The sequence below is a fragment of the Paramacrobiotus metropolitanus genome, unplaced genomic scaffold, assembly GCF_019649055.1.
Source record: "Paramacrobiotus metropolitanus isolate TYO unplaced genomic scaffold, Prichtersi_v1.0 Parri_scaffold0000009, whole genome shotgun sequence".
Lineage (NCBI taxonomy): Eukaryota > Metazoa > Tardigrada > Eutardigrada > Parachela > Macrobiotidae > Paramacrobiotus > Paramacrobiotus metropolitanus.
The window spans coordinates 192,421-327,894 of record NW_026570229.1 but is presented as its reverse complement, the minus strand read 5'-3'; the positions used below and the strand labels follow the sequence as shown (position 1 = coordinate 327,894).

The 135,474-nt window shown below is 45.0% G+C and overlaps 6 protein-coding genes across 12 annotated transcripts in view; 4 read left to right on the top strand and 2 right to left on the bottom strand.

Moving 5' to 3' along the window:
• The window catches only part of LOC129582899 (uncharacterized), a 2,293-nt gene extending 313 nt beyond the window's left edge, over nt 1-1,980 (bottom strand). The window contains exons 1-2 of the mRNA XM_055474525.1: nt 1,378-1,980; nt 38-925 (exon numbers count right to left, since the gene is read on the bottom strand). Coding sequence (XP_055330500.1) covers nt 38-925; nt 1,378-1,980 — 1,491 coding nt within the window. The remainder of the gene's footprint in view (nt 1-37; nt 926-1,377) is intronic.
• An 18,753-nt stretch (nt 1,981-20,733) lies between these two features.
• LOC129583068 (uncharacterized) lies at nt 20,734-28,442 on the top strand. 4 transcript variants are annotated; one of them, XM_055474770.1, is made up of 4 exons: nt 20,734-21,157; nt 23,651-24,324; nt 26,599-27,393; nt 27,993-28,442. In XM_055474770.1, the coding sequence occupies exons 2-4, from the start codon at nt 23,704-23,706 to the stop codon at nt 28,206-28,208; spliced, it is 1,632 nt and encodes a 543-aa protein (XP_055330745.1). In that variant the 5' UTR covers nt 20,734-21,157; nt 23,651-23,703; the 3' UTR covers nt 28,209-28,442. The 4 variants fall into 4 exon arrangements, with proteins under 4 accessions (XP_055330745.1, XP_055330743.1, XP_055330744.1 ...); XM_055474768.1 differs by having other exon boundaries at nt 23,595-24,324; XM_055474769.1 differs by lacking the exon at nt 20,734-21,157 and adding an exon at nt 23,401-23,505 and having other exon boundaries at nt 23,595-24,324.
• Nucleotides 28,443-39,104: 10,662 nt separating this feature from the next.
• Nucleotides 39,105-44,127, top strand: LOC129583022 (kelch-like protein diablo). Of its 4 annotated transcripts, none has more exons than XM_055474710.1 (7): nt 39,105-39,335; nt 39,603-40,016; nt 40,135-40,411; nt 40,551-40,809; nt 41,310-41,990; nt 42,061-42,177; nt 43,048-44,127. In XM_055474710.1, the coding sequence occupies exons 2-7, from the start codon at nt 39,841-39,843 to the stop codon at nt 43,341-43,343; spliced, it is 1,806 nt and encodes a 601-aa protein (XP_055330685.1). In that variant the 5' UTR covers nt 39,105-39,335; nt 39,603-39,840; the 3' UTR covers nt 43,344-44,127. The 4 variants fall into 4 exon arrangements, 3 of the variants coding, with proteins under 3 accessions (XP_055330685.1, XP_055330684.1, XP_055330686.1); XM_055474709.1 differs by having other exon boundaries at nt 39,122-39,236; nt 39,553-40,016; XR_008689711.1 differs by lacking the exon at nt 39,105-39,335 and having other exon boundaries at nt 39,372-40,016; nt 43,048-43,676; nt 43,763-44,127.
• LOC129583023 (uncharacterized) lies at nt 43,820-46,613 on the top strand. The gene is made up of 7 exons (XM_055474712.1): nt 43,820-43,941; nt 44,028-44,133; nt 44,342-44,415; nt 44,486-44,552; nt 44,610-45,039; nt 45,101-45,419; nt 45,631-46,613. Exons 3-7 carry the CDS (start codon nt 44,344-44,346, stop codon nt 46,333-46,335), a joined length of 1,593 nt encoding a protein of 530 aa, XP_055330687.1. The 5' UTR covers nt 43,820-43,941; nt 44,028-44,133; nt 44,342-44,343; the 3' UTR covers nt 46,336-46,613.
• Nucleotides 46,614-54,510: 7,897 nt separating this feature from the next.
• On the top strand, nt 54,511-55,083 carry LOC129582898 (uncharacterized protein F54H12.2-like). Its single transcript, XM_055474524.1, has one exon. The coding sequence runs from the start codon at nt 54,511-54,513 to the stop codon at nt 55,081-55,083; it is 573 nt and encodes a 190-aa protein (XP_055330499.1).
• A 7,652-nt stretch (nt 55,084-62,735) lies between these two features.
• LOC129582897 (acidic leucine-rich nuclear phosphoprotein 32 family member B-like) lies at nt 62,736-63,591 on the bottom strand. The gene is made up of 2 exons (XM_055474523.1): nt 63,126-63,591; nt 62,736-62,908 (listed from the first exon to the last, which is right to left on the bottom strand). Exons 1-2 carry the CDS (start codon nt 63,589-63,591, stop codon nt 62,736-62,738), a joined length of 639 nt encoding a protein of 212 aa, XP_055330498.1.
• Nucleotides 63,592-135,474: the final 71,883 nt, after the last annotated feature.

Here is a 135,474-nt window from a genome sequence, read left to right as displayed (position 1 = left end):
AAAAAGCACAATGCCGGTTGCTTCCACTGTCACTTACGGTTACGATCTCTCGTTTCTCAACCATGTTCGCTTTGCTAATCCATTTCGATAACTCTTGCAAGATTCCACGATTTCGCGGAACATTAAAGTCTGGAAGAGGCGGTGCGGCTCGTTTAAACACGTCCATCCAGTCGATCCCGGTATGCACGTTCACGGCAACATGGTCGAGCATTAGGTCGTACTGGGAACGATGCGGGATCACCTCCTTGGTCCCGTCACCGTACAGCAGAGTTTTGGCACATGCCGGTATAAAGAAGTGCCATAACGCGGTTTTATAGATAATAAACCGGCTGGAAGCAGCATCCATGATTTGCGACAGGGAAGTGCGCACTTTCTCCAGCTCCGTCACAAACCCGTCAAAACGGTCATTATTGCTTAATAGCGCGGCGTCGGAAAACACGAATACATCTGGCAGTTCCTTGAAGGTGCGCAGATCGGACAGGAGTGGCGGCACTGCTCGCATATCCACACCGACGAAGAGACCATATTTAGTGGCGCTAGTGATGCAGTTGCATAACCACAAGATGCAGGTGTACTCTCCGAATGCCGCATAAGGGTCAACATTGATTATTACGGTTTGGCTGCAATCAGCTGACTGCACAACCGAATTCCAGCCAGCACAAACGGAACGCGCAAGGGCTTTATGTCGCCCATCCAGAACCGAGAAGATCTCCGAAAGGACGTCGAGTGGAAGGTCGTTAAGGGAAGCGCATCCGTCATCAAGAGCAGAGCAGCCGGCTCCTTCGGCATCGGACAGTGAGGGAGTGTTCTGGAAGTCGGACTGAAAGCGCTTCTTTTTGTATCGGTGACTCGGGGATTTTGCTGTCTTCCTTTCTGACGGACTGCGCTTTTGAGTTTTTGTTGTGGCTCGTTGCAGTACTGCCGCCTGTAGCAGAGGAACACTTGTAAGTTGCAGAGGTACAAATAAAAAAATTTAGTCGCCTCCAGCGCTCGAGCGAGCACGAAGCAGGAGGCACAAAAATATTTTTATGTGTTTCCCAAGAATCGAACTGTGTAATAAAAAAATAATAATTTGAACGGAGTAATAATGCAATTCTGGAAGTCTGGGAACTACCGACTGGTAATATGGCTTTCTAATGGTCCCTTTCTAACTTCACAAACATTTTGCCGAAAGCAGTTATCGCTCCAGGAAACCACATTTCTCTGCAGGAATGTTTGAACGTGCAAGCGTGTGGGAGATGCAAATTAATTAATTCCAATAGTCCCTTCGTAAATATCGCAATAGTAACACGTAAAACTAAAAAATTTTACAGGCCATTATAACTTTTCCGAAAGTTCAGCTTTCTTGCCGGCGCTGTCCAGCAGGGCCTTACATACCACTTCATTCTCTCCAGGAAATTTGCCATTGCCCCGCCAAAGAAAGGTGACACAATTATCCACAATTGCAACTGGATGAGTGCCAGGGAATTTCGACTTCCACAACTCCACAATTGTTGGAGTCAGGGCAGGGATGTTTTTGGGCGCTGGAATTGTCGCTTTCAGAATACCCATCTCTTCCATCACATTTCGCGCCCGTGGCTCCCGGCGGACTCGTTCCTCTTTTACAACGGCCACAATGCGCTCGTCCTCATGCCACACTTCTACCAGTGCGTAGTATGGGTACTGGTGGGATGAGCGGGGTGAGAGCTTGCAGCTGTACCACGTCCATGGCTGGCTGGAGGACAGCTTCAACAGGACATATGGCGAGTAAGACAGAGTTCCCTGGGAGCTCGCTAAAGCATCTTCAGGAGCCCATTGGGTGTTGGCTTTGTCGTTCAGATATATATGACTGCCGTAAGGAATAGTCTGGAGGCTATTATCAGCCAGATCAAAATCAACGACCCACCCTTCTTCCAGTTTATCCACAATAAGGCCTCGAGGAAGGAGTCCGTCTTGCTCGACGTCCACAGCGTTCCACTGATAAACTTTCCTCGAAAACATTTCGCGCTTGGAAATGGGAATTTCAGATGATTCTTAGTTGAATTATACTTGAATAACACCGATCAGCGTGAGAATAGCTCTACTGGTGTCAGTTATAGATCGACCAACAAATAACGGAACTGATTCGAATAGTAAGTAGAAAGAATTTTTGAGTGAAAGGGTGCTGTCTTCAAGGGTTATAATCAGAATCAGGGCCGTCGTTAGACCCCTATCCAGTTTTCAAAACACTACTCCTACAGTTTCCATCCGATAATTTTTCTGAATACACCATTGAACTCAGCGTAAAATTCTAAACAAGATATTGAGGCCGATTTTTGAAATTCGAATTTCCCCTGGATCGACTATCACGGGCGGTTGCCCTGTGCGACAGACATGTTTTTGGGGCTTTCCCCCCTGTTTCCTCTAAACATATTTTGACATTAAAAAACACGTTTTTGGCTTGTTTTTACTCGTGTTTTATCAAATTTAAATGGTTTTGAGCAATTTTTTTTGCTGTGCCAAACAGGACCAACTTTCTAACCAATTTCACCAAGTATGCAATCGCTCCGGGCTGCCAAAACAAAGCTCTACTTGCTTTTCGTGCCGTCTTTTTTTTTGATCACCAGCTCGTGTAGCCGTTTCTCTTTGTAGAATAATATTTTACAAAGCGCCAATGTTAGGTAAAGAAATGAAGGTGTTGAAATATTTTTTTTCTAGCAAGCGTCAGCTTAGTATACGCACCTCGACATAAAAAACATGCAGACGTTACAGTTTTAAAAAGTTAAGAACGTCGACCGAAAACAAATCCTGTTTTACCGACTTTATTCGTGATGATCTTTCGCGGTCTTTTAACGACATGTCGATCTGCTCGGAAAAGGAAGGGGGTATTTTACCAAAAATAGATGTTTACGATCACATTAAAACGGACTGGAAATCGCACAGCATTACGGATTTGTTAAATCTTTTAACCCCTGATCATTGCCCTGTAAGTGATGCCATGGATCCTCCTAGCGACATGCCGCTTATGCGCAAGCAAATGTGGGAAAATTTAAAAGACTTTCCCCTTTCTAATTTATTCCGTGAAAGGTGATGGCTTGTTCTGTAAATATTGCGCACTTGGATTTGCAGTCGACCACCCACAACGGCCACTGCGGCGCAACTGGTGAAATCATGAAAAAATTTAAATCACTCAATATTAGTTAAAGTTCATGAAAAACGAGTAAAAACAAGCCAAAAACGTGTTTTTTAGTGTCAAAATATGTTTAGGGGGGCCAGGGGGAAAGCCCCAAAAACATGTCTGTCGCACAGGGCAACCGCCCGTGGTAGTCGATCCAGGGGAAATTCGAACTTCAAAAATCGGCCTCAATCATCTTGTTCAGAATTTTACGCTGAGTTCAATGGTGTATTCAGCAAAATTATCGGATGGAAACTGTAGGAGGAGTAGTGTTTTGAAAATTGGATAGGGGTCTAACGACGGCCCTGATCAGAATCAGAACATACGTAGACCACGTGCAGACGTAGTGGCATATTTATCAGGCGAAGTGGTGGACGACATATGAAACGAGTGCAACATACTTACGTAAGTATGTTGCACTCATGAAACTGCCATCCTGCTGTCTCGAGCAGGCCTTTCAAATTTGACTTTATTTTAAGACATTTATCCGGGTCATCATCCCTCAAGTAGCGATGGCAAAAACTTGGCGAAGTCGACTTTTCAAGTTAAAAACTTGAGGTCTCAAGTGCTTGTGAGGAGAGAAGCGGCTCATGTACAGCGACAAAGTCTTTCAAGGATTTTCAACGTATTGCGCCGTGGTGCAGTGGTACTGCCTACGCGGATCTAACGACGTAGCCGGGCTTCAATTCCCCCATCGGCGCCTTTTTCAGCCGTAACTTGGTTTCCAATGGATAGCGCCCTGGTAATAAATGTAACAACACATCCGGGGTTACACTTTCGCATTTAGGCCGTGTGCTTACACCGGGTTATGGCATTACTTGGTTCGGACGATCTGGAGTGGACCACGAAGACCGCGTGGCCGAGGCCCTGTATCGTTGGCTGGACTTGAGCGTTGTGGAACGAATGCCCGCCGCATTGGAGATGCTGTGCTTGGTACGCGTTGCGCACCTTTCCGCCGCCTTCCTCAAGTTTATGCAGGAAAGTCCCATGGCACGGCCACTCTTCCTGGCCATGCGCTGTTTGACACCCGAACAGCGTCGTCGCCAGCCGCGGTCATCCTACCGTACGTCGCTCTTATTCTTTCACAACAAACTTTCGCCGAACTCATATGTAAAAGTTCACAGTAGTTCGTAATATATACTGAAAGATTTGTCTATCCCTTTGGATGCAGAGATGACCTTAAAACTAAAATGCAAAATTTTGACATAAGAAAACAGCGAAGAAGGTTAAAGCAAATGTGACCGCTTGACAGAGGCAAAAGCGTATCGTCGGTCAGACTTTGCTGCTTACCAGCCAGAAGCGAGTATGCTTGAAGTTTAAACTGCTTTTGCAGAATCGGTTGTGGTTTACACTACCGCTCCTAATCCAGCGTACCCTACAAATTTCTACAAATTGTCCGTCGATTTTATTGAAGAGTTCTCGCTCGCAGATAATGTAATCGGGTATACTCGAGTAGCGCAGTACTTGAAAAAACCCGATAATATCCTGAACGTATCCCAGTCGAAGATCGACCACATTCTATGCAGACCAACCAGCTCGTATTTGCCGTGCTTAGCAGCAGACACTGATATCTCCGATCACCGCGTTTGTAAAACAGTTGCAGCTTATCCATGTAAGAAACCGCAGCATCGCACGGCGAGTTTTCGAGACTGGAAAGCGACGCATATCGATTTGTTTAAGAATAAAGTTTTTGAGTTTACCAAGAAATATGTTAATTACGTCGACTACAGCGACGTAGATGCTGAAGTAACGAATTTTGTTTGTGGTTTGTTTGAAATTGTTGATTCGTGTTTTCCGTTACGTACTAAACGCGTTTCCCAGAAAAGTGCTCCTTGGATAACTGGTGACATCAAAAGGCTTCTGAAAGAAAAGGATCTCGCGTACAAACGTAAAAAGTTGTCGCAAAATACTTCCGATTACGAAAGTAACAATCGACAGTTTAAACGTTTAAAGCGCGAAGTAATCCTTAAAATTAAAGAAGCCAAAAGACGTTACTTTGAGCAGAACGCCAAAAACGGTGCTGTAGTTTGGCGGGAATTAAACCGGATGTTGAATCGAAATAAACCGAACGTTGTTGTGGACTTTGAACCTAATGGACTGAACCAACACTTCGCCCAGATGGGAGAACACGGTAGCCCTCACCCGCCGGCGGCGGTGCCAGCCGCCAACGAATCTCCGTCGTTCGCGTTCGAACAGGTAACTGCTGCCACAGTTGCGGAAGCCTTCACTAACATCCTCAGCAGGAGAAAATGCGCCGGCCCTAACGGCATCCCGCATAAACTCTTGCAGGAGATTTACCCGTTACTGGTGGAGCCTATGACTCATCTGATTAATCAGTGCTTTATAAAAAGTATTTCGGACATTTTTAAAAAGCCGAAGTAATCGCCCTGCCGAAGTGCGGTCAGCCAAAATCGGTAGATCAAGTGCGGCCGATATCGTTGTTGTGCAACCTGTCGAAAGTGTTTGAAAAGCTGCGCAATCGCAGATTGTTAAATTTTTAAAAATCATGACATTCTTTCTCAATGCCAGTCTGGGTTTCGTAACGGTCATTCGTGTGAAACTTTGCTCCTTAAAGTGACCGAAGCATGGAAAAAGGCTGTTGACAACAAAAAGGCGGTGGCTTGTGTATTCCTTGATTTAAAAAGTGCTTTTCCTTCAGTGTGTCATAATTTATTGTTGATTAAACTTCGCAATCTTGGTTTCAACAATGATGCACTTGAATGGTTGCACTCGTATCTTACTGGCAGAATGCAACGGGTGCGAATCGGTGAACGGCTGTCTTTATGGGAACGTGTGTGCGCAGGTGTGCCGCAGGGTTCTATTCTCGGTCCCTTGCTGTTTATCATTTACCTAAACGAATTGTTGAAGATCGATTTTGGTTGTCCTGATGTGCAGTTAGAAAGTTTTGCTGATGACACAATCTGCTACGCAAAAGCGGACACGAAGTCAGAAGCAGCAAACAAAATAACTGCAGTACTTCCAGTAATTTGCGAGTGGCTTAATTTAAATCGTTTGGTTGTCAACGAAAAAAAGTCCAAGTTGCTTTTGATTTCCTCCGCGTACAGCCGAGATAAGAGTGTCGCATCGGTTGATTTGAACGGGCATAAGTTAGAACCGGAAGAATCAGTGAAATACCTGGGGGTGATAATTGACGAGCATTTGAAATGGACCGACCAAATTAAAAGGTCCAAAAAAGTGCTTATCATGGACTCGCCTTGATAAACAGTGTAAGGACGCCTGCCAGTAGCCCAACGCCTTGGACTTTACCACGCATTGGTCCAGACACATCTGGACCGTTGCTCCATTGTATGGAGCGGTGCGCCTGTGTCCACGCTGGAACCATTGGCAATCGTCCAAAGAAAAGCCGTTCGAGCTATCGCCAATTATGGGGGAACATCGGCCAATCAACTAATGGAACAGTATGGTATTACGCCATTGTTTAAACGATGGAAACACCAGGAAGCAACTTGGCTTTACAAAATTCTGCATCCCGAAAAGTTCCAGCTTCCCCGCTATCTCACCGAGATGATCGTAGTGAGGCAGTCGTCCAAACCGTATGGCCTTCGAAATGGAAACCGCACGTTCATCGAAGCGGAAGGATCTACACGAACCGGAAAATCTACGCTGGCTTGGAGGCTGAACAATGTTAGGAGCCAGCTAATTGAGGCCGGGAGTGACATTCTCACTAGCAGTTCTCTTGCTGTTTTTTCGTAATGCATTGAGGCTTGTTAGCATTGCTTAACTGATGACCTTTGTTCTATACATACTGTTTTCGAGTGGCTTTGCTGAAATTTCATGAACCTGATTTTATTACTGTTTTAGCCAGGTTTAGATTCCCACGCTAGATTTCGATCCTAGCATTTAATGGGTTACCTGCCTACCTTTACAATAAACAATAAACAATAAACAATAAACCCTGAGCTATCGTCAAAAAGCATTCATCGTGCTGCTTGCGCCGATTCGCCGACGACCTGCCAGGGCTGCTGTTATCCGCAATGGGGACAACCCTGCAGGCCGTTGTTGTCGTGCCCCCTATCGCCGAGCGACCTATTGCCGTCCGTTGTCGTGACGCAGGATAACCGTTTGGCCGTGCGCGTCTGCCATCGCCTCTACGTGTACGAGCCGGGCCAACGCCAATGGGCGGCACTGCCCGACCACTGACTGAGGGGTTGTACAGCGGAATTTCTGCACTGCTTCCAGTACGCAGCGTTCTTGAACGGAAAGTACTGCATGCTGGCGTTGTCACGGACGCGGACGGCATAGTCATCAGCATCATCGGGGTCAGCGACGATTACATCATATGACATCAGCCTTGCATCAGCCTTGCTCAGCCTTGCATCATGCGGCCTCATTCCCACGCGATAACGCCAGTGACCACACCTTCCGGCTGGCGGCACCACTCCGCCGCGCGGGTATATAAACCACAGCTGCAACCACCGGAAGTCAGTGTGCTTTCCCTGCGAAGTCAACCGACCAGCAGTCTACAGCCCTGCACCGGACCATCTAGCGATTGTACTAGCTTGACCTTTTGTTTAGCTTATAGCTTTGTTGTAGTGGGCACATTGATTATCATTAAAGGTCAGTCAAACACCGGTGCGTTGCCTAATCGTTATAGGTATTGTAAAGGTCATCGTCGACCTGATCCATAGGGCTCATACACACAGCACTACAGGTAGAACTCATTGTTGCTACAAATTGGCGTGAAGGTAAGGCTTGTACGTGCTAGAAACTTTTGTGAATTGTTGTTGGGAACTGGCCAAAATTTGAGGGATTATTGTTTTCTAATTTGGAAATTTGTGCACATTATTATTGAAATTTTGGGAAAATAAGGATATCCTTGGAATATTAGCCCGCTTGCGACACAGGTAGCGTTAGTGTACCTACTGACCATAGGTCACTTTCACTTACAAACAGTCGCCGACACAACACAGGTATTCTTGCTGTTGTGGTTACCTGGTCCGTAACTACACAGTGACTTACAAATAGTTGTGTGTTTTGCTGGATGGTGATAATATTAGACATGTTAGGTAAAATCTAGGGAATTCACACGTAGACTGTCGTATAACATACAGTATATTAGCGAAAGTGAAAAGCTAATCAGCAGTCAAAATATAGGGTGGATTATTGACTTGTAGTATAAATAAATTACGAGAATTAAGATATGAAATACACTGGCGTCGAGAAAGAATAAGGAACCTACTAGTGACCCGACAGATAAATCGTTAGCGCAGAAACTTTCACTGAGGCTAAGACGGTTACCACCAGAAATCGTTCCAGCGGAGCAAGCCAACAGCAGGTATTGGAATCCACAGTCTCAAACAGGCGTAAATCGTATCAAAACACCAGAGCTTTCTTCGTCATCGGAATCAAGCATAATAAATTCAAAAAACGAAGAAGCTCATAATACTGCCTTCATCGACCTTACCGACAATAGTTTTAACAACCTAATAAACGAGGAACCCGAAGCCGGGAACCTTGTTAACGCTCACGAAGTGGACAACGGTAATATTCAAGGTCACCAAGTGGAAGCACAAGCAAACGGCTTCCCTGCAGGTGCAGCAGAAGAAGAAGAAGGCAATTATCAACAACAGTTAGAAGAACCGCGAAGAATGGCCGAAGGTCCTAAAGTAAAATTACCACCACCATTTTCGGCAGCCCCTCACGAGGATGCGGAGACCTGGCTAGAATCATATCTACGTTGTGCGGAGTCCTACGCGTGGGATGACCCTACGAAAGCTCGCAGATTTCCGGAAGTTTTAGCGGGAACTGCTCGCAAATGGATCAAAAATAGGCCTGAAGCGGCACCTGAAGATTGGGATTCCATCGAAACCGAATTTCTTAAGACATTTGGGAAAATGGGAACGCCTCAACAAGCTATTGACATTCTGATTTCACGACAGCAAGGAAGCGAAGAAGATTTTCGTACGTACTATTTTTCTATCTTAGACTTATGCAAACATGCGGACGCAAATATGGATCAAGCAGAGATAGGGTACTTTATCCTGAAGGGAATGAAGGATAAGCAAACAGCCACTCAACTCCGTATTATGGGCAAAAAGACCCCGAAAGATATCCTGGAAGTAGCAGAAGAATTATACCCCATTAAAGACAGAGGAACAAAGGAAAAGCGATCAACCGTAACTTTTAACGTTCCCTTTGGCGGTGAAAATAAGAGAAATAAGGCAACGACCGAGAAGGACGAGAAAATCAATGAGCTTGTGGAAAAACTAGATAGTGTACTTAACTTTAAGGTCAATCCCGGAAAGTTTAGTGCGCCAAATCGCTTTAGTAATGGATACGATAACGCTTATCAAAGAGAAACGCAGCACGGAAGAGATTACAACCGATACGTCAGAAGGTCAAGTTTCGACAATCCTCCGAGACAAGGCGAATGGAGGAACCAAAATCCAAATTATTATAGGGGACGAAGGTTTAACGGCCGACGTCAGTTCTCATCACGAACCGGAGACGGCAGGCCCGTTTGTTTTAAATGTGGCCGTAGGGGCCATTACCAAATCAACTGTAGAGACAGCAGTTCGAGTGAATCTCCGCAACCGCGTTACCCCGTTATGCCCAGCCGGCAGCAGAACGTCAACTTAATTGGCGTCGAAAACCAAAATTGTCCATTCCAAGATTACGAAGAAACTGTAGTAAACGTTTTGCCTACGTTAAATGTAGGTTTTGAGGCAGCAAGATATGTCCCAAAGACTTGCATGACGACACAAGTCATAATCCAGGGTGAATCCTTCCAGGCATGCATTGATACGGGTGCTGGGCCGTCAATTATAAACTCGAAACTTTTAAAGATGCTGAAATTAGACGCAGATGAATGGCTAGGACTACCAATAAGGTTCTTTGATCATGTGAAAAGCCCCTCTAAAGGCATTACCTTAGACGTTGAGCTGGCAGGAAAGGTCATCCGGGTGCACTGCGCCGTTATCGATAATCCTAACTTAGATGAGCTTATACTCTTAGGTAACGACTTTTTGGATGCTGCTAAAGTAATTATTGACTACAGAACGCATCGACTTTACTTTATGGAGAAAGGTCCATGTCTATCTTGTATAGGTAAAAGTAAAAATATTATTTTCAAAAATGAAATGAAAAATTCATATAAGAAATTAAGTCATGTTGAAAGTTCAGCAAAACAAAACTCCGGAGAATCTACAAATGGTTGGTTATTACAAAATGTTTTTAACTTGGATGAGGTAGAAGATTCCAGCCAAACCGATAATAAGATAAAATCTTCTGACGAATTTGTTGATGAATTTATTAATCAATCTAGAATCGAGAATATTATTTCCCCGTTTTCTGAAAATGATATTGACTATGAAACTCTGAATATAGGCAGCACTATTACACTTGAGGAGAAGTTGAGTTTAATTAATGTTATAAAAAAGTATAAAATTATTTTCCCGAAAAAAGGGGAACGAATTGGATGTACGTCACTAACTGAGCATGTTATTGACACGGGTGACGCAAAACCAATTCATGTTCCGCCTTACAGAACGTCAATTAAAGAGCAACGTATAATGGAGGAAGAGATTAATAAGCTCCTGGCCTTAGACATCATTGAACCATCCTACTCCAGTTGGAGTAGCCCTTTACTGCTAATTCCTAAAGGTGAAAGTTTTAGGCCAGTAAACGATTATCGATTATTGAATAAAATTACAAAAAAAGATGTATATCCTTTGCCTAATATTAATTCTTGCCTTGACCTTTTAAGTGGTGCAAGGTTTTATGCGACCCTGGACATGACGGGTGCCTTTTGGCAGATTCCACTAGAACGCAAAAGTAGGGAAAAAACTGCCTTTATTACGGCGGTAGGATTATATCAGTACAAAAGAGCGGCACAAGGGCTCTGTAACAGCCCTGCAACATTTCAAAGATTAATGGATGTAGTCTTAGCTAATCTCAAATGGAGAAGTTGTATAAATTATGTAGACGATATATTGGTTTTAGGAAGAACCTTTCAAGAAACTTTAGACAGGCTCGAGGAAATTTTTAATCGCATTAAAACAGCAGGTTTAACTTTAAATCTAAATAAATGTGTCTTTTTTGAAAAACAAGTAAAATTCTTAGGGCATATAATAAACGAAGAAGGCCGTCGACCAAATCCGGAAAAAACTTCAGCTCTTATGAACTGGCCTACGCCGGTTAATGTTAAACAAATTCAGTCGTTCCTAGGTGGAACGGGCTATTGGAGAAGCTATGTCAAAAGTTATTCGGATATAGCATATCCCTTAACTAATTTAGTAAAAATAAATAAAAAATTCATATGGACGGAAGAATGCGAAAAATCTTTCCAACTTCTGAAGCAAAAAATTTGCGAGAATATTTTACTAAAACATTTTGAGCCAAACCTACCTATTGAACTGCACTGCGATGCGTCAAACGTCGGGCTAGGCGCTGTACTAATACAGTTAGTTGATGGAAAGGGAAAAGCTGTCGAGTTCATTTCAAGAAAGCTTTCAGACGTAGAGACTCGTTATACGACATCCGAGCTGGAGTGCCTATGTGTAGTTTGGGCAGTGATTAAATTTAAACATTATCTTATAGGTGTCAAATTTCGAATTATAACTGACCATCAGGCCCTTCAGTATTTACTAAACATGAAAGAGCCAACCGGCCGTTTGTGCCGGTGGGCCATCAAACTGTCCGCGTTTAACTTTGAAATTAAACACAAGCCGGGGAAGTTGAATTCTTTTCCAGATGCTTTAAGTAGAAATCCAGTAGGGGAAGCTTTCGACGGTGTGGATACCGACGTACCTGACTTACCAGTATATAAACTCGATAATTTTGATTTAATAAAATTACAGTCAGAAGATAAGTTTTGTATAAAAATTTTAGATGGAATGAAACAAGGAAACATAAATAAAAATAATTTTATTTTAAGAAATAATGTACTATACAGGTTCCGTACGCACCCAGAAGATGGAACTTTCATGCAATTAGTTGTTCCCGAAAAAATTAAAAATGACGTATTATATGAAATGCATGATAACCCGATCAGTGGAGCCCACCAAGGGTCCTCAGAACCTGGCAAAAAATAAAAGAAAGATACTACTGGCCCAGATATGTTGAGGACGTAAAAAGTTACACGGACTCTTGCTTAGATTGTCTTACATACAAGAAACAGATTGGAAAACCTTATGGGCTTTTGCAACCTATTCCTGTTTTTCAGGTCTGCCAAAGATGGCAGATGGATCATGTCGGTCCTTTTAAAAAATCTAAAAACGGAAAAAAACATCTAATTGTTGCGATTGAGCAGGTTACAAAATACGTAGTGGCGAGAGCCGTTCGCACTGAAAACGCAGAGGAAACTTCAAAATTTTTTGTAGAGGAGATTGTGTGTCGTTTTGGTGCCCCCCGCTATTTAGGTACCGACAGAGGCTCAGCGTTTTGCAGCGAGCTGTTTAAGAACGTACTTTTCTTAACCGGAACGATCCACAATCGTTCGACTAGTTATCATCCTCAAAGTCAGGGTCTAGTGGAACATATGAATCGTACTATTGTTACGTCGTTAGCGATGTACTGTTCCTCTACTCAGCAAGACTGGGATACAACCTTGCCAATGGTAATCTTTGCATTAAATGTGACCCCACAATCAACCACGAGGTTTACACCGTTTTATCTTATGTTTGGGCGAATGGCTCAGTTGCCTTGTGATGTTGGTCTCATTCCTGACGTCGAAGTACAAGATATTAACGTTGACAATTACGTAATGGAGCTTGACAATTCGCTAAACACGGCACGAGAAATTGCGCGAGCCAGGATAGAGGATGCCGGTTTAAAAGGCTCCTTTTATTATGATAAAATGCATGTTGCGAAAACGTTCAACGTTGGAGAACTTGTGTTAGTCTACAACCCGCACAGGAAGCTTAGGACAACTAATAAACTCAACCACAGATTTTTTGGACCGTTTATAATAACGGATAAAGTTTCGGAAGTAAATTATAGGGTAAAAGCTTGTTTCGGAAAGAACCTAGAAGATACAGTACATGTATCGAGATTGAAAAAATTCGTGTCAAGAGACGATCAAAATTACGCTACGGGCAGAGAAAAGGAACCTACTTGGAAAGGTCAACTACGAAGAAATGCTTACGGAAAAAATGAAAAGTTATCTGCAGAAGAAAATACAACAAACAAAAACGTAGTCGATTTGGAAAGTGAAGTATCAGACAATTCTGATAAAGATGATGATAAAATAATTACAGACACTGAGGACGCGGATCAAACCGAGGAAAAAATTGAACAAAGACCAAGAAGAACAACTCGAAAACCAGAACGGTACGGATACATAAATCGCATCACTATGGAGAATGTACCAACAAAGTACGACCGGCCAGTTGTGACCCCCGCATTGAATGTTAAAAGACTCGAGGAACTACTGAAACTGCACAGTGAAGAGCTGCTTAGTAGTAATGACTGCTACAGAAAGAAATGCCAAGAAAAAAGGCGACATGACGAAATTTTGCTGGGCCGTTTCTGGGAACAATCTAACGAAGATATCGAAAGAATTTTGTGGTTGGAAGAAGGAGAATAAAAATTTACGGATGGCAGATTCCATTGAAAGAATTAAGTCAACAGCTCAGGAATTGCAAAATGCTTGTGACATCATTGCGAAAGAAACTGGAAACATGATGACCCAAGTAGAGAAACTCAGTGCAAGAGAACCGCTAAAAAGGAGGACCCTACTACCAAAATGTTTACTTCCCGGAACAAGCATGTTACTCATCCTTATAATGTTGTTATGTTTTGGATTTAATGGCGCAAACGCGTTGACCCAAGAGGTTTGTGATTGTAGCCGGAAAGACTTTTTAGGATTGGTTTCGTTAAAAAATTTTTCAGCTTGTGGAGTGCCAAATACTGGGAAAACCCCGAATACAAGAGCCTACGTACTCTATGAGGAGCAGCTCCCACAATTATCCTTTACTGCTTATATGTGCAAGCAGGTTATTAAACGGACAGTTGTGTCTTCCTTCTTTTTTGGAGGAACGGATACAATTAAATCGGTGTTAAATAAAGCTGTATCCGTGGATGAATGCTGGCAAATGGTTCAATCTAAAAAATGTGTTGGAAACGATATGGTCAACACTGGGAGTGTATGGGATTACACTAAAGATTCGGAAGGAAATGGGAAATATTTACAGGAAATTACTTATGATTCTATTAATTGCATATTGGAGGAAGTACAATTAAATCAGAAGTGTAAAAATTGTACCGTGGATTCTGCTACAATGATGATAGCGAAAGACAAAATGCAGCAGTTTGCGATGATTAATTATGTGACATATGTATGGAGGACTAACGCCAGCACTGCGTCAAATTGTAAGAAGTTAAGGAAAAATTACGGCTACGGCGAGCTAGATTCTGTGAATGATGTACGGCGCCTTCGTGATGATGTGCATCAGTTAGATTATTATATTGGGAAGAGCGTAAAACTGTGTGGTGAAGAAGTGGAGGCTTATCAAGTTATCGGAAATCCCAATCTGAAAATTACACTAGGACCGGTAAATAATTATTACGAGAAACCGAAACTGCATTTAAATAAAAATATGACGAAACTGTTACAAAATGCAACTATGCAAGAATTTGCATTATTTCAAGAAAACTTCTTGTCTCAACATTTTAATTATTTCTCAGATATTGATACAAAAAATCTTAATTACATCTCTTCAAATGTGGCTTCTCTTGATTGCCGGATCGATAACACGTTTTTGCTGAATATGGTCGTTTTATCACAATTTAGCCCGGTATTAGCGGCGAAAGCGCTTAAATACCCTAAATGTTTTGCTGTACACATGATAACAACTGACAAAGCAGCCGTTTTTAAATGTGGAAAAATCAATGCTACATTTACGGTGGAGAATTCTTATGGTTCCTGTCAATATCTACAACCGCGGTATAATGATTACACAATTGGATTGGATGGCCTTACATTATTACCGTACAAGTGTGTGCATACGATGCCTTTTGTTTCTTTTAATAATAATATTTATGCGGTCATAAATAACACATGGAAAAGGATATACAAGGTGACGCAACAGGCACTACATCTACACATTAACAGCCGCTTCGACCCGATTGTGGATGTATCGGCAACATATTATCATGCTGACTCGGTCTACATGCAACAGCCGGCACGTGCTACAGATCTACAACAGTTTTTCATCAGCGGCCTTTCAACGCCGGTCACGTTAACAAAAGCACTCATCCATGACTGGGGCATAGACGTGCGCATCAAGCAAACAGTTAGTACAGTTGTTAGTATAACAATTATGTTAGTTGGCATTTATGTAGGCTTGATACTGTTGAGATGGTTGCTCGGGACTCGCCAGCTTAATGAAAATAATAACATCTCAGACGCTGGGAGTCGGGCCGGCACCGTTGGGAACTGGTGCACTGCCCGCGATCGAAAAGGCATGCGAGTACTGTTCAGCCGCAGACGGAAAACGGACATGGATATAAAGCACTGCACAGACCATCAGTTGCTCACTCATGCGGAACTTGCTGTTGGTATACCGGATCATACAGTTCCTGACGATTGTACTTCAGTAGTTGATACAGTAACTTTGCCCGTCAACCTGTTATTACCTGCAATGGATATTGCCAACGATTACCCACGCAGCGGCCGGATTGCCTCTCCAGAGATTCCATATCAGCCACCACGGATAGTCATGACGTTCAAGAAGGTAAGCCGCAAGAGTGCCAGGAATGCGCGCATTGAATCGTTCCACCGTATGAAGATTACCCGTGACAACGCTATCAAAGCCATGGTGGATGAGTTTACGGAATTCACGCACACCGTTGTCAACCAGCAAGGTTTTCCACACGACCAGCCTGCTATGAACATCCTGATGGACTTGGCACAGCGGACCACGACTGCATTGGAGACGCTTGCAAAAGACAACGATTTGCTGTGGGATGCGCTTACCAAGTGCCGAAAGATTTGGGATGCTGTCGGTAAAGATCAGCCCAGTTCGGAACACACCGGTCAGATGGTAGCGGGACCATCAGCTGTGCAGCGGAGCAGCCCTCCGCGTGATGAGCAACCGCCACGATCCTTCGTTTTCCCGGCCTTTGCTAAACCAGCAGCCGAGGCGCCGACTATGGCGATGGTGCAGCCCCGACCATTCAAGCGGCAGCCTACACCTCATCCGAGGGGAATCATCCGCTCGAACCGGGAGCTTTGTTTGCCTGCGTATTTTGCCCAGTTGCGCTCACCACCGCCTTATGTCGAGTCACCACGAAGCCCCAGCCCGATGGTCAATGACGACATTCAGCACTGCGCGGGGACACCAGCAAGTCCGGACGAGGATACGCCTCGCTACGTGATTGTGAACCGTAGTGCTGCCGACCAGCAATAAGTTTGCACTGAGGTTAATTTTTATTATAACTCCTTTTATATTAAAATACAAAAAAAAGAATTATAAATGATTAATTGTTGAATAAAAAACCGATTAATATAAATTTAAAACATAAATATCTACACTTGTGTTCGCGTTAATATATACATTATATTATGTATGTTTTGTCTAGTTGTTGCAATATATTGTGCTAACATTGTTTTTTATATAAAATTTATGCCTGTTTTTTCATTGTTGTTTGATACTGTAAACGCCCACTACAACGTTTTTTCCTGCCGTGAAAAGTGTGTATTTTAATACCTTATTTTCAAATACAATTGTTTTTTACTCCCTGTTCCTGTTGGATTCGCCAGAGACGTCGAATCTCAAAAAGGAGGACTGTCACGGACGCGGACGGCATAGTCATCAGCATCATCGGGGTCAGCGACGATTACATCATATGACATCAGCCTTGCATCAGCCTTGCTCAGCCTTGCATCATGCGGCCTCATTCCCACGCGATAACGCCAGTGACCACACCTTCCGGCTGGCGGCACCACTCCGCCGCGCGGGTATATAAACCACAGCTGCAACCACCGGAAGTCAGTGTGCTTTCCCCTGCGAAGTCAACCGACCAGCAGTCTACAGCCTGCCCTGCACCGGACCATCTAGCGATTGTACTAGCTTGACCTTTTGTTTAGCTTATAGCTTTGTTGTAGTGGGCACATTGATTATCATTAAAGGTCAGTCAAACACCGGTGCGTTGCCTAATCGTTATAGGTATTGTAAAGGTCATCGTCGACCTGATCCATAGGGCTCATACACACAGCACTACAGGTAGAACTCATTGTTGCTACAGCGTACGCTGCCATTACCTACAATCTGCAGCTCGATTGCTATGACGAACAGTTGGGTTGCTGGCAGCGTACACCGGCAACTTTCTTGCAAGAAAAAGCATTCAGGTGCGCAGTATGGCGCTGGTCGTCTGCCAGGACCGTCTGTACGCATTCGGTGGTTGGAAGTACGGACACCGCGACATTTCGCCGCGGACAACTAGTCGCTGGACTTTTGCTCGCAGACATTCCACCGCAAGCCCATCTTGCCACGCGACATTTCGTCGCAGGACATTTCGTCAGTAGGACTTTACGCCGCACGACTTTCCGTCGCATGGCCGCTTCGACGCAATGAAATTTCGCCGCAAGGATTTCTCGACGAAGCGACAGTTCGCCTATCAGACAAATGATTTACAAAGCTACAATTAATAACAGAATCAGTCAGAAAACGGAACACTAAAAACAAAATCAAACGAACAACGTAAAAAACCTAAGAAACCAAAGAAAAACTAACAAACCTGAGAAACAATAAGAAACTTAAGAAACCTAAGAAACCAAAAAACCCATAAAGACCTAAACACCTAAGAAACCTAAGAAGCCTAAGAAAACCTAAGAAACGTAACAAACCTAACCAGGGAACATAGGGGTCCTCCCCCTTCAAAAAAATCTCATTTTTTGGAGAAAGATAGTATGGGTATGGTTCCTTTAAGAAAGATAGTATGGGTATGGTTCCTTTAAAAAAAATATAGTTCCTTTAAAAAATATTTTCAGCTGCTGTAATTAAGATGGGCGTGGCCAAACGCTAATTAGAAGAGTACGCAATACCACATACGCACTATGTATTACCATGCAGAGCGCAGGCTTTAAAGTTTAAGCATAGCAGTCACTGCACTTGGCCATCAGCATGCACTCGGGCAGCTGCCTAGCACCGAGGCAAGTGAAACCCGCGTGCGGTAGTCCCTGCCACCGCTTTCAAATTGCCGACTTTCAAAAATGTGTTATGATCCAACATGTGTTATTATTACAACATGTGTAAAAAATGCGGAAAATTTTCTTTACTAATTAGTAAACGCCCAAATCCAGAAAAAACAAATTTTGAAAATTTGCAATTTGAAAACGATGGCGGGGACGACCGCACGCGGTTTCACCCGCCTCGGTGCTAGGAAGCTGCCCGAGTGCATGCTAATGGCCTACTGCAGTGACTGCTAGGCAAAAAGCCTGCGCTGTGTATGGTAATACATAGTGCGTATGTGGTATTGCGTAGTCTTCTAATTTGCGTTTGGCCACGCCCATCTTAATTACAGCAGCTGAAAATATTTTTTTAAAGGAACTACATACCCATACTATCTTTCTTCAAAAAATGAGATTTTTTTGAAGGGGGAGGACCCCTATGTTCCCTGGTAAGAAAACCTAAGAAACCTAAGAAATCTAAGAAACCTAAGAAACATTAGAAGATTAAAATCTAAGAAGACCTAAGAAAGTCTAAGAAAGGCTAAGAAAACTAAGAAAAAATTAAGAACAAGCTTAAAAAATCTGAAAATCTAGTGAGAATTAAGCGCGGTGAAATATTTTGCGGCGTTTAGTCGCACCGTTTGAAAGTCCCAAGACGAAATGTCCGCGACCAGACGTCTTGCGTCGAAATGCCGCAAAGGTAAAATGTCTCAAAGCGTAATGTCCCGAACCGAAGTGTCTCAGAGTCGGAATGTCCGGCGGCGAAATGTCTTCGCGGCGAAAAGTCGCGCGTCGAGTTTGAGTGCGGCGAAATGTCACACTCCCAATTGTCCGGGTGTGGGAAGGGCACCAGACGGGCAGAACTGATTGCGCTGGACAGTGCGTTCTGCTACGATCCCACTGACAACACCTGGAGCGAATTGGCCCCCATGCCAACGGCGCGCTACCATTCTTCGGCCTGTGTCGGCGCGGATGGGCTGATTTACGTCATCGGTAAGTGGAAGAAATACACCGCCAGCTGCTTTGACATCGACAATCATCTCTTTGTTCAGGGGGGATGTGAAAGCCGCGCTGATGCCACCGAGGCACACTGCGATGAAATTTTAATCGAGCTCCTGCCTTGCGTGGAAGCCTACAACGTGGCACGGAACTGTTGGTACAGAAAAAGTAAGACTTTGCCTCTGCATGCTGCGCTCGTTACTAAAAACTATGTATGCTGGCCAATCAGGTCCCATGATGCACAAGCGGGCCTATCCACCCTTAGCTGCTCTCGATGGAAAGGTTTACGCTGCCGGCGGATTGTTAAATGGGTTTAAATCCAGTTTTGGTAACTGGACTGACGTAGTGGAGTGCTACGACGAAGAGACGGACAAATGGAGAATGGTACACGGCGCACTGCCCATCCAAGAGCACTACGCGCTCGCCGTGGTGCCGCAGTGTCTGCTGAAGCGATGGAATGCCGACGAGACGAAAAGGGCAACGAGCACACCTTCATTAAGATCAGCAACGCTAACTTTGTCTAGCGACGGCGTGATACATGCGCGTACTTGTTCCTGATTACTATTTCTTTTTCTATTTCCTCTTCCTTAACAACTATCTTGATTCTTTGGTTTCTCTCCTAGCTACGATTCTATTTTCCCTAGTCGATTGATTCCTCGCTACAATGCAGAACAGTCGTTAAAGGGCTGATATCCTCACTCTGCTCGATTCCCAAGATGTGTATGTGAAACACAGCAGATTTACAGGCTACCTGCTACCTGATGAAACTATTAATTTGATACGCGTAATTGTTGCTGCCAAATTGCTAAATTTGGTTGTCGTATCTATCGTGCATATACATATCATACGCGAAACAGATTACCGATTTTGTGATGGAGACGCATGCGCAGACTTAAGCAAAGGTCACTTCATGACGATCGCGTGCGCTGGATGACGAAATACACGGCCTTTTTCTTCCTCAGTCAAATCACTCATACTGTCTTAAGTGTCTTTACTTTACTCTAAAAGCTTCTTTAGTGCATTCAAGTGGCTGTATGTGCAAGGCACCGTAATGTGCGGCTCTTTAATAATCACAGTCAGATACAGAACGAAAATGTTACAAGACAAAGTCATAGTAATTCAGTAAGTAATAAAAAATAAGCAAAACAACATTCAACGATGCTGTTTGTTAATTAATTATTTATCTTTAAACATGATTTCTCATGTTTTTTTTTGTTTTAGCAATTCAGCAGATTGTCGTCAGCAAAATGTCGGGCTCAACAAACTGTCGTACAGCAACTCCTCGATCACAGACTTGTCGTTTCAACCACTTGTCGGGTAAGTAAGTATTTTGTCGGTCAGCAGATTGTCGGTGTGCCCATCATCTGTATGCATGCTAGCATTGTACCGTCCGACGTTGTGCAATGCTAACATGCATACAGATGATGAGTACTGGTAGTCGTAGATGACATCGATCGGAGATGGTACAGCGGTGCATAGCTTATATAGGCACAGATTGAAGGAAGTAGACGTGATTAAATGAATACCTAGCGATATTCCGGAAGCAATATTACGCCGTGAGGCCCACGATATTCCAAGTCGCATAGACGTCGGTCGTAGACGTATACGCTTCGATCGTGAACGTGTGATCACAACATCATTACATCACGTTCCTCACATGACACATGTTCCTCACGTTACGAATTTAATCGCAGTATTTATCAACAAGCCGTAACTTATCTGTACTGCTTTAACATGCCGTGGAGGCTATCATGGAGTTAACGAACTTCTCGCGGGATTCCTTCATATTTGATGTGAACATGGCCGCGAAATAAGGACTGCACCCACTTAAAGCGGATCAGTGGCAGGGAATCCACGGCGACGCGGTCTCCGTGCTTTCACAAACACATCAGGTAATCTCTGGGTTGACATGATTGCTTTAAGCAGATGCAGGTAGATTCAGTAACAAGCAGTCCAGAAATAACTGAATCAAAACAGTTAAGCGCAGAGTCTTATGGTTTTTTTTATACGGCATTACTTCATTGGCGGGTCTTACTACTCCTGAGACAGGAAGCCTGACTGATGCAAGGTACTGTATGCTTTTCTGCAGTTGCGCTGACTGCAAAAATCCGTATGCGGTGCTCATTTTATATACAAAAAGCTGCCGTTCCGCTATGAGAATGATAAGACAGCCTTGGGCGCGCGCGGAATATCATACATACAAACTAATATCGTTATTAAAAAATTTGTTTTTCACGTTACGACCGATTTATAATCTATAGGTATGGACGACTTCGTACACGTTAAAGTTTTCTGGAGATGTTGTTTTACTTGTATCCCCTGTATATCCCCCGTATTCTACATATCCTTCATGTATCCTCGCATTTTTCTGACTTGTTTTATTTCATTGCCCTGTCCTAGCGCATCTCTGCAGTATCCTTTACGTATCCTACATGTATCCCACTAAATCATAAGAAAGCATAAAAAGTACGCAGACGGAGGAACCTAGGAAAATTAACGATACACGTGGAGACATTGTCACCGACCAGACAGTGGCAATGTGCGCTTATTGCAGCAGTCCAATAACATATGCCCGCAAAACCCTGACGCTTTAATAGCCCAGAGAAATGCTTATATCCGTACGAATGTCACTTTTTCGTCAAATGGCGCGCTTGACCTTCAAGAATATGATCTTAGCAGAAATACACTATGCCACCGTATTAGCATTTAGCCGAATCCAGCAAGCTTTCTTCGTTGGTGTGTAACCGTGTGTTTATCTGATGAAAGTACTCTTTTGGTAACATAGGTAACAGATGATTTACTGCTGATTGCGGCGTACAACTCACCCTTTCACGGGTTATCCGAAAGTTCGGTTTTCAGACAGAAAATCTCTCTTTATGGCCATAGGTACAACGGCTTAATTCAGATGAAGTTTTTCAGTTTTCTTAGTTTTTGAAATCAATATCGCTTTTTACATCCACTTTTAAGACCATCTTTGTCAGGGCGGGCTCACGCATAGCTTATGACTTAGCCCTTCTGTCATTTGTCGGTTTTGGGTTTTTCCTGTCTGGGCATTTTTCTTGCACTCTCACGGATCTGTAGCACAACTGCGCTGTCTACAGCATCCGCACATGTCAGTTGGGTAGAGATGTGTTTTCTGGCAGTATCTCAATAAACTTTCGATACTTTCGGGTTGTTCCGTCGAGGGCACATGTGCGCCTAGCCAGTGCCATGTGACATCTTAAATCGAGAAAAATTCGCAGCTCAAAATGAGAACGGCTTTAAACAGACACTTTAAAGTTTGAAGAAATCTTGCCTAAAAATTACTTAGTCAGCATTCTGCAAGTGTCAACGCAGAATTTTAAATAGACCTGAATCTTCCAAGGAGTTTTTTGATATAAAATTTTCTTACTTTATAACCTTAAAAAAAGATTTATGTGTTCGATTTTCAAAAACAACTTGAGTAAAAGCGATTTTTTTTAAAAATCGCTCTTGCAATTAAACTTTCGAGGTATTTTCGCATCCAATGCATCAAGTTTGAATATTGTAAGGTAACATCTGAACTAATAGTTAGTTTTCAAACTTTATCGGCTGCAGTTTGAACGGCTGCCTTTGAAAGTTCGTGCAAGTTTAGATCGGTCATGCGCATGTCGAGCCGTCGACTGCTTCAGCACACAACACGCATCAGACCATAGAGACTCTCCAGACAGCTGACTGTCCGCTCCTTTCCACACTTGTGTGTGATCAAAATGTTTTGTCTTTCGGTATTTGTTTTCATTCTACTAACCAGTACTCGGTTTAGTCAGTAATGGCTGTCAGTAAAATAAAAGATGTGCTTAGATCACAGCTTTGTGTTCTCCATTGAAAATTTGCGCTAACTTGCATATGCGTCAGCGTACGTAATGGTGAGCCGGGCCGGTCACCCTTTGCACCTTTACTTAGATTAGGTATCCAACTTTAAAAAAAGTCTGATCACTTTGATCTTTTGGCCATGTGGTAGGGCAGTCTTCGATCAGTGCAGCTGCCTCTTTTTGCAAAATGGCTTCTTATAAGTGGATAACGCAACCACAGATCCGGGTCACACATAATAGTTGTTATAGCAACAGTAGGACAAGGCAATCCATGAACCAGATGGTTCACAATAGCGAGACAAGGACCGAGGAGAATTCGGGTTAGTTGCTGATAGAGGTCACGCGATAGAAGTCATTCACTCTGCCCCAGGCTTAAAATCTTCAGCCATCAGTAGAAGGAAAAAATTACCGTATGTTGATCTCCCATAATGAACACTCTTTACACGAATCTATCGTTGGTTACGTATTTGACCGGCAAAGGTACTTGTTTTTTATGCAGGCTTGTCTATATCTTATCCCACGCTGTTGATAACGGAACAAATCTACCGTTGTCAGGCACTTGTACACACGGCTCCTTATCCGCCCAGCTAAAATGCTCTTCAGCTAAAATGCTCTTCTACGAAGATACGGGACGATCGTTGTATGCATGGAACGCTGTGGACGTGGAGATTGACGGTCGGTTGCGGCACGGCTACGTGGTCGGCCTGGAAGAGACCGAGAGCGCTTCCCCTCGTCTGCTGGTGGATTTGGGATGCCCGACACAGGAGGCGGTGCTGGTGGAATACGGGAAGGTATGGGACTGCTCCCGCCATGTATCCAGCAACGCTAGCGAGGGAGCTGTTGTGGAAGTGCTGCTGTATGACGGCCCGCACTGGACATGGTATCCCGGAATCATACTGATTGCGCGCTTTGACGAGCTGCATGAGATGGCGCTGGTGGAGGTGCTGGTGGACGAGCAGCGGCGTCGCGAACTGCTTCCCACCAATCAGATTCGCGATGCGGCCGATGCCTGGGGGCAAACAGCCAGGTCGGGACTTCTTGGGGCGGGCGAGTTCGTCATGCAGGCGTGTAACGTGCCCAACGGCTACTGGGCTATGGAGCCGTCTGCGGCGGCATTCCTGCTTAAACAAGTGGAGAGCCGGTGCAACCTGCGAATTGTCACGGTTCTTAGTTGGACGATGCACTATCTGCGGAGGCACGGGGACTTGCCCTTAAGTGACCAGGTTCTGGTAAGTCATCGTTAATGATTGATTAAGTTTAATCGTTTAACGTTTGCACACAATCTGGGTAACACCCGAATTCGACTCACCAGAGTCGTCACATGAAAATAATCAAACATTGAACAACGACGGACAAACAACTTAACAGACATTCATATTTCTAGCAAACAGTATATGAGCTGCATGGTGCGACTTCTAAAGCGACAGTCGACATTAGTGTCTTCCATTCAACATTATTTATATTAAAGCTGTTTCGTCAACTTTCATAAGCTTCAGTCGGTATCCTTAAATCGTTCCATACCCTCGCAGTTCCGTAGGCGAATGGTTTATCTGAGAGTGGGAGTGCGTGACCGCAAAATGTAGATTCGAAAGGGACTATTGGGCACGGATGTCAGCCATGCTCTGCCGATTAGGCGTCGCACTTGCAACACCAGAATACGCAGTAACATCCTTGTGGAATAATTTATCTCCGTTAGGGACACAAGGTTGCTGAAAAGTTGTAGGTCAGTGGTAGACTGTGGTGGACATTTCGCCGCGCGATCTGCTCCAGTCTTCTGCTAAGTTGTTTAACTCTGCTTTCAAAATTATTCGACTGAGGTAGTGAACGAACTTTCAGAGGTAGTGAACGAACGAATCTTCTCCGAACATTTTCGATACCTGCAGTACTGTATCAGTCTGTATGGTTCGATATACTCCGCAATGCCATTATGGGATCTGTTGTTTTGGCTACCGATCACTTCGGCCGTTTTTATTTCGGCTTACGCTGATTTCGGCCATCATTCTACGGGTTGTCTTTTAACGCAAATAAAAAAACCTCTTTATTTGTAAACGACTGCAGCATACATATCAAAAAACATTAATAAGTTAACTAAACGGTGAAAGAAGAATTTATTATCACAACAGAAAGAGCTCAGTAAACTTTTCAACTCCGTCCATTGTTCCGAAAACTGAAGCCGCATTTCCCCGCTGAATCTCCAGGGACAATCGCTGTCGGAGAAATTCATGGGAGCGAGCCTCTCCAGTTTGATTACGTAAACGCTTCCCGATTTCCTTGATAATAGCGGTAGCTGACGGTCCCCATGGGCCCATCGTTTCAAAGGCAATGGCTGCGAAAATGTAGCGCCCACTTAGGTACGAGTACAAACTGGCTTTCCTTTCTTCTGCCTGTACCGCCGCCCATACGGGAGTCGACGATGTAGACCTTATATGGGAAGCAGCAACCGTATCGACACAAGTGACGTCCCATGCCAAGCACATACCCCTCTGCCATGCAAACGTTGTGCAGCCGTCTGGGCGTCGTTCGCTCGTATGTGAGGTGCCGCGTGGTTCCCGTTTAGCGGGGAAGCCGGCAGAAACAAGGGCGCGGCATACAATGTTATTGAGCCCGCCGTGCCGTGGGTGCCTGCCGGCTGAGAAAGTGCAGGATAGGCCGTGGTGTGCATAACGCAAATTGCATACAATAGAAGGTGTCTGCAAACGTCTTATGCCACGCTGCCGGTCGCTTTTGTAGTTCGCCACATGTGTTGTAAGTCTCTCAAACCAATTTCTAATCTCGGTAAGTAAGCAACCTAAGAAACCAAAAGAGAGCATAACATAACGAATAAAACATAGGAAACATAAAAACATAAAAAAAAAACATGAGAAAGGAAAAATAAGAAAAAATACATGAAATCATCATGAAATAAAAATTTAAAAAATACAACAAAACATAAATAACAAAAGAACCATGAAACACATAGAAAACATGAAACACATATCAAAATAAAACAAAAAAAAGTACGAAAACATAAATAACAGAAGGAAACATAAGAAACATAAAAAAGCATTAAAGCAAGAAACATAATAAAAAATAACATAAAAAACATAAAATTTAAGCTTCGGCCGAACTGAGCGATGGCCGAAACGAGCGGTGGCCGAAATGAACGTGTGCGGCCGAAATGTAACGCGGCCGAAGTGAACGGACGCGTGTTGGGCTATTTTACTCCACAATTTTTTGGAATCTGTTGATTCCTGACCAGAACGCAAGCCCGTCTGTTAACAGTATCAATTAGTCCCTTTTCAACTGGAAATGTTACGGATGCACAGCAGCCTGAGAGAGAAAAAACACTTTTATTAAAAAACCATTTTCACACGGCAATTTCCATTTATGACTACGTTCAAGGTGAATTCCCCGATATTTTGCCAAATAATTATGGGAACGTCTTCCTATTACTGTACAATTATTGTACAATTTTTACAGTGTGGTATACTTATTAACATCCTGCTCTGAATCTCCTACCATAGGCGACCGCGTTCGAGGACCAGAGGAGCAAGCACGATTTTGGCTGGCAAACTGAATTCCTTGATGAAAACGAAGAGCTGGATGTTGAGCGGAAGCGTAGGATGCCGTTAAGCCAGTTGAACGTCGGTGAAAAAGACAGATTAACGTTGCCGTTGGCAGTGCTGAAAGAGATCTTCCACTCACTGGACACCATTGACCGTGTGCGCTTCCGCCGCACCTGTCCGCTGTGGGCAGACATTCTTATTAAGCCGGAGATATGCAGCGAGGTGATCCTCCCGCGGCCGCAGTACAGCTTTTGGGATAATTACGTCCTGTACACCGGCCTCGCCAAGCACGTCACACCCGCCACACGCACCATCTGCATCCGCGAAAGCGGCATGTATTCTAATGACGTGTTCGATGCTGTGCAGCGTCTCTTGCAGGACGCCGGCATCCGCCTTGCCCGTTGCATCGTGCACCGGCGATCGCTCGCGTACAAAGAGTCAACATTTACTCGATGGAAATTCGCCTTGTTTACCGACAAAGTCGCGGAGCCACGGTTCCGGCTGGAGTCCTGCTGCGATCGTGTGATTTTCAAAGATCTGGCCGTTGTCGTGCAAAACAAGTGGGAGGCGCCCCTCTTAGAGTTCCGCGTTCCCCTGATCGTCTTCACCCGGGGAGCGGTCGATGAGGCGGACGTTGTGGACCTGTTCGAGAAGCATCTGCACTATGAGGGGCCGCCGGTGGATGTGCAGCAAGTAGCCCATTTCATGGGCAATCGGATCATCACTGCAGAGGGAGCGACGATCGTAAAGAAGGTACGCTACTGGTTTGTCACTGATCGGCATCTTGCTGACTTTTTTGGGTTCGTTTGGTTTTCAAGGTGGTTCCTTAGGTTAAAGAAACATCGTGTTATCAGCCATATAGTCTCTGTGACCTATTTTAAGATACAGCTTGGTAAACAAAATCATTAGCTACCAAGCGAACTGGGAGAATATCAATTAGTTCCATATTTGGACATAAGTTCATAAGATCTGAATCGACAGATTTCCCGTCTTCTTTTGCTATGTCGTTTTATTGTTCTTATTAACATTTTAGTAATCTAAGTCTTTGGAAGTTTCTAGAAGTTTCTTAATGTAGATGTTTATGCAGTTTATCCGAATGTGACTATAAAACCGCCAAGCTTGCTAATGCTAGAGGGTCCACTCTGTCTGAGTCCACTGGAAGTCATCTAGCTGTCATTTGAACTGTGTTTCGCAATTGATAAAGTCTCAGAATCCGTGTCGGGATTTCTATGTTAGGCTTAACTGCGTAAAGTGCCTTGGGCAGCACATAAAGCTAGTGGAGTCATTAGCCCGGTATAATACTAGTATATCGCGTAACGCGTAACACATGGGTTCTGATAAGTAATTTGCAGATTCTGCGGAACTACCAATCCAGCGATCCGCGTCCGTCGGCACAGTATCGGGAACACCGGTGGTGTGTGTACAATGTGGCCGGCGTGGACGTGGGCCGGCTGAATCGATTCAGTCTGTGTGTCTTATGGCGCTACACGCAGTACTGGTCCGCATACGAGAGCGCACACCCTGTGCAACTGGCACCCAGCGACCCGGAGTCCGAGTCCGATGAGTAGAAAGCGCACTTTGTTGAATTTTGCTTAGACGTTTACCGACAATGTTGATTGTTAATCATGGTAGGCAGAACGGTATCTGTATGACCTCATGTAGCTGTAGCGGTTGAGATCTTCATGGTCACGACGCCGCCTTGCTTAATAGCTATTCGTGTTTGTTTTCGCCACGCGTTTTTTCGTGTTTTCGTTCTTATTTTACATGCATTTTCATCGATCTACAACACAGCCACGTGACAACACAGTCCGCAATTTCTTTATTTTATGCATTTGGTGGCATTGGTGGTTGGTACACGACTACACGTTCTACTGTTATGGTCGTTCAAGGGGTCACCGCCCATTATGGTAAACGAATAAGCGGTGGCCATAATTCATAAAGTCCAGAGTTTTTGTAAACTCCTAATACAAAGTTCTTGTAAAGTGTACGTTCAGTTTGATCTGTAAATGGCAAAAGGGTAAATATGCTTGAGAGGGGTTTCTCCCAAACCAGTCATTGATTGATTTTTTAACTCTTCGGGACACGGTGTAGAGCTTTTGTAAAGCGTGGCAACGGTTAGAAAAATCATCGTACACTACAGATATAGATAAAACCATCAAACGGCTGAAAAATGAAGAAAACATCCGCCCGTTGCCCGCCGCCCGACGTTCTACGAAGCGTCGCACACGTTACGTAGAACGTCGAGCAGCGTGTGCGTCGGTTTCTGTACTTCGCATGGGGCCTTAAGTTTTCCCCTCGTATAGTACGGGAAATTTCGTTTTCCCCCGCACATGTGCCGCTTAGTCGCATACACGAATGCAACTTAAAGTTGGCTGCAGCTAAAAACCGGTTTCTGGCCAACTCGGTATATCCGGTTGCGCAACTGAACTAGAGACAACTCACGTGTTGCCGCAGCGCACGCGGCTTTAAGCTGCAGTCAGCTTTAAGCGTGTAAGCGACTAAGCGGCACATGTGCGGGGGAAAACAAAATTTCCCGTACTGTATGAGGGGAAAACTTAAGGCCCCATGCGAAGTATACCAGACTTTGTGGTGCAAATTCCATCCAGCTGCACTACACGTTTTTGTACCTTTGAAACTTTCAATACAACTGAAAATCCTAATAGTGCCACAAGCAATAATTATTACGAAGCAAAATCCAGTGCACACGTTCCCATTGAAGGCAGCTAAAAGCGGAGAGGACTTATCAAATTTGGAGTACTGTATTATTGCTAAGAATACTTATACGAGTGCTAAGCAGTATGTATGTTGTGCTAAGCAGTATTCCAGATCGGTAGCATTATCTGACAGAAAACCCACACTACCGTCTGTAGTATTTAAAGTCAGCGCAAAGTGTGCTGAACCGTTCAGCACACACGTTCAGCCTGAACGCGGACCTAACATAAGTAAGAGTTTGCCGGCTGACACTGACAAGGAAGTAAACTACACTGACAAGGAAGTAGTTTCCACCGTCAGACGCCGCTGAATCATGGCAAGTAGTATCCTGTCGCGGAAAGCGGCCGCTGCGTCGCATCTGCAGTCCATCGTCCGCTGACTCACCGAACGCCTAAAGGCTTGAGATACCAGTAGAGAAGCAGCAATGTGCTGCCTAGTTGCTCTTCTTTTGCTCGGATACAGTATACTGAGTGCAGTGGCACGCATTAAGGCTGCAATCTCTTATTGCAGTTACTCTGAATCTCCTCGCAATGACTCGATTACGACCGAATTATTACCTGCTTTTTCTGCCGGTGCTGTGCGTTCTCCCGCGACGCGTGGACTGTCTAGCACCCCCATGGAATTGTCCCGTCCCAGAAGAGTTCTCCCATCCGTCGCCGAATAATAAAGAACTGTTACGGCGTGCTCCTTGCGAGCGCTGGACTTTATCGGGTTGCAGTGACCAGTGCCAGCAGTGCGCTTGCGATATTCCGGCTGTCAATCTCAGCGCCATCGCCGCCAACGCCACCCCGAGATCCTACTGGGAACCATGTCGCGCAATCTGTGCCACCCAGCTGCTTACTGGATACCTTCACGCCCCTCCCACCGCGCCCTAACGTCACCGCCGTGTTCTTGACCCACATCTGGGTGGCTCCCGACGACCGGCCCTTCCCCGTCGCCGGATTCCTGGTCAATGTGCAGGCGATGCTGACTTACTTTGGACCTGACGCAGGTCTATCTGCCGAGTGCCGACGATCACCCGGGCGACGTTCGGCGGGTTTGTGCGTCTGGAGGCGCTGTACAGTAACCGCCTGTCGACCATTGAGGTCAATGCGTTTACCGCGGTGGGCGCTGCGTCGGGATCGGCGCTACCGAGTCTCGGTCGGTTCAGCATCACATTCAACAATCTAACTACCTTGGACTGGACGGTCTTCAAACCGCTAAGCAGCAGCCTCAAGGTATCGAAAGTGCAGGATATGAAATTTTCTCTTTAGTCCAACCAAATACTTACTATAGTGTGAGGAGGACTGGTAACCTACCGTTTGACGTCATCACTCTCGCATACACGGGAGGGCGGCTGCCATGGTGACAGATGCGCGTTTTTTACGGTTTTTGTCAGTTTTCTCAGCATATTTCTTTTCTCTTCTATTTCTAGCCCCTCATGTTTGGGTTTTTAAATTCAATATGATCTGTTAAAAATATCAGAAAGCTTTAGAGGAGAAAGGAACTGAGAATATCTTTAAAAAGGGACAATAAAATCTGTGGCCCTGTGGTAAGCAGTAGCACAGCAGTACATTCTGTATGCGACAGTGATGACGCAGTCGACCGTTGCAGAGTCGCTTCCCAGTCCTCTACCTGTAGTAAGTTCTTGGTCCAACATATTACTAGCGGTGGTTGTTACCATATCTCTGCATGAGCGCGAGCTCCAGTGCCACTAACAAATGGTAGTGAATTTGTGGGGAATTGGGAAGGTGTTACGTTACGCTTTACTTCGCATCAGACAGATTTTATGCTCTTGACGAAGGCTTAATAGCGGTCCGTAACAAGGCAATAGTGTCCTAAAATAAACTTGGATTTGCTGTTGCAGAACCTAGACCTTTCGAGTAATCATATCCAGCGGATTGTTCTCAGCCGCTTCTACGTCATGCACGGAGTAGCGTCGGTGCTGCTGATGTTTAATCAACTAACCAACGTCGATGACCGCTTCTTGCACAGCATGTCCGCACCTCACGATCGACCGGACCTCATGTTGTGTGATAACCCCGTCTGCTCATCCGTCATGCCGTGTCGCCGGATCAGAAAGATTTACGGCAAACTGTTTGAATGCTGCATCACAACATCCGAGCCCGAGTCAGCACCGGACAGCCATTTCGAACACTACAACGGAGGAATATTAACATAACTGTTAATAAAAATGTCTCTGAAATGTTAAAAGCAGAACAGCGTCTCGCGGGCTGTGGAAATAGCGACAATCGTAGTACGCGATTCCGTCAGGTGTCAAATAACAAATTGCAGACTATGTTATTGGTCTGTCTTGTCCTTTCCTATAATTATATAAACACGAAAATGGCAACATGGCAAAGCGCAGCTCAAGTCGATGACAGCGAACCAGAAAGTGATCCGCTCCTAATCGCCATCAAAAGTGCCGGTTCTTAGCCCCGCGGTGTGCTCGTAGCTTCAGAATTTGGATATGGACGACTTCGTACACGTTAAAGGTTTCGAGGCATTTTTTTTACTTATATCCGTAACATCCCGCCGTATCTCATGGTATCCTCTACGTATCGCCTGTTGAACGGTGATTTCCTGTTCAGTGTGACTAGGACTGAAGGCGTCCTGGTCCACCTCTTCAAGAAGAGGACAGCAGTATTGGTTGAGTTTGCAGAACAACGGACCAAGTATTCACAATTTTTTTATCAGCAGATTTGCTGGGCCAAATCGACTTTATCGAAAGTTCTGAAAAACGATGCACACGGAAACAAATACGAATGCAGTATGCAATAGCACCATCGCCGACCAATAGCACCATAGCAAATAGCAGAACACATGCACAGATGCGCCGCATCTGTGCTGTGCAAGTTTGGACTGTGGGCCAGTATTCAACAAGCGAACGAATCACGAATCCCGGTTCACAACACAAAAAGCATTGATTCCTTGCAGGCAGTATACGGCTTTAAGCCATCTGGCCTAGTTCTGGGCGCCAGGATTGGCTGCATAAAATCACCAGATATTTCTCCATTGCTATTGCTGGCATTGCTCCTTAAAGGTGTACAATAGTAAGTACTAAGTACTAAGTACTAAGTACAAATTAAAAATACTAGTACATGTGAATGAACATCGCCCGTCAAGCTGTGCTCTTCTGCTATAACTCAGGTTATCATAGCGCACGAAACTTGTTTTGGTAATTGACTAATTGCCATTATACACAGCTCATTTTCTGGTTCTCCTTTTCATCCAGAGTATTCCAGACCGTAAAAATGCATCTGTACGAAGATATGCGACGATCAGTGTACGCATGGAACGCCGTGGACGTTGAGATTAATGGCAGGCTACAGCACGGCCACGTGATCGGCCTGGACGAGAACGAAAGCACTCCGCAGCGCTTGCTGGTCGATTTCGGATGTCGATCACAGCAGGCGGTGCTGGTAGAGTACGGGAAGGTCTGGGAATGTTCCTCACGACGATTCGGTGACCCAGTCAAGGGAGCTGCAGTGGAAGTGCTACTGCGTGACGGCCCGCACTGGATATGGTACCCGGGGAAAATGCTGATGCCCCGCTTCGACCACTTCGAGGAGGCAGCGCTGGTGGAGGTCATGGTGGACGGGCAGTAGCGTCGCGAACTCCTTCCCGAGGTACAAGTTCGCGGTGCCTGTGGAAAAGCTGGGAGGCGCGGGTTTCTGGCAGCGAGTCCTTTTGTCATGCAGACGTGCAGCGTGCCCAACGACTACTGGATGTTAGGGCGACCTGCAGCGACGTGGCTGCTGCAATACGTGGAAAAACAGTGCCAGGTGCACTTCGGCCAGGTCCTCAGCCAGACGATGCACTATCTGCGCCACCGGCAGGACGTGCTGTTGCCGGATGAAGATGTGGTGGTGAGTGGTTGTACGTTGTTGCCTATCCTCTGCGTGTATAATCATTATAATGCAGCCCCTTGGGTGGCTAGACAACTGCTTCACAGGCACTTCACAGGCACTTCGCTTAACACTATCCTGCTGAGTGCTGACCGACGAACGATGACCCAACACAGTCTGAAATGACAAATCGTTGAACGGTATCCCGTTGAACGACCTTTTGTGAACACCGACAACTTGCTGACTTCAGAAACCTAAGAAACCAAGAACTCTAAGAAACTCGAAAAACCTAAGAAAAAACAACAGGAAGCTGAGAAAACTCGAAAACTGACGTAACAAACCGAAAAACAAGTAGTCGGTCAACAAAAGGTTTCGGCAAAGGCCGCAAAGCGTCGTTCAACAATTTGTCGGCAGCTGGTAATTTAAGTCAGCAGTATGTCGGTCAGCGGACTGTTAACAATTCGGCGAATTGACCTGTTATCCACAATGCTTCACCAATAAATAAAAAGTCATGGAAATACTTGCCCCACTACCATATGCTCATACTTCTACGGTCTTTCATAGGCGATGACGTTGCGAAATGCCATGACGTACGCTCTCTCTCGCAATGAACACCTCGAGCAAGCCGAAACGTCGGCGGACGGTGAGCCCAAGCGGAAGACGCCGTCAAGTGTCGTAGAAAGTGGAAACTCCATATCGTTGCCGTTGGAAGTGCTGAAGGAAGTATTTCTTTCACTGGACACCGTTGACCGCGAACGTTGCCGGCGCACCTGTCATCTGTGGAACGCCATTCTCACCGCGGCGGACATGTACAGCGAGGTGCGGACAGGGCGGCCGCATGAAAAAACCAGGGATGGACACGTCATGTACGCCTGTATCGCCAAGCACCTCACGCCCGCCACCCGCACCCTCAGTCTGCGCGAAGACGGAACGTTGGCAAAACCGGTCTTCAGTTTTACGGGGGATCTCCTGCAGCGCACCGGCATCCGCCTCCACCGTCTCGTCCTGCGCCGCCGAGCGACCAGCCTCCATGAGCACGAACTGAAGGCATCGACATTGGGCGCCATGTCCTCCGCGATGACCGCGGGCTTGTTCTGGCCTCGGTATGCGTTGATGGCACGCTGTCAGCGGGTGATTGTCAAGGATTTCGTCCTTAGCGTGATGAATGAAGAGTTAACCGTTATGGAAATCCGCGTTCCCCTCGAGGTCCTCAGCGGGTGGTACGTCGATGTTGACGAAGTTGTGTAGCTGTCGGAGAAGCATCTGCGCAGTCAGGGGCCGCCGGTGAATGTGCGGCGCATAGAAGAGTGCATGCTCAATGGGATTATCAGTGCAGAGAGGGCCAGAGCAGTGAGAAAGGTACTATGTGGCTATGTGCAGGCGTGCATAGCGTCGTCATGACAGTTTTCCCACCCCGATTACAATGATCTTTTAAATGCACAAGTTTTTCAAACACGCGGATTACCGAAGCTTCTGACCTCCGCTCTTATTCGGATTTCCTACATCCACATTCTTAAATGCGAAGATGAATTTCTCGCGGGACCCCATTTCCGCTAATTTCGCTCAGTTTTAAAATGGCTTCGTTATACTTTTTAAACATTGTTGATTTAAAACACTGAAACTTAGCCCAAGACTTCGGACCCAACGTCGAAAACCGTTAACAAGTACCTGCTAATTTATATAGTTTCGGTAATTAATTCACTGATAATTTTGCAGATTCTGGAAACCTACCAAGCCGGGGATCCGCGTTTCAAGGAGCAGTATCGGGCACACCGATGGTCCTTGTACAATATGGCCTGCGTGGACGTTCGCCAGCTGAATCACTTCTGCCTGTGCGCCTTATCGCGCTGCATGGAGGACTGGGATGATGAGGACTATGTAACCAGCGATTCCGATGAGTAAAGGGCGCCTTGTTTTGAAGACGGCTTGTACGTTGAATGTTAACCATGTACACCAAAGTGACCGAACTGTCGTTTTCGCGCGCAGGACGCCGCGTACTTTGCTAGCAGATATTAGTTCTATTCTTGTATTTTTCCCGTTTTTGCACAAAAGTTTCACGGTTTTTCTTATTTTTCCTGCTCTGTACAGCCTGATCAACTTTGATGTTTTGTTCTCGGCTGCGCAGTCTGATGAAATGCATTAGCAAGAAGCACTGCGCAACCGCTGTGTTTTGTTGATTAAAGAACCGTAAGGTAAGGTTAGATAGGTTAGATAGCGGTTAGATAGAATTAGTAAGGTCAGATAGCGGTCTCGCCAAATAATAGCAGTGTCATCGCTATCTTCAGAAACCTGCAGCAGTGGCACAAAAATTACGAAGCGCTCGTACAACCCGGCAGAAAATCAGAGGTCTTCGGCTTCACCCGGTTCGCGTTCCTGATCTTAATGAAATCGTGCTCGGTGCTCTTTTCAAATCTGTGCAGTGTGCAGTAAATTAATGCAAAATCACTTGTGAAGGAACATCGTTCCGTCAAATTGTTCTCTGTTGTTATGGCTCAACTTATCATAGCGCACGCCTGAAGGGGCGCTGTCAGCAGCTCAAAACAGCAGTGACGGAATATCTGGTGATTTTATGCAGTCAGTCCTGCCGCCTAGAACCAGGCTACATGGTTTAAAGCCGTTTACTGCCCGGTCCCACGAATCGCTGCACTTTGTTTTTGTACTGTGAACCGGGACTGCGAACCAGGCTTGTTGTTACGTATGTTAATTGGCTATTGCCCGAATAAAAAGAAACAAGCGGGCATTGCGGCGTAGTGCATCGACTTCCTGCAGCCGCATCTCGATGCCAGCAACGGCTGTGTGATCTTATACTGGGCGCGACTATTGTCGCAGCGGGACCTCACTGAGAAAGCCAAGCTCCTCTGCATCAAAAATTTTACCAATATTTCGCAGTCGGCGGACTTTCTGGAATTAGATAAAAGCCAAGTACGAATCGCTGATAGAATAATGCTGCTTGCTCGTACTTCAGAAGCAGGTTTGGTTGATTTATGGAAACTGAGTGGCGAACACATTTCCGGCAGGTGTCAGAACTGCTCGACGCGGACGGTCTGCAAGTTGACAGCGAGGATATGGTAGCGGAGGCACTTCACCGCTGGCTGGACTGTGACGTTGACCGGCGTATGTCTGCCGCCATGGAAATGGCCTCCTTGGTTCGCGTGCCGTATCTCAGTCCCGTCTGCATCACGTCGCTGCAGACGAGCTCCACCGGGCACAAGTTGCATCAGGCCATGCATGCTGCAGCGGGACAGACAGGTCATCAAAAACGAATTGCATACGCAGGCAAAATCGTATAGGACTCGACTGGTGTATGTAAGGCAAAGGTTCTGAAGAAAACTGGCAGTACTTTGGTTTAGTGAGCGCCGATCGAGCTTACTAAGATGCACGCGTTGGGTTGTAAATTCAGAAATTTCTGTTGCGTTTGCACGAGGAAGCGTCAGCTGCGAGATCGAATTTCTAATTATCCCGTGAATCTAAATTATCTAATCACAGTATGCGCAGATCGCTAGAGGAGGCGTCGGGCACTTTGAGATTGTGGACATGGTTATTTCAGGGCGCGTTTTGGCTTATGTTAGTCTGGAGGAGCCAAGCCAGCAAAAGGTCTGTGTCAGTGCCTGCTGCCGTCTACCGAGCGAATCTTGTTTTCCGCGATGGGGCGAAGACGACTCGCCACGGAACTGGTTTTTGCTGCCGCAGGTGTGTCCAGCCTTCATTTCTCCATTCCAGTTTTTCTATGGAAGACAAGCTCTAGCCGAGCTCTAGCCAACTTAGAGCTGTAATAGTTAAGAGAAGCGACCCGGTACGTACATGGTACCAAACCCGTGTACATGCACGAAACCTTTCACTTTCGTGCACTTTAAATTATTTCTCGCATTGTTTTACAACATTCAAATGAAAACTTTGTCCCAGTTGGCACGAGAAGGGACCGTACATAACACACTCATGGCATTCCCACGCATTATTTCCAAACTTAAACGCTGAAACAAAAAACAAGTAGAGCGGCTCTCGCCCGTCCTTAAAAACAACTTCTTTCCAATCTCCTTTAACGTAACATTTGAATGTATTTCTGTGAGCGATGCTCGCATCCATACATATACATATCCATACATATAAAGGAACACTATTTTACAACATTCTCTAATCAGATTCCTTCTACGCACTGGCGTAAAACCGTTTGCGCACGTAAATTACATTTGGAAAATTATAACTAAGTAAATTCCAAACGTTTAACAAAGTCCTGTGTACCACAAGCTATTATAGACAGATCTTTAAAATTTTGCCTGTAAAAATGCATATTAGTATGCACTATGCAGATCGCTTTTACATCGAACCACGGCTCCAGCAGTTTTTAAATCTAAAATGAATTTCAAAAATTAACAAATTCATTTTATACTTTTAAAAATTAGTACCTCTCTGGTTCAGTGTGAAACGTCTTCATGTGCACAACAATGCATTTAAAACTTTTCGCCCATTTTAGTGCGCCATATCTCGGCAACCGGATGTTGGGCACCCAACCTTTTTCAGAACAGTAAGTGTATACAAACTATTTAGTTTAATTTATACAATGACATAAAGTATTACAAAAAAAATGATTCGGAGTGCGCGAAAGCAAAACTTGTTGTGTATGTATCCCCTTTTTGACTCTATGTACCGGGCCATTTTCCTTAACGAGAAGTTATACCGTGTTCGTGGTCTGCGCGGTAGAATCGCCTGTGCGCGATGCGCACAACGTTGATAGCAGAAACCGTTACAGCTTATAATAACCAAAATGGTTCTGCTACTTTTTTGCAACTCGCCATACTGAACTCATATTGTTCTCGATTGTAGATAAGACAGTATTCTTGCTGTATGAGCAGTTTGAAAAAATCAGTTTTTCGAAACCTGACAATGGTATAACTTCTTCTTAAATGGGTTACACGAGTAGCCCTCTTTTACGACCAAAGGTTCCGTTAGCCTCCGCTCAGTTGCTGTGAATACAGGAGCCAACAGCGTTCTATCTCTGGCTATAGCCAGTGTGTCAGTCAGAAAACCGGTTTTCGCGCGAAATCGTCTGCGACGGCCCATTGAATACACGGCAACTGTGCGGAGGCTAAAACCATTTCCGCTCGTGCAAGAGGCACACTAGATGGGCCTTCGTCGAGGTAGGTGCCAAACCGGTGCCGGATGCCGCCATCGGTTTGTGTGACGCCGGATAACCGCGTGGCCGTATTGGCCTACGATCGTCTGTACGTCTACGACCACGCCCACCCCACATGGACGACACTACCCCGGTTGCCGGGGCCTTTCGATGTGGGGCAGCCGCACTGCTTGGCGCTGGGAATATCGTGCAGCTGAATGAATCTGTCGCGGGATTCCTTCATAGGCGATGCGAGCATGGAGTGGAAATACGGGCTGCTAGCGCTGAGGATGGAGCGGTGGCAGGGAATCCATGGGGACACCGTCTCCATACCTTTCACGTATACTTCAGGGAGACACGGAGAATCGGACATGATCTTTCCCCGAAACATGTACCAGTCGTAAATACCTAACTCTTTTAAGAAATGGGTGGACGTGGAAATACACACGAGTATCTGCGATAAGAATAAACGTTTCTTATTCCTCCAAGCCGACTGATTGTTTGTATACAGTACGCAGTTGAACATGCTCACGTAATGCAGTACTTCATGAATGTTTTTATGCTTCACACTCTGTACGATCGCGATTCGATTGTAAAATAAACTGATATGAGAAGTTTAATCGCTTCGCGTAAACCAATCAACCGCCGTACAGATTGTACATCGAGCGAGCGACTCTCTTAAGCAGCATAGCTGCGGGCATTTCTTGCCAGTATCGTCAGCGCGTTGTAGTACGGTAGTATTCTTAATAATTTCAGTAAAACGTGGCTATTACGCTCCGTAATGCGTACTGGGCATTATCACACTCAGCGGAGTCATAAGCGATTTAAAAACGATAGGATAGCTTTAAGCGCACTGCACTGGCTGTGCCATAGAGAAAACGATAATAAATTATCTTATTTATATCATATCGTGCCTTTTACGCCCCATCCGGCTGCGGACTGCTGTGGTAGTGTATGACACACTATGATTGGTTTGGCTTGTTGGTCTATTACTTGTACAAACGAGTTGAAGGTCCATCTCCGGGAACTATCGACCCGGTCTTTAGGTACAAGCAGCTTGTTATAACGCACCGGCACGGCATAGGCACAAACAGCCTTTAGTGACTGCCATATTAAACTCTATTTTTTTGCACATTCATACCGTGATTAATACAGAGCACCGGTGCGACTGCCTGTACCAGATACCTACCCGTTTGCACAATTGAGATTCTTACCTAACAGTATCTGAAATAAATAACGGTTGCCAAATTCTTTCACATGTAGCGGCAAAAAATGCAGCATGCTGTTCAACTACAAGTCGAAATTGCCGGCAGGCTTGCATTTCAGTTATCCGGGTCTACTGGAGCTGTCTACGACCAGTTGGGTGACTGTGCCGCTCACAAGATTGTAAACTACAGCAGGTTCTCGTAACCGTTTGGATACAATCGCACTGTTTTTTGAACCACCCAAATTTTGAGCGTGTTTTCGCGGATAATTCATAATATTATTGTTTTGACGCTTTCGTTTAAATAGAGACGTAAAATTTAATCATTTTCAACGACTCCGAGTCCCATGGATCACGACGTATACGTAAAAGGCACGGAGACCGCGTCGGAGTGGATTCCCTGTCACCGCTCCGTTTTAAGCAAGCACAGTCCGTATTTTGCCGCAATGTTCGCATCGCCAATGAAGGAATCTCGCGAGAAATTCGTTCAGCTGCACGGTATTCCACATAACGTGTTGAAACAGTAAGTGGTGTTTCAGAAGCAACGGCATCGGAACAATAATTCTATCAAAGTGTATTATAATTTTGTTAACGAGGAGAGGCAACCGGGGCGTGTGATGTTTGGCGACCGCACTTTGCAGATTGGTCGGTTACATGTATTCGCATGACATCGCTATCGACGGCGATAACGCCCTCCCGCTGCTGCAAACATCGGAAATGCTGGATATGCCGCACATTGTGGAGGCCTGCAAGGAATTTCTGGCGTCGCATCTCGACTTGACGAACTGCTGGAGCATTGCGCACTGGGCGGGAATGCTGTCTCATCCCGATTTGGCAGAGAAAGCCCGAGTGTATCCCTACGAGAATTTTCTCGATTTCTACCGGACTCAGACCTTTTTCGAGTTGGACAAAAACAAGGTGGGAACCACAATAGTTGACGCCCGAAATCAGGCCTTATTCCGCTTAGGCCAGTTGTCCCTAGCGTCCCTTCACTTATCGGAATACAGTTGAATACTCACACATTACTGCATAAAATGTGAATATTAAAATCTGTCAGGTGATGGAATTAATCAGCTCGGACGATCTGCAAGTGGACAGCGAAGACCGCGTTGGAGAGGCGCTTTTTCGTTGGTTGGACGTCACGGTCGCCGAACGAATGTCCGCCGCCAAGGACATGTTGTGCCTGGTGCGCGTTGCTTATCTCACCGCCGGCTTTCTCAAATTCTTGCAAGGAATTTCCTCGGGAGTGTCCTTCTGTCAGGCCATCTATCAGTTGCTAGCTGAACGGCGCCATTACAAGCCGCGCAACTCCTATCGTACGTCTGTGACGGTAGCGCGTCATTTTCCTGACCGTGATTTTCCTTCCCGACAGTTCGCTTTTCGACAACCTCGATGACCGACGTTGTGTTCATAATTGACCGACAGCCAACTTATAGGTCTGGTTATTGGGTTTATACCCTTAAGAGCTCTTCGAGCGTTTAAGATTGCTTTGTTTCTGTACTCTCTTAGCTTTCGTAGTATCTTTCTTAGGTAAGTAACATGAGCTTTTTTCCTCAGGTTCTTAGGTACCTTAACAAGTTTTCTTAGGTTTTTTTCACTAGTGAGGAATTAGTTGTTCAGTAACCTGTCGGCCATCGAATACTCTAACTGCTTAACAACAAATTGTCGGGAAGGACTTTGTCGGTCCGCAAAATGTCGTGCGTAGTTTGTTGTTCAGGATGTAGCGGTCAGTACTTGTCGATTTGACTCTGTCGCTCTGTGTGCATGCTTTGCGTTCTCACATCCGGTCCGTAATGTTAAAACTGAGGCATTGCAGAGCCGACCGTGGTTTACATTACCGCGCCTAATCCAGATCATCCGAACCCAGTTACAAAAAGTGTGCGTCGGACTGGCTGCAGCGACCCGGCAAGGCACTGCCGGGGCCGGTGCTATCCGCAGTGGAGACAGCCCTGCCGGCCGCCGTCAGAGTTAAAAGGCTTTATGCCGTCCGTTGTCGTGACGCCCGACAATCGTGTCGCTGTGCGCGTCTGCCATCGCCTCTACGTGGGCTCGCATCGCATCTACGTGTACGAGCCCGTCAGGCGCACGTGGGTTGCATCTTCGGATCCAAAACCCCGTGATGGCTTATCGGCTGCCCTTTTCTGCTCTGACTGTAACTCATTTGTTTTATCGCTTCTCAACGGAAATTACTGTGTAATTGCCAACAATCGGCAAATTGATTGCTACGACGCACAGACCGCTTGTTGGCTACAAATACGGAATGACTTCTTGGAGAAGAAGAAAATCTATTTCTGGAGCATGGCCCATGTCGTGTGGCAAGATTGCCTGTACGTGTTCGGTGGGTGTAAAAGAAAGCGTGGGATCGACTGGATGCCAGTGAACTGGGCATTTCGCTACGATCCCTCCAGCAACAAGTGGAGCCGGTTGGCCCCGATGCCGACGGCGCGCTATACGGCTTCGGCCTGCGTCGGCGCGAACGGGCTAATTTACGTCATTGGTAAAAAAATGTGACGCTCAGTATAATGTAAAGTTGCTATAGACGCTCATATCCGGGATTTCGGGTGTAGGCGGATGCGAAAGTCACTATGAGAGGAACGCGGAGATGGATGATTATGAAGAAGTCTTCCACCGCCTGGCTTGTGTGGAGACTTACAATGTGGCACGGAATTGTTGGCTGAAACGAAGTAGGTTAAGGCCATTTTTAAGGTTTCTTCAGTGCGTCAAAACAGCCATTTGCTATTTTGCCGCAAACTGCATTTAAACACCTTTTGCGATTTTGCCATCCATACTGCGGCAAATAGCTAATGGCTATTGTAACGCACTGTGCGGCAAAATAGCAAAAGGCCATTGTACCGACCATAGTGCGGTAAAACAGCAAGTGGCTGTTTTGCCGCAAACACTGCGGCAAAATAGCACTTCGAAAAAAGTGAGACCATTAGTGAGTCGGCGAAACAGGTGTAAGTTGATGGTGTGGACTGTGGAGTCGAAAGTGGATCGAACGGCTTGTACTGTGGCTAATGGTAGAAGCGGGCAAACGCCACACTTGGCTGGCAAATTACAGCCGTTGAACGGCGTTCCAAGTTCGTTTGTTTTGTTAACACTAGTTGGCTCGCTAGTTACAAATATTTCTTTTAAATTCCAATTTGAAGATTTTCCTGATACTTCCTCTCGCGCACAGCAGAGTTCCCATTGCAAGTCACTAGTTTTACAATTGAGGCTAGCGATATAATTCGATAAAATACAGCGAACTTTGACCTTTTTAACAAACTGTGATGTTTTTTCCACCTCATAAAAATTTTAGCGACATCCAAATTTAACCAGTCGGGCAGAACCGTCACCACGCGGTCCACGCCACCTACTGTCTTCTGATTGGTTGCCATTTTCAGCCGTTAAGTGGCATATTGCGTATGCGCACTTCTACCAGTGGCCACAGTTCAAGCCGTTCGATCGACTTCGACTCCAAACCATCAACTTACACCTGTTTCGCCGACTCACTACACGTATCGTTCGTCAAATGCGCGCGCTAGGGGTTTGATCTTGGCCGCTGACCACAGGTCCTATGCTGCACAAGCGGTCCTTTCCACGCTTAGCTGTTGTGGATGGAAAAGTGTACGCTGCCGGGGGAATTATAACCAAGTTCAGAACTAATATTGGTGACTGGACTGAAGTGGTGGAGTGCTACGACGAACGGACGGATAGGTGGAGCAAGGTGCATAACACATTGCCCATCAGACAATACTACGCCGTTGCCGTTGTGCCGCAGTATTTGCTCCAGCGATGGGACGACAACGGAGACGAAAAGGGCAACGAGCACGCCTTCATCAAAATCAGGAACGCGAATTGGGTGTAGCCGACGGCCTCCGATTTTCTGCCTGGCTGTACTAAAACTTCGTCATTTCTTAACACTGTTTGTTTGTTACTAGCAGCAATACGGACGGCGGCCCATAGACTCGTATGTTAAAATTTCCCGTAGACTTTGTATAGGACTGTTTGCCATAGACTGTATGTTATAACGATCCCGTAGACTTTGAATAGGACTGTTTGCCATAGACTTGTGTGCAGGACTGCCTGCCATAGAAATCTATGGTTAAGGCGAAAGGGCACCACTGCTGGGCGGGTGGCAGTTAGCGCTGACTTCCAGCAAAAATACTGAAATTTAAAATCCAAATTTTTAAAGTATGCGGTGAGTTCGCCACTTGTGATTTTGTGTTGGTTCTCGGTTCTTGATTAGTGTGACAGTTTTGTTTGCTGATTTCTGTTCTTTGCCAGACTGTTTCTGACCTCATGATATCAGCTGCAATAGTTTTTGTGGAAACTGATTGCGTGTTTCCATTGGTTGTGCTGCTGGAAGCCTTCTCCCATTTGGATACTCAGACGCAGACGGGATTACGCAGTTTCTAGCGTGGAACTTCATCGTGGAATCACCTGTGTTGACGGCCTGCATCGTTGTTTGTTGTTGTGCAGCAATATTGGTTGCTTTTAGGCAAATATTTCGCGGCCACCACCGAATTTTATCTGTGCTGTTGTTTTGCAGCGTCGTTGTGATCGGTGCAGACGGTTAACTGCGTGGCCTCTCCTTCACACACGTTCCTCATCCTTCCCGAATTTCTCCTCGCCTTCCAGAAACCACTCAACGAAAGGTAAGCCGCCTTGCTTTGCATGTGGTTTGTGTTCAACTGTTTTTAACACTGATGGATTTGTGGCAAGTGCAAGTGGAGTGCTGTTGCCGCATTTCGTATCTTTATATTGTCTCATATTTAATATGTGTTCTCATGTTCTCTCATGTTTTCTTATTTTCTCTCATGTTTTCTTAAGCTTTCTCATGTTTTTTATGGTTTTGTTTTGCAGAAATGTTGACAGTCGAGGTAGCTGTTCCTTTCAAGAACTCCACCGTCAAAATCGGGGTGGAAGGTTCCTACACGGTAATTCGGGAACCGAAACAATTCAATTTATTCTTTGACGCTGGTTTTCATGGTGTTGTGGCCTTTGTAGTTGGAGCAGATTCGGAACATGATTTCTGCAAAAATTCAGGCTCGTGTTGAGTCGATCAAGATTGGCGGTGAGAAAACTCGAAAGTCAAAGTAGTCCACGTGCTATTTCTTTACATTTCTTGTAGAAGTAACGCACAACAAAAACTGGACGACGACGAGGCTCAATAAGACTCAATTTGCGCCGGGCATGGTCTTATTTGCATTTGATACGCCATCTGGACGCCATAGCCCAACGCATTTCTCTCCGGCTCCAGTCAGTCCTGCGCCATCACCCTCCGTCTCGGCCCCTGCTCGGGTCTATCAGCTGGTCCATCCGTACCGCTCACCGTCACACGCCAGATCTTCGGCAGGGTCCATCCCGTTGGCACGCTCGCTTCTGCCAGGGGTCCGATCTACGTCCCGAGCTGTGTCCAACGCTGCTTCCACGGGGAGCCGGCCGAGCCGCCCTGTAAGCGTCATGGAGTCTCCGCCGGCACCGGCAACGTCACGCAGCCGTTCACCAGCAGAGTCCATAGCTAGCCGTACACGCAGCGCTCGTGCCTCAGATGCCAATCGGTAAATAAGACATTTGTTCCGTTTTGTAGATGGCCCTACTTAATAACAAGTTGTTCTGTAGGTCCGCACCGGCGGCAAAGCCTGGAAATCAGCTGATTTCACTGCGGAACAACATCGGCTCTTCTCGGACTCCCGTCACGGCACAGCCTGGTGCATCAGCGGCGTCGGCTGTGGGATCTGCTCGCGCTCTCGACGGCGATTATCCCGTCGACGTTATCCGGACCATCGTGGTCGAAAACAAACGTCTGCCGGTAGTCACGTTTACGGATTGCCTGATGGACTGGCCGGATATAAACACTGAAGAAGTTTTCTTCGAGGAGTCGACTGCCAAACTCGAAGACCTGGTCGATCTGCGTCGAGAAGGGACGGGATATGCTAAGGTAGTTTCCAGTGAACAATCAGCATGTACCCCCTCATAAACCCCTCGGACGTGTCTGTGGCCAAGTCCACGGACCCGTCTCTGAATACCCCCTCATAAACCCCCTCGGACGTGTCTGTGGCCAAGTCCACGGACCCGTTTCTGAATACCCCCCTCATAAACCCCCTCGGAAAGGCTTACGCATATAATTCCTAACTAACTCTTTTTTGCAGATTGCCGAAGATACCGAGGCACGGAAAAGAGCGCATCAAGGGACAAAGTTCTTCCAGTGCCCGTTTTGCCTCCAGCTTCAAGGGACGCCAGGTCACCCGGACAACATGGTCCGGCATGTGTTCGGAACGCAAGGACAATATCCCTGCAAAGACTTCTGCAATGGTCCGTTCCGTTCGGAGTATCTTCTCGGCAGAATTGCGTTGGAAGCACTGGAAGTGCCGTTCCCTTATGTCTACAAGGATGAAGACAATAACATCATCGACCGACAGTTTCGCGAGTGGCCGGAATCCACAGCAGACATTGTCTTGCGAATCCGGCCTGAAGATGAAGCCGATGCCGAGCGGGCGCGCCGGGACAACAATGTGGTTACGGATGATGATGACGAGTCGGACGACGAAGATGGAGCGGAAGATGACGAAGTGGCCGAGTCGGACGACGAGGATGGGACGGAAGAAAAAGAAATGGTCGAGGAAGGCGAAGCGGCCGGGGAGGACGGAAGTGCCGAGGAGGACGAGTCGGACGACGACGGCAACGCGGACGAGATGGACCCACTGGCCGGAGCGGACGAAGTGGCCGAAGCGGACGCTGAGGAGAAATCGGATGGTGACGTAGGACGGTCGGGTGGCCGGGGACGAGGCCCTCGCGGAGGACGACGGGGGAGAGGCGGTCGTGAGGCACCGCGGGCGCGTCCTGTACGGAAGTGAGGAGAAGATGGTCGCGTATGACTGCAACACTCCAGCCATGACATCTTGTATAGTCTTTTGTTTTGGTTCATCCCGTGTTTAAGGGAATGGTTATCACTGTATTACTTCTTTTTTGTAAAACATGTTATCGTTGTACAGTGTGACAAATGAACGGTCTGTTTTGTTTTCAAACCAAAGAAACTGCAACGTGCGAAACAATCACGGGTCAAACGGTTGTTATGGTTTTCCGTTCAACTGTAAAATTTGTACGTAAAATATCAGCATAAAGAATTAAACGGTTCATATTTTATTAAAATAAATCCAGTAGCATTAGTATACGCACCTTGTTGGAATCCAAAGTAAGTACTTCGCTTTTACTATTATTTTGGTCACTTAAGTGCATTGGTTCATCTTATTGAAAACTGAATGAAACATTAAATTTTAAGGAAAAACAAAATTACTAACAAAAACTGTGAACCAGGTGAGACGCCGAACACTAAGCCTTCTGTAAATAAATTTCTACAAATGAAATTTAATGTAAAAGTGCGAGAGGAATGGATTTTCAGCGAACTGCACATTCGACAGGTGGCTAAAGGCATTGCAATCAGCAGCTATTCATGCACTGCGTCACAAGTGACCGAAATATGTATAGTGAAAGTGAAGTATGCACCCGTCACTAATTGTGACGTAACGCCAACAATAGCAGAAGAGAAAAGGGGCGGAGCGAGCGCAACTCAGCTCCCACACACATTATCTTGAGAACCATAATTCGAGTTTTCGCTCAAGTTCTTCATTCTGAATTCATTGCAACCATAACCAGAAATTTTACGATGGATGACTTTGAAATTCCGAATTTTTTTGATTTCGACTTTGACAATGTTATAAGCATGCAACAGCCTGAACTTGGTAACAATCCTGTGGACGCTGATCAGCAATATGCATTTGATATGCAGCAGATGTTTGCCGAGCTTGCAGAGAACTCTCCAAGTACGAGCGATATGCCGGCATCTATGGAAGTGCTGCAGACCGGGTTTGCCGCAGTAGCTGACGAGGTCGGTAGCGGGATGCAGTGGGATCAGTTATTTGCCATTTTGGGACCAATGTCAAATAAAGCACCTGTTGCTGATGGTTGGTAAACACATGTTGTTTGCCGCTATAACGACAGGTTTCGTTTTGTCAAGTTTTATTAGCACGGTAGATTTATAACTACTCTAGTTCATTGATTTGTAGAGGGAGTGAGTGAAGCGGGTACTATGTTGTTTGGGAAGACCACGCTGCTGAATATCCTGAGAGACAACCGGAACGAAGCACACACTGTACGCCTGGAAACGCCCAGAGATAACGTGGAGATCAGCAGCGATCAGTTCGTAGCGTTTTTGGAGTACATGCTGTCCTACCAGAGCAAACTTGATTCGCGAAACCCATCACCGAATCCCTTTCAAGAGAAGCGCCCATCGTCAGACTTTCAGTGGGACGTCCTCGGAAAACCTTTGCGCGGGGGCTTCAGAAAGCAACTCTCCGGAAAGAAAGAAGTTACATTCCGCATCGAGATCGCTGCCACCAGTTTTCGCACTATTCGCATGGAAGTCTGTAAGAACTTCCGGTTTGCGACTCCCGACAAGCTTCTTGCACTACTGAGTAGCTTTGTGTCGGTCACGAACCGCGGCTCGGCGGGTGAGTTATGTACGATTTTGTTTATTGATCATCTTTATCTAGTTGCTTTTGTAGAATTGCCGATATGGTTCTGGGACCAGTACATGGTCGAACTGAATCGCGAAATCCAGCTATTTCTGCCAGACTTCTTGAAGCAGGATCTACAACTCCGTGTGAAGGAACAGCTTCTTAAACAACTGCCTAATGGCTGTTACTATGGGATTTTGTTCAAGTATTCCATTTTCATGAGAGACTACAGTTTGCGACAATTATGGGATCTACGAACGACAGTATTGAAGCGATTTTTACATAAAGTCGAAATGTGAATAAAGCATGACACCGTGCCGTCATTTTATTTTTAAACAACTGACCCCCTCGGGTGTTTTCCAGGGACAAGAATTTATAAAATCTCAATAAATATCAGATGATGAACTAAAACTAGTTGCTGCCGGAAAGGTGTCGACTTTCACGTCCCGCCGTTGTCCTGCAAAATGCACAGTAATTAGATTCTCGTAAAACAATGAACGGTTTCGGCTTACCGCGGTCATATTGCGAACTGTCTGGTTCCAGTGGTCCGTCTGGAGCACTTTTCCAAAAGCATCCAAAATTACGAAAAACGTAAACATCGCAAACAACAAAAAGTAGAAAACGGCGACAACGATTTTCTCTAGTCGCTTTTCACGGCGATGCAGGTCCGGCATCATTGCTTGGAGGTTAGCCATCGCTAAAGATTTTTGTAAACACGATTCAACATGAGTGAGCTGTGGGGGTGGGCTAACATGTATGGAAAAGAAAATTTTCACAGGAGTAACGTGTGAAAAAGAGGTAAAATGCGTAGCATAGAGATGGTATAAAATCTTCAACCGGGCATAGTGAATCTTCATTTGTGGTATTCAGGTTTCTTATGCAATGGAGTCTTACGGTACATGTGTCTATAGCACAGTCGAAAGCCGTCTGTTGACATATCCAGTTGAAAGGTTTAATTCTCACATCCGTATTCCCCGTCGGTTGGCCGAAGCCGGTTACATCTACGTGCCCGACTAGGGTTGTGTCTGCGTCAAGTGTTTCTGTTGCGGTCACCGTCTGGCGTCCGCTGACTGGGGCGACGATTTCTGGAAGGAGCACGCGACATACAATCCGGACTGTCGGTACTTGCAAGCCCTGCGACCGGCGTACGCGGCGAAGCTTCGGGATCTGAACCAATATTGGCAGGAGTACTAACTGAATGTGCGTTTTGATTGTGTTGATCCCAACATCAGTGCTTTAATGAACTTTGTTTTACAGTACAAATGGCTCCGTATAATCCTCGGATGGCGCACTATCTTGCCCGTCTAAACAGCTTTAACCATGTCAAGAACCGGCTGTTTACCACACAGACAAAGGAGGACATGGCTGCTGCGGGATTTTCCTACACCTGGTCCAACCTCAGCCACTGTTATCACTGCGGACTGGGATTGAGGGATTTACTACCGTACGAACAATTTGACGTTCACCATGCCCGCTACCGCCCTCATTGCCCAGTGGTTGTCAGTCGTCTTGGTCCGGAAGCCATTGAAGAGATTCGCGACCTAGAGAAGAGAGCCAACGCTACCAGTTACCGTGTCAAAGATTTGTAGGACCGGCAAGGGCCGAGCAACGGTTTCATATGTTTCTGCTGCGAAGAAGACGCTCTACAACCTCCCAAAGACATGAAAACGACCGAAGAGCGCTTGGCATCCTATCCAGACAGCTGGAAATCTGAGATAGTCCATCCAGTGCGACTAGCTGCAGCTGGATTCCAGTGTAATTGGGGGAACACGGCTGAGTGCGTGTATTGCGGATTGGTAGTGGACAACTGGAAAAAGGGCGACGATCCGGAGGAGGTCCACCGTTCCCGGCAGCCTGAGTGTAAAAGTTTGTGTTGTTTGTATTAAAGCACATTAGTGCTCTTTTTAATTCATCATTTTCGTCATCATGTATAGTGTTTTAAAAGAACACCCGCGCTTTCAGGCGCCCTTTGGTTTGTGTGTTTGTGGGCCGACAATGTCGGGTAAAACGCAGTTTGTGCTGTCTTTAATTAAAAACCGCGCGCAAATGATTTGTCCGTTTCCCGATCGAGTAGTGTACTTTTATGGTGAATGGCAAAAATCGTTTGATGAAGTGCAGGATTCCGTTGATTTCGTCAAAGGCATTGAGACTGTCTTTGAAACACCGAATTTTTTTTACCCCAATCTGCACACGTTGTTGATTATCGACGATCTGGCTAGTGATATCTGTAAAGACGTGCGCTGCTCAAACTTGTTCACGCGTGGCATTCATCATAAAAACGTTTCGGTTGTGTGACTGTTGCAAAACCTTTATAAGCAGGGAAAGTCGATGAGAGACATCAGGCTCAATTCCCAATATCTTGTTTTATTCAAAAATGTGCGTGATATTAATTAAATTAAACTGCTCGCGCGCCAAACTGGGCTCAATCAGCTGCCGGAGGCGTACCGCAAAGTTACATCCGAGCCGTATGAACCGCTCATTATCGATATGCGTTCAATGTGCCCGGAGTATTTAAGGGTGAGATCACACTCACTTCCGACACAGTCTATGCGGATATTTGTGAAAGCCAATTCCAACGATATACCGAAACCATGTCGGAACGCGTGAAAGCCCTTGCCCCATTTTTAATTACCTTGAAAGGCCTGAAGCCAAAACAGCGCCGCGTCTTGATGGGATTTGTCAACAAGCCGCAGCTTAAAGCCTTGGAGGAGATTGCCGTCAACATCATTAAAAATACCGTCAGCCTGTCGTTCGCCGATCTCGACAAGTGTAAACGTCATCGCAAAGCATTAAAGCTGTTAGCGCTGCGACGGTACCCAATGAAAGCTAAAAAGCGGATTTTGCAGCAAGGCGGATTCTTGGGTGCTAGTCTACCTGTTATAGCCGGTGTACTGACCTCGTTAATTGGTAATGGATGAGTATTTCATTGTTCCTCGCCGCGTTATGGAGGAGCGACTTCATGAAAAGATTCAAGTCAACCGCGAGCCTCCGGAAGCCAAAGCCGTCGTCTTATTAGACAGTTTAGTTGCCGAAACCCTACAGCGAAAAGATATAAGCGAGTACGAGAAAGCCAGTCAACTATCTAGTATACTGGAACGATTCCTTGCTCTGAAACAAAGAGTGATGCCCGATGAAAATCCGGTTGAACCACCCAAATACCAACCGCCAGTACCCCCATCACCCCTAAAGAAACCTCGACCCAGTCGACCCAAAGAGAAGCCTGATGAACCAATACCCATTCCGCGCTTGCTGTCACGTGAACAGCAAGGAGGCATGAAGCGCAAAGTTAACTGGATAACGTTGTCGTAATGTCTGGATTTTTGCCGTCAGTTATTCGGTTGTGCCGATTTTTCAAGATCAACTGTGTGTCAAATTGTTGCAACGATGGATCGCTTGATGAAGAGATACCTAGACCCCCATCATCCCGGAAGTTTTGGCGGCGTCGAGCGCTTTCGAAGATCACTAAAGACCAGAGCGAACAAACGGAAAGCCGAGGAGATGTTGCAAGAGATCGATGCATACACTGTCACCAAAGAAAGCCGGACACGATTTCCACGCAATCCAGTGATAGTTACCAATCTGCGGCAGCAGTACCAAGCTGATTCAGCCGATTTGTCCAAATACTTCAAGGAAAATGATGGCATCAAATATCTGTTATTTGTGATTGATTGCTTCTCCAAAATGCTAAGCGTCCAAGCCTTGAAGACAAAGACCGGTAAAGAAACACGTGACGCTCTCCAGAAATCCTTTGAAGAATTGGGTCGACCGGAAAAGCTACAATACGACAAGGGCACTGAAGTGTTAAACGCAACTGTCCGGGCGTTTCTCAAAGAACACGACGTACAATTCTTTACTTCGCAAAACGAGGATGTGAAATGTGCCATGGCCGAACGAGTGATTGGAACGATTAAATCACGGATTTTTCGGCTATTTCGCTACCGTATAAGCACCCGGTACATTGACAAATTATCAGATTTTGTGCATTCGTACAATCACTCGGTGCACAGCGCTCATGGAATGCGACCCGTTGATGTCAAGCAGGAAAATTCGTTGCTCGTGTTCAACAAGATGTACCCGGCTGTGAAAGTAAAAAAACCACGGTACAAGTTGATGATGCGGTGCGCATTTCCATCCGGAAAGGCAAAATGGAAAAGGGATACACGTACCGATTTAAGGAGTAGATATTTTTTATTAAGCAAATCATTCCGCACCCAGTTCCGGTCTACCTTTTGAAGGACTATCAAGACAACACCATTGAAGGAAAGTTATACGAACCCGAGTTATCGCTGGTGCGCAACGTTACTGACAAAGATCATACTGTGGATTTTATTGTCAAGCGCCGTGGAAAGAAAGTCCTTGTGCGTTGGTTGGGATACGGACCGGAACACGATCAGTGGATACATGAAAAATGTTTGAAGGTGCGCCATTCTACTTAACGCTGCCCAGTGATGTGGCTAGCGATCCTGCCAACACGCCTTTTATTTGGACTACCAAGCTGTAACATCCGATCACCTTGAAAGGGAAGTGGGAAATGGCACTGGTGGAGCTGCAGTATCTGAATTCTTTTTATACACTACCCGTTGAGCAGAAAATCCAACTGGATGTTGTGCGAGAATTTTATTTGAAGAAAGACGGTGAATTTATCGACATCCCAAGATATGTCAGTGCCCAAAAAAGCATTGTTGTGCCACCGGGCAATTACAAGAACGCTGAGCTGCTTCTGCAAACCATCAACACGCTGGCCCCTGTCATAAAAACGCATTTACTGGACGGAAAAGTGATTCACGATAGAAGTGCGCTGCTGAACAATAAAATGTTTGAAGTGCAGTTCTTTACGCCAACCAACCATAAGGTGAAACTCAGCATTGGGAATGACCGGGTATCCGTCAGCTTTCCGCCTGAATCTTGGACCCTGCAAAAGATTCTGGGTTTTGATCAGAGCCAATTCGAGCCGAACGTTTCTGCTGAATCCATTGACACCGCCCAAGATCAGGCAAGAGCTAAATACTCAGCATTCTGGGACAAAGCTCCGCCACCGAAAACAACTACGTTCATTTCCGACCGGCCCAACACTTTCCTGGGAAACCAAAGCTTATTCGTTTACAGCGACGTGGCTGACTATGGTTTGATCGGAGACACAGCGGCGCAATTTCTGCGTCCCGTACCTATTAGAGGCGAAGTGAATAAAACCGTGGAAGCACGTTTCGACATTCCGCATTATGTTCCTTTTCTCCGACAGCATTTTTAAGCCATTAAACTGATTATTGCCAATGATCTCGGAGACGAAGCTAAGTTCCAGGCGGGAAAATCGCTTGTCAAGCTGCACTTCCGCCCGCAACGGTTATATTAAAAATGCCTTTTGTACAGTACGTGCCTGATCCTCGGCGGTACGACGACGTGTTCGTCAGCCAAACAGGAGGAAGCGCCCTTATTCGGTACCGCGGCACACTGCAAAACGGTTCCGGCCTCCCACAGATTCTGAAGAGTTTGTTCGCCAGAATATCGTCTTTCGCCAAGCCTATAATCCGCCAGGCCGCACCGCATGCCAAAGCTGCGTTGGATGCCGCCACGCCCCATTTGCAAGAAGCTGCTACCGGGGCCATTAAAGAGGTTGCTGATAGAGCTAAAGAGAGCATCAGTAAACGCTTAGCACCTCAAGAAGGAAGTGGTATCCGTAAGAAACGCCGTGTTGTACGCAACCGACAACGCATTAAACGCATTCCTCCGACGATTATCGCGGATTACTATTAACTATGGCTCTGCTCATGATGGAAAATTCCGAACCGGCAATGCAATTGGAGAATCAGCTCTTTGCCTTACCAGCTACGTTGACCGACCGTTGGCGCACCGAGCATGAAAAGCTGAACCCAACAACGATTCTCACAGATAACGGCCCAGCGGGCGATATCAATTTCTATATTCTGCCCAGTACATCTGGTCTACTTAGCTTGGCGGATATGATTCTGGAACTGGAGGTTGGCATCAAAGTAAAGAAAGGAGCTGGTGATTGAACGCTGATGACCAACACCGCCAATGTGGCACCCGTCAACAATTTTCTGCACTCACTGTTTTCATCATGCCACATTACCGTGGTCAATCGACTGATCTCGGATGCCGCTACATTTTACCCATATCGGGCGTACATGGACTCGACGCTTTGCTATTCGGTAGATGCACAAAAAAGCCAGTTAACATCAGCCGCTTTCTACCCCGACACCGCCTCCAAGATGAATGACGAAAAGGACAACAAAGGCGAAGTCAATCGCAAGGCCTTGTTTGCTGGCAGCAACTACGTGCAACTCTCTGGAAAAATCTTTGAGGACCTGTTTGACCAAAGCAAACCGCTGTGCACCGGCGTGCCCATCAATAATGCTTGGTAATGAGTCGGCCAGAATTTTGTTTGCGAGTGTGGGATACCGATGCCACCAAGCAGTTCAAACCATTCATTCGGAATGCGCGCTTGTCCATCCGCCGATACATTTTGGCACCAGACTTTATGACGGCTTGGCCGCGGAGATGCTGAAAAAAACTGTCAAGTATCACATTGAACGCGTGGTGATGCGGGTGTCGGATATTCCCCAAAAAACTCAAAGTACCGTGGTGAGCAACCTCCAGATCGGGCAGATTCCCAAAGTAATGTTCGTCGGATTCCTGGAAAGCGATGATTTTCACGGCAGCCTCAAAACTAATCCCTTCAACTTTCAACATTTCAACATTACGCAGATCAGTGTGGAGGTGGACGGTCAGAGCTATCCAACAAAACCTTACACTGCCGACTTTGGGCGTTCGCAGTCGCTGGAGTGCTACGATGGTTTACTGGACACCCTGGGCCACCGAACGCATCCTCAAAACAGCGTCAATTTCAATCGGACCGCTTATAACAATGGCTACACGTTCTTTGGCTTTGACCTGACACCGGGACATACTGGAAAAGGACCGCTCACTTTGGTGAAACAGGGCAATTTAAGCGTGTCGGTCAGCTTTGAGAAGCCTCTGGATAAAACAGTCATGATGGTCGCCATGTTGGTGTACGACAGCATTATTGAAATAAACCAGCATCGCCAGTTGATTGCGGACTTTTCAACATGAACACCGACCAGATTCTGAATGCACTGCAGTCGAATCCGGCTACAAAGACAGTGCTACGTGGAGTTTACGCCAGCAACGAAGTGCCTAGTGAACTTTTGCCCTACCCTGGAGCGGCGGTGGTCAACATTGATCCAGCGGACTAAGACGGATCGCACTGGATTGCTTTCTATCAAGAAGAACATGGCCTTTTGGAAGTGTTCGATTCGTTTGGGAGGAAACTGGATTCGTATTCCGAAGACTTTGATAATTTGATTTCATCAAATCGGATTATACAGCAGTCCGAACAATTTCAATCTGAATATTCTACCGTGTGTGGGCAGTATTGTTTGTTTTTTATTCTTCGGCGTGTTAGCGGCGAGTCTTATACCAATATTGTGCATTTGTTTACCGATAACCGAGCAAGCAACGACAAAATGGTCTGTCAGTATGTTAATTCGGTTTTTGACATAAATACCAAAGTGATCGACGATGCATTTATCCGTCAGATATGTAAACGCATTACAGAAAAAAAAAATAAAGAAAAAAACTGACCGCGTTTAATGAATTAAGACCCAAATGAGAACAAAGAAAAAATTAAACATTACCGAAGAGCATTACGGACAGCGCTTAAATGAGCTTAGCAAACATGGCACGAAACTCCAGGGCATTAAGTTCCAAATACCCTTTAACGTCCAATCCAATAACTTGCCCAATGTCCACTTGATCAGCTTCCAGCAGAACAGCCTCCACATAGCGCGACTCCAAAATAGCTTTTTCAGCTGCAGCCCATTCGTCATCGTCGGCACTCCCGCACACCATCTTGCCTTTTCGTCCACGCATCTGGTAGATGAGCTCCGTGAACTATTCAGCCACTTCCTTTACAAAACAATGCACATGGACTACTGTACAACACAGGGAAATAAGAACTCACTTCTTTCAACTTGTCGTATGCCAGAGCGGACTTTAAGGTCATTGGGACGTGGTTGGCTTCGTCCACAACAAAAAGCTCTTTCAGTAACGTCATGTCCACCACCAGCTCCTTCAGTCCTTCGTAAGTTTTGAGTCCAAAGGTCACACCCGCTTTGGTCGGAATTAGGTCCCCGTTGTTCCCAAGTGTATAACGACGGACGGTGGTCGTGTTGACACGGTTGTAGCGCCCCCATCCAAAGTACAGTCCACTTTCCAAGGCATACAAGGGCGCCAACTTGCCGTCGGTACCGCTGCTAAGCTGGGAAATTTTGTCCAGGTCGGCCTTTCCGCTCATAATCAGTGCACACAGACGCATGAATCCGGGTTTCTTGACCGTGATGGACTTCTCAAGGGTGCGGCGGTAGGTGTCGTCGCTCTGCTTCTTCCATTCACCAATGACGATGGCAGAGACTCCGTCCTGGAAGCGGGCGTACGCATACTTCTCGAAACCAATCTTGTACACGTTGGAACCTTCATGGATGAACGCAAGGCGGGGATGCTTGGTGATCTCTGTCTCTTTGAACTTCTTGGTCAGGTTCAGCTTGGCGTCGTCCATTTCCGGAGCGCGGCGCTTTGCAAATGTTCGTGGCTTCAGCGGCGTAGCAGGAATCTCACGGGCGGCTCCACTGGTTGAAGGCTTTGGGGACATGGTGCGCTCGGACGAAATAAAATCGGGAATAAACTCCATGGCGTTGATGCAGAGAAAACTGTTAGAGAAAATTGAAAAAAACACTGAACAACTAAAGTGGCAAACTACACTCGCTTGAGCTTTTTATGGGTTGTCCGTCATCCGAAAAGTTCGTAAAAAGGTTTTTTCACAGCACCTTGCTGTGAGTTTCAGGAAAACTTCGCACTCGTACGTGCGCATTTAGGATTTTTCACCAGCTTTTCGTAGCGTTCTGTTGCGCATTTTAGGGAAAGTTTGTATCGGAACGTACGTGAAAAGACTTTTTTCACCCCGTTTTTCATAGCATTCAGCTACGCGTTTTTTCCAAACGTGGATCCCCGCCAAAGTACAAAAGAGTAAGGTTATTAAAGTTCAGTGGGTTCAGTTCAAAAATGGCTCTTAGTTGTGTTCTTGATGCTGATTGGTTTGTTATTAACCAACAGAAGTTCATGAAGCAGCTATCGTTCTTTTGTCTTGAAAAAGGAGAAGTGGGACTATATACTTTTACGCTACCGCGCGGTGCCTCTCATTGCGCAAGAGATTTGGAAAAGCAGGCGCGCAATTCTCATGGATTCATTTGGCACACCTACGGTAAATCGCCACAACCAGACGGCGGTAGTGTTTGAAGATATTTTTGAACGAACCGGACGTCCAGCTGACGTTACCTTCTACGCCAAATGGTTGGAAAAGTGTCGCCTCCTGGAAAAGTACTTGCCGGAAGTCATCAACTTGGAGGACTATCATTGTCCAACGTTTCGACGACTGACTTCTGCGGTGCAAACCACCCAGCGAAAGGCTCTCAACTGTTGATTGTGGTTGCATAAGAATGGTACGGATCACCAATGTTGTGGCCACCGCAAAGCTGAACTGCCAACTGAACTTGAATGACATTGAAAAACGCTTGCCGTTGGCTCAATACATCCCTCGATCCTTTTCCGGGCTCCTCCTGCGTCGTATACTACCGCCTAAAGCGCATTGTCAGCTGTATGTCAACGGTAAAGTGACCGTGAACGGCGGAAAGGATTTGGTCGAATCGCGTTTTCTTTTGGAATATTTTATACGGTTTCTGTCTAAAATCAGATACGTATGTTGTGTCACTGACTTTAAGGTGGTCAACATTGTGGGCACGCATGACTTTGGTCAGCGGTTTGATCTCGATGCTGTCAGTAAGAAGCTTAATTTTCCATATTTCGCTGATCGTTTTTTGGGTTTACGAATTAAGATGCCAGAATGTACGGCTATTTTATTCGCCAGTGGTCGATGTAACTTTTTAGGTGCTAAGACAGAAGTCGATTTGACATGGGCTTTGATTGATCTGGTGTTAATGTTACCAATAAAATGACCACGGCTTTTTCGGACTTCGATTGACCAGACCTTTAACTTACTGCGAGGTGTACCCTTAAGGCAGAGTATTCCAATTAGTATTAACAATTCTACGTTTATCATAAGTAAAACTCAGCCGTTTAGCCAGATCAACTTGTTTTAAAGTCATAGATTTTTTAACGCGCTGGATGCTGTCAGGGTATTCCGCAACAAGAAAATCCGTTTTCTTCTCCAACACGTCCACCATTTTCTCAAAGGTGATGATCTCGCTGGTGTGCCCGTTTAGCGTGAAGCCTTTCACCTTTACTACGCTCTTCCCATCGTTGGTCTTGTACGAGTATGTCTTCGGTCCCAGGCTGACGAACTGACTAATGAACTGACCGGGCTGCAGCTCATCCGTAAGGTCGCCCAGGAATTTGCCAGTCGGCGGCGTTGGTGATCCAGGTTTATCCACGAAAATTATGGAATCTGCAAACCCATATCATATTCACATGTTTGCAGAACCGGCCTTTCAAATCTTACCAGTGTCAAAGTACAACAGTCTGTCCTGCACTTGTTCCATATAACCATAAAGGTGCAACCGCGCCCAACAGGTGGTAAACCTGATAAAATATCAAAGTTCGAGCCGCAATTGCAAAAACAAAAGGGGCAAACACTTACGCAGCCAAGACGACGTTGGTATGCGGATTCTGCTCCACAAACAGGTTCTCCTTCGTATACGCCAATTGCAGAACGTCGTCACTGAACATGTCCCACGACTGAATGTGGTATTCTCCAGAAAGAAGCATCTTGTAGAATTCTTCTGGAGAGGAAATGTACTTGGTGTTCGGCTTATTATCTTGCATACCAAGGCGTCCCCAGAAGCTACAAGCAATAATAATAATGACTAATATTTAATAAAGTCATATAAAAAATATAATACCTGTTAAGACACAGTTTGGCAAGCGACCGCATGCCCGGGTTACTTTCCACTTTCTCCCGGTCCAACTCAATACCCTCGTGGTCATGGAAATCCCGCACGTACTGGTCCTTTTGTTGGTCTGTGACAACATCAGCTGGCCATCCACTTGCTTCGGTCTTGATTTTAAGAAAACGGTCAATGTAATCGGCGAATAATCTCTCTTCGGTCTGCTCAAAGTGCCACACTTCAAAAACTCTTGTCACGACGTAGCCGCGATCAATAGCTGCATGTATCTCCGGTGTACCTGCAAGAAACGTTTACCGAAGAGGTTTTTAATTTTACTTACACCATGTCCCAGAGAGGGCCCTTTCGTTCTCAGAGTGTCCACATGGTGCGTTATGTTGGGTCTCCGCACAAGTCCGACAAAGAGGAAAGACGAGTTTTCCATTACTACGGTATGGAAGAACTGGAAGATACAGGTCGGCCGGAGGAACAATTTCACAGTGAATGATCCCAAAATAATCAGTCACTGTGTCGAATTCTTTAACGATAATGGTCGGGTGGCCGATGGGATACCGCTTGTTCTTGTTCACATAGGGATACTCGCTGCAGGCGTCAAAATACCGAATTTTTTCTTCTCCTGTTACACTGTGAAAAAGTTTTGTGGCGTTCGTCTGGCCGCCGTAGAACGCGTCGCGGGGTTAGTAGGTTGGCACACGGTAATTTCCTCAATGTAAGCTCCAAACCATGGCACTTCTTTGACAAGGCCGTCGAAGTCATGCTCCCACATCACATGGAGCCCGTATCCCCGGCTGCGGATGTAGTCATCTCGCTGCACGGTTTCCTCGTAAATCTTGGTCATCGCAAGATTTCTGAATGGATGTATCGTGTCAGGAGCAGTGCATTCAGGACATCCATGAAACCAGCAACCGTGAAATTCAAAAACTGTATTCGTTGCGGCAGAGTAGCCATCCACAAAGTACTGACCGATCTTGAACTCTGCCCCCGATGCCCTCGTCTGGATTTGGCAGTTTTCTTCCAATTCCATCCATTGCAGGCACTTCAGCGCTTTGACGGATTGGTTGCGATTGGAATGGTATCCCTGTAGTGGGATCAATCCTATCTGGTTGGCTTTGAGGATACTGCTGCGTCAGTACAGACCGCATAGCCCCGCAATGGTCAGCGTGGAAAAAAATGGGCAGATTCCATTGCTAATTTCCAAAAACAGGTTTCGGAACTGAAGACAACATTTGCGGAGGACGGCAGCATCATTGCTGCAGTAATCCACGAACTCTTTTCGGAAATCGAAGGTATTGTGCTTGGCGGCGATTTCATCTTTGTACCACTGCTCAAAGGCCTCACGATCATTCTTGCTCATGTACTGATGTCCGTATTCCATCATGGAAGGGAACTCTGTGACCTGATCCCAGTTCTCTGGTCGATTAAAGCGGTGCGGGAACAAACCTTTAGACGTGTCTTCAATCCCAAATGTCGCTAGCCACTTTGAAAGGCTCTGTGGATTATAATTAATGCTGTCCCGGAAGCGAATATTCAGTTGACCCACGTCAAGCTGCATGATCTTGCCGCCATTCATAATCACTCAGGGGATGATGCCATTCTTCAGCAGCCAGTTGGTAATAAAGTAGCCATCAAAAGCCTACAAAATTTCTACCAGTTAAAAGTAGGCGGGAAAAATTCTTAAAAACGATTTACCTTGAAATTATGAGCTATAACAATGTGGTCGCGATGATCTTCACTGAACAAAAATCGGCAAAGTGAGTCGGTAATGTCGCCCAGTGGTTCCCCCTCTGGCGGAAAGATCCATTCCTCGCCTTCATCATTCTGTACGACCTGCATCAGCAATGAGATTTCGAGGGGGTCCCCGAGGGGGTACATCTTACTTCAACAAAATGATCGTTTAGACTTTCCGCAAGGTTCGGGTACAGTCGTCCATCATCAGCAACATACGTTTCAAAATCGAAGAATAAAAACTGGGCATCCGCGTACTGCATCTTCTGAAACGGACCCAGCTTGTGTGGTTTCATGTAGCAGCGATGGTCGCCCACAACGTGCTCCCGGCAGGTCTTACAAAAAATTTCTCCACATCGGTGAACGGCTCCTGGTTTTCTTTTGAGCAGGGAATAAATGGAGCCACACAGTAGGCAAAGCTTTACCGTGCTGCATATGCTGCGTCGGTTGTGAAATAGGTTCTCGCCGCTGGGCCCCAGTTTGTGGTGATCGAAACACGACTGTCCATGATATTTTCGATTGCAGTCACCGCACGCCAGCATATTGGATGTGTCCAAGGAGCAGTTGGAACGGAGACACTGTTTGCATTGGCCATTGCATCGATGGTTTCGTCGGTCGTTATTTCCCTTATTGCACCCAAAGCACCAGTAGCCACGATTAAAAAAAGCCGGCATGGAGGTCAACACGTCAAAGTGGCGGTTGTGGAGTAGCAGGCAAATATGCTTCTCTTCATGCTTTCCGCTGTACACGATACTGTTGGCTTGCATGGTACTAACAACCACGACCTGGTAACCGCGAAGCACATTCTCGAAAGCCGGAATGTCCGCCAGGGAATATTTACGCATGGGCAGACCGGCTTTTTTAATAAGGTCCTTTGACAACGCAAGAATTTCCCTTTTACCCTTGGCAATGTGCCTGGCATACTCCTTCTGACCATCCGCAAACGCTCTACCAATTACTAGGGCACGGGCCATGCAGATCTCGTCGTCATTGTTGACCAAAATGACTGACGTCATTTTCTTGAGCTTCTGGTACAGCATCGGAGGGACGTCCCGGACACAACGACCAGAAGGAATTTCCGTATGCTCCAGCAAAACTTCGAAAGAACCATCTATGACAAACTCTTGATGGGAATTCAACACTTGGGATATCTCTGCCATCCAACGCTGTACGGTCAACTGGGATCGCAGTGTTGGTGGCGTCCAGATAGGGAACGACAGATGAGCCGAATCCACCGACACGCGGACGTACTGGTGACGAGCTACTCCAGCCAAAACAGTGTCAAGAATGTACTCCAACACAGCCACAATTACTGCCGGAGCATCAATAAAGCTTATGCCATCCAGATCATGGACACTAATTTGAAAAAGCTTAAAAATGCATACTTTGGGTCTTGGAAAACCGGTGACCCCTGGGCTCTACTGCGACATGTTCAGCTACACGAAAATCATTCGGTACACCCGCTCCCGCTTGAGGTTCGTCAGCGATCCAGTCATCTAAACCTGCCAACTCTGCAGCATCAAGCCTATCTTGATCAGTTAAACCGTCATCAAACACCCAGTCATCAAGGGCCGCCAAGGCTGCGGCATCAATAAGGTCATCGTCCGTTAAATCGTAATCCATTTTCGAAAAGTTGAAAATTCGCAAATGCAAAATTCTGCAAATTATTACTCAACCAAAGCGATTTCTACATATCGCAAAAATAACAGATGTGAAATTTAGACCACCGATATTTAACTTGCAATAATTTTAGCGCTGTCGAATTTTATGTCTTTGGAAAACCGAAATTTCACAGCAACGTCTGCTACGCATTTTGCTTTTTCTTAACACGTACGAGTGCAACGTACTACCCATAACATAAACACAAAAAACTTAAGTAACGACGATTAAAAATATTCGTAACGCTGTACGGTTTCCAAAGGGGTGTCCGAGGTGGTGAAAACAGAAATAAAGCAATCAACTATAAAAAAGTTGGTCACAATGAGAAGAATACATAACACCCGCTATATGGTTACCGAAGGGGTCTCCGAGGGGGTGAAAACAGGAATAACGCACTAAGACTAACTAGTTAAGCATAACTACGTCGTCATCGCCATCCTGGCGGTTGCCGTCGGGTTCCGAGGCCGTGTCCGGGATCTCATCAGCGTCCGCATCCGAGGCCGACTCATCTACGTCCGGTTCCAAGGCGGAGTCGGAGATGTGGTCCACATCATCGTCCGACAGCAGCCAAGTAAGGTCTGCAAGTGTCCGCAAGAAACTTTACAAAGGTCACACAAACCGTAACGAAGCAAATGACGAATAAATACCTGAGCCAGCCGTTGACGCATCGTCATCCTCATCCTCTTCATCGCCATGGTCCGACTAGGGTTCTATGTACATAAAATTTCCTAATCAAAGTTCGACAGAATACTGTCAACATCTAGTATCATGCAAACAAGAAAAAATACTACTCACCATTCATCTCTTCGTCGCTTTCGCTTTCGACGTCTCCATCCTCTCCAGTCCATCGCATAACCTGGGGGATAACACGGAACAGTTCACTGGAATGGGTCCGGTTCACGCTGTTGCGGAACAGGTCCACGGTATGGAGTGCCGACAGGTTTTTCAATGGCTCCAAGAAATCCACGGTACTGATGCCTTTGTGAGCCAAAGTCAGTCGCTTCAAGTTAGGTGTCGCTGTCGCCAGGATCTCAAAATGGGGGTCGGTGGAGTACCCCAACAGGTTGTCGTTGAGTTGCAGATACGTCAGGTTGGGTAACTGTGTCAAACCAAGCAGAGAAGACACTCCACAAGCATTTGCGGACAAGCACTGGAGATCAGTGAACCGAGTGAGGGGTATGTCGCAAAAATCAGCAAGTGGGAACTCATCTAAAATAATCGTCTTCGAATCAGCAGGCTGATCCCACAGGTAGCCATACATATTGATTGGTAGTATAAACAGGTGTACGAAACATTATGAAAATTATTACAAAAAAGAGCAAAGTAAAATAAATACACAGGTTGTATGTGCAAATTTTATTAGTACAACACAAAAAACTGCAGTGATCTACAGTGTATTAGTGTTCATACCATTTTGTAGTGGATCCTACACTACGGCAATCTTGAGAACGAAGATTTCACATCAGCCGTTAGTGAAAATGCATATCAGTCTGCTGTGAAAATGTGCAATAGTTTGTAACTGCGTACGCAAAGGCGGTTGGATGTCAGTGCAGTGCTATACAAGCGTGCTGTGGATTTGGGCAATGCGGTAGTAAGTAACTGTGTACTCATGGTGGTTGACTCCTTAACGTAACTGCCACCCGCCCAGCAGTGGTTCCGTTTCGCCTTAACCATACATTTCTATGGCAGACAGTCCTGCACACAAGTCTATAGCAAACAGTCCTATTCAAAGTCTACGGGATCGTTATAACATACAGTCTATGGCAAACAGTCCTATACAAAGTCTACGGGAAATTTTAACACACGAGTCTATGGGCCGCCGTCCGTATTGCTGTTACAGTTGAAAGTGAATTATGAGTTCATCAAGTTAACAGATGCCTTCTGAGGTCCTATGCTTGATTTGCAAATTAACGACCGAACTTTCCGGATGAAAACACAACTCAGGCTGAAGCGGTGCCCTACAAGCCAAACGTACATAAGGAGCTTCTGTGAGAAAATCGAAATTCGCGCTTTTCGAAGAATGCCGAAACCAGATCCCCACGAATGTCACGTATGGTTTTTTGGAAAGTGTCCTGCTTTAACAGAGAAAGGCAGAGCCTGCATTCAGACTTCAAAAAAACATATGAGAGCGTTTGGTGAAGACTCCACAAGATGTTCAAATGCACATCGGTTACGTAAACCTTTGCGATAACGTTCAACATTACGCAGCGAAGTTTATTCACTTTCCGATTGTTTGCGTTCTATTTCATCAGCCTGTTGAGTTGTTCTTCGTTCTTTACGCTTTCTAGAATGTAGTCCAGAAAGGTATTCAAGGAGTATGTAGTATCCAGAGGTTGGAAGTTAATGCTTTGACCTCTTCGAGCGTTGCAACTGGGCGAAAGAGCGCCTAAGCCCCTTTTCAGATGCAGAATCGTAATCAAACTGAAAACCGTTGCAAAGCTTCAGATGCTTAAATGCTGATCTCTATTCTCGTTTTCCAGATAAAGGGCTTTCAAAACACAATTAAGAAAATGTCGGTTCGCTTACATCCTTTCGGGGTCCAGAAGCGTTTAGTGTCCAACAGCGTTTCCTATTCACGACAAACGACGTTTGGGTCCGCACAAGTGTGTTCGTTTTCAACCAGAGATCTAAAGAGACTGGTGTGGAAATTTCATGTTGTAAAACCTATCTGTTTTTCCGAAAAGCCAAACAAACCGAGTGAGATGCGTAAGGTTGCTCATTCGTGCAACTTTAAAGTAACTTTTGCTTGAAAATATTGTGGCTAATTTTTGTGCTTCGGCCACATTGGAACGGTTTGTTTCCATCAGTTTAAATTCATGAACCGCTTTTTCACCCCACCCTAACGTAACCTTTTTGAAACTTATTTCTTCATTTCGCGGTTTGATATCCCACAGCATATTTTTTGCAATCCGGATGATGTCAGTATCCTTCCTTCTCACGACGTACATTGCCGCTAAGGGGTACTTTGCCGTTGTCGTTTAAAACTATGGTGTTAGTTCCGAATTCAGTCCGATCGAGCTTCAATCGAAAAATGCATGCCACACATGTTATCAATTACAAGATCTCCTGATAGGATTAGCAAATAAAAGTAGGTACTGCTAAACTGTTCAGTTTTCAATCGGCTGTATATGTCCGGTGCCAAAAACCTGATCATGTAGCACGGCTATATAATGTGTTATCTGCCGGTTTTCATTGGTCACAAAAACCTCATGCGCGCTTTCGCTTAAACCGTTCAATAGCGCTGTCAAGCGTGAAGAAATAACCGGATATCCGGTTCCCACTCGGATATATCGTAAGCGTCGTTTCTGATCACAACTGGCGTATTCCGGTATTCGACGGACAGAGTTTGTTTATGATGAGCTCCTACCACATCTTGCGTACCGCACGGGTCTTTCGTCCTTGGTTCCCAATATGGATCAGCCACGAAACTTTTTTTAAAATGGAGTGGAGCCGTTTTCTCGGTTGTCATCGACAGAGACAGCTTTGATCTTAGAATACCAAACGATTATTGGCAGATGCAGCTAAAGAAGAAACCGAAGGAGAACACATCGTTCCAGTGCGTTGTGCAAGCAGAACGGACTACCTCTTGGCCCTAAAAATTTCGATGAAAACGTCGTCGGTAATGGAACCAAGGAGCGGCAAACCCGGTCTGCAAGACTTGAAGTAATTCCACAGATTCCGGCAAATCATTATTACCTGGAGAGCTCTCCGCGTTTTCAGCTAGCTCCGCCAAACATCGGCTGCATATCGAACGGATTTTGCTGATCTGCATCTACGAGACTGTGATCAGATCTAGGTTCTACCGTAATAACGCTGTCGAGATCAAAATCGAAAAACGTCGTTCTCCCGCTTGAAGTTTCTGCTACTAACTTTTTGAAACTAAACAACCAAGTCCAGCTTGTCAATCTGTACGAAGAAAACAACGTTCTTTACCAAAGCAATATATCACAACACCAGAAATTATTTCACTTCGCATAAGACAACCAGAACAACGAAACAGTAAGTTGCCAAAGCTATACAAAAACAATTATGGTCGTCCTCCGTATTCATTCACACCGATCGTCTCACTTCTTTTCCCGACGACCACGGCCACTGTTCTCGCTTTGTCCAACACGTTCCTTTCCACCTCGACCTCTTCCTTGGCCCATCTCGTCGTCCTCCGTCCCGTCCGCTTCGCCTTCCCCGGCGGCTTCAAGAGCTAACTGACGGCGCAGCTCTTCACCCTCCTGTTTATCGTCCTTGTGCAACCAGACATGGATCCGATGAGCCAGCGGTGGCCATTCTCGAGTTCCAGCGTTGACAAGGTTATTGTACTCGTCCTTACAAGCATAATAAAAAGGAACTTCGTCCATTGGAATTTTACCGGCAAGGTAAAACTTGCGATAGATAGGGCTGATGCGGAATGCCTCTCACCGATACTGCATACTGTCCGGTTTCTTCTGCCCGGGCAGGTGGCAAACCACTGCAGCACTAAAAATACAAAACTAGTTATGCACATCGTGAACTACATCAGTCAGCAATTTTTATTCAAGCGCGATCTTATTATGAAGACTGCGCCCGAAACAAAAACTTTTCCCCAAACAGAGAGCAGTAGAAGACTATAAGCGTACATCTACTTGTAGTGTACGTAATCAGCTTTTTTTCAAGCAAAAGTACAACAGGCATCATAAACTTAAACTACATCATCGTTTTTTGGTCGCGAACTTTTTTCAAAGTTTTTGTGCCCAGATTGCTGTTTTCGGTTTTCTTATGACGCATTGTTGATATGTTCCTTCTACTAAAATTATTGGCGACGACGTCGGTCTTGTTGAGTCAGTCGCTGATGCTTTGGCGTAATTTTCTACGGATTCATAAGGTCAATTCTTCCTTCGCCCTTCCGTTTTGCTTTTATCGGGTTCCCGATACAGTAGTTCCTATTTGCAAGACGTCCCTGTCTGGTTGACCTGTTTGTGTGCGCATTAAAAGTGGTGCCGATATTCACACAATGCTCACTGAAGCAGCTTAGTACTGCGCTGAAAGTGGCGGGGGAATTGGGAATATTCCAAGTCTGTATCGCAGGGAGTAAAGGGGTAACCTACTCCCATCGTGCCTACGTTGTAATCCCGGACGTCTTTGCCGCACGTTACATTGCCGTTTGCTGATATACGCGCGTCACTGTCGAATGTAGCTGAAAAAAATAAATATGTATGTTTTGCGGTTGAAGCTGTGTGATCTTGTTCTGCGCATCTATTGTCCGTTGCTTCGAAAAAACGACTTTGCCAATGAAATTCAAAAGCAATAAAATCCATTTAGAGCCGGGATCCTGGCAGATGAGAATGACACTAAGGGTCATATGAATCAGCACTCCCATATTCGTCAATCATAGTGTTTTAAGTCTGATCAAACTCTTTTGGGAATTTTCAAAGCACTTTTGGGAATTTTCGATGCTTGCCCTACACGATGGCCGGCCAACATGGGAGTAATCGGCATTCTCATGGTATTTTGTGAAGGATTTGAACTGAAAATGTTACACTTGGTATAAATCTTTATACGGTGTAAGTCTTTTTTTCCGCACCTACGTCGTCAGGCTAATACCCTTAAGCTCCGAGCGACGTTCGGCCCAACCTCCAAGCGGCCAAGGTGGTCGCCTAGCTGTAGTTGGGCTTCGCCAGACAACGCAAGGATTGTGTATAAACGCAGATTGTGTAAAGGTGACGAATTCATTGGATCCATATTCGATGCACATTATCTGTAAAAATTTTAAATGTTAGTTAAGAATTAGCGGAAATTAAATTACCGCTGAGGTCGTGTTCCCTGTACCACACCTTGTACTCACCGGCACCGCAGTGTGCCGAGCGCAGCTGCGTTCGATGTCGCTTTCTGCACTTTGCATTTTCATTTTCAACGGCATCCTGTTTTTCGCTGGTCTCGTTTCGATTAGGTGTTCTCGTTCTTGCTAGTTCTCGTTCTCGTTTCGACTGATAAAACTTTTGAGTTTTCTTTTACTATGGCTGGGGCGAAGAAAGGTGCCACGCGCGGCCGTAAACCGAATTCAAGAAGAACTCGTTCGGGCCAAGAAGCTGGCAGCAGCACGCAGCAGCCAAAACCACGACTCAGTCGTAAGCGTCGCTGATCAGCATCTCCCGCAGTCCGCTCCGAAGTAGTAGTCGTCGATCAGCTTCAACCTGACTGGAAGACAATGATGGAACGCCAGAATCAACAGCAGCAACAAATTCAGCATCTCATTGACATCGTTACACCGCTGGCACCGAAGGGACCCGTAGAACCGCGAGCAATCTCAGCGGCGACTGTCGCCTCCGGGCTGCAAGTTGAATGCCTGCCAAGCGGAGAAAGGAATGTCCATCGAAGGGATGCGAGCCACAGACGCGGACGACGTTATCGAAAGGAAGGTAAGAGTCACAGTCATACAGACTCGTCTTCCTCTCGTAGCCGCTCCCCGGGTCACCGCCCCGTCCACGAACGCCTAGGCCCTCAACCGAAACGCGTTCACGGGCTGGGAGACCATTACGGAGCATCAACGTCGCGAGGTCAGCCCTACGATGGAGCGAAACTCCTAGTTTCGGTCCCCAGTCCCGTTCGACGGCGCCTGCTAGACCCATCGCGCTACGTGGACGTCGACGATCTTCTGCGAAAGAACCGCGTAGAAAAGCCGAAACACGGTGGCTCGAAGCTGCTGATGTCAAAGGGCAGCGTGGTCCTGAAGCCGAATGAAACACGAGCAGTGGTCGACTCTTTTTCGTCCTGGAGCGAGTCATTCTCCGTGTTTATGGCATATCGGATTACGGTAACCCCGCAGGTGGCCACTGCATTGTGCAGATACCTGCACCTTATCGCGGCGTATGTCGAACGGGGGGTCCCCACAGCCCACTGGATGGAGTACGACCGGCAGTTCAGGTCGCTTATGACCAACCATCCCTTCGAGTATGACATGTGGGCCCGCAAGCACGACGACACCTACACGGATCACATCCAGAATGCGGCGCCGGAGGAAACCACAAGCGAAAGGGCAGCGGTGCCGGTCGCCTCCACATCTGCGAGCGCTGTCACGAGAAGGACCATAAGTCACCACAGTGCAAATACGGAAGCCGTTGACCATGCGACAGTGCCTGCAAAGGCTCAGACGGCGTTGCGTGCTGAGGCCTTTGAGAGACTGCTCGCCACACACCCAGACGCCTTCCTCCGACGTTCCGTGGCCGAAACGATTCGTTTTGGCGCCGACATCAAGTACCGAGGCCCCCAGATCCGTCGGCGCACGAAGAACTCCCACTCAGCCCGCATTCACCACGACGCTCTGGTCATCAGCGTCCAGAAAGAAGTCGCCTTGGGCCACTCCGTAGGCCCCTTTGACTTGCTACTCTCCCGAACTTTGTAGTAAACGCCCTCGGGTGCCGCCCTAAAAAAGACGGCGGCATCCGCACCATCATGGATCTGTCCCAGCCGGCAGGCCGAAGTGTCAACGACCAAATTGACGGCAGTGAACTCCCCCTGCAGTACTGCTCGGTGGACGATGCCGTTCGGCTGGCCATAGTAGCAGGCACTGGCGCGATTATGGGCAAAATGGACATCAAGTCCGCCTTTCGGCTCATCCCCGTCCGACGGGCTGACTGGAACCTCCTGGGCTATTCTATTAACGGTAAGTACTACTTTGATGTAGTATTACCGTTCGGCTGCCGCTCCTCCCCATACATATTCGAGTTTTTCTCCGCCGCAATTCATTGGTGCGTGGAGCAAAGAGCAAACATCCGCTCCCTACTTCATTACGTGGATGACTTCCTGTTCGTCGGCAGTCCCGGAAGCAGCGAGTGTCAGTCCATAATGAAGTCGATGCGCGAAGTATGAAGCGAGCTTGGGGTACCGTTGGCAGCGGACAAAACCGAAGGACCCGCAACTCGGCTCGTATTCCTCGGGATCGAGATTAATGCGGTGGCACAGACGCTCAGCCTCCCGGAAGGCAAAATGCAAGACATCCTGGATGCCCCCACAAACTGGCAAGGAAGAGCAACGTGTACTCTGGCAGACCTACAAAGTCTGATAGGAACGCTTGCTTTTGCCTCGAAATGTGTACCGTCCAGCCGACTATTTACCCGGCGAATGATTGCTCTCCTGAGCAAATTTCATGGGCAGACTCGGATTCCCCTTGAAACAGATTTCCACCTGGACCTTGAATGATGGAGGAAATTTCTACCCAAATGGAACGGCTCGGCATCATTCCTGGATCCAGACTGGACGACCTCCGACGTACTGCATCTATACACGGACGCGTCCGCCACACTGGGAATGGGCGCATACTACAGCGGCGAATGGTTCCAAGCATGCTGGCCGGACTGGCTATTACGGATGAAGCCTTCCATCGAATATCTGGGAATGGTCCCGATCCTTCTCGCCGTCATTGTTTGGGGGCATAGACTGCGACGGAAAAAGGTTGTGTTCCACACCGACAACGCCGGCGCTGTGGAGGCATGGGCACACTTGCGCTCCAGCAGCCCGGGCGTACTCGATCTTATGCGGCGAATGACTTGGGGCGGTAGCTGACAGCAACCTTACCCTGACGTTGAAACACGTACGAGGCGTCGACAACGGTATTGCTGAGGCACTGTCTCGTTTTCAGATGGCGCGTTTCCGGTCATTGGCGCCCGGGGCCTGCGAACAACCAACTCCGTTCCCGGACATCTTTCCGAGCCTGCAGGACACATACCGGTCAACACCACGCTGCGCCGCCTCGTGCATGCCCACATCTCCTGTTCCTCGCGAACAACATACGGAACCACGCTGACCCGCTTCCATAGGTTCTGCCAACTGAACGGCTGGGAAGCACTGCCAGCAGCACCATCTACAGTTGCGGCCTTTGTGGCACAGCTGTTTGAAGAGAATGCTGCCTTCCGAACGATGAAAGTTCACCTAGCAGCCATCAACAATAGCCATAGAGAGGCCGGTCTGCTTAACCCTACCGTCGACGACCTGGTGGTGCGCGCGGTGAGCGGCTATAAGAGACTGAACGGACCAAAACCTGACCAGCGACTGCCGATCACGTTGAACCTTATGCGGACACTGAAAACTCGCCTGGCGATCCACCGAGATAGCGAAGAAGCTGTCATGCTGTGGTGTGCCTTCTGCATGGCATACTTTGGCTTCCTCCGCATCAGCGAAGTCGTCTCCAAAACCAAGCAAACGTACGACGCGACCTCCACTCTCCTACTGCGCGATGTGCATATCGGTGAAGGATCCGTCGTTATTTCCCTGAAACGGACAAAAAACCGACCAAGGCAGCGACGGAGCATCAATTACGCTCACCGCCACTAACCGGTCGGTTTGCCCTCTACGAGCCGTCAAGGCCTTCACCAGCAAAGGGCCAAGCAAGCGGACAGCCATGCTCCGTTCCTTCGATTCCAGGACGGCCAAAAAATTGACGCGCGCTGCGGTGGACCGCATCTAAAGACGCTGCTACGACCAACCGGACTGCGCCCGATTCAGCACACTCAGTTTTCGCATCGGAGCGGCGACAGAAGCCGCTGCGCAGTCGCTGCCAAAGGAGCAAAGCAAGCGCGCCGGTAGATGGAAAAGCAACTGCGTTGAGCAGTATATCCGGCCCAGCACGCTCGCGGGACCGAACCTGTACGGAGAAAGGGTTTGTTTGGGGGCGAAGAAACCGGGCACCGGCGGAGGGTGCCGGCAGTAAGCGTCCCGTACCCACAGGTAAGACCCTCTGCTGCAATCGGGCACCTCCGGCCATGCCGGCACACTTCAAACTCCACAAACCGCACGCCGAAGTCACCTGCGGACCTATCTCTCGTCACATCACATCTCTTAACGAATCAGCGGTAAATTTAAATATTAGTTAAGAATTAGCGGAAATTAAATTACCGCTGAGGTCGTGTTCCCTGTACCGCTCCCTGTACTCACCGGCACCGCAGTGTGCCGATCGCAACTGCGTTCGATGTCGCTTTCTGCACTTTGCATTTTCATTTTCAACGGCATCCAGTTTTTCGCTAGTTCTGGTTTCGATTACCACCCGCCCGCCCTACTGGTACGGCTGGGTTCTGTTTTGCCTTATATCTCTGTTGTCTGTATTCAGTTCAATAAAGGGGGGCGAAGAAACCGGGCACCGGCGGAGGGTGCCGGCAGTGAGCGACTTGTACCCACAGGTAAGACCCTCAGCTGCAATCGGGCACCTCCGGCCATGCCGGCACACTTCAAACTCCACAAACCGCACGCCGAAGTCACCTGCGGACCTATTTCTCGTCACATCTCTTAACGAATCAGCGGTAAATTTAGTAGCGACGATATTTTTACGGGTTAACGTTTATACAAGTTAAAAGCGTACTGTAGCCGCTAGACGAACTTGCACCACTTTTAGATCCGGCCGCTACCAGCCACTGGCCAGGCATTGAGCACGAGCCTTCCTCCCACCGGGTGGCGCACACTTTGCCTTTCAATTTTAGCACTGTACTCGGTGCCTGCGTGCCCCTGCCAGGGGCACCCCAAAAACCACAACAAACCAGATTTACAAACAGAAGAATACCGGAGCTCTGCCATTGTGCTTTTATTATAATTATCTAGCGTTGCAAAAAATAAAAAAACTAGCAATGAACAGCAGAACATGTAAAACGGCGGTAGCATCGGAGCGAAAATATTTAAAATCAAAAACATTTTTGCAGGCGAGCAAAGTGTGTATATTGGGCCTGCATTTTTCCGTACACCAGACTCTGTGGTGCAAGTTCGTTTAGCGGCTACAGTAATCAATTCACAGTGTACTGGACTAAGTAATACAAATGATAGGTTTAAGTGGTAAATAGTTGTATAATTTTATCATGAAGAAAAAACGCATATACCGCTCATGCCAATATGTGAAACTATGCGTACTCTCTTCTATCAATATCACTTTACACTGCAACACATCCTTCAAACGTCAGCCAAAGTATCTGTTGTATTGTTCTTTGTTCACGACCACCATCATCGAGGAAGCAATAGCTAACGGTGTCTAAGGACATTCCATTTTCACAGACAATAAAAGCTTTACTAAACTAAGTCAGCGAAATGGTGATTCAAAAGAGCATGTAAATAGATGTACTTGAGTGTTTGATACTCGGCATGACAGGTGCTGCATCTAGAGTTGATGGCTCCATTACTGTGTGGGGCATGGATGCGGTATTCATCCAGGACGAAGCGCCGGTAACGTTCACAATACGTCGACGTGAACTCCACGATAACGTTAATCGGTAATCAGGAATCGATCCATGCTATAGTCACGAAAATAATTTAATAATTATTTACAGTTAAGTTAAATTAAAATGCTACTGCGAAGACACAACTTTGGGATTGTTGGAGGCGATGCTACAAAATACGTTCTATTTGTGTGACAAGCGGAGCAGCATCAAAGCGAACGGATAACACTTGCTTGGTTCCAGTGCAGTACTCTCGTTTCTTGTTATCATTTTATTAAAAGAGGACATGGAGAGAAGCGAATCCATTATGCGTAATGATGTACCGTCTTTGCCTTTAGAAAAGCCGGCGATGTCCGGGTCAAGACGGCGTGAGCGCCCATCCGCACCACACCGTGGGAAGGTGAAAATATAAATCTCGTCGCACGATTGTTTCAAAGCATCCCGGCAGGCCCGTACAGTAGGAACGTTGCCACGTGGATAATTTCTGACGGAATGCATGTGCTCTATCCTTAATATTGAATGACAGGACATTGATGTTCTAAAAGCCGTTTCACTATTTTTCCAACCTACCACCAAGAGTGCGTAATGAGCTAGTTAATATAGATTATAGCGGAAAAGATCCCTTCGACGATTACGGCTATAACTTTGGCCGTTTTACGAATCCCGTTTCCCCTACTAACGCGAAAGGGTTCAGCAGGGATTCAAATTTCAACTGGTCAGACGCTACCACATACGCCCATCGATGGCATAGCCCAAGTTTAAGCGTATGACCAAGAAGCCGCTGCAGTCATTGACGAAATTCAAAACGAGCAACCTCAACTGTCAACCAACGAATCTCTTCCACAGTCTGGTGGTGGAGAGAAGGACCCAATCAACGCTACCTGTTAGCAAGATGAGACTGAAGAAGCTATTGCCGCGAATCAAGCGGCTTTGAAAGCTTTGACCTTGCCCGTCCGGGACGAAGCCCCTGCTACTTCCACCAGTGGGCAGCAGATTAAACTGGGGGTTTTTAGCACAAACGCATAAGTCACCATCGCGTGAACAAGTTTGACCATCATCGCTATATTTACGGTCTTAAAATCCACTTCCTGGCACAGGAATTTGATACTGTAACATCCCTAATAGCTCTACCGGAAATTAAGTTTATGAAGAACGCTCCAAAGATGTCGGTCCGGGCGAAGCGTTGCTTATCGTTTTGGTTTCTCAAAAACTGGAAAACCCTTAAAGTTGGAATTTTTTCGGAATTACAACCTGCGAAACCTTGTTAAAATGGTGATTTATATTAATTTGTGCGGCTTTTTCTGGCTCGACGATTCCCTTTGGTTGCTTATTGAAACAACCGCTATCCCGACAAGCCGAACCCGTTGCAGAAAACACATCCACTCCACCTCCCAAGTGGAAGCGCTTTGCCTCATCATTCGTTCAGGCTACGATACTTGCAACCAACCTTTGTTTTACCGCTTTCCTCATTATCGGGAAGCTTCATCTGGGTAAAGATAAAAATCAGAAGCCTTGGAAAAAACTAACGGATAAAAGGAAGCGGTAATTCATGAAATTATATCTGCCAAAAAGACAATAAAACTGTTTTGCACTGTTTCTCACAACAGTACGCAGTACAGCACTGCAAATACTGTCAGCACGAAAACAACTCAACGTGTACAAAAAAGCATATAAGAGAGGATGTCAGTGGCTCACCTAGATAATCCCTGTACTTGTTGCCGTCAATCGGTTGGAGCATGACGTTGTGGCTATACATGGTGCTTATATACCGCGCCAGATTCAGCCGTATGTATTGCCGTAATGTCACACTCCAGGCGGATGACGGCAGCAGTACAGGGACTATCTAGGTGCGCTACTGATATCCACTCGTATTCGTACATTTTGACATAATTTCTGGACACTGCGGCAAGTAATAGACGCGTAACACGATTGGGTGAAGCAGAAAATTCTCAGACTGCTGGTTCACGGCAAAACCTTTTCCCTTTACCACTTGTATACCAGTATTAGTTGTGAAGGCACTCCATTGATGATCCTGCGTTGTCTAATCATGTATGGTTCATAACGGTTGTAATGTCACGAGTACACCTCGTGTCAGTATGTGTTCCGGACATCTGGTTGTCATTTATATCGGCACTACCGCGCCGATACCACAGGCACTGAGCAGTAAGTTGTTCTGGTTGGTTTTGGTTTGGTCTTCGCTCTCGTCCAACAAAACATTCACGGTTGCTCGTGTTTCTGTTATCCGTTCGTTTTTGTTCGCCGCAGTCGCCCCTGCGACAGTATCTCTGCTTTTCATTTACTGGTACTTGTTACCAGTCTTTCATCGCCATGCAGCGCATTCAGCACATAGAGCCTGGTAGCTATGGGTACCGTAATTATCAAGATTTGTGGCTCCCCCCAATAATTAGAGCTCCCCGCAATAAGAGCCCCCCCTGTAATAAGCCCCCCTCCCCGACCCTGTTTGAAAAATAAGGCCACCCCCCGAAATTATGCCCCAGGGGGCCGTTATTAAATGTCTAGCGCTGCAAAATGATCGGTGTACCGCAAATGCTTTTTTAAAAATGTTGTGCTTATGAGCAAGCATTAAACGCACATCTATATAATGCGGTATTCGGCGGCAAAAAGGTGTATGGGGACCTCAGTATACGCTCGAAAATGTTGCAGGGAAGGTTGCGCTGTTGCGTATACCGGTAACTACTGCGTTTAGTTCACTAGAACTGGATGCGAAGTTGTTTGAAATATAATGTCCCCTCCCAAAAAATACCGTTCGAAAAATAATGCCACCCCCCGAAATTGCGCCCCCTCCCCGAAATAAGCCCCCCTCCGCCAAAGCCTTCGAACTATTTGTACCCCAGGGCCACAAAATCGATAATTACGGTATTTTAAAACCATGGCGCGGTGTTGTAGAGCAGTTTGCCCTTGCTGTAGAAAACGTCAGGTGCCTCCTGTGATGCAGCGAACACTTCCATTTTACACAAAGCAATTGCGCGAACCGTGCACGTTATACTGCCTACGGTCCAAACAATCTTTCTTTGCTTTTCGTTTCGTTTTTTTTTCCGCGATTGCATAAAAGCTCTCTAAAAATGCCTTCTTATTCCTGGTGGTCTGACAAAACGCAGGCGGCCGTATACAACTCGCATTGCCATTGTAGCCTGAAAGATGCGAAAAAAATCCGTCATTTCATTCGGATGGGTACAAAGAGGAACACCTTGGTCGCCCAACCCAAGCTCCATCCTGATGTCCGGGAAATCCAGTAAGTTATGAAAATGCATGATTTTGCTGATTGGTGGAAACTTTATGGAAAGAAACCACGCTGACGTCACGCGACTTTTCGCGAAAATTCCGGCTGGACAAAATGGCGGTTGTTTTTCGCCGATAATTCACCAAAAATTAGGGAAAAATTTCTCGAGAGTAACACTACACAATTCTAGTGCAGAATTTCACGAGGAGTCTAAAAATGCTAATTTTGCGCAAATCAAATGAAACGTTCAAAAGTTATAGGGTTCTGAAGTACGGGTTCTTCCGAAAACCTCGAATTTTACGAAAGTTCTACGAAAGCTCTACGACGCCACAGCTAGTCTTACCGGCGGTTGATCGTGCCAAACTGCTGCTCCGTCGTTCCTCTTCACCCATTTCTACCGTATGGCCGCAGCGCACCCGATAGGGCGTCAATTGGAATCTGGACCGTACCGAACGCAGTTTTTGCGCTGGGAGCCAAAGCTGCGGGGGGCCTACTTATAAGCTCTGACCCGTATGTAATCCGTCGCGCTGCGGGTTTCCAGTGAAACCCGTAAAAAGGGACAGATGGTGGTCGCGGGATGGCTGGCCTACTTATAGGCAATCTGCGTAGTTCGACCAGAAATGATGCCTTCACTGGGAGATCAGAGGATTCCGGGAAGGAAACCAAGCGATGCTGCTACCATATCAGATGTGACACGGAAGCAGAGCGAGAAAATGGGGCAAATAGCCTTTATTGTGAAACAATAAAGCAACCACAAACAAACACAGAAAACCAGTGCGGTATATGCTGTGAAGTAGCTGCCAGCGAGCTGGTCAGAATCGTGATAATGATTCAGCGTGCTGCAGGTATGCAACAGCTGATGCCGCAAAGCACGGGATCGGTCGTAAGCGCTGGGCTACGCCCCAAGAGTGCAGAAATGCGCTGATTGGTCAGCGTAGACACCGTGAGCAACGTAATACCGCGGCACGAGTGGCGTTGACATGTGCGGGCGGGCGACAGAGAAAGCCACAAGAGGTGTCTACCGCCTCGAGTGAGCAGTCTCTTATAGCCTTTTACTCTCGAAAATTTAAACGCAAATTAAAACAAACTCGACTACAAACCGTAACAAATGGGATAAATGTGTTGCAAGTTGCAGCGGCTCAGCCGTACTTTTTGGCCGTTACTGTAAAGTCAGCAGATCCCCACAACCAGCGCCAGGTGCCAAGTACTTACTTAACTCTGCTCCATTAACTAATTTTTGACGTCCCATAGACTTTCCATGTTAGAGTTTTGAATTTTTTCTCAAAACTGTTTTTGTTTTTCTGAAATCTGATAACTTTGTACAAATCTACACATTCAGGGCTATCGAAAAGTACTAAGATATTCAAGTTTGGTTGAACGTGTCTATGACTTAGACCCTGACACACACAAATATTGTGCACCTTCTTATTATTTTATATAGATAGATAGATTCGTAGACGAAGGTAAGTAAGTGCAGCTGCATATATGTACCTGCTCCTTGGTACCATATATATCTCGCGATCCGATCCACGGAATCCGAACTGCGCCTACGCACGGTATACGTACTACTCCGGACAGTATAATTACTGCAAACTTGGCGGAAAAATTATTCGCGGAGGTCCGAAGCCCGAAAAACACGTACTATCAAAAATGCCAGAGGGCGCCATTATTTGTACAATAATTATAAAAACTGAGAATGCAAGCAAGCCGAGTGTCTCTTGGCTTTTGCGTCTCGTTGTTTTGCGTTTTGCGAGAAGACTTTCTTTTACAACCCCTTTGCCGTAAACGTTTTGTTCAAAAACCATGGGTTTCAAAGCGGTTTGCCGTTTAACAACGAAATGATTTCCCGCCATGAGTGGAAGCAGGTCGAATTTGCCTGCTGGCTCAATATTGAAGATCTAAAGTTTCCGTTGCCGCTGGGACAGTTTTCCCTTTCATGCAACAGTGCAACACAAAGGTCAAAAATACCATCCATTAATGCTATTTAAACTCCATGTATGTGGTTTGGCTGGTAGGTCAGCCGCGAATGCAGGACGGAGTACGAACTCCTTTAAAAGTCCGTTTTTTGGCAGGATGTCCAGTACGATATGCAGACAATCAAGGTGAGTGTTGCAACGTTAGATAAAAAAATAAATTAGCCATCATAAGATGCGATTCCGCATGCAATGTGCGGCATGCTGCTACATATATCTGTAACCTACATCAGAATGTGGCGACTTTGCACCGTGCAAAAACAAAATTTAGGAAGTCGCGAGGAAATATTAACGTCGCCAGCACGCGACTTTTGGAAAAAATTGCACCTATATACAATACAGATCCAGTGGTGTAGTTCCAATCGAAGAAGAAATCAATACTTACACCGGTGGAATCCAAGATCAGTGAAATCGATCATAACCGATCGCCGGAGTCGAAATTGTCAACACATATAGAGTGACTACCGAAAATTTACAGAACAAATATGACTCTGGGAGCCCAACTTGGCAACCTTTTGTCCGTTTAAAGACGCAAGCGACAACAAGAGCATGAAAGTGCTTCTACCGTTTCATTATTTTACGAAACACCTATTTTGCTATTACAAGCGGCACGCGCCCCAACAGACGCGTAGTAAACACGCTCCCGGCAGACAAAGCAAAAAGCGGAAAAAACTTTGCTGACGAACGTTTTCTTGTGAGTGTCGGATAGAATCAACTGCAGGATAAGTAAATGGCTTGAAAGAGAAATAGATGGAATTGCTTTTTCAAACACACACCCAGAGCCACAATCCGTGGCTCAGTTCAATGGAAAACCTTTTTTTGCTGCGGTTTCTTTGCTGAGCGGGCAAAGGTCAACCGTAATCACAACAAAACTCAAAATAATTTAAGTAATGCTTCTTCTAGCATGCCTGCTTAATGTGTTATTAATTTAATTTAATTTAATTCGAGTCAGTGTAGGTAGCCCATATCCGGCTGGGATAACACCTAGCTTGGGATTTAAACCTGGCTGGAGAAATACGGAGAGCACAATTTAACATCAATGAAAAGTCAGACCAAAACGCACCTAAACAGCCGACATACTCAGAGTTAGTTAAAGGATTTAGTCGTGATCAAAGCGCTTTTAAAACAGCCAAGTGTACGTAGCTCAAGAATATTACTGCCACTTTGGTTTAATTTATCCAAAAGCTTGCCCGGTCTTCAGGATAGCGTTGCTTCCCCGCATTTCGTTGCCGCACGTGTCATGATGGTCAGTTTACCGGCGTTACGCAAACTGTACGTCTTGCTTTCTTCTCCAAGATCGAACATATCGGTAAGGTACGCTGGTACGTTGTGCGGCACCGGATGTTTGATCTTGTATACCAGATGACCTACTGGTGCCGCCATCGCGTGAACAGTGAGAGTATTCCAAAACGGTCCATCAGGAGATTCATTGGCGTTGTCGGGTAGTTTGCAATGGCTCGAATAGCGTTACGGTGTGCTACTGCAAGCTTCTCGCGCAAGGACACAGACGCGCTGCTCCACACTGAAGAGCAGTAGTCCATACTAGACTGGTCCAACGCGTAGAAAAGCCCAATGCGTTCAGAGTCGCAAAGACCATCTTTCACACGGTTGTCCAAAATAGTTTCTAATGGGCTGCTTTGTCATGCAATATTAAATAGTCTGTATTCTAACAATATTTTATGCATTTCAAATTTACAAGAATTTGTATTATTGAAAGAACAAAGTTTGAGCGCAATCCTAAAACAGTTATAGGTTTTGGTGTCATGTTCTTATTTTATTCGCCGTTATTTAACTGCTTTTATTGGTCAGATCGAACTGAAATTAATGAGGGAAAAATGCGGAAATTAGGGAGTAGCAATCACTGAGCATCCTTTCGGGCGAACGACCACTCGCGCACCCTAATATTAGGAGGACAGTTTTCAGGAGTAATTATTTTATCAGACTTATGATTATGAGCATAAGAAGCAACAAGTACAAACAGGTTGTTCTTGCGGCCCTTTTTAGCAGCGTAAATCGACCCAAACCTGACAGAGATTCCGTTACTTCATCTGACTGAGATTCCGATTCCAGAGATGCCGTTATTTTATTCTTTCTGCATTTTCTCTTGTCTTGCAAGTCAGCGCAATTTGTCTGAATGCGTAATTTTGTAGACTGCCCACAATTTAGCAAACCGTTTGTGCAAACGACGGCGGCTTTGCTGACGGCTTTTAATTGTATATTGCATTATTGCCTGTGAATCAAATCCCGCAATAGCGCCTCGAATCAGTACATCGTGCTGCAAAAACTTTTTGCAAAGTAACTTGTATTCTCTGCCAAAGAATACGCGCTGACCCATAGACAATGAATTGGGCAGACACTGTAAACGGATAACCAGGGAGAGGCATTTTCAAAAGCTGGCAGGAATTAGAAGAAAACTGCGATAAATGAATGCGGATGCAGTCTGGTCGATGAAGGCCAATTTTTAGTCTGAGCGCAAGCAGCTCGTATCCGCGTTGACAGGTTTAGTTGGCTGTGTCTAAGAGCGAAATTCGGCGTGAGCGATATGCATATAAATTAGTGGCGGAAAATTGTGGGACTCGAGATATTTGCACTAATTTTTCTAATCCAGGGAAATACCGTGGAATGTTCTTTTTAACTGGTTTCTTGTTCTTGTTTGTGTGAATCGCTTTTCGAGTTTTTGATTTTCTCTGCTTGCGTGATGGATCGAATCGGGTGGAACCTGGTAAGATCGAGTGTTCCACATTAGTTTTTTATACGTTGCCATTTTGCTAGGGAATGCCGCAGGGTAAGTCCTGATAATTTTTCATCTATGGCTCAAAATTCGCGTACTAAAAGGAGAAACTCATTTTAGTCCCATTAAAGATGTGTTTTACCCGTAGCGCAAATGGACGGCCTATAGTACGTTATAACTACCGCATTACTGTGGACCACCAGCAACCGGTGCAGTTAGTTATATCTCCAAATATTCGGAGCAAAGGGGGTGGGGCATTGCGCCGCTGAAACTTTTTTTGAGTGCAGGGCGCCGGTATAGTGGATATCCAAATGCCAGTATCAGTGCCATCCAGAAAGCATTGTTAATAAAATTAACTACTGCACCGGATAGCGGAGGAACTGCATCTAGTGAATTGCAGTTTAACTATGCCGGCAGTCTGGCGCCAGGCCGTCGGAGAGATCTTGTACAGTGAAAATGGCACGACACTGTATAATAATTGTGTGAATCGTGAATGCGCTCGTACAACGTGCGCAAACACCAGCGTTGAAAATTTCTGAGTGCACTGCACCAGCACAGTAGGTAATGTGGCAACAATTACCAAATTTACTGCTGAGTCAGCACCACGCCGTCAAATGTGTAGAAATTTCTGGATTTATCGGTATGGCACTGGAGCTCCAGTGTATGTAAATTGTGAGGGCACTTCTACCGGATAGTACGCCTGGTATACTTCGACAATCCTCTTATTCCGGCTTCCCTTTGACTTCTGTACAATATTTCGGCAGTCAGCTAGTTGAAAACGCAGCGCGAGCATCAGCCCTCGTTGGCAACTACACGGTAGTCATCTGCACCTGATTCAACAGATTTTCGAATATTTCTATTGTTTGGCGAAACATCTGCACGGCAGATGCTACGCTACATCTTCAACTATGCTATGCGGATGCTATGCTGCATTTTCAACTAGCCGGCTGCCGGAATATAGTATAGAATCCAATGGGATGCGGAATAAGAGGTTTACGGTACGCGTAAACAATTTTCGTGCTAAAGTCTAACAGGTGATAAGCGGCTATCTGACCCCTTGGTGAACAGAAACGACTGTACGCCAACGCATTCCACAGCTTTTCATCTCTCACACATACAACACATCATGGCCACCGCAGCAGAATGCTGCGGGGCAAAACAAAAAAGCAAACAGCTCGGACGAATAAATCTAGCAACTGAGAATCTGCTGGATTGAAGATCTAGTTATAAGGACAAAAAAAGCAAAAGATAGCAAAACAACCTAACAGGAGCGCGGGTGTACGGAGGAGCAACTCCTCCTCACAAATGTATCCGGCAAACACTCGCAGTTTACTTGAAGCATCTAGCAATCGTTTGCTGGGATCACACCATCACGGAATCTAGCTAAGATTTGAATCGCCCAACAAAAGAATTAAACGCTGCCGACTGGCGACTAATGCAACTGGAACATATATGCCGAGTGACACGTTCTGTGAAGAATAAGAGTTTTTATTTTCTCAAGGCGAAGCAACGTTTCCATTCCACCGACCGGCTCCTAAGGTAACGTAGCGTGCACTGCTTCACTGTGCTCATGGTTGGTGGCTGGTTTCCACACTGTAATATTATTCAACATCAGAATCATGTCTCCACCAGACTGTTTGTGCTGGGGAACTGAATTCATCCATTCGTTTGTCAGTAGGCATACGAGGAGGGAACGGACAAATTGCTGGAAGGCCGACCAAGCCCATGTAGGCGATACAGTTGGATACCTTATAATTCTAAAACTGTAAGCTGCTTTTGCTCTCTTGGTATAGCTGTTGTTACACGCAAACTTTCCGCTTGTTGTAGACTGCGACAAGACATAATTTTAAACTCATCTGGTTTTAAAATTATTGTAAACCCCAAAACATTCTTCTCACAACTTACACTTCCACCAGTAAAATTAAGGCGAGGTAATTGTTTTGCCTTCATTTTCAGAGGAGTTACAATAGCTACAGTTTCCCAGGTAGAAAAAGATGCTCTTTAAAATGGATGTTTTTTCGGAAATCGAAGATCCAAATAAAAGCACAACTGTGTAAAAGATCAAAAGGTACCGTGGGTCTAAAACGACGCTCGGGTCCAGCAGTACGTTCGATTCACTTAACTGCCATCTCCTCTCAAACCGAACCGCAAACAACCGCACGCGGGCTGCGTGTCTACGTTGCGCTGCTACCGCGCGCAGACTGCGATTTGATGAAAGCTATATGCAGCCTGCAGGTAGCGTGGTGGTATGTTTACTTTTCTGCGCCGATGCAGAGGACCATTTTCGAAAAACAAAAACCCATATTTACTAGAATTAAAGTTTGGACAGTTCTACGCGCCTTGTAATCCATTGCCGCAATGGAATTGGCTGTTCTTGCTACCGTTGGAAAGACAAAATCATTTTACATACTGGGTTTTTTTGGTTTTGGAACTGAGTCATTCGAATTCCAACGCTCAGTGGTTTTCTCAGTTAGGGGAATTAGTTTCATGTTTAAAAATTTATATCTTTACTATTTTTACACAAGATTTTTTCCAAATAAATCCAATATGTAAAAAAAATTATACGTTATATTTAGAAACAGCAAACTTGAAGTTTCCCCATTGGGTGCTTCAGCGTAGTTTTTTTGGGCACATACAACATAATATTTTATATCCCGTTTGCACTTTTAGGCTTCATTTTAAAAACTTATATGTTAAAAAGTGCAATTTATAAGGTTTCTAATGAATCTTTGCACTTCGAGAACAGACCAACCAAAGGCGCACAACAAATTCTCAAAGTTGTCAATAAAATTGGCATGTTGTAAACAGTTACATCCCGTTAAGTTATTGGCAAGAATTTAGCCACAATATTATCATTGTGCTATAATCGTAAGCACAAGTCGTTTTAAAACACAACAGAAAAGAAAGCCCATTCCAGTATCAAATTGCAAAATTGCCTATTTTCATCCGTTTCAATTTATTTTGGTGGATGTCCTGCGCGAATCCTAATTTCCTGGCGGATGAGCCGCGCCATATCCTGCGGTTTCTGAGAACGTGCTGGGCGGAAACGCCAATAGTCCCATTGGAGACGAATCCCTTTGATGGTTCGTGGCAGTTTAGAACCGCGCTCCATCCTTTTCTTCGCCTCTTCCTCGTTTCGCTTCTTCGCTGATGTATCACTCACTGCCTTTTGCACAGCGTCTTGCGCGTTTTTTCACGCCAGTAAAACGCTGGCTCCCGCAGAGACAACAGCTTCCGCAGCTTCTGTAATATGGGGCTGCAGGAGTTTCTGTCGCTCATTAGCTTCAGCGTCCCGACGAGCTCGCTGAGCGTCCTGAGACGGTTTCCAGTCAGCACAAAGAATGCCAGGTGGCTTGATTTCCGGCAACAGCGGGAGTCCATCTAGAGCTGCAGAAACTTGCAGCTGCTGCATAGATTGCGATGCTTCCGCGACTTGGAGAACGTACTGCTGCTTCTGGTTCTGCAGCATTTTAGGTTTTTTATGATGCACGCAACAGAAATGCGTTTACCTATAAATAATTTCTTACCTTTAAGCAGGATTTCGCAGTCCCAGAGCATGTATATATTCAGCAAATGCAGCGCGGTCTGGGTGAAGCGCTTGACATCGTTAACGCTGAAGAGCTTCGCAGTAAATTAAAAGAAAAAATCAGATCCGATTTCGATGTATACCGTACTGTGTGCAAACCGCGAGACCACGTTTTAGGTTACGTTTTACATCGTAAAGTCGGTAAAAATCTTTCGTTGATGCTGCGTTGCAATGAAGCCGTGCACTCAGTTTGGGTTTTCCGGGGTGCTTCGTGCTTGTTGACTTTGACTAGGAGTTTATCAGAATTTTCATGAGGGTTTTCCGATAGTCATTTCAATCAAGAAATATTTAAGGGATCAGCAGATACTTTAGGATTTTAATCAGCAGATATACTTTGGGTGATCATTTATTTGAACAGCATCTCCGGTGACTTGTTGCGGAACGCGCCACACGCTTTACGTACAACGTCAGGAAGAGTCGACAAAAATTGTAATTTAACGAAACCGTCCAGGTCACAGATGACAACTCTGTCCTCGTTGTTACCGATGTGCATGATTAGAAGATTTCCCGGCTTAAGATCGCCGTGTATGATTTTTCGCTGATGTAGAAACTGAATTCCGCCGTCAATTTCAGTGGCATATCGTATAGCCAGTGCGTTGCGCAAGTTCCACCGACTTTGTATGAACTTTTTGCAGTAGCGAAGCAAGGTCACCGCCTACAAATCGCAACAATGTGGAAAACGGGAACGCCGCACAGGCTCTACGAATTTTCGTCTAGCCGGTTCGTTATCGACAAGATGTGACAGCTAAAAATTTTGGTTTTCTTTCGATTGAGTGAGGCAACACTAAATATTTTGTTATTTATACATTGTAGCTCCCTCGAAAAAGCTCAAATAAAAGCTTTACGCAAGAAAGCAAAAGAAATGGTATACGCGCAATCCCTTGGCTTATCTCTACCGTCGTCTGTTATTGATGAAAACGAATTATTACCAGGCCTTATATAGGTGTTTATCTGTGTAATACCAAAATCGAAAAAATTTCCTGTACTTACATATCGGAAGCCGGCCGGCCATGGCTGTTAATTGTTGAATCTGGAACTGCTGCCGCAGATCATATGGAAGTCTTATGCGCATATTACAAACAAGGGCAGGCATCTGTAAGATTGATGATTTTTTTGAACACATTGATGATTTTTATAATTCAAATTGCCAGCGCTACCTTTAAGAAAAAAATCCATAGTTATGAGCAGTTGTGGCGTAAGGTTGAAAACGAATTTGCTTTCAGGGAAATAGGTATGCATTCTGTTGGATTAATAGTATCCCGTTGCTAGTATCCCCTACGAAGTGACCCTTGGAAACCAGCAAATTCCATTTGAACGTTCTGACCTTAAGCAAATAACGCCAACTGTTGATAACTAGATGCAATCGCTAAAATTGAATTTCAGACTTTCATGGTGCTCTTTACGCTACATTAATTTGCCAACAAGCAACAGAGACTACACGCGTTCTTCCACGCTCAACGTTGACTAGCGCTATTGATCGGCACGATCTCCCATTGTAGACAGACCTGACCAGGAATCGAGGGCAGCAAGTACCCGATAGCGGGCAGTGAACTCAACGAAACCTACAAGTCAGTGTCGGGTTTACATCGAAATCTGAACTACGACAGAAAATATGGCGCGCGGTATATTGGTTTTACCTGGACCTGCTGTTCCATGGAATGGATGATCTCATCCCGCTCTTCCAACTGTTCCTCCAAAGCTCGTTTTTGCCACCGAAGGCGAAAATACCGCAGCAAAAACTTCATCTGGAGATTTTGTTGAATTAATTTTCAGTTCAACATTTATTTGTACTAAAATTTAGGTATACTTACTTTTTTAACTGAAAACAACTAGAAAAAAACTAACAATAACCAAAACAAACAAAATTAAAAAAACATTAAAATTTAGAATGATTAAACCAACAACTGTTGTTTGAGGAATTGTGTGATTGCGTGTCGTGTGAATTTCTTTGTCCTGTGTCTCTGTACTAAGATTACATTAACACAACCCCAATCCACAGTCATCTAACTTTATTGGAATTGGAACTCACTCATACCCAGCAACAGCTCCATCGCCTTGTGGCGGCAGTCAGTGCACTCCCAGAAAACTACACTGCTATTGGCAGTATTCTTTGCTATAAGAACATTTGCTGCATTACCACAGTTTCATCTCAAAATTTCTCTTTGCTCCGGAGTTCTTGGCTGGCTCATCGGATTCCGAGGCTGGCATCCGGATCCGATCTCTGAAGTCCCTGGCTGGCTTGCGCTGCATGACTCCCGGAGGTGCCGTTTCAGGCACCTCTTACGAATGGATATAGAGCAATGTATACAAGTGACATTTCAAAGCCGATAATGATTTTCGCGTAAGTGACGATCACAATCGCCCTTACGCTTGAACCCACTCTTGCATAAACTGCATTCAAAATTTGCTGAACTCATTTTACAACTGTAAAATGTAAAAGATTGTAAAAGATTTCTTGACCGAAACGAATTTTATTGTTCTTACGGGTGCTGTAACCCTTAAGCGGCACATGCTTGAGATCTTGATATCAAACACACACTTGAAGCACAGCCCAGTAACAGCCCTCCGGCTCTCCATATGTGCCATTGCATGCTAGATTTGATGAGCTCCGGCAATCTTAATGAGTGAGCAAACAAAGTGCCCCGATTTTGCAACAGTGATTTGCAGATATGACCAAACTGTGCGCAGATTTCAGCGGCTGTCCAATGGTAGTGGACACAGCCTGGCTGCGGCTGAAAGTGTTGTAAAGGGAGCTGTGTTCTGTCGCCAGTGGGCAGCCGTCTGACGCTGCGCACTGCTTGAACACATGTGCACAAACGACTGTTGCAAAATCGGGAGGCACTTTGTTTGCTTGCTCACTGAAATTGCCGGCCATCATTTTCAGCCTACTCGTTAAGTACATGGGCTACTACGTAGTATTATTTTTGGGCTGTGGTTGAAGCCTATAGGATTAACGCTTTTCCGTGGATCTGCGGAAGAGTTGTCCATCGGAGCGGACGCGACATACAAGAAATTAAAATTTCTCTCTAACATTGGAAACCAAAACTTGTTTTGGTTCTGTTACTTCTCCGCATTATCAAGACGTGCGACAGAGCACGATACCTGCAGCAAAAATACCGTCATCCTGCTGAACTGTGCTGTAGTACACGACACCATTCTTCTTCACGCGATCCCCTGTTGCAACAGATAACAAAGCGTTTGCCGTGAGAATGAGGAATGGGACGAAAGCAATGAGTCTGCCGACAGGAAACCAACGCCGAGCTATGGTTTTCAAGATGGAAGAATCGCGGGACGCTGCTTTTTATGCAATCGAAATTCTTTTTTCACAGAATTAGGTTGGTCGAATAAGGCAGCCGACTGGATCGTCAAGTCAGGCCGTATGCCCTCCATGAACACTCGCACACGGCGCTGGAAGGCCATCCGTCCGCATATCAGTTCAATAGAATTCATACGTTGGCGCAGTTTACGCATTGCTTCGCGTCCGATTGGGCGGGTCAAAATGCGGTCCGGATCCGGTGCACGCTGCGACGAACTAGCTGCACTCACTGCACACGTACCAGCGTCAGCGCTCGTATCGCTCGCACAACTTTGTGGGGCATTGTCGTTCTGGTCGTCGGCTTCAGACTCCGCAGCGTCGTGTCCACCATTCTCGGGATCATCTCCAAGACCCAGTTCCTCCAAAACCGCAAGGTTGGCTGCTGCGTCCACATCGTCTGTCCCTTCGTCGCGGGCCAACTCCACACTGTCCGCCGGTGGAGTCCCAACTGTGCTGATCATATGGTTCACGGCCGCCAGTGTTCTAGAAAAAATCGATTTTGGTTAGCACTGTTGTAATGCAATATGAATATTTGTTCATCATGACTACCAGATTCGAATATTTCTTATACATAGTAACGAAAAATAGTGCATCGCATACTGTACCTCAACGCCGAGTCCTCTCCACTCAGTGCGGCCGTGTCTTCCTCAGTTGGTGCAGCGGATGTGCCAGCAAGGAGCTGTGGAGTGGCATTCTCATCTTCGTCGTCGGACGAGTCGCTGTTCATAATGTTGTCGTTCAGCGGTTTACCGCTTGTAGGTTAGAGCATATGCTCGGCAGGCGACGGAGGTGGGGAGCATGATACAGCAAAATCAACTGGCTGCTGTTCGGAATCTCCAGCGACTCATCCATCTTCAAAGAAAAAGAGGTTAATATGTCACTAACAAAGTAAATGTGCCTAGTATCTCTCTGAAGCATCCTACGCTATAATTTCTGTGCATCAGTACAGTATATAAGGACAGCGGAAAGATTCGATTTTGGTATGCAACATGGTCTACGTATACCGTATTAGCACGTATTGCCAAGCAAATTCGAACTTTTATTTCTTCAACAGAATCTTTACAGTAACGAGTTTTGTACACCGTAGAACGCGACGTATCACAAAACAGAGGATCACATTATCAAATTATTAAACCAGACTTCAAGGTCAAACTTCACAATCTGTACAGAAACAAAATGTACAAAATCAGAATTAGTTGTTTGTTCAAGAAAACATGTACAGTAGTTACAAGTCTGTATCGTCCTTGATCACCGACATTTCATTGCTCTCGTTGTTGAAGGCTTGTGCCAGAGGAGCCACGGCGCACCGGCGCCGAACAAACACTACGGCGCAGGAGACCACCGCAACTGCAAAGACTACGCCGATGATAGCGTAGACTACGTTCGGGACATTTAGCGCGGAGTCTGGATCCTCCACGGCGGGTGTGGTCAGGAGCATCATCGCCTTATCCGTTCGGGTCGACGCTGTCGCGGTAGGCGATGTACCCATGTCGGGGTTCTGATCGGAACCTTTGCCATGGTTATGAACGGAACACGGCCGCAGTCTGACAAGACCGTGAAGTTAACGGTCGACGGTTCCGTACACTCCGGGATCCGATTTCCACGGGCATCGAACAGGCGAAGCCGCGGGAAAAAGCGGGCAAGAGCGGCGTACGGGACACTGTACAGTCTGTTCTTCTGGAATTGGGCTAACTGCGCCCACTGTTCTGCAGCGTGCAGTGTGGGCACATTAGTCAAGTTCCGCTCGCCGCAGTTTACCATGCTCTCGACACGCTCGCACTGACAGAGGCTGAAACAGCTCGTCCATACACCGCATGCGCTGCTGGCCACTGACTGCAAGACCAAGACCTGAAGTAGGCGGTGCATCTGCAACAAAACAATGAGTTAGCAGCATTCTGACTTTGAACGCACATTCAGCAAGCACGCACGCACGTTCGAAAATGTCCATGGAAAACGCCGCTAACGCTCTGTTCCCGGTCGAACCGGTGAGCGTATGATGAAAAACGGTGTCGAATATTACAGCACCGTTCAGCAGGACGACGTTCGTATGCTACAAGGCGTTTATGGGGAACTTTTTGCCCGTTTTGAAGACGCTCACAAGTTTTATCCTGATCTTACTCTTGGTGTTAGAGCGCAGTTTGTTAAAGAAACTTGGTTTCATCAACAAGCCGCTTAGAGAAGTAGCCTTTGCACTGTATCCTAAAGAGGAAAAGGGGCTAATATCGCCTTTCGAGAGAATCCAACTAAGTGTACCGAGGAAAATTGGAAAGAATATCGCCTTATTGTGCGCGATTTGGCACATGGTCGTATGCGAAACTATCTGAAGTATCAAATCAAGAAATGGCGTAAAGCCTGCCTCAGTGTCGGCTATTGTATCCAGCGGGTTATTACGTTCGAGTACCCTGACGGTAATGGTGTCAAGGCTTGGAATGAGACATGCACTGGTATATGTGATGACGATGATGATATCGGTCCTACCGTACCAAAATTCGACTATTTTTATCAACGTGTCGATAAATAACCTTTGTCACGGCCCGTGGTGGTGCAGCACTCGGTCCGGACGTGCCTAGTGCAGATGACGCAGTCATCGAACCGGCCATCTTCCGCGGGTGTACGGACTTTCGTGGTGTTTTTACTGTCGGCGGTCCCTCTGCTGACGAGTCGGTGGAGGCGTTCCTGTGGGAACTACAGCTTTGGAGTGTCGCTTCAGCGGCTTATTCCTTGGGTGGGAGCTACAGCGATGATTTCGGCGCAGAGCCCGTTGCAAATTTCGCACTTAGTAGTTCTAGTACACTTAGTCGTTCCTGTAGTTCCCACAGGAACGCCTCCACCGATCGTCAGCAGAGGGACCGCCGACGAAACTGACAGGTGACACGATTTATATCGTTATGAATTCAAGCCGTTGCATGCCGCGACTAATTGTAATTCGGAAATGTTTTGGACATCGTAGTACAGACTAAATCTTTCTTGCCATATTCCTGCAATCGGCGTACAGATTGGATTGAGTCGACTTTCTCCGGTGGTTGAGCCTGATGTGCATCTGAGTAAACTCTCTAGTTTTTGAGTAAATCCTCTTCTCTTCCGGCGAAACTTTTGCGGTAGCCAGAATATGCTTTTACCATTTATCACCGCCGCCTGTATTGGGGGAGATGTTCACGTTCTCCTCGATATTTATCACCTGCGGGCAGCACATGGCACCGTCAAAATCAAATGCTACTGTTTCCGATAAGTTTACGGAATCTCTACGCCAATTTTTTTTCATAATCAGCCGATTTCATGAATAGCTGCGAGCTTATCACGCGCGTTGATAAAACCGCTTAGCCATTTTGCCCTAGGATACTCCTGTAAATGTTCGTCCAGGAAAAGTTCAGAGCGGGGCGTAAGTACGCACGCCAGCCAGCGGATCCACCGCTTGCGTAAGCTTGGATCGTGAGAACTCAGGATAGTTAATTTACAGCATATCCGCAACCTCGGCGTGAAGGTTTGCAGAAGTCTAAAACAATTCTGTATATCTTCAGTAACTGCCAAAATATCGGAACCTCGGTGTCAAGGTTTGCAGCAGTCTGAAACAATTCTATATATTGTAAGTGGAATTTGAATCACCGGCTGACCTTGTGTCAGCAGTTCGTAAAGCAACTGATACAATTATAGCTGGAACACCGAGCATTCCACGACCAAAAGTTTTGCTGCAGGATCGAAAATTCACTTGGAAAAGCGACAGCCAAGCTCTTTAACTTCTTAATCGTGGGAACTTGTTATCAGTATGCCTACGATTGCCACGTAATGAAGACGTGCATAACTTTAAGTATGTGTGCTGAATTCTTTTGTTCCGGATCAGAATTTTCCATGTACGTGGATACATCAACGATACGGAACCGCATGTTAGTAGACAATAATCGTGGATTGCGTCAGGTTTTGCTAGGAATGACCCATGATGGAACATCTCCGGTTGGAAACACACCTGAAAGCGTCTTAGGAATAACGACGATCACTGACTTGCAAAACGGCTATGAACCGCGCTCAATCACATATTTTCTGGTTCACAATTGTTCCTTTTTCGGTGACGTCAGGGAAGGCTTGTATTGGTCAGCGGATGGAGCAGCGGTAAGATCACCGGAAACGTTCGAAAACCCAGACTGAAAGCTCAAGCAGCGCCTCGTTTTATCACAGATGCAAGTGCAGCATGTACAGACGGTTTCCAATGTCTTTTCACCGCGCCCTTTGAACGGTTTGGTCCAGTGTTGGGAGTTTTTAAGCTTGACCTTGGACAACTGGTGTACGGGTGGAAAACTTGGACAGAAATCCGACTTTTTATCGCTTTTTTTAGAACTATCTGGTTGGATTTGCAGAACTATTTGATATCAGAAGGTAATTACCGCTTAGCCGTCCGTACGTGAGTTGGTAAATAAAGTGAAAAAGCGAAAAAGAAAAGTGAATAAGGTGAAAAAGCGAAAGAAGCAGCAGAAACAGCCATGTCTTTGGCATATGTGTTACTAGCCTTTAGACGGATAAAGTTGTATTACTGCAGCGAGCTCAAATTTATTAATTTAACGGATCTCTTATTGCTGATATATTTTTTTTCTGTATTGATTCGGTAAGGTGTTGTTACACTTGTTAAAGTGAAATATTTAGATATCGCGAAGATTTCATTTATTCTAACAGTTTTGTATACCGTTGTCACTTGGAAACCGTTGTCGTAAAGAATTGCATAGCTGCTATCATAACGAGGTTTTTATTTCTGTTGAACATTTCTACGATGAATTAAAACATTGTTCGATAGATATTAGATATAATTAAAAATATTCAGTAAAATCCTGTCCTGATTGGCTTCCCAGTCAGTTAGTGTAATATGCTTCTATACAAGTTGTCTCGGTCATTTAGTTCCTCGCAGAGCCAGTACTGTTTCCAGAGGAGATCACTTTTTTGATATTAAGAAGCAACACAGAAAAAACGCCAAGAAAAATTAACAAATCCATAAGATAAAAGCTGATGATAGCCTGTAGATTAATAAAAATACATTGAAGTCTCACTGCTAATCTCCGGGAAAAGGTTGACATAGTTAATCACTGGTATGTTAAAAAATGCCGGTTATTTCACGCATAATAACCCGTTTGACCGCTAATGACCCTGCACCCCCTGCGCCGTATTACCACGCAGTTGGCGAGTTCTGGTGCTGCTGTTACCGAAGTGCTCCTGCTTCCCAAGACCATATTGTTAGGCAGCTCGGATGCGACTGCACCGAGCCGTAATCACGCCAATGCCGTAATCACTGTTGGCACCGTAATCACGCCAATGCTGCTTAAGAGTTTGGTGCGTTCTACTTTGGGTGTGTGAACTGACGCGGATTTTAATCTCTGTTGGGGTGTTCGATTTGTGCATTTGTTATGAGCGCTCAACGGTCGGTTCCACGATTCAGAGGAAATGTTTCAGTGCACTCGTCGTGGGGCGATCTCGAAATTGTTCCCTCAATCGATTTGCAATTGCTTCCAATCCTTCGCCATCCAACAATGTTTCATAATCGTGACAAACGACGTCCGGGACATCGCACGTGAGTTTGTGTTCAAACCAGAGATCTGAAGATCTTGGTTATCTGCCGGTTGCCATCGGTCACCACACCCTAATGCGTGCTTTCGTTCCAACAGTTTAATAGCGCTGCTGAGTGTGAAGAGTGGACGAGTTCTACTCACGTGATGCAAACATTGTAATCGCAATGTATCGTAATCGTCGTATCACAGTACGCGTAATCAGTGGAGAATCTATTTTTTATGCACTCCTCCCAAACGTTTGTACCGCAGTGAGCTTTCGTCCCTGGTCCCCAACGATAATAAGGATCGACCACAAAATGACGCTTAAAAAGAATTGCACCCGGGAAATCCCACAGGCTTTGGTGAACAGCTGCGGCATTGTAACTATTTTTGAAGTTCGGTATTGTATCTGATTTATGGTTCGACTGTTTGAGAGTCATATCGGCCACGTTTTGAAACTAATGACCGAGCCAATTGTCAGCATAGAACACCACTAAAAGGCTATTTTCCAGGATTCAGATCAGCGTGTGCAGGTGCAACAACTGTCCAAAATCTTCCGGCGGGATGTGGTGACCCTCTCTAATTTAGGCAAACGCAAACGGGTGCGGTAGCTTGTTGTACCCCCAGCCAAACGTTTCTCATTTTTCTCTTTCTTTGACAACCGTCGTAGTGCTTGCAAAGCACATAGGCGTTTATTAAAGGCCACTGGCTAAAATGCGAATTATTGTTTGGTTGATCGACTGCAGTATATGAAAATAAACGAGGCAATTTAGTGACTTACAGAGGCATTTGATCAAATTTCAACAACACGAGAGTTCGATCTCACACCTTTGGCGCAAGCAAAGCTTGCAGGTGCCTTTACAGCGGTGATCACCTTCATGAGAGGTATGGTAGCCCTAACGCTTTGAAATCCAGCTTTGTTTTTCGGTTCATTTACCAAATGTTCATTTGCAAATTGATTTTCGAAGCGTAAAATGTCAATGGGACTAAAAATAATTCAAACCAACCTTTTCATTCAAACCCGCTTTTCAGTATACAATCAGATTGGAAAATGCTGTAGATCGACGATATGTTCGGAGAAACCACAATAACTTTGCATTACCGCAAGGTGAAAGCTGCAGTTTCTGACGATTCATCGTTTTTTTAACAGCTAAGCTTTATTTTTTTTCCATTACTATTTACATCATCGTATTAAGCCATCTTTCGGCAAAAAAAAATGTTATAGATGCTAAAGGATCTTGCATTACTGATTATGCATTGTAGCATGCCCGAAGCAGTAATATTTCTAAATTGCTATCAAGTTTTCCTGGATTTCCGCCGGCATTGACAGTCGGAAGCGTGTATTGTGTGTTCGAGGTGTTTGATACAAGATGATTTACTACAACGGTTAGATAAAAATCAAAAAATATTCAAACACAGAAAGCTGATTATAATCTGATTATGAGAAACGTAGGATACGATTGTAATCAGAAGGAATTTATTTCTTGACAATCTTGTTACTACAACAGTGTGTACGCACACAACCCGAATATAAGTTGCATTGCGCTATACTGCTAATCATTTGACAGAGGTCGGCGGTTGCCACAGGTTGTATGTTTTTTAAAAAAGGCTGGCCGTAAGAAAAGAAACAAGAAAAAGTTATCAAGGAGACGAGTAGTGAAACGCACTATAGCTCAATCAACTGTAATACGCCCTGTTCGTCGGAAAAGAAGGAAGATCAAACGTAGCACTCCCACTGGATTATTTCAAAAAGTTGTGAGAGGAAAATCGCTAGCTTCAATTGTTTAAAAATGACAACAGCAAAAGCGCAAGGGACTGTAGAAAAATTTCCCGAACAGCTACAACTTTTGAATCACCCGTATGATGCTAAATATTAAGTAAGGATTCAACAAAACCATTAGGTCCTATCAAAACTATGGCACCTGTTGTAAAACGGGCGGTAGATGGAACCGAAGCACCATCCAACGTGGAAAGTTCATCTACCCAAGATTAGTCAAATTCACTGGCGGGGCAAAGTACAATAAATTTACCGAGCGTAGAAGAAACGGTTTCAGGGCTTACTGCTGAGCAATAAACACATTAGGCTAATTTACTTACCACGCAAGGAATAAGAGATTCAGCACCCGTAAATTTATTGTTTTATATTTGTTTTGAGAGGTGCGAAGTGGAACTTAACGGAACTTCGCTGGTTGTCAGCTACAATAACTATAAGTACAAAGGATTTTTTCATACACTATTGAGTTATTCAAGAAGAGTCAAAAATAATTTGTTAAGAAATAGTTCATGGAAAAAAGACAAGATTAACGACAAGCGACCTGAACAGAGCATGGACCACTCGAAACTACTAGTACTTAAAAGCAATGAAGGTTTAATTGCGCGATACAGTATTACGAAGGAGGGCACTCCATTTGAAATGTTGGAACGGATTATGCATGAATGGTTTCAATTAGACAACTTCTTATTACCGGAAGTCACTGTAAAAATCAAGCTATACAACAGAGATCCCGGTTTTTATCTTATGTCAAACGACCAGTATCCTGACTACTACCTTAACGTACTGGATATGAGACTACTCACACGATTCGTTAAAATTACCTCTAAAGTGCATGATCAATTGAGAAACGTATTTCAAGTCAACTGGCGATTGCAAAATGTATGCGGTAACTGATGTCAAAACTCGTGCTTTAATTCCAGGGTTAAGACAATACACTCAGATAATTTTTGTGGGTCCGAGAAAATTCCAAACCGAATCGCTCTTGCAAATGGAAACGCATAATGCATTTACTGGAAATTATAAAAAAATCCTCTAAACTTTCAACACATTAATCTCGAAGAAATTACATTCGTCGTTGATAATCAACTTTACTCGTATAAAATGGACTTTGAAAAAGGACAGTATGCGCTTTGTTTACTGCTCTGGCATGCCAATTAGGTAATAAAGACTTCGCATGTTCTTCTGACACCTCGTATCTTCATCTAAAGTACGGGGCCACCATATTTCCATTTGATCTTACGCCGAGCCACAGTACTGATGATATTTCAATAGAACGTAAACATTTTACGTGACTCGAGTTGAAGTTTGCTACAGCTTTAACGGAGCCCGTAGAACTATTAGTGTTCTCAGAACAAGCTCGGATTTATAATATTGACAAAAATAAAAAAACTAATACCTGTGTTGTGATCTAATTAAGGTTTTAACTTTATTGTGCCTATATTCCGCTTCTATTGTTTTATATAAAGCGATTAATATTTTACCTCATATTTTAGTCTCATTTAATTTTATTGACATATGCATGCAGTATTATTTGATAAAAACTAATCAGTATTCAACTCAACACTTCACACGGTTCACAAAGAGATTTACAAAAAGTATCCTCAAAAATAGACATAATTAACAACGAAATAGCTTGTTCATCATCGTCAGCGGGTATTCGGTGGCACTTTGTTTCAGCTGCCATGGCGTGTTCGTAACCCTGTTGAACTTTGCTCAGGTTATTTTCGACGCCTGAAAGGGTTGATTAACCTCAAGGCACGCTTCAGATGTTAATTTCTCAAAGGGAGAGAAACTTTGATAACAACTGCTGTAGACTCTTTCGCCGTATCGACGGGTTGGTAGTAAAGGAAACTTTCTCACTGAGATCAAGCAACCAGAAAAGACAGGCATAATCGACCAGAACGTCCATACTATTAAGGCGTCTGGCGAAGGCTTTCGTTGTTCGAGAAATTTTTGGGTTATTTTACTTTAATACATTTATTTAACTGAATGATGCACGTAAGGAAAAAAGCCGAACTGTAGTCGAAAGTTGATGGTAATCCTAATGCATACATTAAGCTGGGGATGATGGCGGAAGTTACCTGGAAAGCGAAAAATCGATATCTCCATCCGTTTCTTTTACCAGGAGAAGGGCGCTCTGCGAACTTGATCGGGCGGTACCAAAATTAATTTGGAAATTGGCTTTATCAACTTCAACTACAAATATGGTACAAACTCTGGAAGCCATGTAGAAGACATTCTAGGTTTTATTGTACGACTTGTTGAGATGTGTAAGGGCAGTGCAGATGATCTTCGTCGACATTATTTAATTCTCGATTGGTGTCCTTCTCCAAATAATTATTCTAGGTTATCGTTGCGTTCTTTTCAGATCAAGATTAGTATTCGCGCAAGCGTCCAATATTCAGCCACGGATGTACACTGGTATCCACCAATTTCGCGTACAGATAACTTGTTGTGTTGCAGTCATTCACAGGAAAACATGAAGAATTGTCCAGAGTGTCGCTTAGCGGAAAACCACATCTCCCGAAACTGTCCTGTACTTTCAGATTTGGCTCACTAACTTGTCAGGAAATATGCTACTTAAGCAAAGTATGTTGACCACGCTCTTAAAGGACTTCCTGGTCCCACTACCGGATCGGCTGGCTGTCTGGATCACGTTGTTCCAGGATCAGGTGCACAAATATGTATGACACCACTCGTTACAACTCGCATATCCCTGGTCACCTGTTCGGTGACAAGTGGTATCTCGATTTATTCATGCGCTCTTATAAATTTCTCATGGTTCTGATCATGTTCGAAGCGTTAACTTTGAAAGGGGATTTCACGAAATGCAACGTATCCTACTGGTCATCAATGCAAATATATCAGAACAAATACCAAATCCAGAGGAATCATCCAGACTAGTGATGAAGCAAGAAATTTGTCATCACCTTTGCCGGTCTAATTTGGCTGCTCGCCCCATATATTTTAGGGCTCACATATTCCACATTGTGCTTACAGCCATAAATTGGGCAAACATTTGGCACTAAAGACTTTTACACTTTTATGCAATCCTTTTCTCAGTTCATACGTGCGGCAGCTGCATTGCCTTCGGACAATGCGCACAAAGCGCAGGTGCTAAATAATTATCTCTAGAGTTCAGCTATAAATTTCTTCGAATCACAATGGGCTATCGATAGTGCGAAAGAATATCGTGACCGAAAGAACACTCTGAGCAAACTAGACTTACCGAATGACTATAAACTGAATAAGCGCATTGAACTAGCGAAGAAACTGGTGAAAAATAACCAAGTATAATAATGGGGCGATCTGCTACACTTGGGTATCGTTATCCGGGAACCGTAGTCAGCATATGGACGCAACGACCGGAAGGAGAAGACACCCTTTATTTCGCCTAGAGTGGAGAGTGAGCGCTCGGTGTTCTGTGTCATATTAGCACAGACAAGAGCACTGTTCATTTGAATGCGTCAGCCGTTGTGCATTGCAACACAAAATGACATCATTAAAATCAGGAAATACCATTAGGCTTTTACTAGCAATTTCAAAGAATTACCCAAGTTTCGATCTTTGCTGGTTTTGAAAGCCAATCTTTCTAGGCCAAACCGATTTTTAACGTGCTTTTCGCAGTTCTTCGTGTAGCTATAAATGGCAAATAGATTACAGAGCCCGTGTCTCAGGCCGCCCAGGCAGAATGCGGTATTCCATGCCGCTTGTGCTTGTGCAACAAGAAACTACCCGTCTATGGCCAGGTAAACGCATTGCTAAATACGCGCATCAAGGGAATGTGCTCCGAGTTTATTTATTAACAGTAATATATTATCTTATCAGTGCTATAAATGCTATTAAAATTGGTGAAATTGGCTTGTGTCAGTACTTAAGTTTTTTTGGAGCATCGCATGCTATTTAACAGTGCTATATCCAACGCGTTGCGCGACTGTGGAGTACCAACCAGCCAAAAGCTATGTTTTTAGTGCCCGGCCAGAGGTCCTACAATAAAGTTGCTATGTTCGATAATAAATAATCCGTTGGAACAACTTCTTTCAGCACTCAAAGCATTATTAATATTATAAATGCTGTTTCCATAGTTCACTTTGAATTTTTTCATGTTCCCACTTCCAAGAAAGACGTCCACTGTTGCACGTTATGCGCGAAGTTAATCTCCTCTTGCGTCCACCCACACTCTACGGCTTTCTACGGTTGCTCCCAAGCTTTGTCCAGTTCTACCGGAAGCAATGCGTACCTTTTCCACGAAGAATAAAGAATTGGCTCACCTGCTGCTCAGGCAGCAGTTAGCTTATTGTTTTTTGTTTCATCATCATCGCTTTGAGTGCGGTCATTAGGACATATGTTGTCACTCTTACGCATGCTGTAGTCCGGATTGCTAATATTTATTACGAATACCTAATCTCAAATCTCCTATATCGTCAGTTTAAATAACCCGGTCAAAATACTCAGGTTATTCAGGGATTTTCTGAACTTGCTGTGACCTAGACTTTATTTTATTCTTAACTTGATGGGGACATCTAAAGCTCGAGGTGTGATAACCCACACTTTTGCTGTACGGCCGCGCACTACCTGCAAACCATTCCGCGAAGATCACCAAAATGTGTTTGAATGCCAGAAATAACTTGATCCGTGCCTTCCACCCACAGTAGTCTAAGATAATGGGATTATTCTCCGAGATTTCAGTTGCTTCACTATTGACATTTAGACCCATGAACTTACCTGTTTAATATTATTTAGCTCCAATATGTTTGGACGACTTTTTCCTACATCCACCACTGTGGGTAACAAACCACAGATGAGTGACCATTCTTCACATGGTCCTTTTTGAGAGTTGGGCCTGAATAACCTTTATCTACGATTGAATGACCCTTTCACACCAGGCCCCTACGACTGAATATTTCCATAAGTAGAAGGATATCTGTTGCTGAAGATTCTCTAATTGAATATGCTCAGAGAATGCAATCATTTAACAGCATCTGTTCAGTAGGTCTGGAATCGGAAGATACTGCGAGCCGATTTTTCTTACGTTTGGGTATTACGGTTCTCGTGTTTTTGCTGTGGAGTCGCAATTGCAGATATACTGCTCTGTAAAGATATTATCGGTTTCATGCTGTTTATTCTCCTCACTGCGCGTTTTTTAAGCTCATAAAAGCATCCAGCAACTGTCTTTTAATAGGACCAGCGCCTGCGCAAGATGCAGGATACGAACTAGTTAAAAGCAATAGTATGTACCAGCCTGATTACCCTGATGAACTATGGAACTATTAAGAAAAACCTGGACAAAGCCACGATCACAATAGCCGCACAAATCCTATTCGTGGAACTCGAAAGTGAAGACATTATCGACATGCTTCTTGCTAACACAGCGTTTGGCTGAAGCATTACCTTATAGGCGGGTATAACCGCCGCAGCGGTCCACAGACTGCAGCCCTCCGGTGTTCTGCAGCGTTCCTACTTGCAACTGCCAGGACCACATCATCGGATACCGAGTCCATCAACGACTACCTATCCGTCCAAAAATCACCCCATGATCCTCGCCATGGTCCCTTTGTATTATGATTTTAAGTGAAATTAGGAGCTTTGCATGATAACCTGTGGGCAGTCAAACATCCAGTGCAAGAAGACACATCCACGGAAACATGTATTTAAACAGTGAAAATAAGAACCTTAGCAGCAAAAACAGGTACTGTCTCGAATTCTAATTCTCCGAATTAGAAAGGCACTTGTGGATAAATTCTGTGCTTTCCTCTGGCCATGGAGCGCAAGTTCTATCAGCTGTGTGATATAATCGACGCCAGCAAGTCAAAGCAAGCGTAGTGCCTAACGAAAATATTCGAAGTGAATTTCGGCATCGAGACAACGGAAGCTTGGCTGAAGGTTGATCTGTGCTTGATGGGAAGAAGCGGTACGTGATGGAATATGGTTTTTATACGCCTCGCGGTTGTCACAGATCTGTCGAAAGAGGGCGGGATAGTTGCGGCAACCCATCTTACATAGAAGGTTAACTCAGCGAATTGCAAAAATGCATCGAGTTTAATTGTGTGAACGAAACCCACTAAGCCCAACTGATACGTTATGGTATTTATGAGCACCACATCAGCGCTTATTTGCTTGTGCACCTCGGCATTCGTATCCTCCAGGTTTCTTCTTTTCATCGTTTGCTGTTCTATAAGACGATAACTGTATTTATGCGATATCGTTATTATTAGACACTTAACAATGACCAGAGTAATCGTTTGAATACGCTTTGCATAGTTCGGATCTTCTTGCATCACCTCATCAACCCATCCAAGGCCGTATTACAATGGTAGCAAGCAAAAGCCAGCTCCCTCAATAATTTTGAACAAGCCGCAAAGGAGAATCACTGGGTTAGTGCAGAGTGCAAAATCTTGAAGCTAGCTTCGTGCCTTAAACACGGGGCGATCTTTTGATGTAATAGCCTGCTGTCTTCTGTAAGCAAGCCGACTATGTACCCGGTGTGGCTTGACTGACCACCGTGCCCGTTTAAGAAACACAAGTCGATCCATGAGCGTTTTGCTACTAAGCGAGCAACGCGTACGAAGCTGGACGCGTTAAAGGGGGTACTTAGTGAGACGTCCACTCCACGATCGGGGCCGCCTGTAGCTATATCCGAATTGCGGCGGCCGCCAGAGGCCGTACCAGGATTGCAGCGTCCACTGTTTGTCCCGGGACCGCACCCTAGCACTTTGCATATAACACCACGTGGCAAACTGACGATCAAACTGAATGTTCCTCTCCAGTTGGTGGGTCCATGCGGATTCCCGGGAAACATCCCGGCTATGCCTAGATACCAACCTGGTATGCCAGGATTTGGACAGCCATTTCCGCACAGGTTTGCGTACCAACGGGAGTACGATATGATGATGAACATCATGCACGGTTTCGGTATCAACGGGAATGACAACAATGGGTACGGCTTTAGTATGAACAGGATGGCAATATTGGAGACCGAGGCGGTATCAACGGGATTGACGACAATAGATTTCGGTGAGTTCTGACTGCGCGGAAAAAGCGTTCTCTTGAAAAACTCTCTTGAAAAGCGTTGTTGTCGCTATTTTGGTTGTCACTATCGAAATTTTTGTCGCACTTTTTGATTGGCACATTTTAGGAGAAATTATACTTTTGCTTGTTTGCTCGTTATTCTATGCTGATCTTTACTTCGCGACATAATTGTTTTTTGATTACGTTCATCTGAATATTTCTTTTATAGTCTGAGCGTAACTGTATAAGCATGATGATGATCAGTATGCGCAATATTGGGTTACCTTTGCCACTGTATACTCGACGTGCGGTCTTGTGACAAAAATACTAGGGCCCCATATTACGATTTTGAGACCGTGCACACTGATGAAGGGGATATCAGGCTAGAGGTCGTTCGTGTAAACATTATCCTGTTTTCGCTTTTTTGGGAACATTGTTTTGACCTGCTCCGGCATTCGAAGGCACGGATTCATGGAAAACCCGGATAGCGCTTTTCGATCATCTTAGCTATTGCCAGCTTCTTCCAATTTTTTTTCTCCAGCCAGTGCCAATTTATAACAAATTCATGAACCATGTTTTAGGGCTATCGATGGCCAAGCATACTGTGTCACGTTTAGGTAGGCCACGACCGGAGATAAAGAAGAACATGTCAACGTTTCCAATCTTGTCCAGAAGTACATGGGTGGCGACCTGATAGAGATCATGTCGGAAGAGCTAATCCAGTTCAAGACAAAAAAGTAAACCAGAATGAAGGATGCATTCTAGTGCTATTCGACATCTAGGAAATTTTTTTTAGGAAAATAACGGACAAACTTGTTAAATAAATCATAGATCCCTTTACCAGTGATGGTTTTAACTGTCATATGCATCAGTCGAACCACCCTCCGTTGCGGCAAGCAGACACTGTCCGTAATGAGTCAATGTTATTGCAGAACAATTCATGGTGAATACTAATACAGTAATTGGCACTGTCATCATGTAATAATATTCCCATTTAACTATAATTTTTATTAATAGCCTGTCAACTGCCGATCAGTTTCGTACATGGTTCACACATGGTGCGCTGGGGCCACCGACAAGTGGACGCCTGGACCTGCATTACGCATTATGTCGTCCTGCATTACAACGGATGCCGGAGCTGTTCAATTACGTGCCAAAGTGTTCTTGTTACGGGGACCCGAGCCACATGGAATACCCCGGGGCTACTTCTTCAAGCACAAACGCTTTGGAACATTTACGTCCACATCAGATATCACAATATCACTTTGAAATCGCAGTACGCAGGCAATGTAATTATATTCTCTGGGCTTTGTGATTCTTGGTGTTCATCCCAAGAATTTCTGCGAAAGTTCGTTCTGATTATTTTAATTTCTGGACCATTGAATTTTATTGCTTTTACGGGGCTGTAGCCCAAGAATGGCAACCTTGATATCGAACACTCAGCAGAATCCTATAGGATTAACGCTTTTCCGTAGATCTGCTGTAGAGTTGGCCTTCGGAGCGGACGCTACAAACAAGAAATTAAAAATTCTCTGCCACAGTGGAAGCCGAAACATTTGTTTGATTACTTGCTAGTACTTCGCTGCATCTTCAAGACGTGCAAACAGAGCACGTTACATGCACCTTTTTAAAGCCAAACCGGAAGCCACGCGTGGACACGCGACTGATCACAATTATAGGCGGGAATGAAGAAGAGGAAAGTTATGCGCCTGCCAAATTCGGTTTTCATTTTCCTGTGTCTTACCTGTCGGAGTTCGAAAAGCGGTTCGTTTTCTTCAGTCTCATGTCAAAAAACGGAAAGGATCTTCTAACGCGCCTGGCAAGTTACAGCGCAAAAACCTATCCGACGAATATGCATGCTACTACCTCAACGAATATAAGTAAGAAAAAAAGCGGAACAGCAAGAAGCATTTCGTTAAAAACAAGGCTGCCGAACTGAAACAACTATCTGGAGTTAGTAAAAACGCAAGAAATGTGACAAACAATGTATAGTGTTTTCAAGTGATGACGCTTGTAACGAGTTTAATGATATTTTTCTTACTGCTCAGTGCGATGGTATGGCTATTGCTGCGGATTTTTTATTGAAGATGATGAGCATGCTGTTGATTTTTGGATGAGGCCAGCAGTACGTCTGGTTAGTTTAGTATAATAAAATGACCTAAGATTTTCAGAATTTCTTTTTCTCATAACCAACAAAATATATTTGCTCTACATGCATACACACCCACACACATCAAGAACTCAACAACATGCCATCGGCTAAAGCACAATATCAGTAGCCGTGCTCAGAGGCAGTTCGTTATTCGATTTTTTGTTTTTCCTTTCCCCCTTTTCTCTCTTTCTTGTTTTTCTTTTTCTTCTTTTTCTTGCTTTTCCTCTTAGCTTTGTTCTGCTTATCCTGGCAAAACTTTCTAATTTTCCTTCGGGTGCATATCCTGTTCCTCTTGTTGCCTTTTTCGCTGCTCACCGTAAATTTCCGCTTTATTATTCGTTGCGTATATCAATTGCCCCCGCCGCCGCCAATTTTACGGCGACCGTGTCCTTTTCCAGCCGACAGCGACGGCGACAATGATTCCAGTAGGTGTTTGACATGCAAAAGTGCCTATTCTTTTATTGCAGATACCAGTACTAAATAAACTCTAGTAACCGTCTGCCGACTAGCCCAACAGATTACCGCGCACACGCAGTTCGTCCGGTGCGCATGATTTGAAATCTAGAAACATGTCTTCCTTATTGCGGCCTGTAGCCGTTTTATAAGCTTCCATCAAATAAGTCGAGCTTCAGCGATCCATTTGGTGAGCTAGGATCTCCATTTGCACCATATCTCGCGACTGCTTCCAGAGCTCGAGGTAGTGAGCGTTTAATGAAATCGTACGCATGAGCGGATTTGGAAAAAAAACGTTCTGCACAGTTTATATTACTGAACGATTAAGAGGAAGCGTACCGCGAGTGATTAGAGAAAAACCATCTTTATTAACATTTTGCATCTGGTCGTCTAGGATTATCAATGATGGGTCAGTTTTATTTGTAAAACTTTCCTCGGCGGTATCGTTGGGAATGTTTTTTACAAAAACAGAATTTTTTGTATGCTTTTTAATCACTTTAAAAACAGAAGACACATAAGAACAAATAAATTATATTGGTTTTGGAAATGGAATAATTTTCCAGTGCACCAGGAGCAGATTCATCTAGCATGTTTTACCGCCTTGTCTCTGGCAACTGCAGACTAAACTAATCGGATAAACTAATGCTGGCTCAAAACAATGCAATCTGTACATTACACCAAACCGGAAAACCTTTGATTGACTCCAGCTTGCCCTTATATAAAGCCGCCGGCAGTGTCGTCAAGACCATTACCACCATCGCAGAAACCAAATAAAACGGTGCGATATCCATCTGTGAAAACTCTTTCGTAGAAGGTGAAGCGCATGACTTTCTTCTGCAATCTTTTCTCAAGGTGCCACTTGCCTCTGATGCAAAAAATTTTTTAAGGGCTGAAATGTGATGTACGACTTTTGTACCTTTGATCAACTTGGACAAATTCCGAGATATGAAAAATCCCAGATTTCCATGGTTAATCGTTATTCCTTTTGCCTTGAAACTGCAGCGCCACCGGCGGTGCGGTATGCGCACATTTTTGGTCCACCGCATACAAACAAAAATTATTGGGTCGTCGACTATCTCGGACTTAAATTCGTTGAGACAGTCGCCGACCGGCAAGGTCGTCATACCCGGCCCCTCCAGAGTAAAACACAGTCCGTATCCATGTTGAGAGGACGCTCGATTCTTACAACGGCCATAACAGCAAATAACTCCAGCCGTGCATAACTAGTAACGAATCCTGATAATACAAAATTAATTGAAAAATTTCCTAACAAGGGACGTTACTGTGCTCGAACGTAAAATCCAAAAAAACGGGTTTGCGCTCGCTCAACAAACTTCGCTTAAATAGGTAGTTTTAAAAATATTCAGACAAATTTTACTGTGCCAAAAGTTGTTACAGTTCTTATTAATTACAGCTTTTGGGACGCAGTCCACTTTTACTGTAGCATTTTGACTTATGACCCAGAAAATCTAAAGATCTTAAGTGGCAGAAATTACACAAAAGTATCATTCAGTGTTACAGGCATTTCTTTTTTTGCTGTATTTCTATCAGTTTTGCTGCATTTCTCCTTTCTCCTAACTACGTGTAGTAACGACAGCCTTGTGTTCAGAAAGTACTGTACGGCGTTTTTAGCTGATCACGATTCCGTCCAGTTCCGAAACTTTCAGGTCGATTAGGTCATCTTCATTGGCAAGATAAGTCCCCTTCGACAAAATCGTAACCAGAAGGCGAAAAATGTTTTGAATATTGTCAGCGTCAAACAACATCTGACTGGCACCATGTGCGCATTCGTTCCGATCGTTAGTGTGACTTAATGATGTGTAACTGGCTAACTGGAGCCCCTACTTGTTGGAAAATTGCAGAAGTCGCGTCACACGTAACCCCAAGTGGCTTTACCGCCTTTACGATTTTAATACGGTCCTGATTTAACTCTGTCTCTTGTGGGCATACATGCTGTTAAGAAATTTCAAATGCTGATTTGCCTATTGAAACTTCTTTTTGGAACCGCTCTGAAAATCGAATTCGGCTTTGGTATTCTGTTGTGACTGAGCCATGCACCAAATCTACTTGTTCGTGCTCTTTGAAATCGTTAAGAAATTCTTCTCTTGAGGTTTGAATTTTTTTCTAGCTACTCCATGCGCCAACTGTGCACCGGGAAGTGCAATATCCGTTTTCTTTGAGCTGGATAAAAAGGAACAGGAAATTCGAATTGTGGAATTGTCAGGGTGTTTACGAATACTTTATATTAGTGGCGACAGCCATCGCTAACAGAAATGCAGGCGCCGTTAACAAACAAAGTTTAAACTTAGAACAGACAGTGAAAATTTAATCGAACAAGTTATAAACAGAGCCATTAATAAAAACGTAGACTCAGTAGATAAGACATGCACATACCACAGCAGTCTGCAGCGCCTCCGTGTACAGTATCTCCAACTCAGGTAGCCGTTTCCTTTTTCAGTTAGTCTAGTCGCTCGGACAAAATCTGGCGATTTGAGGCTGCGAAATTTCAACGGCGTGCAGTTAGACGTTTACGGTTGTTTATTACCTTTATTACAGACAAAAACTGGTTCTGAATAACCGTCAGTAATGGCACAAGCGAGCCCTGGGTGTCTTTTGCGTTCCGATTTTTGCTAACAATCCGCATAGAGCATCCGTATTTATGCGCTAGCCGGAGAATTCACCGTGATCTCTTCAGAAAATGTATTGAAAATGTGCGCTGGGCGCTTCAAAACAGGATCAATATTGTTGATTGTTGTTTCATCTTTTCCGAACTCGCTTTGGGTGTCAAAAATCATGCTTCCTGGAGTGCACTCCGTTTCTCCCCATCGCCTTATTTTACAGGTGTTTCGGATTATACAACAAGTAATGTGACTTGCGACAAATAACGGCTACGTATGGGCGTTAAATTCAATAGTCTGAAATGCGCAACTGCGCATGTGTTTTGGATGTGAAATCTCGCCTTATTAAACCTCACAAGGCAAGTGCTAGGTGCAGGCTCCGCTGGTGGATTGTAGTTCTCGTACATTACCGTAATATGCGTTTGCACTACCAGCGCAAATAGTAATTTCAAGCCACGTGCGCGGATGGACATACTTAATTTCATGCCAGGATCAGTCTGTTTCTTTCTGCTTCGTGATGGCAAAACCGTTTGGTATTTGTACCAAAACTATAGCGCAGTAAGCCTTCGGCGAGCGTGAGTCCTTCGTATTGATCACCTGGTTGCATATGACCACCTTGATCCTTTGCGCCCATGCAAATCAGTTCCAATGAAGATCTCAACTATCCAGGCAGATATTCAGTTATTTCGTTCAGCCATGCCTTCGGCAGGCATCCATTAGTGATATTAGCTTAAACTTCACCAATCAGCAGTCCGCATCACCGCCAGCACCAGCACCAAAGAAAATGTCTACACAACAGCAACCTTTTTTCGTGGTGTTTGAAGGACTTTACTGTTCTTTGAAAACTGAGCAGCCTAATCGGCTTGCTGCTTACTTGTTCGATATGGGGTACAATGTGGTCATTTATCATCAACCAGAGGCACCTGTTTCTGGATTGTATTCTCCAATTTACCGCTCAGTATGTTCCGCGTTATCACCCAGCTCCCGTTATAAGTTACCACAAAATTATTTAATCATCGCTGCGGCCGCGCATTTCTCAATCAGATTATCGCTTCGGATTTAGATGCTAGAAAAAAAATTCCAGTGACCGCTATCTTATCTCCGATCTAGCTTACGGAATGTCGCGTGGCCAAAGTCTCAATTGGATGACCGTTATCGAAGTTCCACTAGTTAATCTGTATGCAAATCTGTGTCCTGATATAATTTTCCGAAATGTTTTCAAAACATTTTTTTGAGTGCTACTCGCTGCGACTTAATGAAGCATCTGTTAAAGTAACAGCGAATTAAATTTTCAGCAACAATTTCGACCGTTTGAGAATAGTGTGCGTGGTGGAAAATGAAGAACGCAATCGATTTATATTTTTATTTTGCAACAGGCGTTCTTAAAACCACACAGCTTCCCAGCACGTTTATAAACATTTTGCTTTTACCAATGAGAAAAATTTGCGGTTGCTCATAAAAAATTAACAGTTCAATCGTTTCCTTTGGCGGAGAAGAGAATTTCAGTTTCAATCTGCCCATTTACTTACGTTCGACCGGAATGTCGTCGAAATGGAAAATGGTTGGGCGTTAGGTGAAGAGGAAAAATATTCTGGAAATCCAAAAGAAAATCGCTGTGAGATTCCCACTTGGAAAATGTACCAAAACCAAAAAACAAATCAATAGAAAAATCTCATTACCGTGCCGGATCTTAATTTTTTATGGAAGTATCTGAAGAGCACCCAACATGTCGGATCGTCGATTATCGAGATGGCCTGCTAGGGCGTCATGCGATTGAGCATATTGATCGTTTACAAAGTCCAATTTTTATTTGTGATCTGATTGTCGACAATTAAATTAATTTCTTCGAGACCCAAGTGTTGAAAGCTCAACGGATTTTTGCGATAGCTACCCGGATTGGATTCGTAAGCCATCATTGCCAATGTTACTTGGTTGGGAATTTTTTCCGACCTGAATAGATTGTCAAACGTATACAGCCGCTGGTCGGGTGTAATGGCTCTCGTGCGAACATCCGTAGCTGAATAACTTCTATAAATTGCCGGCTGCGAGGAATGTCGCTTGTGGATTTGATCATCCAGTTTCGGCGAAAATTTACAACACGGCTCAGCAAGCGCATGTCAAGTACATTTAGAAAGTAATTCGGCAAAATATCGTCCGACATCAGGCAGAAAGAAGGATTGCGCTTATACAAGCGATTCTAACCAAAACCTGTGGAAGCAAATAATTTTCCATATAAATATAAATCATGTTAGTGCGGTATCAAGTTATAGGCCCTTCATTGGTTTCTCCATTTAATTAATCGATTTCGCTGTCTAATCTGTTTTCGTGATTGATGCGACTCAACTCGTCCTTGAGCCACAAAATGTTTCTCAAGATATTTTTCTTGACCACGCGGGAGTAGTTCAGAAAGGGGTTGAAAAATCCCTTGTATTCATAATTACCATAGCTTACAACGTACCGCCATTAAGTTCTACTTCCACTATTTGAACATCATGTAAAAAATGGGTTGACCGGTGCTGCGTCCTGTACCCCACTCTCATTCAGTTTTGCAATATATTCCTGCTTTTTTGTTGGTTTAAAGCAGCTAAAACACGGGCAATTGCAAAGTCACGCAGCGGATCCACGGTAAAATGCTGTTGCCGCTGAACATCTGCTCTTTGTCTTACGTTTACTGCCCCGACCCGCGCTCCTGCATCTGCGTTAATTGAATTTGCAGCGACAGCGTCATTGTTACAGTGTCCTCGCTTCTCCCTATAGCAATGTTAGAGTTAAATAAAACGAAGCAGAATATACTAAAATCGTTTATACTATGACTTGTAGCGAAACTGATGTAGAAGTCGTAGCAGCGCTCCGTATGCAGGGTAAATCAGTACACCCTGGCACATCAAGAGCGACTCCAGGCTGCTTCACTGTAAGAGCCTGTGCTATAGTAAAGAGGTTGTTCCACAATCAAAAATTGAGGTTGACAATACTTTCGAGCATCACGCTGATCATGGGACCATTACGCGCACCCTGGCCGATACGGTGAGTAGCTGCTCGGAGTACACCATTCCGTTGTTTAATTGTGTTTACTCCTACAACCAACGGCAGAATTGGTAAGCACCGCCTTTTTTTTAATATTTCTATTTTAAATTTTTTTTATTTCTCTATAGGATTTATCGAGCGCTGGGACTTGGATGTCTTGGCCGGTAATCTTGGATGCGCGGACAAACGCCAGCTTGTCGCAACACTGCGGACGGCACCTCTCGTTCTGATTCCACTCCGAACCAAAGAAGAAGTGTATAAAACATGCATCGGTTCTTGACTTCGTCACTCAGAGTAAGGAACACGTATTGAATGAATTAAAATAAACCTGTTGATCCGAGCGTATATATGTGTATCGTTATCGATTTAATTTTCTTACACACTTCTGGTGCGTATTTGCGTAATGTTTAATTTTTGTCATTCTCACTCTAGGGCCTCTAGGTCGTTCTTCGGTGTACCAGTTCTGCTCGGGTGGTTCGGATGGCAGCAGTACCCAGCGCTTGGTAAAGGCACTGTTTTGCCAGATCCGGCGGTTCGTCAAGGGCCAGGAGGATGCATATTATTGGCAGCAGCTCGTCACAATCCGGTATCCCCGCGCCTGTCCACGTATCACCGTGGACTTGAAAATTATTCGTGGCAATCCGAATCCCTCCCTCCTATTCGGGTGTTACTTCAGCGGTTGACAAAATGTCCTTCTCTCGTTTTTCCATACCGATGTTCGTGGCAATATGCACGGACTCCTATTGATTTATCACTTCCATAGGCGTCCGTGGCACCGTAACAATCACGTATTCTTGTCCTTGGAAAACTTAGGTTGCAGACCCACCGATTACCTTCTCTACAGCAGCAGCATCCAGGAACTGCTCTTTGTCACGCGCGTTTATAAACTCCTTGAGCGTGGCCTTACTCTAGGGATTTCGCTTCAGATATTCCTCCAGACCAACTTGGCGTAGAAGCGGAACAGTGTGCGACGGCCAGTCAAACCAAAGCTTCAGCCAGTCACCATCGACACGAAAAATGCAGTAGTTGATGGACACCATGTCTGCATCTTCGATATGAAGGGGCGACTCTGATACCATGCTGAAATGTAAGAACAATACGTAATGATCCCACCCGTTGGTCCAGTGAGCATATCCTCTGAATACTTCCAAAGAAGGCACGAAAATTTAGCCATATTGTAAAGAAAAATGTCGCAAAAATTAGTTTAGTCTTTATATTTCGCGATTCGCAACATGATGCAAAATAAAAACGAAACCCGTAGCGGAGGAATACTTTTTTGTATTGGTCCACGATATTCTTCGTGCTAATACAGTAGAAGGCGCGTCAATGCGAGTCACCTGAATCTGCTAAATCGAAATGCTGCGCAAAAAATTTCCTTGCTGTGACTCTAAGTGGGAAGAGCATTTGTCCTTTTGAGAGGATAAACGGCCGATCACCCTGATGAGTGAGATCCACCACCGCAGAAGCCCTCACATACCACATGTGCCAGACAACTTTGGTTTTACGATCGATCGTCGCCTGGTGTGCTATCAGGCACCATTCTACCAAGGCCTGACATTTGGAAAAGGCTGGTAGGTGTTCGCGTCACATTTCGCGACTCCGTTACCTCGATACAACTATTTGATGTGACGACCTGTTGCCAGGCAATGATTCTATCCTTCTCTCGGAACATGACTCAGCAGTGAACGAAATCAAGACAGTGGAAAGAGACAAGCTGGGAAATTGAAGCTGCGAATATCGACGGCGCAGTTAAAAGATGTGAAGTGACAGACCTAGAGATTTTCAGGGTGGCTGAGAACGGGAATACGGATAAGCGTACTATTTTGGTCATTCTGTTTGGGGGCGTTATGGCTGTGCAGCGTGCACATGCAAGAGCACTCCGTGACTGCGACCCAACGTCCGCTGCTGGTCTAGGATTCGGTCCGCGTTTACCTTCGAAGACGCGCTAGCTGTACATGAACACCCCACTTTGTTGGAACTTCAGAAACGCGGGATCACTATAAATCTCGTCATGGGTAAATTGGCGTTTCGTTAGGTCGTCGTCAGTTAAAATAACCCGCTTGAATTGCTTGCGGTTAACAGTACATCATAAAAGGGCAAATTTGAAAGCCGTCGTGTAATAAAATCAACCATCAGTTCGTATGCCTCTCTACTGTAGCTGGCCTCTCAATCTTGTTCTTTGCTTTTGCAATATCGCGACCGCAAAATCCAGGACTTTGGCTCTGATGTCAAATTGTGGAATCACATTTCGTTGGGAAAAAAAGAGTGCCATTGACATCGCCCGTAAACAAACTCCAAAAGCATATACTTTGTAGTTTCATTTCGAGTAGTACTCATAAGATACTCTATTGGGGCCACAAAACTATCCCAGTTTTTCGACCGAAGCGAAGCGAAGGTCCTCTATGTTTAAGAAAACGGGACTTTCTGTCACGTCGGTCACGCACAGATAAATTATTGCGCAATCGTTGCCGCCCAGAATAACCTAAGGTGGTGGACCACTCCGTGAAGTACCATCAACATTTTACTCCGTTAGCTGCAGCCTGCTTTTGCGCTACCTCTCATTTTGTGCACTACCTTTTCGGGCACTATCTTTATTTCGTTTGGTGAATTTCCTTTGACATTAACATTTATTCGGTGCACTACCAATCCATGCTACCGTTGGCGTTGTCTTTACGGAAAAGACCCAGCGGCAAATTCTTGTACAAAAATGACCTGTGAAACTACTCAAACTAGGTCGAAAATTCGTTCAAAAATGAACAACGGTACTGTCCAAGGTTTCAAGCCGTGCGAAGAGAAACCGTCACAAGGGCGGCAAGATTTGCTTACATGTAACTGGTAATGATGGTTTACCGGTACACAGCAATGGCAGCGAAACGAAAAACGAAAACGAAAAACAACGAACGAAAAACGAAAAACTGGCAGTTCCCGAGGCACCATTGAGGAGAAGAAATTTAAAAACAAATAAAAGTTCGTGCAAGCAGATAAAGGTGGTGCCGAATAATACAGTAGTGAATAGAGTAAAAATGTAAGAAAAGATAGTGCACGGAGTGGTCAACATAATTTAAATACTTACTCACTGTAGCATGCAGTACTTTCTTTAACTTTTTTATATTCAGTACTTTATATATAGTATTTTACGCTAATTAGTAATTTACTATGTTGGCTTCGTTCGGTATATCGCCTTATCTACAATATGTCGGCTTTTTCCGTATGGATACATGGGGTGGACTGGAGAATAGAACCAGTACTTACTTTGAATCTTCTGCAGTAAGATAAGCGGGAAAAAGCTAATTAACGCTCAAAAGAAAAGAAACTTTGACCGTCTGCGCCTGCTGCTTTAAATAAACATACACATTATTCTCATAAAGTGACTCTTATGCAGTCTTCGGGCAGCTGCTATTATGGATATCAAGGTCAGTAGAGAATTCTTTGTGGCTTGATGGCTCAAGTTCTACTCGTATCAGATCCGCTGATGCACTTTTGTGCCTTAGCGTTTTTATGTACGATGAAAAAACCTTCCACGAGGATATTTTGCGCACAGGTGATAACGCGGCGACAAGTGTCCGCGACCGAGGAAGATTTGTTTTAAATGCGTCTGTTTTAAAGCTAATAATAAATGAATTGGTTTTGTGATATTAGGAGATTTTAAGGGCTATACGAATAAATAAAGCATTGTGTGAAAGACTTATTCGGGTTGCGAGAGAAAAATACAGAAGTTTAAAAAATATGGGGATTCATACTTTTGGTGAAGCGGGTGGTTTATTTAGTTCTGAAACTCGTGGCAAAAAATTACCGTTGCCGCTTTTTAATGTTAGCAAACGTTAGCATCTAGAAGATATTCTATGAGCTTGAGAATGAATGGATAATTTGACAGATGACATTTTGCTTTCTAAACTTTCGGTCAATCATGACCGGAATTTTCGCGATTTCACTAGATTCTGTGGAACTGTCACGAAATTATAACTAAAGTAAGAAAATACTAGCCACAGATGCAGGATCACGAACGGAAAAAAAATTATCTGCAGGCACTTCTCTAAAATATTTCTAGCTTCGCTTCGGTCTTTCAGTGCTAGCGAACAGCGGTGCATTTCCCTAGTTTTATTAGTATTACATAATCAGAAAAGATCTGCTTAACGTTTTAATATTGCGCTCTGCTAAGCCATTACTCTGACGGTGGGCGTTACTATTTCTCGCACAGCGCCATGTAATAATAATATTCTTTCAACTTAAAAATGAGCCACATTAGCCGCGGTGGCTGATGGTATAGCTCGCAACATAACAAATTTAATGATTTGCTTGATGGCTAATACAAGATATTTATTCCGGCGCTTTGTTATGGAAAACGACCCGGCAAGGTCAATGTGGACTCTCGGAAACGGACCTGATATATCCATGGGTTGCAAGTACCTTTCAGTTTAGCTCTCGGGTACTTTATGGCTTGGCAGCTAGGACCGGATGCTTCATACCTAGCCACCTGTTCTAAGTAATGCAGCTAGTAGAACTTATTTTTAGTTTTTCACTTCCCGGTGTGCAGGATCTAATAAAAGGTCATTTTTGTGAGAGAAGTTTAGAGCGGTTATCGGCGTTGTGGAGGATACATCGATGATGTCCTCATCGGCGGAGAAACATTTCAAGATTCACTGCGAAACAAATTTTTCGTTTTCTGTGGCAATCTACAAAAACGCTCCATTTATGTCAGCTGGTGATATCAGATTCCACAGGCTTTTTTCGGGCCACACTGTTTTTTAAGAGTGAAAATTAATGGACAGTATACCTTTCTATTGCCGTAAGTAGAGAATAGCAGAACTCTGAAAGAGGGCATAGATGAGATAACGCAATTTCAATTCCACTGATGTTACGTTGCACCGCCGAAGACCAGTTGCATTAATGAAGTCCATTGTGTTGCCGCCTTAGACGTCTTTGGAAGAGACCAACCGTCCCACAAAACCCTGTGGAGATCTGTCATCCCAAGGAACCGTTGTCGATATCAGGCGTCTCGATTTCCCGGATTTCTCAGTGATCCCTAAGTCGCCAGTTCTCTGATGTTTGAATAATCAACCGCTCATGGAATTTCCGCAAACTCACAGGTTTTATCGGAATGTTCCGGGCCCGACACTGCCAGTATTTAGACAACGGCAATACAAAACTTGAACACGTAATATCTTTTGTTTTCAATGGTTTATCTTTTTATTGCAGTCTCAATTGGTACTTAACCAACTCGCAACAAAAGTGATCGCGACAGGACGAAAGTCTTCAGTGACCTCTTCCTCGCGCGGTGTTGATCCGTGCGGCGGTGTCCAAATCCCCTAGAATTGCAACTATCTCTACTGTTAAATCAAGCATTTTGCTCGGAAGCTATTCTGTGTAGTGGACAACTACTCACAGTCCACTGTGTTCAAGGTGAAGGGAACTTAAGAAACTTTCGGAAGTCTTTTGCAAGAATAGTAAAGCAGACGAAGAATACAGTCCGGCCGTAAAGTTTGCAAAAACCGTCCGGTGAATGCAATAGACAATTTCACGGGACTTCCATCACCAGTACAAAAGGAAAGTTACGTTACAACAGGAAAAAGAATGACAAGTTGATACTGGGATATAAGTTTAATGGTAGCTATCGTCCACACGGTGAAAGTTCAAAGGTATTGCATCTTCCTAAGTGGAGCATTTTTCGCTCGTTTGTTTGACCGTTTCATCAATAATCATTTTGGGGATGGTGCTGTTCGCCCCTGCCGGTATTTGCTCACCTGATTGTTGGTGCTAGCGTTGTTTCGGTAGTTTCTCCACGGATTTTTTAGCTTCTTGCTTCCGCTTTTTGGGAACGCCAGTTAAGTTAATGTAGTCGTCTTCAAAACTGCAGGCAAAACATGTTGAAAAAATTGCTTGTTCATTGCACTGCTGATTTTCCAACGAGTGGAGTCCACACGCGCCATAATGTATTCCTTTTTCTTTGGAAATCTGTAAATCATCCACATCGTAGATAAGGCGTAAGTATCGCACTTCCGAGTGCATTGCTACGCCAAATCGTTGCCATCATGTCGACACTGTGCCGCTTTATGACACAAATGAGCAGCGGTAAGGTCGAATGAAGTGTTTTGTGAATGATTCATAATTAGGATAAGCATGGGAACACTGCTAGTGAAGGTCCTTATTCAGTGTCGCAATTTTTATAAGCGATGTTGTGCGTAGTAGGCAATTTACAGATGGAAAGAGAAATAAAATTTCTCAACGACAGAACTGGATAACTGAGCAAACGTGTTAAATAAGGAAATTTAGTCGTTGTTGGAAAAGTAATGAATTTGATGGCTGTGATAGTATGCTGAAACGATCGATATCGCGGCTGGTTAAGCGGCTGGAAAATCACAATAAAGGTATGTAAAGAAAGACAGAATGATGTATAAGAAAAAGCAATAATTGGACTGTATCGTTCCAAATGATGTGAATGGCAATATGGAAGATGACGCAACCGGCCGGGACTCCTTGGATGGAGTGTATCGATCGGCACTTCAACGTATCTAAGCCACGACCAGTGTATGAAGTCACTCATGTAACGTGGATGATTCCGAGCATTGGAATCTGGTTATTGCAGAGCGCGGAGCTGGCCACTCACAGTGTACGGCTGACCACTGGCTGCACTGCATCCGTTATCAACCGGCGCACATATAAACGGTGCAAACGCTGCCAGTGGTCATCACAAGTTTGCTATTGCTGTGAATTTCTTAAATCTGAAATTACTGCTACGCTAATTAAGTCCTGCATTAGAAAGTTATTCACCGCTGCGATAATCAATCGTCACCGCGTTATATCACCACTTATCACGCTCTGTAACCATGTCAATAACACCACTCGATGCTATTAAACGCTATCGCTTGGACACCATCCAACAACAGCTACGGGAACTAGGTGAAGTTGATATCAGTGATAATCATGATGCTATGGCTACTAAACTGCACAATGCCCACAAGGAACGAGCGGAACTGGAAAAGAGCAGTCAGATAAGTGCACGCGCGCCTGGAGATAACACTTCGCCCGCTAATAATGCTACCGCGACGGATGCCGAATTGCGCATGAGCCACCGGATGTTGGACTGGTGCCGCGAATTACGACTATCTAAGAAGACGGTGGACGAACTGACCATGCACGGTTTCCTGTATGTCGACGACCTGGATAAGCTACGCATTTCCGACCTGGATCTCGCTGTGACCTTACTGCGTGACCGTTTTGAGATCTGCAACAAACTGTTCCCCGATGGAAGTCAGGTAAAGCCCACTGTGCACCCAGGTTCCGGAGATATGCGGAGCCGACTGGAACAATCGCGGGGATGTACTGAAAGAAGCCGACGTGAAGCTATTACAGATCCACTGCTCGTGCAGAACCGGATCGACGAGTGCGGTAGTAGAGTGCGGCGCGCGACCACCATCACCGCTGAAGCACGGGTTGTGGTGAGCACACTAAAGAACGACCGCTTTGCGCCCGCCCGTGGTTTCGAGCAGAAAGCCCTCTGCGAAGTGGGGTACGTTCACCGTCAAACTCGGCGACCGCGCCGTGGATGATTCATTCGACCTGCAGGCCGAACGGATTGGTAATGAGGAGGTCCTGACGCGCTTCGTAGCGTGACGATATCATTACGACTTATTTATTTTATTGGTCATGCTGAATTGCTAGATAACCTCTTATTACGCCCGGTTACCGCTATCCCAGTGTCCGAAAGAGTATATGCTTCTGTCCCGAATCTTTTAAAATCGACTAACGGTTCATACTCTACGAATCCATCGGACTTTAGCTGAAACGCCCGTCGTTGTTGTCGCCACCGGCCGATTTTGGAGAAGCCTTTGAACGGCTTTTGCAATTCTGCTACTAGCTCATTACCCGTCCAAAGATTATTTCATCATTTCCTTCCGTAGTATTGGAGCTAGTCAGCACGTATTGATTTATACGGTCAGTCATGGCACGGCAGAAATGGTCTCAGTACAATTCCAACTGCCGTGATACCAACACCTGTTTTGATCGTTTGTGAATATAAATGTGAGTTTCAATTTTAAGCAGTTCCCTCTGTAAGGATTTTTCTACATAAACCGCGTTTTCTCGAATATCATGGCTCAAATACGCATACAATGACCGTTTTGTTAACGCGTGGTTTACGCATTACTGAACATACCGCGTTTGACAAATTTAGTTTGAGAATTATTCTGACACTCTCAATATCATTACTGTTCTGTTATTGCATTAATAATGCATTTTGGAAATCCACTAATTTTGTTTGTTGTCCCCACATTTTATCCAGTAACCCCACTGTAGCCTGTTGCGACTTTTTTCCTATCTCAAATTTCGAAGCATTCGATCCCATTACTCGATGTTCTGAGAAATGGAATAAGTACCTCCACAACATACTTCTGATATGGACTGTTACTTGCTCACGTTTTCGCACAAAAACAGTACCACAAAAGTGTTAAATTTATTTATACTTTATAATCATGTAACGCTTTAAACGGAGCATATGTATTATTTTTTTTAAATATTTGTGGTTTACCAAAAGAATAATAAAACTGATAACGCAGGTTTTGCCCCCGGGTACTTTAGCAGAAACTACTTCGGGAAAAGTGGATGAAATCGGAGGCGCATCGGAACGAAAAAAAGGACCGAATAGATAAAACTAATGGGAATCGATTATTTCCGCGGAATTACGACCTGAGTACACTGGTCGATTTTATGCTCCCAAATATTCTGAAGTTTGGATCAACAGTCAGTTCATACTGCAACACCTTCCTTTCCCGAACGAAGTACCAGCAATCACATGTTAAAACTATGGACCCACTTCGATTTTCCTTAGCTGCTCAGTTAGACATCCAACTCGTGGGTGATCAAAATAGCATTAGAATTAAACTGACTTCCTTCCAACGTTCTCTGTACTTTTACTACGCACTTGGAGATCCACCTAATATTTATAATCCAAAATATGTTCAGGTGCCAATGCGGTATCACATTCGGAATTCGCATTATGGCATATACTCACGCATTGGTTAAGCATGTTTCCAGATATCAAATTAAAGCAAAATTGTTTGCGGAAATCCGTGGACCAGTACAAACGCCACGAAAACAGACCATGGTGCTTTTCGTCCTTCTCAGAACACCAATTATTAACGGACACATACTCCTTCCCGGAGTCGTCCACTTCCAGGAAAAACAGTAGATTTGGACAAATCGAACGCATATCCATGTTTGGACGGATACCCGGGCGCCGGGCACCTGGATTTCAATCGTATCCAGGATGAATATCATTAAAATAATATAAAATTATGATACCTCGTCTCACTTGACGTCACTTAGTCTCGAAGCTTCGGGTAGGTAGTTTTTTGAAAATTGTTTAAGTTTAAGTTTAAGTTTAAGTTAAGTTTAATGATTTAACGTCCGCACACAATCTGGGTTTAGACCCAATCCGGGGCAGCAGACACGACATCAGAAACAAAAGAATAAGCGTAGAACAGCAGCAGACTAACAATTTTACAAGTATTCACATTTCCAACAGGGACACATGTTTAGGGCGGTAAAACTTTTTTAAGGACACAACGGATTTCCAGTCAACGCGATTCAAAGCTTCTGTAAATTTACCAAGACTCTGATATGCTTCTGCTGGAATCTGCAAGTCATTCCAAATTCTCGCCATCCGATAAGCAAACGATCTGTCCGACGGAGGCAGTTTGTGACCGCAGAAGTTTGATCCAGTGGCAACAATCGGGCAAGGGTGTTTGATCATCCTTTGTCGATGACGCGTAGCACCTGAAACACCAGAACACAAAGCAGTATCTTTGCGAAAAACCTGGTCCCCATAGGGAACTAAGCTGTACATGAATTTGTACGTCAGCTGAAGGCTACGCTTTAAATTTCGAAGTACAATCGGCTCCCACTGAAGCTCTTTTAGCCTGCCAGTATAGTTATTTTTGTCACTTTTAAGATGCAACGATTTGACAAATCTTTCTTGCACGTTTTCTATGTTATCGATTAGCCCTTTCTGTGTAGGAAACGTTGCGGACGCACAGTAATCAGAGACAGATAGAACAAGACTGGTATACAATACACAACGAGCCGACACGTCGCGAGCACGAAACAATGTGCTAAGATACCTCAACCGCTGCAGCATCCTACCAGACACATTTTCGGACTGTAGCTTCCACTTTAGGCTACGATCTAAATAAATGCCCAAGTATTTGGCGGAATTAGCATTCGGGACACCCTCCCCGTTAACCTGATAAGGCTGAGACAATTTCACGCTGGATGAGAACTTAATGCAAACTGATTTTGCCGCATCGAAAATCAAATTATGATTTCGCGCCCATTCCGTAACAGCATCAAGATCCTTCTGAAACGCTATCTCATCTGCAACTGACTCAATAATTTTACATACCATCACGTCATCAGCAAATATCATCATATCACTACCTTGGCTACAAACAGCCGGCAAGTCATTAAGCATACTGATAAAGGCAGTAGGACCGATACGTGAACCCTGGGGAACTCCGCTTGTAGCCGGTAAGAAAACCGACTTTACATTATTGATAACAACCGACTGCAACCGATTAGATAGGTAGCTACTGAGAAGATTTACAATGTCTGATGTTACATTTAATGTACATAATTTTTCGAGCAAAATCGAGTGGTCAACTTTATCGAACGCTTTACTGCAGTCTAGTAGCACGACATCGCCACGTTTACCGCGAGCTCTTGCATCCGCTAACTTTTGACAAAACAATATTAACAGCAACTCAGTTGAGCGCTCCTCGCGATATCCAAACTGTCTATACGTGAAATCACCGATTTGAGCTAACAAAATTTTACAACTGCATTTTTCAAAAATTTTCGACAAAGGATGTAACATCGCTATTGGAAGCCAGTTTGCAGGATTGGTCTGATCAGCAGCCTGCTTTGCAACCGGTAATAAGCTTTTATCACCTTCTCAGCTACACGAGACCTTTTCAACCACTCATGACGCAATCGTTCCTTTCTTAATATATCCTGCTCACGTTTAAGACGCTCAAACGCATAGTTTCGTTTTCTTATTACGTTGCGGATGTTAAAAGGATACTCAGATTCAGACGCCCTGCACCTGGTCACTTTAAGCTGAAAGAACTTGTTGGCTATATCGAGAATCGTTTTCTCAATTTTTTTTTTTGTTTATTGGTTTAGTTATTAGACAGTAATTTACACATCACTTACAAAAAACATTATAACACAAAGTAAACAGCATTAAAACCATCAGAACATGGAACAGTGGACGTCACAGACAGCGCATTCCAGCGCTGTATTTCAATACTAAGACGTTGCAACAAAAACTCGTATGATCGTTTTTCTCCAGAAGCATCCTTCAAGCGTTTTCCTAGCTCACGTAAAAATTTCATACAAGCTGGGCCGCCGACGCCAAAAGTCTCGAAAGCTAAAGGGACGAAGTCGTATTCCGGCGCCAGATATTCGTACTTTCGGCACTTTTCTTCTTCCGCTTTCCTGGCAGCTTCTCCGGCTTTGATGCTGCTGCTGATGACGTTAGACAAAGCCACGGTGTCAACATGTCACGTCCCAGGCGAGTCGTAGTCCGTTTCTCCAAGGCAACTGCGACACACCATCCGGCCGGCGATCATCCTCGTCGTTGGTCCCTCTCGGTTCCAGTACGGCTGGTATATTGGCGGTAACTAGGCTTCTCCGAATTATTTCGTTCAAGGAGGAGTGACGAAGAAAACGTCCAGCGCTCTTCTTACACGAAAGTCCGTGGTGGCCGTATTGGTCGACAGGCAGACGGCAGTCAGCGCAAAAGTGGGGACTGCAAATTGGCGCGCCGACACGTAGTCCAACTGCTACACGGAAACTCTCGTCTGACATCAACGTTCCGAGTGAAGGTACAGGGAGGGCGTTTTCTCAATCAATACCACCTGATCATCCGGATCTTGATTCTGTAACATGCTTAACCACTTGGTTTCGTATAACGCATTACGAAACTGTAAACATTTTTCATCAGTAATTAACCAGCGCTTTTTAAGAATTTTAGGTTCACTACGTTTTTGTCTGGGAAATTTGACAAGGACCCCATTGTGGTCGTTTGTTATCGATGGTGGGTGGTTGTGCCAAACACACCTGGGTGCCATTCGGGACCACCAACGATGCATTTGTGGTAAATTTTTGGAAATCGCATCGGAACTGTCCACACTTACACGCTGTCCTGCTGGACATCTGTACCACAACTGGTGCGGTAATGGAATGTGTCCACATCGTCCGTGCAACCCGACAGCTCACCCTTGTCCTTGCCGGAAGGTTTCGACACTCCAGACCGGATGTTACCGGCAGCGCTATTCAAAAGGTCACTCATCGAAGTATGTGCGGACGGAGTAATGCGCCCCATTCTGAAGACACCGGGGTACAGCGTTGTTCTTATTGGGCGCACGCAATATAACCCAAAGGATGCCCTGCACACTTCTCGGGTTCCAGCAGCCACCCAACAATCACACCAGTTCCGGTGTGGCGGTCAGTGCCGCAGGACCACCCGTTACTGGTTTAGTGAGGATGCTATTACCGCCAAGAAAAAGTGTTACTGTATGGCAGATAGAACTATCAAGAACGTTCATTATCTATCTCGCAACGAAGTCGAAACTATTATGACCTTATTCCGCCATAACCACACCCAACCCGTTTGCCGGTGCGAATTTGACTGTGCAGTATCGCTACCGGCGCACCCCAATTGGTTTGCAGCAATTCAACCTAAGGTGACCTTTCAACCGGATATTACCGTAGCCACATTCACCACTGCTGGTCCGGTAACGCCGGCAAACAAACAATCACTTCGGGCCGACAATATGGAGCCACCTGTAAACCGGAAACGGATGAGTTTGACAGGATCAGTTGGCACCTTACTGAGCGGTTTTTTGATTGTCATGGCCTCCAGTTCTGGTGCGGCAGCACATACCATGACAGCCTGCGACTGTTCAAAGGCGCAATTCGTCGGAGCTGTTGACCTCGGCAAATTTTCACGGTGTAAACTAGCAGACGATTCTCTGCAGTTCCGGCTTGTAGACTATACAGTCTACGAGAACAGAACCAAGGAAAAGATTTTTTCCGGATACGCATGTCGTGCATGGACTCTCGGGGTTACGGTAACCACGTTCTGGACAACGGCTACGGATACTACCACCTATCACCACCCGGCCCCTTTGACACCAGCGCAGTGTTGGGCAATGGTAAACACCAACGACTGTAATGGGAACAGAATGTTTAAGGATGGCAGCGTCTGGCGATTTGAAAGGACACCTTCCGTGGAAGGGAGGTGGCTGCGTACGGTGACCTCAGAGGTCACCCAGTGCATTTATGAGGAAGTTACATTAAAACAACTTCCGGGTCAACCGGCAGTATTGTCGGTAGCCGGAAAGGTGGCTCAACAACGTGCCACTGGATGGGGCCAACGGCTTGGAACAACTTTCGTCTGGAGTACATTACCACCAGAAATCCATAGCGGATGTCAGTTTCAGACTGTGTACAATGGACCTGGACAACTCCACGAAGAAAAAACATCGTACGGGACGCAATTGCGGATTCTCGACGCGCAATTACAAGCAGACTTTCGCCTGGTCAACCTTAATTCGACATCCTGTAATAAACGAATTGTTTTCCCGGTTAAGAATGATCCATATGTTTTCATTGAGTATTCGCTCAGTGTTAAGCAACCGCGGAGTGCACGACCGCCGGCTCACAGCCCGTCATTCAACAAGACGTTTGGTATGGAAACATGGCTTAATGAGCATTTCCAGTATCACGAAGATACTTATATTCATCACCTGAACCAGCTGGCCGATCACATTGCGTACATTCAGTGTGAATTTGACGATCTTCGACTGGATCATCTTCGTATGCTGTCACACTGCAGTGGAGTCCTTGCCCAAGTCAAAAAGTCGTACTGGTTTTGAAAGTTTTTTGGTGACCTTTTCAGTACTTGGAACTTCCAGCTGGCACCTCGTGTAGTTATTAAATTGGGAGTGTTTTTCGTACCATATTGCGTACATTTTGAGGTGTTATGAGAAACAAACTGAGGAACAATATGGGATAGTATTAGTAACTTTTTGCAACAAAATTCCGGCAGTGCTCAGACCTTCTTAACTGCTAATACAGCAGCAAAAAAAACAACCAAGAGAAGAAAACATAAGTGCATTACAAGTCAAGCATATCCGCTTCCAGATAAAAACGATACGTCGATAAAATCGATCCGCATCATACACCAATGAAGGTTAAATAAGACCGAGAAAGAGACAAACGCAAAAGATTAATGGACATTGAAAATAATTACTCGCACTTAATGGAGTGGTGCTCAGCTTCCGTATAGTCCAAATAACAACGGAGTCATGATAGCTACTAAGCTTTAAACTTCAGGAGAGGATTCCTTCGGGGCGCCTTTACCTTCTGAACGCAGGTACCACACTCTGCGACTGAAAGCCTTATACAGCAATTCTTCCTTGACAGGTTCCTGTCTTCCTGCTGCGATACCCGGATGCTCGCTGTTGATGAATGCTGCAGCATGTAAGAAGGGTTATGCCTTATATCAAATGCACGTATTAGTCTTTATAATTGTATGTACAAGATAAATTGTTTGTTAAGAGGCTGTCGCAAACTATATACTCACCTAGCAAATCGCGCACCACGTCAGCCCCAAGAGCAGCTTTCAGTCCGAAATGCCCTCCCTCGAATAAGTGCAGAATATTTTCGGTGGTCCCGAAGATCATGCACGCGAGATTCACGGCGTCGGTCATTGGACGGCTGAGGTGCCACTGTGCCTTAAAATTCAGCAGTCGTCCCCTGGGGAGATAACGAGAGGCTCCAGGAATAAGCTCTATCTTGTCCGATCCCTTGGTACTCAAAGAAATCTTTATCCCGTGCAGTAGTTCCTTTTTATCTGTGTAAACAGTAGTAACTGAGCCCATACTCATGTTATTATATGTATTAGATTAGGTTTGTAGTTTTAAAATGCGCAAAAAAGGAACGAAAGAGAAAGAATGATTTAGTGATTACCGCCTGCCGGTTTTCCACGCCGAAAAGTGTCGACACGATCCTTTTTCTTAATAATGTCACCTGAAAAATTAATTTAGCTTCATTGCTTTCTGAATACACCCCTAGAAACTTTAGTAGTGAATTTACGCATGCAGTCAACAGTATTTTGATTATATACAGTTACATACTGAATCTTCGAGCACTACGTATTTTTACTAGAAAAAGTACAAAAAAACCCGGATAGCGGCGAAAACGTGCTGAATTCCATGATATTAAGGGACAGATAGTGCTCCTAGACTGTTGAACTGAATGTCGGTACCATTGCCATTTATTGATGCATTGCTATTTGCTAAGTGCCAGCGACTTGTTGGAAGAAATTGTCTGATAATGCATCATACCTGTGTGCACGGGAAATCGCCACAGGTTTTTGCTGCATGCACGGGATTTTACATTTAGAGTGTAATTTTGAATTTTACTGGAGAAGGAGGGGTTATTCGATGAGATGGTTTCGAATGCGGCCCTCAGACGGTTACGTATCATTTCCGGTATAAAGTTTGTAGTTCCTGGATAAACCGGCAAAAATTGCGGGTTGATCTTGGCAAAGCATTAGGCAGCGCTATTCAACGCTCTGCTGTTATTGACATTATTGCCTGACGGTATGCATATTCACACCCTGTATTTGTAATTTAACTAGGTTTGCTAACTAGTGAGGCGCTTCGTTTCCACCGTCATGTTCCAGCCCAATAATCGGGTTTAAATTAAGATTACTGCAAAGGTGTTTTAAAACCAAAAAAATAGCTGTGCAGGCAGCAAAAACCCGTTCACGAATCCCATACACGCAATTAATCTGAATGCCCCAGCACGCAGCCAACGTCCGTGCCGGACGTTTTCCGTGGACGTATCATCAAACCCAGTATCGGTACATACTTGCTTACAAAACAGGACTACTAAGCTCACCGCTAATTGGCTTAGGTCTCTTCGGCAAAAGATCCCGGTGTTCTCTTTTTGATGACTTTTCTTCACCTGAAAAGCCAATAAAATTGAGTAGAAATCAGTCAGCGGCATGAAGGTCAGCAGTTTTGGTTTTGTGAAAACGATATAACAACATTAGGTTAACGCGAAAAACATTATCTGCCGGGGTCATAGGCATGGGAAAGCGAAAATCGGTGTTAAAAAAAACGCTTTTTAGAGTCACTGCATTGCACTACAGCACTTCAGCTACAGCTACAGGAGCAACTATATTACTATAAATAGTACCTTTGATAACATTCTATGCAGGAATGTTATCAGAGGCACCACCGTACTTCGCTCTCTGCGTAATGAAAGTAGGCCCATATCTTGGTTATGCTTTCTTATTCGACATCTGAAGCAAGCTTGTAGCTCGCAACTGCGCTGCTGTACATACTAAGTAGTGTGCATTGATCAAACCAGTAGTGTGCATTGGCTTCGATATGGCGCGCTTAGTAGCACGGTGGAGGTGCACCTCCACCGTGCTACTAAGCGCGCCATATCGAAGCCAAAAAAGCAGAACTGAAAATTTGACCTTGCGCAAGTAAAGTATGCAAATAGCTGCAAGAGTATTCTTTTACTTATTTTTTTATCGCCGCTTAGAGTACAGACCACAAAAGGTGAGGACATTCTGTTTAATCTAAACTGTACTCCAACGTTAACCGCTTCACTACTTCCAATACACAAACAAATTTAATAAGGGGTGAAAGAAACATCGGATATACTGGCGCCTGCTCATGTATAGGGACTGCAGTACTTGTACCTTTTTTTTGAATATCGAGCCACCTCACCGCGCAGGTGCCTTTCCGGCTCGGCTAAGATAATGGGTCATTGCAATATGTTTTACTATTAAACGCAATTTCCAACCATACCAGAACTGGAATGATAATCAAGTGGGCTGGGGTCGTCGTAGCCTGCGAAAATTCTTCGTAATGTTGTGAGTTGCACATAAAAGTCTGCATCTTATCTTTCACCTTTGTCCGCAGTGTCACTTCTTTGCTGATTGGCAATTTTTGCAGCCCGGATTCTAGGCAGAGGCATGCCAGGACATACTTTACCTTTTGGCGAAAAATCGCATTCGTCATCCGCTAAATCGTCGTTACTGTCGGAGTCATCATCAGGGTATTCTATACAAGGGAAAGTTTTGTAAGTCAAGTTTTGGGATGTAGACGAACGTTTATACTTGCCCATCACTCGAATGCGGGCGCTGCTCTTCGCAAATTTCGCTGTCCCAAGAACAGCTTCCAAAGAAGAAGTAGAGATTTTTTCTAGAAATGTAACAGCAGATTCGTAAGAGAAGAACCGAGATACTAACCGTATTCACAATATATTGCAATTAGCATAAGAGGTGTGCGAAAAATGCCGCATTCTCTGGATGCTATTTTGGACTGGTAATGGGATGTAATAAGTGAGAGACTTGCCTTGAGTTTTGTACAGGGCAGGTCGCTTGACAGTCTGCTTTGGCACGTCTTCTGAAACAGTTATGCGATGGATAGTCCGCAAGCAATACTTGTCATCAACTTCCTGTCAGTGCGCACCTAGCTTTTTGCCAGTGTACGGATCGAACATCCAAGAGTTTGCAGTGGACGAACTTGCCGAGGGCAAAGACTCCAAAAACTGTAATTCATCGGCCTTCTAACTTGGCGACATTTCTGCATTCCGCTTCGATGGCTTCAGCTACGACAAAACAATTAGCACTAATATGGCTGAATGGATAGGTAGTAGAGGAACCAGCACACCGGAGTGTACACATTTATTTTTCAATATGCGCTTTAACGAGCACTACACAGTATATACAATCAAGTAAAAAATTCAGCCCTAAACTTATACAAGCAGTAGTCATCAGATAGTCAAAGATTTTGTGCGGAGACACTATTCATTTGCTGCGATTTGAACATTAAAAAACAAACGAATTCTATCCTACATTTAAGGATAACTTACGAAACACAGATGTAGTGTTTTCTAAAAGTTGATTGTGCGTTAAAAACCTGAGCTGTAAATGTAAAAGTTGCTTATGAGGGTCGTAATCATTTCAGTGCGAATAAAAAAGGCAATACTAAACACTTTAGTAAGAGCATAAGCGGAATGGTCAATATTACAAAGCGCCTCACCGATTTCGAAAGGTCAGCCGCCTCGACCTTTAGCAAATCCTCTACCGATTCGTTGCGAACAACGACTGCTTCATAGAACCTGCGGCTGGGATCCATGGCCTTGCTGGCACGAACAAGAATCATGTCTTTTTCTTCCAATAAAGGCCCATAGTACTGACTTTCCGAAAGCCTCCAGTCGTTTTTCGTTGATAGTTTCGCCATGTTCAAAACCAATGATTTCTGATCTTCAACGAATCGTACTAACAAATAATCTGGAAAATTTCACAATATTGCACAACGTAACAATAAAATTAAATTTACCCACAGAAATGCGGAAAGATTCACATTATCTGCCGCTCCAGAAACGGTAATCATAAGCAGTTCCAATTAAAAAATTGGCTCACCTTTTCGTTCGGCGTGGGCTTGATGAATCTGCTCCTGAGCCTCGAATACTGAAAACTCATCGCTCTGTGCACGAGAAACCCTTTGACGCAAGTTTTTGGGTGAAGGTGACATTTTACTACTGAACAAGTACAAACAGTACGAATATACAAATCAAATGTTTCGAAACTAAACAAATAAACGGTGACGACTGCAGATCGTTTAAAGAATTCTTATAAAAAGTTGGATACAGATAATCATACAGAGCGTTAAGCAGAGACCAACGGTGAAAAACGAGAAGTGGAATTTTTACTTGTCAAGTGAGTCAAGTGACTTTACGCGCTTCTTCAGACTCAGGGCAAGTCAGCGTTAACATACCTTAACTTTCTCTGGCAGCAGAAAATCTGGACCGGGGTAGCGTGCACAAAGCGTCATTGTCTGATGCGGCGCTCTTGCGCTTCTTGGTTTCATTTCCCTGGGCCTGTCGATATAAGCGTTGCTAGCCAAAGTTGACCTAGTTAATGAGGTACGCATTCAGTGAAGCCGTTAAGCAATGACAAAGAGCTTTTACCTTCTGGCCTCGCTGATTTTCACGCTGCTTTTAATCACAATTATTTTAGAAACAGGATTTAACTCTGGACAGTGTATTTTAATCCAGAAATGCCGAACAGCGTTGTTGCCGGTGACAGTTTTCGCACTAAAAAAAAGCGTAACAGATATAATCTGCATTTGTTTGGAGAGTTTATGCCTGACAGCACTTTTTACCGTAAGAAGGGACAGAGCCGAAACAATGGATTTACTGTTTGTCCAATTCGAAAAGACACGTTTGAAGAAGTAAGTGCGCTTTCCATGTAAATGAAAGCTGAATTTTGAAACTGAGCGTTTTTTGCATACCCATGTTTACATCATTAATTTTTTAATTATCGGTATAGATGTTTACGCGTGAACGGTATTTAAATAAGCATTTCACAGTTCTATTCAGCTAAAAGTACGTTCATTTACAGCTGTAATACGAGTATGTATGGTTGTTAATGGCCGAAAGAGTCTTGCCACTGTTCTTGGATAGCTCGTGGTTGTGCGCTTGCTTGGTTTTTCTACATATGCTACATTAATGGATGGTTTTTTTGCTAAGTTTCGTGCTTAGTTTTTTTCTTTTAGTTTCACTTAACGAAAATGGCCCGGTACATGGCGTCAGAAAGGGGTACACACAATAAAACTTTCGTTTTCGCGCACTCCGATTCACATTTTTAAAAAGCTTTATGGAACTCTAAACCTAAATGATTAAATACATTGTTCTGAAAACCGCTAGCGCGCTCAACATCCGAATGCCGAGATGTTGGCGTGCTAAAATGGGTGGAAATTTTAAATGTATTGTTGTGTACTGTACATTGCGGTGGGCTTGTACATTGCATTGTCGTTTAACTCAAAATATATAGAGTTCTGCAATCTTTTAGGCCAACCACGAGAGCCATTCATCTGTACGCAATTCAGCAGCAAAAGAAAACCAAGATCGGGTAGAAAGCTCACAGTCCTGCGAAGCTGATGACCCTAGACAAGTCCAGTGTGCAAGCATCTTGACAGATATGGTCGCATTCGTGCGTGCCGCTCGAATGCACAAGATGTCTCGTTCGCAGCAAGACAGTATGTTAAGCTTTATCTGTGGACGACAGCGTATTCTTCCCGAAAACTTGTATTACCTGGATAAGCTGCTAAAACCGCATCTGGTGGGATACAAACTTCATCATTTCTGTGTCTACCATAGCAGATACATTGGTGAAGAAATGCTGCTGGGCAACCAGATATACTGCTCCCATCCAAACTGTGCTTTGGCGCCGATTGCCAAGAAAGTTAACCGCGGAAATTTTGTGACCTTTCCTTTAGAGGACCTGCTTCGACGTTTCTTGTTATCCCATACTTCAGAAGCGCTCTCGATTCCTGCTGATGCTACTAAGCTTCATGACCTGGACATAACGAACGGAAGTTTATACCGGCAGATACGACGTGAAAAAAACGTTATTTCGCTTACATTCCACGTAGATGAAGGCTCAACTTTTGGAATTAACGGCAGCGAGAATGGGAAAGTGGTGGCCGTGAGTTTTATTATCAACGAGCTACCGACTCGGCTGCGATATCGTACGCGATTTTTATACGCACTGGGTACAGGCGTACCTCTTCCACCTGTTGATATACTGCTAGATTTATTTTCTCGGGAAGTCTCAGCGTTGGAAAACAGCGGTCTCAGGGTTTCGAAAAACTTGTATACGGTGCGAGCACCGTTGTTTGTGGCTGACGGCATTGCAAAAACGGCGGCGTTAGGACACGGATCGTTTTACGGGGACAGTGGATGTACGGTTTGCTATCATCCAGGTGAACGATTTGGTACTGGAAACCGAAGTGTTCGGGCATATCCGTTCTCGGATTATGTAAGCCACGGAAGGCGAAGGAAACGGGAGACATGTGCAAATGCAAAAGAAGCTGTCCGCACAGGAATAGCTGTACACGGTACAATTCGCCCTAGCCGTTTGCTGCGGATTAATTCCTTTGATCCTAGTTTAGGAGCGCCACCAGATATTTGCACGCTGTAGGCATTGGGCATGTGCGATATTTGTTTCGATATTGGAAGAGAGCATGGCAGACATAGAGGTGTATTCGGACACATGCGACAAACGACGGAAGTTGCTTGGGATTTCTTGGCAGGAAAATGTTGACTCAAGATCAAAAGCCTTGAAATTCCCTAGCATTTTCAATCGCACGTACGCCGAATTGTCGTCAAGAATAAAGCAAACTGGCGCAGAATATCTTCACTTTTTGCTCTACGCTGCATTTTACGCACTAGATGGTATCTTGCCGGATGTATTATATAAAAACTTGATGGATCTTGTTCTCGCTATGCATCTTTTATTGATGGATAACAATTTATGCCACGGTAATATGAGTGCGCATGCTGCAAGCGCGAAGGTGCTTCTGGACAAGTACATGGAAACGTTTCAAGAACTGTACGGGAAGCGAAAAATGCTGTATAACCTGCATCAAATACATCATATGCCAGAAAGCCTGGGACACTGGGGCCCTGTTTACCACACCTCCACGTTCTGTTTTGAGGATTTTCTTGGAGTTTTTATGCGATCTGTCCATGGTACTACGGACCTGCTTAGCCAAATCGCAAGAAGCTTTCAGCAAGAAGAATTTATCCGCACGAACAGCGAAGCAGTGCGCGATGTGGACTCGATAAGATCTGGACGTTTTGAGTATACTCCAAAGGGTAGACCCGAGCGAACAGTTAATCCGGATTGGAAGTCTGTACTGAATGATGTTGACCTGGACACAGTTTGTGTGTATACGCGACTGAAGCGCAGTGACGAGGTGCTTTTGGAAGCTAAAAGTTACAGCCGTCGCACAACTTGGTGCAACAGCATTTTTCAACTGTACGATTGTGGAGTGGTGGAGCTTCATGGGTTTTTAGTTTTTCGTGAGCAGTCGAGAATTTTTGCAGTTGTAAGGCGCATACAAACCGCACCGTTCTTCAAATTAAGTGACCGCACACAATGCGAATTCATTCGGAAATGTACTTCACAACCATGTGGTTTTTCTGCCCTCGATTTTGATTCAATATTTCGACCTGTTGTGACAGTTAATAGAAGTATTTCTAGTGTAGCCTTTGTTATATTTGTTCCAAATGCAAAGTATGTTGTTTAAAACCAACGAGCTGAATCCCGCGTTGTTCAACAATGCCTTAGGGTACGTACCAGAAAGTAGACTTCCGGTCTCATTTTGCAGCATTTTCTCTACTTAATACACTCGTAATAGTTTGCAATACCCCTGCAACTATATTTTAATAAAATCAGTTTGCACTCGGACACTCACAGAAGTTTTCACTGCTAGCGCTATACTTTATGAAACAAAACCTTGCGAATCTTAGAAAATATCCTGATCGCCATCTGGTATATTCAACTTAAAAATATTGTTACAGAATATACCAATTTGTCCATAGCGTAATATACGGCTGCGCATGTGACTTCTTCATGAAACCTGCTGTACAAAATGTACGAATATAATGCCGCTTACATAATTGCAGTAAAGGTTTGGTAAGGTTTCAAATTCAATGTTGATAGAGACTAATTTCTGTGGTAAATCAATTGCCGAAGCAGTTTACATTATGGCGTGAAAACTATAGCAGACCTCTAAGAGGTAACGCCAAGAATTTCTGCATCGGCAAAGTCAAAGGAGTAAAAGTTAAACAAAAGCAAACTGAAATGCTGCAGTAGAAAGGCGGCAAAGGCACAGTGGGTAACATTGCTGTTAGCGAAATGTGGGTTGCCGCCGCTTTAAGCTTGTAGCATTCTTCTGGATCGTTAAATCTATCTTGCAAGACCATTGCGGCCGGATTAGTCAAACCTCACTTAAACTGTTAGTTAGTCCATTTATCTGGATTATCAAGTCCATACCGCTAGGAAAATATTTTTTGTTTTGGTGTTTGTTTTCAAAATGGTCAAATCGTTAATCTTGAATGATGTGCGCTTATGTTATTGGCACTGTCCAATCTTTACTGAAAATGTGGATCTGAACGCACGTCAACACGCTTGCGCACCTGACAGTTGGGTCGAGACATCTTCATCGTCAGATCTTCGAACCAAACCTATCAGTTACTGGGAGTCGTTGTTTGGACGAACTAAGACCGCAATTCTGTTTTCCGGGAGCCGGCGTTTGTTCGATGAACCGATGGAGATCGTATACACCGATAAAGATGCGCCGGAAACCGCAAAATCTAGGTAGCGATAATTCGCGGCATCGCAGATATTTTCACATACCGGTATTCAAACTTTCGTATGTACTGTACTCTCAACGTCCAAGCAAACATAAACGTGTTAATGTTTTTACGCTTTCGGACGGTCTTGTAGTGCCGTAAAACTGAGCCCGTCAGTTGAAGCCAAATCTGGGCAACTGAAAACGCAAACCACTTGCGGCAGCAGCAACATCCCCGGGGCTCGGAAGAGATCCAGTAATCACGAATCGGATAACACAGCTCTGAACGCTAAGGAGCGAAGCGCGCAACCGTTGGACTCGGCTCGAAAGCCTAAGAAGCGAGGATTTATGTAGATAATCGGGTCCAAAAGTGCTATTCCAGTTGTATTCTTACTGTAATCATACACTCTCCGCTTCCGCTAAGATATGATTACAGTCTTCTCTGCCATTTAGCCTATTCCACCTGTATTCCTACCGTAATAACAATTTCCTGTTTGGTTCTGATGTACGGCCGCAGTTTTCTCTAGTGTATCGAGTAATTCTCACGTATTCGGCAGCTATTTTGCTCTAATTCAAGGCGTAGTATAGTTTTTCTAATTAGAAAACCCAGAATTACAAGGAGAATACGGCGGAAAACGGGAGAATACGGGGACACACTTCAGAAGAGAGTAGTGATGCCCAAAACCTAAATAGTGGATACAGTAGAAATACAGGCAGAATGCGGTGGCAGAATTCGGATGGGATGCGTGCGAAGACCACAGAAGACTAAAGGTACTTTAAGCAAACAGGCGAAATTGGTATGTCCTGCGGAGTTTGCCCGTATTCCCACGTATGCTACCTGTATTCCGCCTGTATTCCTAAACTATTCTCTCGCCTCCATGACTGCTGTCTTCCTGCAGCATCTTACCGCATCCCTCGTATTTGACCTGTATTGTATTCCCTGCTGCTTTAAATAAAGACCTAAGATTTCTAAGAAACCGAAGAATGCGTTGTGAAGACGGATAGCATACAGGATTGGAATGCGGGATAGTACGGTAACGCAACACAGGGTGACATAGTCCGGCGTACTTGAAAAGGTAAAAGGATAGAGAATGCAACGTGCATGCAGGCATAATACACGTGGCACAGGAATACGTCTTACACGGCGAATACAAAATCGGCCCGATTTTATAGAGCGGTACAAAATGGGCCATAGGTGGTAGTAAGCTATTTTATTGAAGCAAATAAAGAAAACTGCAAGCAGCTTATTAGCGTTATCATGCAGTAAACTTTAAATAAGAGTCTTCACAATATTCAGTTACCTTACGGAAACCATGAAAAATAAAATCAAGGACCGCTTATTAAGCCTAT

Bases quoted from the DNA above. Each gene is read 5' to 3' on its own strand.
- LOC129582898 (XM_055474524.1), top strand. From the start codon at position 54,511: ATGCTGAAAAAAACTGTCAAGTATCACATTGAACGCGTGGTGATGCGG.
- LOC129582897 (XM_055474523.1), bottom strand. From the start codon at position 63,591: ATGTATGGCTACCTGTGGGATCAGCCTGCTGATTCGAAGACGATTATT. The intron at 62,909-63,125 runs GTGAGTAGTATT...GGACACTTGCAG, and splicing joins AAGCGACGAAGAGATGAATG to ACCTTACTTGGCTGCTGTCG.
- LOC129583023 (XM_055474712.1), top strand. From the start codon at position 44,344: ATGTTGACAGTCGAGGTAGCTGTTCCTTTCAAGAACTCCACCGTCAAA. The intron at 44,416-44,485 runs GTAATTCGGGAA...TGGCCTTTGTAG, and splicing joins GGGTGGAAGGTTCCTACACG to TTGGAGCAGATTCGGAACAT. The intron at 44,553-44,609 runs GTGAGAAAACTC...CATTTCTTGTAG, and splicing joins TGAGTCGATCAAGATTGGCG to AAGTAACGCACAACAAAAAC.
- LOC129583068 (XM_055474767.1), top strand. From the start codon at position 23,524: ATGAACACTCTTTACACGAATCTATCGTTGGTTACGTATTTGACCGGC. The intron at 24,325-26,598 runs GTAAGTCATCGT...CTCCTACCATAG, and splicing joins CCTTAAGTGACCAGGTTCTG to GCGACCGCGTTCGAGGACCA. The intron at 27,394-27,992 runs GTACGCTACTGG...AGTAATTTGCAG, and splicing joins GAGCGACGATCGTAAAGAAG to ATTCTGCGGAACTACCAATC.
- LOC129583022 (XM_055474710.1), top strand. From the start codon at position 39,841: ATGGATCACGACGTATACGTAAAAGGCACGGAGACCGCGTCGGAGTGG. The intron at 40,017-40,134 runs GTAAGTGGTGTT...CGCACTTTGCAG, and splicing joins CCACATAACGTGTTGAAACA to ATTGGTCGGTTACATGTATT. The intron at 42,178-43,047 runs GTAGGTTAAGGC...CGCTGACCACAG, and splicing joins GAATTGTTGGCTGAAACGAA to GTCCTATGCTGCACAAGCGG.